This window comes from Microchirus variegatus (assembly GCF_963457635.1).
Source record: "Microchirus variegatus genome assembly, chromosome: 2".
NCBI lineage: Eukaryota > Metazoa > Chordata > Actinopteri > Pleuronectiformes > Soleidae > Microchirus > Microchirus variegatus.
This window is the reverse complement of record NC_139803.1, coordinates 26,950,417-27,072,312: the sequence shown is the minus strand read 5'-3', so window position 1 is coordinate 27,072,312 and position 121,896 is coordinate 26,950,417. Positions and strand designations below refer to the sequence as shown.

Sequence of the window (121,896 nt, the reverse complement as noted above, 5' to 3'; positions counted from 1 at the left end):
TGTACACTCACAATTTGACTTTCTGACTAAATGTTCTTTTCCCAACACTTTCCTGCCAGCAGAGGCTACTATGAAGACATCATTTGGCAAACCAGACCCTGGGAAACACCTGCGATCTTCTCAGCTCATTTGAAAATAAAGGCAACACAATGCGTTGTTTCCAGTAAAACCTGCTGCCCACTCCCCTCTTCCTACCAAGCCGCTGAGAGTGAGGACACCGCAAGCTTGCAAGATGGCTTCAGACACACTAGAGCGACGACCCATATTGGGTGCTGCCTGTAAGCGACAGCAGGGTCACCGGTGTCTGCGGAAGAAGCTGAGGCCCGTGCGAATCTTGGGGTTAGTTTTCAGCCTGGTGGCCATAAGTGCTGTCTCCTTCAGTGCCTTGACCATAAGCTCGAGTGGCCTCAGTGAGCAAGTGCCCCCACTGGAGAGTCTCCACCAGTTGACCCCCCACAGGACTCTACTTTTCACCCAGGAGCAGAGGGACCCCAACGTCTCCGCCGACGTACCAATAGCCATGAAATCAACAGCGAATAGCAACGAGAGCCAGGGGGAGTACCCACCAGACCTTTTCACCATTGAGGAGCGGCGTCAAGGAGCAGTGGTCCTCCACATGTTTGGCATGATCTACATGTTCATCGCATTAGCCATCGTGTGCGATGAGTTTTTCGTCCCGGCGCTCACGGTCATCACGGAGAAGCTGACTATTTCGGACGATGTAGCTGGCGCCACCTTCATGGCGGCAGGCGGCTCAGCTCCTGAACTCTTCACATCCATCATTGGCGTCTTCATCTCACACAGCAACGTGGGCATCGGGACCATCGTGGGCTCAGCCGTCTTCAACATCCTCTTCGTCATCGGCATGTGCGCCATCTTCTCCAAGGAGATCCTCAACTTAACGTGGTGGCCGCTCTTCCGCGACGTCTCCTTCTACATCCTGGATCTGATCATGCTCATCATCTTCTTTTTGGATAACATCATCTACATGTGGGAAAGTATCGTGCTGCTGTCGGCCTACGCTGCCTACGTGATCTTCATGAAGTGCAACAGCACATTAGAGGGCTTCGTCAAAAGTTGCATGCACAAGAACCAAGTGGTAGAAGTAGCGGTGCAGCCCAAGGTGAGTTGGCTTCTTGCTCTGGTATGATTCCATTCAATTATTCCCACCTCCCTCCACCACTATCTCCTTTTAAAATACACTTTCATATAGAATTTCTGAATATGTGGTTGTTATATTCAGTGTGCGCTGTGCAGTAATGCATTTGAGTATTTTAGCTGATAGAAATGAACATTTCATGTCACTTGTTCTAATGTTTGCAGAATTCTTTCGTAAATGAAAATGGAACCAATTTGTCAAAAATCAGTGGCTCACAGATGTCCAGCATCTTAGACCATTTTACATACAACAGCCAGTGCCAAGCATATGGTTTATGAGACATGCATATGTCTCATACAGTATGTTCAGTCCCTCAGGGTGAGGAAAATAACCGAGAAATTCTATCTTGCTTTCAACAGCTAAACCATCCACGGTGCGTAAATATGGTCGAGGCAATGCTGCACAGTGCTGATATACAATATTCCACTGTGGGATTAATAAAACCAGAGTCAAATGTGTAATTCTGGGTTAAGCTCTACAATTTATGTCCCAAGCTGACAAACAAATGCGTTGGAAAATCTCAGGCGCTATTTTTTTTTTTCCTCCCCCAGTTAAACATTTCCCACATAAATACTGTATTTAAATTGTTGCATAAACATGAAAACTGAAAAAAGTGAAAAAAGGACATATATTTCATACTGTAATTTTTATGATTGCTCTCCTATGGGTTTATTTTAAGAATAAGTATGGATTTTTTTGTATGCCATAGTATAAGGAGTAAATATTCAAACAGAGGAAATCATTGCATTGCCTCACAAACAACCCCCCCCCCCCCCACCTCTCGCCCCCTCAATGACACTTGAGGGCAAAAGACCCTGTGGTGCAATAGGATACCGGTGTCGAGATTATCTGGACGGATTTAGATTTCTTTGTGACATGAGATGGAAATGAAATTTTTGACAAAGTTATATTGTAAAGCCTTCATTAAATCAGGATTTAGTCAGAGTACATAAAGGATATTTAAACCGCAAGTCGCACAATGTTGAGACTAGAACGCCAGTGTCCAAATTAAAATGCTTAAAAGAACAAGAAAATAATACATTTTTGTGCCACTATTTCTTCCGTTACTTTGATTTGGAGCTAGACAGTAAGAAGTGAAATGCACAGGCTGGTTGCCAGAGAAGACTCAGATGACCTTGAGGTGCAATGGATTCTGGGTAGTGTGTGTGTGTGCGGACAAACTTTTCACGAAAGGGAGGGAAAAAAAACAGTGCAAGACTTTTGAATCGATCACACCCTGCCACCGTGTCTCCACTCCTGCATCACTTAGAGCAGATTAAGATTCTTCTCTCTAATGCATTGTGGGTAACGGCCACACCAGGATGCTGCACAAACATATAATATCAAATTAATGAATTAATTAAATTAGATGAGTGTGCAAAAATAGTCCACAGCTATTATATTTTTTTTTAATCCAGGTTCACGCTGTCAGTTATCCTTTTTTTGCTACAGGGTTAATAGAACAAGAGAGGCACCAAATATCACGAGAATATGATCATCTAAACACCAGTTCTTAATCAAGCTTTAGCACTTTGGGGACATGTGTATTTCAAGACGGTTATTTAGAGTTTTAATTGGCAATTTAGCAGGAAAATGTGTTTCATGCATGAACAGACTGGAGGGCAAGGACGGGACATTAACTTGTAAAATGGTCCCATAAAATCAGGGATCTACTTTTTTGTGTTTTAGGTGACAGTCCCTTCTATAATGACATATAAAGCTCATGGTTTTGCTTGTGGTGTGACGGTCGGTCACCTTCCGTGGCAAGTTGAGTTTTTGGATCTGTCAGTATAGGCCAGTGAATCTCGACCACCAATCAGGGAGTAGATGATAGATACAGGCAGCATTCAGACCGTTCAAGCTTGAAGCAACTGCAGCAAGACGCTGAGATGTGGTCACATCACTGAGGGCCATGTTCAGACTGCTATGTAATCAGGTTTTATTTGTCTCAAATCAGATCTTTTCAGGCAGGCGATCCACACTGTTAAATGCAAGTGATCAAGTCAAATTTGTGTGAGCCACGGGTCCCTTGAATGAAGTGCTTGAATTTTGTGCAAGAAAGGAATTAAATTGATATTTAGGTAAATGTCTCCCACAACGGTACAGACTAGGTAAAAGTGAACTGCTTCAGTTACTTCTTTCCATATCCTGACTGCCTTCATGAAATGCCTGTGTGGCTTGTTTTGGTCTAAAGTTACCTGCGGTGTGGCTGCTCTAGCCTTTTCACGCTCAGCATATTGTCTCTTTATGTTGTTCGTCGTGTTGACATTCAATGTACGAAACTTGTCTGTGCAAACTTTGCAAGTAACTGTTGTTTGTGCCTTGTCGTTTGGGGGAAAAAAGCCAAGCCAGTTCTGTAAAATGGAGGCAGAGTTCCTTTGATGGGACCAACTCCTCCATTTAGTTTTCATTTTTAGCCATGGCTTCCCACTACACTCCACAGCACTGCCCGTAGCTATGATTGGTTTATTGTCATTTCTCTAGGGCTGGCATTAAGCGTAAAAAACAACAACTTTGGAAACACATTCTAGTCTTTTGTGATCTAATATCATCATATTTCTCATGAGGGGTGGGAATCATAGTATACCTCATGATACAATGTGTAATACACGGTCCACAATACCAATAATATCACAATACAACAATTCTGTCAATTCTGTCATAGTCGATTATTGCAAGATCATATAGCAACGTCCAGCTAGTGAAACTTGTTCATTTGTGAATAAAATATCAATATTTGCCCAATAGGGTCAGTATCTTTTCCGGGGCGCAGCCCAGCCCTTGACCTGTCCCCAGATTTAAACCCGCATCCCTCCTGTTACAAGCCCTATTCCCTTCCACTTGTCTATAGGTTTGCCCATATGTAAATTGCAACTTTCTGTATTATGTCACATTAAGAGTGACGCAGAAGACAATTTGGAATCAAACAATATGAATCGCGATTTTTCTGAAAGATCTTACAATTGCCAGTCAATGGTGTGTCATATATTTAAAAGAAATAATGGCCCATTACCGCACAACGCCATCAATACATTACCTAGCCTTATATGAATTGTTTACAATTAATTGTTCCATTTACATAAAAATTAAGAGCCTTTGCTAATTGCGAGTTTGATTTTGGATGATTAATTGTTCAGCCGTACCACCAGATGTGGTTTGATTCAGATTGGAAAAAATGTGATTTCTTTTGTTTTTTTCACATTTCCAGATGTTCCAAACCTGTTTTGTTTTTTAAAGGCAGTCTGAATCAGGCCTAAGGAAGTGGTATGGCAGCCATGGTGGAACAGCTGTAGCCTCCTGATGTGTTGATGATCTGAAAGCAGCTTGTCTTTATGTTAATAACTTTCAGCATCAATACTGAGCTGCGAGGGCGTCCTTAATCATCCTCGCAGCAGCGCAGTGTCCAGGTGGGAGGCATCGCATTGTCAGGACAATAGGGTGTCGTTTTAATGCAGTGGCCTTGAAATACACACTTGATTAAAATGGGCTTCCCTGAGATTACTTTGTGTTTTCTGATGTTGGGATGTTCCTGTTGTGGGGAGCAGAGGAAGAGGTGAGGTGTTTGTCTGTGGGTTTCTGCTTTTATCAATGGTAGAAAACTCTGAGTGTTATGCTTTAATATGTAAAAAATTGAGAAGACAGCGGTCAGTTTTGTAGTCTGCACTCGCCGTCTCTCATCTCATGATGTAACTTTGCGTTCTCTTTCTCTGATACGTTTCATTTGTGTCAGAGCAAAATCCCTCTCTGTTAATTTTCCACAGAGTAATGCCTCAGCTCCCAGGCAGCACATTCTCATTCTTCAAATGAAAGGTGTCATGGATTGTTTCTTTTTAAACCTCAGGCGTGAGGCGTAACATTATCAATACAGCGCAAAGACAAATGTCAAAGCGTAGCACTGCACAGGTGGATGCTGCTCTTGTTTTGAAGCCCTTGTTTTAACAGCAGCACAACGATCAACCTCGTCAATCAAAAGGAATCTGCAATAATCTCTCAGTCCACTTAACCACAAATGCAACATAATGCGATGATTAGCAGAAAGGTTGTTTGGGTAATACATTGTTTGTGGATTGTTAATGGCGTGGGCAATATGGGAAAAGTCTTATCACAATATACTTTTTTATGAATCAATTTAATACCATATACAAGATATATGTGGATATACAGTTACACAGGTTGTTTCTTTGGTTTCTTTGTTCCAAAGAAAACATTAAAATGGATGAAGCATTTGACGCTTGAGATCATCGTAATGTTTAAGGTTTGGGAAACAATTTCAACATGATTGTGTTAGAGACGATGGTCACATTCTGCTATGACACAATTAATTAGGCTTAAATTTAAAGACACCATTAAGTGACTTTTAAAATTGAATTTTGTCGTATTCCTGTATTTTTTTAAACAATATATATTATTTAGTGTATTTCACAAATGTATTTGATTAATAAATATGATGATTATCAATTCAACAGCCTTTGCAATCAGGAAAATTCATCACATCTTATCAGGATATAGATATAATATCCAGATACAGTATTTCCCAGTCTGACCTTGGTTTTTCTTGAAATCCTGAGCAAATCTCTAATTAGCATACTGTTATGTTTAAATAGCTGTGGATGCACTTGGTGGAAATACACACATTTAAATCCCCTGATATTTAATGTATTACTGTACAGCTCGCAGTGTGATGAATAGAAGAGAAATCAAAGGAGGCTACCTGACAGTGATCTGAGCTGGTAGCTCAATAACTCGGTTCCACAGACAATAATAGCATCATGTTGTTGTTTCATCTGTTCATCTTTGACCCAAACATATGTCGGATGGAACTATTTATCTATTAATTACATCCTGACTGGTGACTAATGCCTTTGTTTGCCTGGTGTGTGCTGAGCTGCTGGTTGATCTGAAAGAGGTACAGTCAGCCACAGGCCTGTAGTCGCTTTAATGCTGTCTCAGTTTAAAGTTATCATGCTCCATGCAGACACACTGTAGTTCTTTCTTTCAAATAATCAATTTAAACTATTCTACGGGCCGCAAATGATGCGGAAATTGGGTCTTGAGGGTCTTATTGACAATATGGATACACAAGAATACCATCAGTCAATATGTAATTCAATTCTTTTGAATGATTGCCATCACTGAACCATTTTTTTCAAAAAATTGCAAAGATAAACAAGGGTCAGACTAGGGCTGAATGATTTGGAATTAATATATTGGACGGAATTGTAATTTTATATATAGTTATACATAATTATTCTCATTTTCATTGAAAAACATATTTAAAATGATTGCTGTGTCTTAAGATCTGTGCAAAACAAATCATTTATTCTATTTAATATAAAGTGTAGTTCAGGACAATGTTTAATCTAAAATGTTATTTTTCAACACACATTTTGGCTTTAACAAATATTGTGCCTCTTGCGATTGGGAAAATTGCAATAGGCAGTATTGTGATTTCGATAACTTTTTTGATTAGTTGTTCAGCCCTAGGTCGGACAAAAGCTTCTTAGTTCTAAAATCTTGTTGATACCTCAGCAAACTTGTATTGAACCTGAGATAACATTAATTGAATCAATTTTGTTTCAAATCACAAATCCATTGGAATTGAACTGAAACAGGAAATTCATAGTGATATCCATTGTAGTGTTTGACTCGTATGCCTTTTGCCATTGGTCAATCAGCAGTGATGGAAACATAACACCAATGTAAATATGATCATTTATTTTTGCCATGATATTTAACGTATTGATTCCATAGAGTGTAAATATCCGTATCAGAACTCCTTTTTTAATCCCCTGAGGGAAATTGTTTTTGATACAGCTACTTCAACCAAGAATAGAACAATAACAGTGATTCAGAACCTATATATAAAAAAATATATACATAGGGTTTTATGTTGGGAAAATTGATATTGGCCATTGATATTATAGATGTCCTGTGGTAAAATTACATTACTCCACCTACCCATGAAAAACTAATCCCATCCAAATAGTGCTGTAATCCTCTGATTTGCCAGTTGAAGCTAAACAGGAATTAATAATATATTGAATAGCCACCAGGGGGCGACTCTGCTTGTGGCAAAAAAACAACCCTGGTGGAATGGAAATCTATGGAAAAATTAGCCTACTTTTCACTTGATTTATAATGTCAAAAAACGTTGTCCTCAGGGAAATAGACAATAGAACACGGCATATGTGACCAGGGTGATTGAGCTGGTATCAGTCCAGTCTCTTTCAACAAATGTTGGTTTAAAGGGTGTTATTAGTTAACTCCATTCGCGTTCATCGCCCTGCGAGCTGCAGAGGTTTGTAAATCAAAGATGGCGTCATCGTACAACAGCGGTAGCCTTAATTGTCGCACGTTCTGTCACAGTTAAGCCTCTTAGTCTGGTCGTGTGGTCGGTGACTTAACAGCACAGACTTGACTCCAACCCGTGCACAAGGGTCTGATAACTCAACACCGGGTCACTCAATAACGTGCAGAGGGTCACACATTGCCTGATGCATTTTCTGTCCCATCTGAACGCACACCAACTCACAGCCACACACGCTCAGGAAATCCATAAAGTACATGTACAGACTGTAGGGACACAGTTCAAGGTCACGCAGAGGAGCCATTGGCTTCTCACAAACTGGAGTGATCATGGCAGCGCATAAGAGAAGAAGAGAAGTGTCGATAAATTGCTCGCTCAGATTTTTTTTTCTGAAGAAATAACAGATGTGTGTGTGGTAGAGTTGTTCTGCTGGAGCCACCGATTGTCCAACTCCTCTTTCCTTGATTTAAGACATGGTAGTCGATCTTGGCATCTTCATTACTGAGCAAAAATTATGCCTTTTCCTTATTCATTGTTCTATATTTTATTGTTTTGAAACCTTGTGTATCCTTGTGTATCAGGTCTGTTATGGCAGGAAGTCAGATTTATTAAGATCTGCAGTGCTGGCTTGCTCTGGCCATAGATGGCATTAGATGAGTCTTTCATCATCTGTACCCCCACCCCCCTGCTCAGGGCTACCTCACCAGGCCAGTCCAGGCTTATCTTGTTATCTTGTGGCTTCATTGTTTAGCTGATGTACTGACTGGCTGTTTTTTTTTTTGTTGTTGTTGAAAAAAAAAAAATACAAAACAAATGCTCAGCAAGATCAGATTAGCCAGCACTCTGTGCACTGTGGCTTTATGAAAGACAAGAGTGACCCTCAGACCCCCACCAGTTCAGTTTGACTCCTGTGAATAGAATGTGTCCGCCTCCACTACACTTGGTGGCAATACAGCCACTTTTAGCTTCTTACAGTAAGATTAGGCAGCTTCCAGTCTGAATTTCGCAATTTGTTTTTATTGCTGTTGTCTTATTCTTATGTGTATGGGCTTCCGGGCCACATTGAGTCAGACTCTGGTCTGATCATATTATCTGGAGGTGTTAGTCCATCTCTGAGAAATTACATTTGGGGGCTGTCCACACAAAAACACGACCTGGCATGTGTACTTAAAATAATAAATAAATAAATTAGCCTTAAATAAACATGACACTTTCAGGAAATGTCCGCAATGGGACCAGGAAGAACTGATTACATTTTGGTTGTGATCCGTACAGGGTATGTTTTATATTTTGTGGACACTGAACTGCCTCGACGGAGGTCTGCACTCTCTGACTGTTTTTCTAGTTCCACGTGTCGTGAAAGTGTTTTCAAAGTGCCAGAAAAAGATTGTTTGAGTCGTTTAGTTTCCATGTGGATCAGACTAACATGCTTCCATGTATTTTAAAAGTCCGGCTGTAGTCGGACAAACAACTTATTATATTAATGTCATCTAAATGTACATTAATGTCAAAAGCCCATCTGACAATACACTGATTAATAGCAGCTGAACACTTGCAATACTTGTACACATAATACATAATTAAAATAACATTTTATCAGGCTAGTTCATTGCATTAAATGTACGTTATGTCAGTATCAGATTGTCAAGCGAAATAATTGGTAGTAGGATATCCAAGGATGTGAACCACACAAGGTTATCCGCACATTGGTTTTCAGGTAACATTTCTGCGTCCAGCCATGATATTAGATTCCTGCTATCGTCAGTTGTTGGATAAGCCAGCGGGAATCGAGGCAGATGATGGTTCTGCTGAGATGGAAGGTGTGACCTCTGATGCATTACCAAGCTATAAATAGCGTCACAGAGGCGAGATCTTCCATCAGGATGTACTTCAAAGATCGGTTACAAAGCTGATCCTGTGCAGGAATAAGCACAGGACTGTTTCTGTTTCCTTCCCTGTGGAGTTGGATATTTGAGCATCAGCACTGATGCTGTACACCTTCTGTTCACACATTAAAAAAAACAAAAAAAAAACATGTTGCTTGCTGCTGGCTGTAGTTTTTAGGTTTTTATTTTTATCCAATCCAAATGAACTCCCACATCATAAAATGTAATAGTCTGCTTAGCATGACGTGCCTGTTTATTTTCGGTTGTGGATGACGTGTTGATGTGATTATCGTCCCTTGTGATGCATGTCAAGCTAGTTGTCGGCAAAATATTAAAGGCATGCTTTCCTCTCTGGGCTTGAATGTTTAATAGAAGCAGTTCTCAAGCTATATCATGGGAAATCCTGTTGAAATAGCCATTTTAATTACTGTAGAAAGATTATTTGTACAGTTGAGGCATATAGAGGTTGTGTGCTACTGTGAGTGAAACTTAAACTCAGTCAAGTATATTTTGTGCCGTTTTCTGTTAGGTATGCAGCCTTGTCCTTGATTCGTACTCTGTAGTCGTAGGAAATCAGAGAGGAATGTTTTTATGCCTTTCAAAGAAAAGTTGTAGAAGTGACCATGGGGTTTGCTTTGGAGTGGGTATTATTCACTCAGGCTCATGGTCACTGAGTGGTCGATCAAAACTGCAAATAGACACTATTTTGTAAGCTAAGGATGGGAATAAAATAGTATCACAATATACTTTCTTATCATCCGATATCGATATGTATCGCAATTACTCAAATCTTTAGAATCTTTAGTCTATATCCCGATATATGAGATATATCGGGATATAAAGCTGCACACAGGTCGTTTCTCTGGACTCTGTTTATTTTCTGTATTACATGATCTTAAAATATACTTATTACCTTTCATTTCAGATCATACCTTATTTATTTATTTGGCTTTTTCATGTTAAATGAAGGATGTTTACCTTTAACATTGAGATTGCCTATGAAAATGGTAATTCTGCTATAACGCAAATAGTTAGCCTTAAAATTGTGTTAAGTGAGTTTTTCAAATATAATTATTATATTCCACGTATAATTATTGTGACTATATATAATATTTAATGTATTTCCCTGACGATTATCAATGCAACAGCCTTTAAAACCAGGAAAAGTCATCGCAGATACCTTATCACGATGTGGAAATATCCAAAATCTAAGGCCATGATCTCACCATGATGATAAGGGCTCCAAGTTGTATCATCTGTTCCAGCTGTGGCTCTTTGTCAAAGTTTAGAGGTTATAGCTAAGTATTTCATTTTCACTGTGTTGTAGGACTTTTTGGTCAGTCAGTAGATAGAAAAAGTATTCAGATTTGAATAATCACGATACAGTGTTGAGTTTCGAAATCCAGAGTAGTGGGTGGATTGAGTTGCTTCTTCCACCATCTGTCCTCTATTGTCTACAGTTCTCCGTGTCTTTGTTTGTCACCAACACCCACGACTGTCCAAATGTGATTAAACTGCATGTATTGTACAAATTAAGTTCTTAAGTAACTTTCTGTGCTTCACATGTGCCAATGGCTGCATTTTATATCATCTTTGATCAGTTAGTGTAGTACTGGGACTTTCTTCCTCTGTTTGTAGGGCCGTGTTTATCTAATTTGTATCATAATTAATATCTACAGCATCTACAGCAAAACATCCAGTTTGCATTTCTGTGACATAAAAGTCATCAGGAAACTGGTTTAGTAGACATTAGCACATACGGAGGTGGAGTCAGATGTACACAGCCAATAATTACATTTTCTAAGTCGGACTAGCTCGATGAAACTGCATGTAAATGACTGAGTGCTGTTAATGATTTGATTTTCCATCTCCGTTGCAATATTAGTCCTTTACTAGTCTAATATTATAATGACGATGTTCCACTATACAGTTCCAGCACGTCTCGGCTTGACTCTACTCAGTTTGGTGTGGTTTTCCATTGCTATAGTACCTCTTCAGTGTGGGCAGAGTCATCATAGAAACTGCCGTGATGTTGTTTTATACCCGACACACAAACTAGTGACTTGTAAAGCAATTGTTTTCAGTCTGCTGAATCATTAGAATCAGTTAAGTAAGAAGATTAGTTCAGTACTTCCTGCATGACAGGGGCGCAGACTCAGCGTCTGACACAGTCACTGAACTAAAATACGGCGGAAGGGGTTGTGATCCGGCTCGTGTTCGCCAGGTTTTGGTCAGTGTGGTTGCTAAATATACCAGACTCCTCTGTTACATATTGAGATTTTGGAAATTTCCTTGCTAAATGTTGGCGATTAAAGCATGTTTTCAAGATTTGTAAGTCTTTTTATTTGATCTACAGTTTGGCTTTGTTAGGTTTGATTATCAGTTATTACACTCTGTGCCAATCAGTGGCCGTCAGTCACATTTAGTATCGGCTGAGCTCGCTAGGAACCTCACCAGAGAAGATACACAATTTTAATTCAAAAAAAAATTGCCCTGTGTGAATTGGGTTTCATAGAGCACTGGCTCCTGCTTCTACTGTGGTCATGGTCGAAGGCATATAGTTTGATGATGCAATGGAATTCATGAAAAGTTATAATGAGAGTTTGTTTCTGTTGTGAAGGGAGAGTCTGAAGGTTAAATGTTGATGCCTGCAAGAAACTGAAAGCCTCATCGATCACCGCGGCTATTTTTAAAAGCGGGGTCAATTTAGCTAATGTAACTGCACTGTAAAAGCATCATGTGAAGGGCATCGAGATCCCTATCTCGTGGGTGTATGAAATGACGAGCAAGCGAAGAAGATGGAAACGGTACATGTGGTTGCATGCGACTGTGGACATACATAGATGCATCCCTATCGACAACCTTACCTTTTTTTTGTCCCTGCCTTACAAAACTCCATTAGCGTCACCCAAACCCCATATTTTGTGAAAGTCAGGGTGATAATGTCTTATCATGTGGACTATAGATCCAACAACACACACGGAACTGAGAATCTACAAGCTAATTTAAGAGGAACTCTTAAAATGGAAGTGATTGCAATCAGACCGCCTCTAATGAGCTAATTAGAAAATGTTCTCTGGCTTAGTGAATCTCCTAAAAGGCTCTATGTTGTCATCTAAGTGTGTTAGTACTTGTTATGTACATCAGCAATGATGAGAATGATGCATCAGGCTGCCCACCCCAACCGCAATCGCCATTCAGACTTACCAAGGTGACCTGACAGAGCTTTATATTATTGTGTCTGCACTGACTATCAGGCTGGAAGGTTCGTCTGAGTAATACCACCTCCTCATTTTAAGATGAGGGTCTTCTGTGTGTGTGAGCTCTCTGTCTCAGATTGAATGTGAATGCTGACAGTGCAGCAATGCAACAAAGCAAAACCTTGGTCAGGATTATGTGCACGAGGTGGCATTAAGTAATAGTTTGTAAGCATTACAGCCTTAATCTGAAGGCTCAAAACAGCATTTACTGTTGATGTCATTATTAATTCAGTGGGATTTTGGAAAATTTTGTTAATTTTTTGTTATTATTCTGTCTATTCGTGAACAGAATGTATGCTGAAAAACAGTCTCTGTCAAGCCATACTACACCCAACCGAGGGAGCATTTGTGTGTATACAGCAGCAGTGTGGGGTGGGCGAGGCTTCTTTGAGCTATATATATATATATATATATATATATATATAGTCTATTTACTATATGTTTTGATCTACCACTCAGTGACCATGAGCCTGAGTGAAATATACCCAACTCAAACCAAAACTTCAAAAACTACTTCTTGGTCACTTCTACAATTTTTCTTTTGAAAAATATAAAAACATTCTGATTTCCTACAACTACAGAGTACAAGTCGAGGACAAGGCTGCATACCCAACAGAAAACACCACAAAATATACTTGACTGAGTTTAATGTTTACTTATAGTAGCACACAGCCTTCGCATGCCAACACTGAACAATAAAGTGAATGTTTTTCTGCACAAATCGTCCTTTTACAGTGATTAAAATGGCCATTTCAACAGGATTCCCCATGAAATGGCTCGACAACTGCTTCTATTATCCAGTCAAGCGCTGAGAGAAACGCATGAATTTAATAATTTGGGAATATTATAGTTGTGCACATTGCCTGGATGTGCCGGGCTATGGTTGTGTATGGTCCTTCCACATGCTACCAAGGCCCCTGTTAGAATTGTTAAATTGCCAACATGTCTTGTTTCTGACTTCTTCAGACTCCAATCCCCCCAAAAAAGTATATTCTGATGAGATTTTTTCTTCACAAGCAAATTAGATTAAGCTGAAGCAAGAGATAAGGTGACTCTAATTATTGTTTAATTTATTATTATTTAATTTATTATTATTATTTTATTTGTTTAATTTTCTATATGCACTCTGGTCAAAGTTCCTCAGCCCTGGTACATACAGTAGAACAGTATTTGTGATTTTCCTCCAAGTACCACCAGAGGAAGCTCGAGTACCACGGCTTCAGAGTATTTTATAAAATCTACTACGATGGCAAATGAGGCTTTCTATTCCACTCAGCTAAAATATTATCTTGCACTTCCACAGTCTAAATTTAATCTATTAATGAGAATAAATTACACGCAGAACACTGTAAATTCATGTTACTACTGACAAAATGACAAAAAGTGCCTGTTCAAACTCAGCTCCGGGTGATTACGTTCACTTGCAAAAGAATGACACAGCAGTTTTTTGTTCTCCCAAAAGCCAGAGTCTGATTGGTTCAATGGAGGGAGGGAGGGCGGGAGTAAGAGGAAGCAATTTTGGCTTAGTCCTGATGTGCACTGCCTTGTGGGAAATCAGTGTCGTGGCAGCTCCTGTAATTAGTTCTGCTTGTTAGAAAAATGAAGGGGTTACTAATTAGCAAGTGGATGGCTTCTTGACTTGTTGTGCATCTTTTTCCCCTCCTTTCCTTGAAGATCATCATTATCGTCTCCAGGCAAAACGGGGGAGAGAGGGAGAGAGAAAGAGAGAGAGGGAGGAGGAGTAGTGAGATGCTGCTTAGTCGTGCTTCTCAACGCATCAAATCTAGAAGGACAAATCTCAAAGGGCGTCCTGTCGTTCTCTGGCAGACGGCTGCCTGCAAACGCTTAAATCTGTGCAACATTTGATTTTTCAAGTTTGTGTAACAAGGCAGGGCAGTCTGGTTTTCACAGTTCTTTACATACACAGGCTGACAGATGCTTGACTTTCCCCTCCCATTTTTACACAGAGATGTAAGTCACACACATCTACTTGAGTTTCACAACCCAAAAGATATGCAATGCCAGACATGTCAGATCAATTGTAATGTAGCTTTTATCCCAACAAGCCTGTCTGCTTCAATTCTGTCTTGGCTTGTGCACAATATTTTTCCCACATGACCTTGAGAGATCCATTAGGATACATTTTTAAAGCCCTGTTTTGGTCTTTTCAAAGACAAGTCATTAAGTGGAGAGGAACATTTGGACATTTCAAATCATAAACGAATACAATCGATTAAAATTTAGCGCAGGCTTGAAATGTCATCTAAATTAAACTTGAAGCTTAATATATTCACAAAGTCTGCACTTTTGTTGATTACCCGATAGCCCAAAAATTAGAAGAAGAAAATGGTTACATTGGGACGATGGTGAACACAAGCTGTCCATGCAGAAAACAAACCACCAACAGACATCGTTCATAAAAACAGTCGAGCATTGTCTTGACAACAATCGCAAACATCGAGGAAGTACAAATACACGTAAATACAAATAGAGCAGAGAGTTTATCCAAATATACAAGTAAAACAGCAAAAAAGCTTCCATGTTTTTCAATTCTCACCAGTCATGAAAAAGCCGGTCCGATGGGTTTTTTTTTTTATGTGGCCCCTCGCTCGGTCAATTTCTCTTCTTTGCTTTTGCCATGATGAACATCTAAAATAATGCTATAGCTGCCTTCATTTTATAGCAGGTACCTGGCTAGGCTGTGTGAAGTGCTGTAAAGCAATTTGTGTTTTCTCTCAAGAGATCCGAGACTTTGCAAGACCTGATTCTGAGGACTCCAGGTCGGTGGCCCTGATTTATTACGAGGCTGGTTCTCCGCTAACAGATTATAAATCAGTGTCTATGGGTGTATCTGTTAAAGTCATGAAATTATACATATTATCAGCTTACCTTCACCTTACCTCTCTGGTCAAATACCACTTCTTGGCACTTTGCGAAATCAAGAAGAGAGGGGTTTAGTTGCACTTTTAGGGTGAGAGGGGAGAGTTTGCCATGGAGAAAGTATGTTTTTACTTACGATTCAGTGCCGTTAGAGGAATTTGAAAAGTACTGGTTCACAGCCAGACGTGTTACGACTGTAGCCCGCTTGAATCGTGGCATCATGTCCTGGCAATGGCGCACAGAAGTCGCTCCATCAAGCTTCACATTTTAACTTCTTCTCCTGCTTACTCCTTCAAGAACAATGTATGTGAGGTCCAGAGAAATGACAAAGTGAAAGGAAACTGACACTGTTAATATCAATAAATGCCTATTTTCCTAAATTCTGAACAGCAATTCATCATTAACATCCATACCTTTGATAGTTGAGATTGTCTTTTATGTAAAACATGGTTTTCAAAAAAGGCAATTTAGTCCGTTAATCCTAAGTGTGTTAATTTGACATGGTGAGACAGTTGATTATCGTTTGAAGATGATCTTCTGGTCTTTATTATTTAATTACTTATTTACTTTTGGGATATTATTGTATTCACAAGTTATTGCAGTACGTGTTGGAATACCAAAACCTCAATATGATGTTATGGAATTTGCAGTATGGTAACTGTGATTAAAGTTAGAAATGTGACAGCTTAATGAAAATTAATTAGGTGTATGTCGAAAGTATCTCCTTTGATTTATAAAATGTAATGCCTTATTCTGTTCCTGTATTTTTTTTACTATATCTACAGCATAATAAGGAGTAAATCAAGGATTTGAAGACTGAAGCACAGCTATGATGGATTATATCAAACACTGGCAAAGTAGAAAATGTGTTAACAAAAAAAAGAGGAAGACGCTATTATCCGCCTCAGTAATTTTGCTTGGATGTCAAAGCATAAAAGGAAATTCAAATTAAACTCCTCCAGAAATAGACTCCTTTTGTGCCTCCTCAGATTTTATATAAGAAGATTTATAATCTGCTGCTGATGTTCAAGAGTCAGGACTTCCAGCTCTGCTTTCAGCATTTTTACCAGCACGCTCGCATTCTTCCAATTGTGTCACCCAACCCAACCCCCACCCGGTTCAATTTCGAGCATTGGAAGCGGAAGTTTTTTTGTTTTGTTTTTTTTTCACACCGTTTCTCGATAACTCTCCGTAAAGACGTAGTCGCACACATGTGGCTGCAGAGCGACCTTTATCTCCCTCGGCTGATCCGTTTCCAGGAATGATCTTGATGTGACATTATGTAAGAACTGTGAGGCAGAGCTGCTGGTATTAGAGGTCACACAAACTCCCAAGAACATACTAATCTCCCTATAAATATTATTAGTCTCAATATTTAACACTGGCTTATTGATCGACCATCAGCATAATCTCTATCTGACACAATTACCAGTTTTTCCTAACCCTACTGACTTTGCTTTTGAGGATGGTGCTAGCGTATGTATGTAATACCTCAAGTGTGCAGGGAGACATAAAAGATGGGAAAATAAGATTATAGTTGAATTGCTGTCTTGAATATCTTAGTGTTCGTCATTTATTTTAGCAAATGTTTAATTTCATGTCCTTTTTTTCTATTATTATTGTTGATCTGTGCAGAGGCACAGCCTGATTTATGGTAAATTATGAGCCGTTAAGCTGAAACAGTGGAGCACAGTGGGTAGTGACATTCACACGGACGGCAGTGGTTGATTATTCTGTAAATGACACCGGCTCCTAATGCAAATTCCTTCAAGTTACGATGCATTTGTTTTGATAAGTCAATGAAAGGAGTCCAACAGTTTCAATACAATTTTGTGTATTGGTATCGGTCCCTACTTTTATTTAAAAAATAGATTATGCTACAACACGGCCGCTGGTGGCAGAGAACTGGTGATTGTTTAAAAGACTTATTGTTAATATGGGATCAAACTCCACGGATTCAGGCCGATTTTCAAGTCATGTGGTGGTGACAGCACATCTCCAGTGTCGGACCTGATTATGAATGTCGGGAATGATGAATGGACGTGGAGCGTAATATCATTGAAGAACAGAGATTAGCATTTGATCTGCATGAGTGAAACTGTAATGGCATTTTTGAATCAACTTCAGGGTTACAGAAGTAAAAGGTGTCCAGTCTTGCTCAGCCTGTGACTGGCACATAAGTCGTGGGGTGGGGGGGGGGGGACCTGTGCCTCTAGTCTCGTCCACATACATCACAGTCGGTCATCCCGATCTCTGTAACTGTGTCATACTGTCTCTCCATCATCTTTTCATCTTATCTGTGTGGTCGTGTGCGTTATGCTTCACTTCGCTGTCCTGTTTTCTCTTTCTCTCCCCCACACTTTTACTACACCTTCTCTCTGTGTTGGATGAGAAGGCAAGTCCTGGGGCACCAGAGGATGACGGCAAGTTGTCGGTAGGTCCTGTCTGAATGGCGCGCTCTCTGTCTGTCTGCTTCAGTGTTTGTCCTTGTTTCTATGTAGATGTAGTAGCTTAACTTTGTGTTTCTTCCACCGTACTGCGAAGAAGACATAAACACCGTTATCGCTAACCCCTCAGCTTCACAGGTCCGCCTGTAAAAGACAGTCCAGGAAGCAGCATGTGCACAGAATGCTTAAGACTCTTAAGAATGCTTTAATATTTTCAAATAGTAATAATGTAATAGAAGACATTTGTAATAAAACATGAACAATATACATCGTTCACTATTGATAGGACACAAATTGCCAAGATGAGAGAGAGGGAGAGTGGAAAACGGTAACAGCAAATCAATCTGAGTGTTCCTTTTTTTCAATATTACTTATCTACACTGCGCTGGTATTATAGAGCTCCAATAGCTGACGTCAAAACCAATGTAACGCCCTCTGACAGGAAATGACCTCTGTAGATACGAGACGACACATAAATCAGGCAATATGTCAATTTGTCTATTCCCTTGCTGGTTTTCATCATAAAAGTGAAGATGGTGGGTGGATGTCCAAAAACAGTCAGAGACAGCTGAACAGGAGAGCATTTTACAGGATCCCCACCTGATCCAGAGAGACGGTTGCAGGTCAACCAGGACTGCTATGAGACGTGCTCACAGTGAACACGAGAAGATGGAGCGATACCACTCAATCTCCATGGATTTAAAGAGTACAGTGAACTCTTGACAGGTTGAATCCAGCCCTGGTCACGTTCATTGTTGCTGCATGTTAGGCTGCCAACATGGCGGAGTCACGTGACGTCTGGAGCTCTATTGAGTGTTGAATTCACATCATGAAAAATAAAAGCAACAGAAGGATCGTCACCATCTGGCTTCTCTGCCAAGACCTTACAAGAAGCTACCTGCTCTCATCCATATGGACCCGAGTTAGCTGCTGTGCATTACCTGTGGGCGTCCAAAGATGTACGCACTCGTAACAGCTGCCGTCTGCAACACTGTCTAATTTGCAACAGTTCTGAAGTTCAGCTTGAACTGCCGGAGTGACCTTGGCGAAGCTGGTTTGGGAAAACTGAATGACTGGGTTTCTTTATTATTTTACTGAGTCATAGGTTCTGCCTTATGTGCAAGAGAATTAAGGAATCCTGTTCCAACCCAGAGCATGAGTGAATGTGGAGCACATGCATGAATACATGTTGATTTTACTAACATAAATCTGTAAAACAATCATCATTTTGTTATGTGAAATGAAATAAGCTTACCCAACAGCATGGGGTAAGCTTATCGAGCTTATTTTCCATGTGCTGACATCAGTAAGACTGAAATGTCTGCTTTATGATAGCAATGCAAACCAGTTGGTGGACTTAGATGAGGAGAGCCTCATCTCAAGTGTGAGGACGTTTCATTCACATCATGTTTCTCCTCTCCTAGGCAAGGCCTCGACTGCAGAGGGGGGGCAGCTCCGCCTCCCTGCACAACAGCTTGATGAGAAACAGCATTTTCCAGCTGATGATTCACACATTAGACCCTTTAAGTGAAGGTAAGACAGTCGGATAAACTGCACACAAGAAAACACAACTTTTCCACGTCGCAAATAACCCAGAATGTACAGTACAGATGTTTGTTCTTTCTAACTGCCTTTCTCTTTAAATCAGTCTTGTTTTAATGGGAATGAAAACACATTTTCACATTGTAAAAAAACTATAATTTAAAAAAATAATATTTAAAAAGATGTGTTTAGCCCATATACCAAAATGGATTTGATCCATTTTTCAAAACAACAAGCTCAGTGCTGTGTCAGGGCAAAGCCGAGGAGGTGAATATCATTTTCATTTAATCTGACATGAAGGCCGATTAGCTCAGCTAAACGAAATGTAAAATGGCAGTGTCAGTGCTCAATGTAGAGGATGAATATGTTAATACGGCAGCGGAGGTGAAAAAAAAAGATGAAGGAGAAGCGATGGGAATAAAATTAACATAAATGGGGACTTGGGTTTATGGTGTGGTTAAAGAATTGGAGATTCTCATTTTAAAGGTTTGGTGAAAGGTCTTAGAATGTGATATGTATGCTCAGTATTTGAAAGCAACAGTATCATAACACTCAATATTTCACTTTTAGATAGATGTGTTTGCATTTGTAAACAAAAGGCATACCGTATAAGCTTTCTCTGAAATGACAACATTCTTTGAAAGACGGCTCTGGAATGAGTCAACTCACAAGCTGTGCCAAGATAGGCCTTAAAGTGTCCATTTACATGTGTTGACTCATTGTCATACAAAGATTCCATGGGGTCCGGTCTTGAGTGCTTTCATCTTTTTTTTTTATCTCAGTGATAAAAATGTAAATCATAGCCTCCTGAGGCAAATGAAGTCAGTGTGGCTGCTTGTAAATGCACATGACAGAGGGTTCTACATACTCCACCCCACTGCTGCCGCACCATTTATTATACAATAAGTCTGTCTTATTGATACTAGTGCAGTGCCCATAGGAAGTATGTTTTCCTATAGTGAAGCTGAAGAAGATTTTTCAGTTATGGTAATGCATGATAAGGAAGGCTAACATAACTGGCGTGGCTGGCAGTCACAAAACGTCTAGCTACGCTAATGCTAAATCGAAAATTAAAACATTTGCGTTGTGCCTAATGAGGTTGCACAGTGTTTGTGTCATGTTAGCCCTATGCTAATGCTAATCGTAGCCTCGCTAGCTTACCTTTGGAAACAGGTTCGCCAAGTTAGCCACAAAGTAGTAGCATGCTAATGCAAAATAAATATGTGCTCGCGTATTGGTGAATGGACACCTCGTCGTTTCAGTATAACACCATGTTCTGCGGTGAACCGTCTGAAAATGTCTCACCCACTGTGAGGACAGCCTCATCACTCCCACCTCCCCGCTACAGACAGCGCAGCTGCTGCTGATGAGCCGCTGTCTGCCTAGTGTAGCGTGATAAATCAGTGAAAAGTCAAAGTCAGCGAGCATCAACCACATTGTTTCGGTAGCCATGATTAACAACTCTTAATCCCACCTCCCAGATGACCTATTAACTTGCGCAGTGTCGTGAATGATGAGTGGTCAGGGTCATATATGTAGTGTATGTCCAAAAAACTGTGCCACTGTGATTGATAATCTGACATGGTGAGCACCCCCACCGTACACTGATCTTATATAGTACACCCTATAGTACTTATATAGTACATATAGATAAAATATTTGATGTCCATTTTCTGGTCGTAGACACAATAGAAACGTCTCTTTTATGTGGGTGGTATAGTAAAACAAATGTCACAAATACATTGTGAGGGTGTAGGATAAGCAGATTTGACCGATGAGTTTTTGTCAAAAAATACTGACTGGAAATTAATGCAGTGACCCAATGACTGCATGTGTGACCTGACACAAGGAGTGAATTGATTACCGCAGGGAACAAAAAGTAACCCCCTCAGGCCTCTGTTTGGTTTGAATATATTATTTTGAAATTTCCATCCGACACATTGGCTCGGCAGACATCGCAACAATGCACTCTTGCACTCCTCACGGGCCTCAGTTTAAAGTTTTCAGTCATGTCATTGATTGCATTACGGTAAATGTCCACTAGATTCAGAGACGAGCGGCTGCACATTCTGCTGATATTAATGCAGAGGAGCACTTTGTTTGTGATGTGCAGCATTGAGAGAGATGAACAGGTGCATCCATCAATGATGGAGGCTGTGCTGATTGTCCTTGCATGCTCTTAGGCTTTAAGTGTAGCTCAGCAGGGCCTCGAGGGACCTGGCAGGACTCCATCCTTACATTTTTCATAGAGCGTTTCTCAAAATAAAGTTGCCTTTGCTTCTTGGCCGAGGAAGAATCCAATGTTGTTTTGCGAGTGCTGGGAAGTGGTGACCTCTCACTTGTTAGACCTTTAGAATCGGGGATAAATGTGTGTTAAAGTGGAACTATGCAGGGTTTTGTTACCCTACAGTATGTGTGTGGGCATGCATGTGTCTCTCTTTTAAGATGTTTTTTTGCTTCCTAGCCTGGAGTTACTATAAGAAGACTGACACCCGTCTCTCAAGGTTCACTGCTTATTCCAAGGTCAAAGATTAGAAAATCCTGGTTATCATTTGTCGGTTTCTTTCAAAAAGAGAATTCTCAACTTTTGGATGGAGCCAGTCTTAGTTTAAGGCATGGTAAGCTATGCTACCTGTCTCCTTGACATGAGCCAGTGTCAGTCTTCATCTAACTCTCGGCAAGCAAGCGATTCACCACATTTCCCTACATTTCAAATTATTCTGCAAAATACTATGCTATGTTGAATCAGTTTACAATCCAGAAACAAACTCTTTTGATTTCATGTTTTTTTGCACCTTTCTCATCTTGAAGTCATACCTGTCAATGCTTACATGTACCCTATCAAACGAAATATCACCTGGATTTATCTTTTCTCTGTTTCTGCCTATCTCTCTCTCTTCTACTGTCCCATCAGAATTTGCTGACTCTGGTGAGTTAATCCTCTAATTTCAGTATCCCCTTCCCCCCAAAAAAGAAAATGTTTGTTCTCATTCCAGCAGTCTGGAGGCAACGCTCTTGTCCCCTTTATATACATTTCCCAAATGTGCTGTGCTGTCAACTCTCTGTAGTGTCCATCCCTGCAGACTCCTTCAAATACCACATTCTCCTCTGTGGATGTCTTCTCCCTGGAAACCTTCTGTGACCATTTCTCCATTGTTTTCTCCATTACCCCTAATCCTCTCTCTCTCTCTCCGCTTATGAACCGCTTCTTGTGCCAGATTTGTTTCACTGTTCTCTGTGACACATGAAAAGGCTCAGAATGTGTGGTTTGGTTTTTTCCTTTTTAACAATGTACTTGTCTCTAAAAGGTCTCCCACTTTGCAGCTACAGTCTTTAAGTTAGGAATACAGTTGTGGTCTAATTCTTTTGGTTCGCACAATGCAGTTGCAATAGGACAGGGTTTTCACAGAAACCAATGAAGAGAACATCATTCACCCTGCTATCTACCATGTTTTACACTCTTATTATGACTCAGCATAACACTGACAAAGAATAAAAATATAATCTATGTTTGGAATTGTTCTGTTTGATACAGTACGGCACATATTTTCCCTTTCCCTTGGGATAACAGAGTAAAATGGTACGGTCAGGGCAGAGCTAGACCGTCTCCACCCACGACATTTAGCTGACTGGGCGATTAATGTTAATATCCCATGGAAGTCAAGGCAAACACCCTCAGTCTATTCTCATACAAAGCTTTACGCCTTGTTGAGACAAACCGAGCAGGAAAAAAAGCAATTGGGTTGTTGTCTGCGTGTTCCAGGCTTTTCATTCATTTGTTGTCGTCACACTGGTACGACACCGCTCTATGTGGCCATAGAGCCAAACGCAAGCCTGACCCAGGGGTTCAGCATTCCAACTTACACCGCACTGTACCAAACCTAACTATATCATAACATCACAATTTTGTAGTCCGACTGAGCATCCAGGTTTATTTTCAGCATTAGAATCCACTTATGAAACTTGGGCACCTTGTGTTTTTGGCTATACTGCTGCTATATGAAGCCGTCCATATTTACTTGGACTGTGTGTGTCACACTTGCCCAGTTGTGACATAAAATGTCACTCTTTGTGCAGAATGGGAATGTCACTAAAGACAGGAAAACAAAAAAATATGCCATACTAAGAAAAACAGAGAGTGGTGTGGAGCTTAATTAACATTAACCCGTTTGGCAATGTTTGAATGTAAAGGACATGCATTTATGTGTAAAAGGTTCAACCTGTGGCTTTAAATTAATTGATCCATGTACACTGTACAAGGACATTGTAATGGTTTGGTTAGTTGCAAGTTTCCCGCATCTCACTTTTTTTTTTATCAGTATGGAGACAGACGTTATCACTCAGGAGTGGCATCAAATATTGAACAACAAAGAGGGATGTGGAGGCTCGATCTCAATCTCCTGTCTGAGCCCTCAGTGGATGACTGAAACAAGTCCCCTAAAAGAGCACTCAGAAGTCTGGCTGCACTCACGCCTTTGGCTCAAACCCCACAATAATAAAATAAAAACAAAAAAAAACACAATATTAACACTGTGGTGCAAACGCCCGACTGAACTCCAGTATAGAGGAAGAAGAATGCCTGCACATGATCAAGCTATTTTGAGGAATATTTTAGGTTTTGCATTTGCATTTCATCATGTAATGATTTTCTCTTTATTAGTTTTGCTCAGTTTGACCGAAAAGTAGACGGAAGATAACCTTTACAATTAATGAATTAACCATTTTTAATTTTGCCCTCTAAGGTTGAAACTTTATCGAGAGCGACACAAGGTTTACAAAATCTCTAAGCTCGTTTTGTAGTTTGACTCCCAACACTGAAACAAATACATAACTGGTCTTGTCGGTGAGTTCAAATACCCAACAATTTCCTCTTTCTCACTGTGTGAAGATGCACAGAGCACAGAGAACCTCGTCCGACACTTCCCCTCAGTGACTAATCTCACTGAGAATCACTGTAAAGGTGCCTCTCAGTACAACTGTGGCCTTGGAACATTTTGTCCATGTTGGGCCGTTTTTATATTGAGCAGATATTTCACTCCAGTCCTCCATGGGCTGAACCAAGAAAGAGAGGACAAGGTCGTTTGGGGGGAAAAAACAAAAGGTAACAAAAGGTGAAGGGAAAGTAAGCCTAAATTATGTGATGATGTCAGCTCTTTGTCACATGATGGTCTAGTACTTTAAAATCCATCTATTAGAAGTTAAAATATTAATTCAGCCAGCAATTCCAGTTTGGTCCATACTAATGCTCCCTCCAAACCCTCGCCAGCAGCACTGTCTGTGACCCCCATCATCGATCATGATGGCTCAATAATGCACTCATTGTTGCTGACCTGATGGAAATATAATTTTCTTTTATAGATAGTATTGACTTTGACCTCTAGCTTGTATTATTCATGTGTGTTTGCAACTGTACATGTTTTGCAATGCATCACATATAATACTGACACAAGGATGACATGTTGGAGATATCAGTGAATTTGTATATTGTGTTTTGTAAATTGTGATATTCTGCTGTATTTGTGGTATAATTGGACTCCAGTGAACACTTGTTTCATACTTTTAAAATTAGACGCAGTTTATATCCAGATTCATTCAAATAGATGAATGTAGCTAATTTGTATACTACAAACTAGTGCTTAATTTTTTTTTATTTATTAATTTAGTACTTGATTATTTATTTAATTTAATTTTATTAATTATTGCAGCCCTACTACAAACATGAAGCTACAACAAGCAGGCGGTTAGCTTATCTTAGTATAATAACTATAAACACAGGGAATTACTCACTTGGCAAAATATAGCTCTCTAATTATCACGTTAAAGCTTTTATTGTCATGTTGATATTGTCGCTTGGTTAAGAAATCATTGTTTCCACTCGAGAAATAATTTTTAAAAAACAGTAAATTAATTAATTAAATCTTCCCTTTTTGCTGAAAACCATATGCTAAAGGTGGTTTGGAATTATCTGCAAAAACAGCCAGGCCCTTCTTTCCCTCAGCTTTGTTTTGATAGATAATCACACCTCCAGTATGATATGCAAGTGTGACCAGCCAACTACACTTAGTAACTCGTCTTCCCTGCAAACATACACACACCGTCACTCACAGGCACCCCCCTCCTGAGCCCTCTGAGCCTCCCCAGGCTGGAGGGTGAAAGAATCAATGTTAAAAGCCTTTTTTTTTTTTTTTACCTCCGCACAGACTGCGAGTTTGCCTGACACCCCCAACCCCCAGCAGACAGGCTGGGCATGCACACACACGCACAGTGTCGCACACACACTCACGCACACAGCTCACCAGAGGTTTAGAGGTCACGCAACAAGGACAAGAGGGCCACTGGTAAACAACAACAACAACAAGCCTCCTTTTCTCTCCCTCTCCTGCCTTCTCCGGTTGCAGATGGCAAGTGCAGGTGGTGATTGTGTTGTGGGTTAATTGCCTCAGAATGGAGTCACTCAGTGGAACGGTTCGGTTTGGTATAGTACAGTATGTGTCTTATTTGCATTTCTATTAGGAATAGTACCAAAATAACCAGCCCCTTCTGATTTTTTGGCGCCATTCCCTACAAGTACCAAATAAAAATAATATGGTGGTCTAGCTCCACCCACCACAGTCAGCTGATTGGGTGACAGAAGAACCTCACTCCCTTGCGATCAGCGTAAATATCCCATGGAAGTCGAAGCAAAGTCTATTCTCATTCAGAGCTTGATGTCTTGTTAAGACAAACAGCCACAAATTGACCAGGGAAAAAAGAGCTGCTGGATGTCCTCCTTTGTTGTCTGTTGTGTTATATTCATTGTTGTCACATCAGTACAACATCACGCTACGCAGCCATCAGGCACAGCCCATACCTCGCCTACCCAACATAAGTGAAGCCTTGACCCAGACACCCATTACAGACCATATTGTACTGTACCACATCGTACAATGATGGAAACAACATTAAAACCCTGCCTTACATGACAGTGCACTTCAAAACCAAAGTCACCTTAATCATATGAGACTGAGGCACTTGTCTGGCAGTGCTGCAGATGAGCAAGACACTCTGAAGTGGGATGTGTTTTTTAACCTCATTCCACTGCCTTAAACGCCTGCCACTTCTCACATTTGGCACCATAATCCACTCACATGTGGCGTGGCAATGGACAGAGTTCAACATTCGTGCAAATGAGCTTGTGAGTGTGGGCATATGTAATACTCACTGACTATGCACACCACCTCCACCACCACGATGTTGTTTGCAGATGATACTGTAATCTGTTGTGAGAGAAGGGGACAGGTGGAAGAGAACCTGGTGGAGGTGGAGGTCTGAGGAATGAAGATTAGTAGGAGCTAGACCAAATACCTGTGTGTGTGTGTGTGTGTGTGTGTGTGTGTGTGTGTGTGTGTGTGTGTGTGTGTGTGTGTGTGTGTGTGTGTGTGTGTGTGTGTGTGTGTGTGTGTGTGTGTGTGTGTGTGTGTGTGTGTGTGTGTGTGTGTGTGTGTGTGTGTGTGTGTGTGTGTGTGTGTGTGTGTGTGTGTGTGTGTGTGAATGACAGTGAGACACGTGGTATGGTGAAGATGCGACGTAGCAAAAGTGGTCAACCATCCAAAGCAATGGACGGTGCATATGTGAGGTAGAGAGTGCAGGCAGGGTGGAAGTGGGTTGAGGAGAGTGTCTGGGGTGATATGTGACAGAAGGATAGCAGGAAAAGTGGAACGGAAGGTCTACAAGATGGTAGTGAGGCCTGCTATGATGTATGGCTTGGAGACAGTGGCACTGTCTAAAAGGTGGCAGAGCTGAAGATGCTTGCGATATGTTTGACTGTGAGTGCAGTGCTACAATCGTTTAGAGGTATCGTTGAAAAGGGCCTGCAACTAACAGTGGCTCCTACCATCCACGTATCTTGAAATCTCACAGCCTGTGCAAATAAAACAGACGAGCCGATCCCTCAAAGTGGGCACGATAGTGTATTGTACACCTGCTGTTGGTGAGGAAAACTGCATAGAGCAAAGCTAAAAACAGAATTCGCCTGTTGGAGCAGGCAGAACAGCTTCATGCTGTGATCCACTTTCCCTCAAAGTGGCGCGTGGGATGTAGCGTCTTCTGGTCCGGCTGTTTTCAGTTGTTGCCGCCGCATCAGCCGAGTTCAGCTTTTGCAGCGGGTTTGAATTTCCAGGTAATTCATCATGCCGATGTGCTGACTGTCTGTTCACTGTAGAAGAACTGCAACAGTAAGGGAATTAAATTAATTGTGCGGGTTTCATTGTGGGAGATAAATGCTGAGTCATCGTGCATTTGAATCGCGTGCGTGTAGAGGAGAGGACTCATCTTTCTGTTGACCCAGTAAACTCTCTACTGAGTTTCCTGTTCTGTTTGTTTTTTTAATACCATTGTATGAACCCTGTAATTATTATTTCTTCATCATAATATATCGACTCCCCTTTCTTTCTCCTTTATTTTCACATCAGTTCAAAACTTCTCTCAATAGCCTGTACCACTGGCAGGCTCTTTATCGGACTGAATTTCTGCAAGACTATAATGTATTTTATTTGTAATTCAATCCTTGCTGCTCTGTTTTGCACTTATGCCATGATGACTGTGGAGAGACCTCGTCTTTATGTGCGTCAGCTTGTACCTGTATGTGATGTAGAACCAGCAGACCTGTCTTGTTCTGTCATGTTCACTCTTTCCCTTTTTCTCTGTGTGTCCGTCGCCTTACCCTTGTCTTTTGCTGTGATGTTGTAGAGCTTGGGACTTATGGGAAACTAAAATATTATCACTCAATGACTGAGGAAGGTAAGCCCAAAACATTTTCACTACTTGATTCTCTGAGCCAGTTTCTGCCATCACTCTTGGTTGTTTTGTTTTTTTTAATCTCCATATCTCCACAGCCCCCACCTCCCCCAGCCCCGTTGTATTGTGTTTGCTTGTAACATAGCGTTCCCACACTGTTGCTCTTAAGGCCCTATCCACACGGAAACACAACAAAACAACATTTCTCTTTTCTGTAAAACGTGGCATAATTTCCCAAAACCACTCTTAATGCTGTACTGCTCTATTTGAATGAGTATACATTAGAATCTATGCAATCTAAGGAAATAAAATAAAAGTGAACATATAGTAAACGGACCAAACAATCACCAACTAATTGATAAGTGACAGCAAAGAGTAAGATAGAGGTGGGACTATGACATACAGTACCAAAGTAGCATTGTTCTGTCTAGTGTGGCATTTTGAGATGGACCCAATAAAAATGCAGATACGATAAAAACAAAAAACCAGATTCACCTCGACTCGTTTCCGTGTGGGCAGCCCCTAAGTTTCACCACCTCTCTGAGATTTCACTGACATAAGTGCAAATCATTGTAGCCATGACATTTCTTTCTTTAAATTTATGTTTCATTTTTGTTTTTGTTTAGTCCCAGAGATATTGTGTGTTGTTTTTTATGGATTTTTATTTGATTTTATTTTTTTTATCAACAAGATATTTTAAAAGAAATCGATCTATTTTGAAGAAATCTATAATCTGTGATATGTGTGACTGGGAAAGCATTGGATTCTTCTTGTTTTCTCAGGCTGATAAAAAACCACATACAAACACAATACCATCCTTGCCCAAGTTTCACACTTGCCCAAGAAAACAAGGCACAAGGCCTTTTCATTTTTTATTTTTTTATTTTTTTCTACTCTGGACATATTATCCATCTGCGCTGCTGAGAAATACATCATCCATTCCTTAGCACTCACTTGGAGGTTTCACTTGCACCAGCAGCAGCGTGTACGCACACGTAGGACTTGCATTACTCGATTTGGCAAACTGGAGTGACTCATCCACCCAGTGGTTGTGTAACAGACAGAGCTGTGAAAATGAATGGCCGTGGAAGATGACCATAGAGAGAGAGGCCGCGTATTCTTCAAAGACTCTGAAAGTGCCTCATCATTATGCAAATTGTGGGCACCTTCAATGGACCTCCCTGGACTGCAAAGACTAAAGGCAGCCATTTAATTCGAGAAAAACTTCTACAGTCTTAATTAGTTTTTAATGTTAACACTTTTGTTTAAACGGCTCTAGCCACTGGGCCATTTTTTTTTTATTTCCATTAGGAAAAGTACCAAAATAACCTGCCCCAATCCTTACCCTTCCCTTGGGAAACCAGAGTAAAATGTTATGGTACGGTTCGACTGGCTCCACCCATGACACCCTCCCTTGTGACTGGTGTTTTTTCAACGCCCGCAGTCTATTCTCATGCAAAATATCTTGCAAAAAGCCACAAACCGAGCAGGACAAAAAAGGTGCTGGATGTCCTTTATTGTTGCATTCACTGTTGTTGTTCGTCAGGTATTTGTCCCAGTCAAAACACCAGGGCTTCACCGATCCGAACTGTACCAGGAAACATCTGAAACATGCAGGGCAGTGGGTCCCCAGGAAACCCTGCCCTAAACCTAGTTTTATTTCCTCACTTCTTATGAGGTTAACAACAGTAGAAATAATTTCCTGTTAAGCATTTGAATCCAAATCCCAGAGAGCGTGTTTTTCCTTGTCTAACCCAAAGCACAAAGCTCAACACCACCATTTGAATGCCAATATCTCGCACCAACAAACATGCACAGTTGCACACTCACTTCGTTACACAACCACTATACAATGACCACCAAAGGTGAGTGATGTCAGGAATGTGCGGTACCGTCTTGTGAAAATGTACCGTATTTGCCACATGTGTTATGTGTGGGTGTGTCTGAAAGGTGTTTTCAACAAAAAGACAAAGTGTGTGAGAGAGAGGGAAAAAAAACGATGTTTGACTAAGACAGATGAGTAAGGGAGGACTTATGGAAGGGAGACAGAGGAGGTGGGAGGGGGGGTGAATGATTCTGGCAGAAGGTCACAGACAGTGTTGACATGGCCGGGTGGAATACGTATTGACGCATCAGTGTGTCGAGGACTGGCAAATCAACCACGTCCTGTTGAAATAAAAGAAAAAATCTTTCAAATTGATTGCCTTTGGCTGAGTGGGACGATGCAGGATATGCATGCAAAGACCGGCACGCACAAGAAGGGAGTGAAATTATATATGGATGGATGAATGACACATGGTTTTACACCTAAAAAAACAACATTTCTTGGGACACAATTTGATTTCAAATGAATACTTGAATCACAATGGGAAACTGAAACCATGTTTCTGGTTCGTTTGGTCCATTTTTCTCCACTATATTGGTGGTGTCGAGGGATTTCATGGGAAGTCATTGTTTTACAAACCGGTGGCAGTTCATCACTAGTCATAGTCACAACAAGGGCCAGAACTGCCTTGAGGCATTATTTGTGATGTCACTCGAGCGCAAAGCTTATGTAAGCCACAAGGCCATGATGCTCAATTGACAAATAGTTTCATTTCAATTTTGCTTCCTCACAGCACTGAGGTTATAGATAGATGGATCTTAAAATTAAAATAATAATAATCAAAAAAAGTGAATTATGTGATTTGTTCAAATTCATCCAACTTGCAGTCTCAGGATTCTTGTTTTCTGTGAGGCTTTATTCATGGCGAATGTAGCCCAAATGGCTGAACAATTAATTTGGCAAATTGTCTCAGTTTTTATTCTTTATTATGTAGTTAGCTTTAGAAACACCTAGTATCCTTCACTTCTCAACCTTGCCTAAGAATGTGATGGTATCTTAATCTAAAAGCTTATTTCACAACTCAAATCACGCAATTTGCAATGGATGTCGCAAAAGAAGCCCAATAAAATATATTTGACTGAAATCATTCAGGCCTTATACAAAGTAAGACTTTAACTAAGGATGCACAATATTGTGCTTTATACATCGGTCCTTGGGTGGGTGCAGAGGTCATTTAGTCTCTTTTGTAGAGTAATTAACTTAATATTTTGCTTACTCGTGTAACAGCAGATGGAGATATACATTTTCTTCATTTAGCAAAATAAACAAATAAAATAGTTGGAGGTAGGGATGACAGGTTTTCACTTTTTCCCTGTTTGATACAGATATTGATATCACAACCTCAGGTACCAATATCTATAGACCGTTTTAGACCTTATTCGTGTCCGATATCAGTCGGTCATTTTAGGCCTATCTATTTCAAGCAATTTCAAAGACAGAGTTCTCTAACTGTGTAACACATATTCTGTTCCAATACAGAAGAAATAAATAGACCAAAACGTAACTCGGCTAAAATGCTGTCGCTGCATTTTATTTACACATTGACAGTCAGGATTGGGTCAGATTTCTCTTCTTTTTTTTCTTTCCGATATCCAATCCAGTGATTTTGACCAGCATTAAAGACGAGGAGTTAGTAGCCAATACAGGCCACCGTTTTAGTCATTGGTCATACTGGAGGATGGTGTGTTTGCTGGTATCTGATACCAGATACCAGCTGGTGCCGATACCAATATCGTGCTTACCTTACTGTAACAAATCATTTTCAGATGATGCAAAAGAAAGTTAAAGATGAAATACAGCTATTCTTTTTCTTCTAGCCTCAGACTGCTCTTGTAGTTTGTGATGTAAGGAGTAAATAAAACCAGGAGTGTATCAGTCCTTGTTGGAGGCAGCCAGAACATTGCAGGGTCATCAGTACATGATATGTGATGTTCTACTGACTGTTGATTTTTTGTTCCACTGGCACTTTTGTGTGAAACCACTGCCATGCTTGCTCTGTGTGTTTGAAATGTGACCCTTCTGTCGTCAAAGGTGACAAAGGAGCGCTGACTGGGATGAGGCCACGAGGCTTCGAAGATGCTGCGGTGTGCAACGCTTACTTTTTCCCTTTTTTTTGTTTTTTTTTTACAGGTAAATTTCGAGAGAAGGCCTCTATCCTTCACAAGATCGCTAAAAAGAAATGCCAAGTGGAGGATAGTGAGAAGGCCAATGGAGTAGCAAGTCGTTCAGGTAAAAATATGAAAAAAAATTTGCTTCGTTTGTCGTCAAGGGGGTCACACAGAGGTCATTTGGATACACTAAATTGACCGTAGGTGCAAATGCTAATACAAATTAAGCTATTTATAAACACAGTGTGTGAAAACAATTCAATTCAATTGAATGTACATGGTCAAATTACCCTATTCCTTATTACTGATTTTTAGATGATTATTTACAAAGATCAGCTGTGACTCAGCCTGACCTGGCTTTATATTTCCTCCATGAGTCATCGGGACCGTCCACTCAAAGAGTTAATGAGCATCACGTCCGACATTAAACAAGCATGACATTATCAAGAACTGCCAAATTGATTGCAAGTGTTGTCTTCAAGCAGTATTTAAATCAATCCCAGTCCCTGCCAAGTGTTATTTATGTGTGCTTTTCACTTGAAAGAGCACCGGGCCAAAGGAGAGACAGGAGGCCAGAGGAAGCGCTTTCATGGCCGCAATGTGGTCGGAGCAGCAGAATCAAAGAGAGACGGAGATGTTTATCAACAGGAGACAATTATGCTAACGGCATCACATTAGCATATTAACATTTTAATCGTGATGTAATCATTAAATGCATGACTGGTCTTTCAGGCCTCAAATATTTCGGATTTGGTATCTTGTAAAATATTTAATTGTCAGTATAATGTGGTTTGTCACGTTTTATTTTGTAATTTCAAAGAATTCACACAAGGTTACATGTGTTCGAAAAAAAACAGTTGCATTATCGATCCGAGAATCTTCCCGATTGTGTCACAACGCACACTTGGATGAACGCAATTTTTCCACGGCAATTATTGCTTTTAATCATCCGATTACATGCCGTTCAGCTCTTTGTGTTTTAATCAGGGCTGTTAATTAAGTCTGGCCTCAAATGAAATCAAGTCGTATCAGCCACCAGGAAATGATGAGGCAGAGGGAGGGAGGTAACATTCACACACAGACCTTTTACCTTTTGTCACCAAATTACTCAACTTTGCATGCTCTGTATTTTTACTGTCATTTTCAATAGGTTCTCCCAATTTAACATGTTCTCATTCGTTCAGATAGATAGATAGATAGATAGATAGATAGATAGATAGATAGATAGATAGATAGATAGATAGATAGATAATGTCTCACACTGAATGAGACGTTTTCTCAATCTCGCCGTATAGGATTATAAAGGGTTAATAACTCAATATTGCTAAGATGCTTTCTCCCACCTCTCTGTGCGTCATAACAAGTAACACACCCACACGTCTATTTGGAGCGTTAACAGCTTTTGTTCCTCGCAATTCTTTTCACGTTAATTATTCCTCTGACATCCCACAGATAAAAATCTTCCCAACAGCTCCAGCGTGGAAGTGGAGGTGACACCACCCATGAATGGAACAGTGGGGCAAGAGGGAGAGACGGTAAGTCGTCGCAGCTCACGCACTTTGCGCAGACAAGACAACAGAGTAACAAGTGCAGTGGAATAACTAAACTAAATAAATCAAAATATCCCCAGCCAGGTCATTGGATCGCGGACAGGGAAAAGTCAAAAGGACTGCTATAAAAGTCAGACTTTGATAAATATTTTATGCCTCTCATCTGTGGCTGTGTTCCACCTTGAGCGTGATTGATGCAAAGGTTGCGCCGACGACGGCACAGGTCACTGTCGCTGTTAATTTCCCAGCATGCACTTGGGCGAGTTCTTCCATCTTCACGCAGGCCCTGCCAAAGACCTGCCTCCTCCCACTGAGTTCTGTAATCACAGTCCTCACTCACCTGCTGCTCCCCACCGCTGAGCACTCCAAACGAAACACTCTATCACACACACACACAACACACACACACACACACACACACACACACACACACACACACACACACACACACACACACACACACACACACACACACACGTGTCACTCTTGACGTACAGCCAGACACAGGGAGTCTCACAATGACACCTGCAGCTGTTGCACTGGCATGAGCGATGACGGTGGGACACAGTGACCTGCACAGCCAAGCAGACGGGGTCCTCGTGGAGAAGAGGGCAGAGATTCAAAGTGGAGCACTGTGCGGAAAAGGTCGTTTTTCACGAGTAACACTGCTGCAACCAAGATTAACCACACATTTTCTCTCCAATACGGTTAAAATTTGCATTTTCATCCTTGTCCCCAGTGGCTGAAATATGATGAAAATTAAAAAAAATTATTATCTTCTTTCCATAGGATGTTAATGCTGCAATTCATACAGTTGGTGGTTGTTGTTAATGTTGTCATTTTGCTCTATTTTTATTTTGTGAACAGAAACAGACTCGGCTCAGCTCTATTGAGTTTTATTTTTGTTTCTCCATTAGGGGTAGTAACAAATAAGTCAACAAGACAATTCCCATGATCCCATTCTGCTTCCTGACGTCATCAACCCACAGATTGTGTTATTACTGTTATGATTTAGAGCAGTGTTCCCCAAGCTTTCTAAATGGGGACTCACTTTTCCAACATGGCTGTCTATTGACCTCTAGTAACCCAAATAATAATATAAATCGTGTCAAGATCAAATTTGTGCATAATGTAGCATCCAGCCATATCTGTAACACCTTATTTTGAAGCAGTAAATTAATCTTGACATGGTAAATTAATGAATCATGCAAGTGTTAGCAAAAATCATGCATATTTGTTTGGAGACCCCAAAAAGAATTCCCCTGTGACCCATCTGCGGGTCCCGCCCCAGTCTTTGGGAACACAGATTGACATACTGTGCCTTTATGGTATGTAGCAAGATAAAGGACAAACTGAGTTTGTCTTATTTGTCCTTCAGTTTTTCTCTTTGACAGTGATGTTATTTCAAACAGTGGCCTATAAGCACCTGCATTTTCCCAACAATCTCACTAAAGGATGAAAAACTAATTTCATAATCTGCCTTAATCTTATGCAGTTTACCTCAATGCAGGCTACTAACCCGCTATATGCAATGCACAAATAATCATGTGTGTTGCGGAGATTTTTATAAAGGCTTTGCAAAGGAATTGTAATAGATGAAATAAGGCCAGCAGTTTTTTCATACAAGTTCTCCATGTTATTATGGACACAGATTTTAATCTCACACGATCCTCTTTTGAATCAAATCCCTGTGTTTTCTCGTATATTGTGTCATACCTTTGAAACACTATAGTTATTGCAGCACTTAGACATACAGTATTACGCCTACATAAAGTTTGAGCAGTCTATAGATATTGTTCTCTTGTGGATGCATTTAGGGGGAATCTCAGAATAGTCCACAAGCTGATTCACAACATGGTTGTGTGTTTTATCGATTTGTTCCATCGCACTAAGTTGTTTACAGATTGATCTCCTACTCCTGGGTTAATAATAGTTTTTACTGATAAAACTGTCGTCGCTTCCCTGAAGCAGAAAATATTTGTGTCTGTGAAAACAGAGGCGATGCAGCCACCATTTTAGACTTGCTTTGAAAGTGGGGAAAAAGGTGGAAATAGACAGAACTCAGAAAACCAGCTTTTTCAGGTGATGATTCACGGTAATTTGGAAGAGCTGGATGCTTATTAGCATGGCTAATTCTCATATGCTGCTATTTTTAGACATCTGTGCCACAGCGCACCTGCCTGTGTCAGCCAGGAAGTAGATGGAAAAGGCTCCCACCTTTATTTGCCGCCAGAGGCTCCATCGTACTAATTGTTCAATTCCTCCAGGGTGACTTTGCAACCGAGATTCAGGAGTAAGGGGGTAAAAACCTGCAGCATTTTCCCACCTCCCCCTATTCATATATGTTGAATAAATTAATTTGGTTTTCATTTAATCATGCGAAGAAGTAAAACCAAAAGGATCTTGTGACTCATCCTACCTTCAAAAAAACACTCTGCCTTGTGTGTTCATCTTTTGTTTCATCTGATTTGCCTTTCTTTTGTGAAATGTGTGAGCATTTCAGCTCCAGATGTAGCAGATGCTTATATTCACGATGTGGCAGCTGTTAAAAAAAAAAAAAAATGTTTTCAGACAAAATAGTCAAGCCACTACAAGAAAGACCAACATTTTCATCTCATATCATCTACAGGAGCAAGTAGCGTTAAAGCAAGAGAGAGCAAATGACGTGATGACGTGGCGTCTGGGAAATGCAACACTGGCTTGCCCAAGATCCCAAGGACAATCTTTTGGCCAGATGCAGAGTGTGATGCAAATTAATAAAATTGGATGCCATAGACAAGCGGCTCTTACAATTTGCCCTCCCATCTTAAGTTGTGTCAGCACATTCAGGTCAACCGAGGTGTGGGAACCCTGACAAACGCATAATGTTTCACCGTTTCTGTTAAGCAACAGCATCAACACAACAACAACGGGTCACCTAAAGTTACGCACTGCAGCTTTACAACAGATTTGCTGCCTTTTTCCAGCCGTTTCTTTTTATTATTATTATTATTGTACAACCTTCTTGCCTCACACCAGTTGCCATAGCAAACATTTCCCTCTAGGAAGGAAAAAGAAAAATAGCAAATGTCACACCTTCCCTTGCAGTGCAGTAGTGCCTGGTAAAAGGCAGTGCCTTTAAGCTTAGCATTGGCAGCATTGCCAACTGAGACACACTGCAGGGCAGGAAAGGCCCCCAGAGGGGCTGGCATTTGGTAGCCAAGTCGGGAGTAGGGAGCACTAGCTCTGTGGGGTACGTGAGCACAGAACGCAAATGAAGCAAACCATAAAAAGACAAATGACGCAGGCCTAGTGTGCATTGTCAGCATGAAACCCCTGGAATCACCTGCATGTATAAGACGTATCCAGCTAAGAGCTGAGGAACTACAATCAAACACAGCTTTTGACGTGTCTGCAGTCAGATCATCATATCTTACATGGTTGGGGAAAAAAAAAACACTGAGCCTCAGGTGTCTGGTTTTGGGGGCTTTTAACAGAAAACAATGCAGCCATCTGGATATGCAGAGGAGGAGGAGACGTGAGGATGTTGAGCATTAGTAATGCAAGCACTGCCTTTTGTTTGGCAGCTCTGATTACCAAGGTTACCAGGCGATACTCAACAGCAGTCACAGCAGGGACAAGCTCCATATGATTCAAGAACTGTGCATGAGCTAACCTCTAGGACTGCTGCTTCACTAAGACTTAATTGATTATGTGGAGGAAATGATTATTAACTGAGTAACATCTGTCTGGTTTTCTGATGTATTTATTTTTTCTTCTCTGTTCTGTTGCCTAACACTCATAGGGCAAGAGGCAAATTCTAAGTCAGTGTATTCTGCTGAGGTCTGCATGTGCGGACCTGTTCTCTGCAGGTCCCCAAAGCTCTTATCTTCCTGTTTAATTGGATACAAAGGGACCACATGCACCTTTCCAATCTCTCAAAGGCCTTGTTGTTGTACCTGTAAAATCTACAAGCACCGGACTGTTTAAAAAAAAAAAAAGTCTGGGTTTTTTGATCAGCGTGCACAAAAGCTAAGCAGGTAAAATAGAGTGACAACACTGTTGTCTTTCTGTCAGTGTCTGTCAATTGATGCCGATCCGCAGACATGTGGCAGTCTTTTGCTCGCTTGGCATTCCAGCGACAGGTCCAATCAGACCCCAGGGGTCTGCCGACACCAGCACCAGCAGTCAGTCATGATGAGGCCCTGATGCCTGGAGAGACCGGGCCCTTCAGGCTCGGTACAATCTCCCAAATCACAGTCATCAGACTCCTCTGTCTCTGCAGAGCAAAGGCGCAAGCACCCAGCCATGTCGTGGATTTCTGCTTTTGACTCACACATCCAGAAAGTGCACTTGGCTGGCTGCTATATGGATGTGAATAACATTATGTCCATTTATTAAGCTAAATAGAGTCTTGGATTCTCATGAATGTTCATGCAAAAAAGTTCATTTTAAATTGTCTCCTTTCAGGCCGAGGATGAGGAGGAAGAGGACCAGCCCCTGAGTCTTTCCTGGCCTGAAACTAACCGCAAGCGGCTCACCTACCTCCTCATCATGCCGATAGTCCTCCCCCTGTGGCTAACGCTCCCCGATGTCAGGAAAGCGGTATGTGCTGTGGGCAGGATGGAACAGACTGAGACTTTAGACTGTACATAAAAATGGACGTACTCCAAACACTTGAAGCATCCAGATTTGTGATTCGAGCAGCAACACAGGACAATAGTGTGATCCTCTAAATGAGAACATAATTGACATCCATTTTTATGTGCAGTCCATGATTAAAAACGAACAGGAACTAAGTTAAAACAGTGTCATCGGCCTGCTCTCGATTAACCAGTGTGTTTTTTCTTCTTGTCCTTTAGTCTTCAAAGAAGTTCTTCCCCATCACCTTCTTGGGTGCCATCTGTTGGATCGCAGGCTTCTCTTATATGATGGTGTGGTGGGCTCACCAGGTACAAAGTTATTAAATGTGTATTTCTGCTTGGTCATCACAGCAGTACAATCACCAAGGATGGATTACTGAACAGGCCTCCCAGGCCCAAGGGCTCAGGGGGCCCTGCAGCCAAAGCCTCTGCGCTACAATGTTATTCATCACAATATTTCAATTGGCCCCTCAGCCAAATAACACCCCCTGTAGGCTGTGTTAGCTCAGTCAAATGACAAAGAATCAGTGATATGTCTAATAGGGGCCCTCAATCATATTATTATTAATATTAGCCAGTTGTTGCCTTACAAAAAGCACATAGTGGTAGGCCTTCACATGTTTTTCTTTAGCAAAAATCAGATGCTCTTGTTATTGAGAATATAAGCTTAGTGGTCTTGCCAGTAAATCAGAGCTAAGCTTATATCGTGATTGTTTTAAAGATATGCAAATTGACATTACCGAGTATTTAAATGGGCCACACAGTTGGTGTAGTAGTTAGCGCCCTTGCCCTTGCAGCAAGAAGACCCCCTGCATGGAGTTTGCATGCCCGTGTGTACGTGGGTTTTCTTCGGGTTCTCTGGCTTTCTCCCACAGTCCAAAAACATGCAATATTGGGATTAGGTAAATTGGTCACTCTAACTTGACCGTAGGTGTTAGAGTGAGTGGTTGAATGGTTGTTTGTCTCTATATGTGGCCCTGCGATGGACTGGCGAACTGTCCGGGGTCACAGCACCGGGATAAAGTGTTCCATAATGGATGGATAGATAGTTAGAAAATTATTGACTGGCAGGTGCCGCAGGTTCACACGGTCACTTAGATTAAGGCAATGCAAGATGGAAAATCACTTTAAAATCTATATTTCTTTTCATCTTTTAAATGTACTTTATTTAAAAGGAAACTGTTTTGCAGGTTGGAGAGACCATTGGGATTACAGAAGAGATTATGGGCCTGACTATATTAGCAGCTGGAACCTCCATCCCTGACCTCATCACCAGTGTTATTGTGGCACGCAAGGGGCTTGGTGATATGGCCGTCTCCAGCTCCGTTGGCTCCAACATCTTCGACATTACTGTCGGGTATGCTGTCTGGGCTTAATTTGAGTCTGTGCATGCCTGATCTTTGATTTGTAGATCAGTGTAAGACATGTTTTAAATCCAGGGACCAGAATGCTGTGTTTGGTGAAATGTATTGTGCTAGATTTTGCCATTTTGTCCTATAATTACACAGTGGTCAGCAACTGTTGGCCCATGGGCCAAAATTTATTCGCCATCTTCAGTTGTTGGCCCCGCAAATAACTTCAGATTTTTAATTAGTATTTTAATTAATCAATTATTTTTTTTAATTATTTGCTTGATTATAAAAAAATAAATAAACACTGCTGTTGTAATCAATAGCCACGTTTTGAAATAAAATGTGTGTAAAATAACCATCAGCATATGTTCGGTTAAAAGAAGAAGCAGTAATTCTGAAAATTTAAATAATGTTTATGGCTTGTTACATTTTTGCGTTTACAGGCAGGTGAACAAGTATACCGGTAACACTTTACAATAAGGGTACATTAAATAACATTAGCTAATGCTTTTATTGTGCTTGTTACAGCGTTTACTAATGTTATTAAATGTACTTTCTTTTATTTGCATTTATACTCCTTGAGACCTTAATGTAATGTGGGTCATGCATCAGTTCATAAATGCATAAGCATGCTAAATAATTTTACATGAGCACAATTTACTATGTTGATCTTTATTAATGCTTGTTTCCCACGCAACAGTAATAAATAGTAATGATGGTTTCTGTGGGACAGCGGCAAGTAACACATGCCTGTGTGTTCGCAGACTGCCGTTCCCATGGCTCCTCTGGTCCTTCTTCAACAACCTGCAGCCAGTGCAAGTCAGCTCCAACGGCCTCTTCTGTGCCATTGTGCTCCTCTTCCTCATGCTCCTCTTTGTCATCATCTCCATCGCCGCGTGCAAGTGGCGCATGAGCAAGCTGCTCGGCTTCATCATGTTCATGCTGTATTTCGTCTTCCTGGTGGTCAGCGTCATGCTGGAGGACAGGGTCATTTCCTGTCCGGTGTCTGTCTGAGGACCGCCAACCACCACCACCTCCAGTACAGCCATTTTTATTGTCACTCCCACTTTGCGATCCTTTACCCCAGGAATCAAGGAAGAGCTGGAAGAGAGAATATTCTAAAAGAAATATGAGAGAAAGCATTTAATCTACGGCTGTTTACATCTGACAGGTGGTGGCAGTGAGTGATTCAACCAATTAGGGCACAGGACTTTACTCGGCTGATGTTATTTTTTACTCTTATTATTATTATTTAATTAGCAGGTGAGAGGGATTGTGCGTGTATCAGCCAAATATAGAAACATTATGCATGCCATTAGTCTCACTAGATAAGGGGAATAACCTCTTGTGAACTTTGGGGGTGAGAAAAAATACCTGAAACATCCACTGGATTAAGCTTTTAATAATAAATGCAGTGACTGAGCTGAAATTGTGAACGTTTAACAGACCAAGATGCCGTCGGCGAGCGTGAAGAGGAATTAGTGGACTGTTACTATGTGGATGGAGAGTTTGTGTCCTGTTACTGTACGGAAAATATTATTCTCTGGTGCTTTGCACCTGAGCAAAAAGGGAGGAAAGACTCTTGATAGACAGACGCAATTCATCATGATTACTTTTTTCATGAATTCATCCAAGTTGAACGGGTTGGAACCTTTCCTTCCTCCACAATGTTTTTTTTTTTGCCACCATTGAATGTTTCTTCAGAGATTGTTTTTTTTTTAAATTAATTTTATGAAGTTAAACGTAGCATTAGATGTACTGTAGCAGTATTAACTGGCGTAGAGTTCTGACAATCTGCTCCTCTTTCTGATTGTACAGCCATTCTCGTGCTTCAGACACACTCACTGATCGAGACAAGTAAAAGAGGCCTGATGTTTAGCAGTTTAGCTTCTCAAAATACATGCCCAGTTTGGTTTTTAAAAGAAGCATGAGTAAGTTTGATAATTAAGTCAATGTTAAAATAATACATTTGAAGAACTTAACAGTGTTAAAGCCTCATGGTTTCCGAAGACTAGTATCAATGTGTCGTGGTTCACTGTAGAACTGGGCTAGTCAAGCTCCCGGGGTCGTAGTTTCGAGAAATCAACTGCATGTAAGAAAAAAAAATACTAATCAACATTTGATAAAATTGTTACCAAACTGTATACTTTTTCAAACATCAATCATAACTTCTTAATGCAATCCAGTGCTCGGTCTCTATGTAGAAAATGTCCAAATGTATGGTCAATTATATCTATCAGAATTGTTTCTTTTCTAATGAAAGGTGCTTTTTTTTTGTGCATGTGTGCAAACTCATCTGAAGACACCACACAAAAGATATCCCTTCAATTTATCTATGACTAGAGGTGATACTACCAGTATGTTGCAACTAACAGAAAAAAAAAAAAATATATATATATACATAAATATATATGTATATCACAATCTCTCTTTAAGCCACATAGAAAGTGGATCACATTTAACAGCAATATATACCATGCGTGTCACTGTTGAGAATTGCACCCCCATCCTATGTGTCTGTCCGTTTCCCCAAAAAACGGGCGGCCCTCGACCAGCCTCCCCCACATGTAACCGCTGGCCAGAATCACCCACTTTACTTTAACACAGCCATTGTACAGCAGCTTCGTAGGAACACTGTAACTGTAACTGTAAAATAGTAGTAAATAGAGTGTGTGAGGAAAAATGCATGCAAGGAATATGGGCTGGTGCCCCAGTGACTGTACAGCCGGGCTAATCCAACCATGTACATTCACTTTTATGCATCCATTCAGAGATGAACACCAAGGACAATTTGTAAATATAATACTATCTTTTTGCAACAAAAAAAAACTAAACAAAAAAACAACAAATTCTTTGAGGGTTTTTTTTTCTTGCAGTAGTGGATGGAAACAATATGTAACGTGGATTTACTGAGCAAAACGCAACACAAGAGCATTTATTTTATAGTCGGCTCCGCATCAAATTTGCATACATGATAGCACGCCTGTTTCTGCTATGAAAGGAGGGCTTTAAAAACCACACTGCCTCCTCTTTTTCATTAAATGTAGGATTTTGTGACGTTGCCACCTCAGCCTACAGGTTGCAAAAGCACAGCAAAAGAAAAACTATGGTCCCAAACACATATGTTGTTATTCATTTTGTGCTCTCATATTGTATATTTCCTCCACCAGTATTCAAAGATTCAGTTTAAGGCCCACACTTTTCCTCAATTTGATGATGTCACCTCTAATTTCTGCTTGTCGCGCTCCTTCAAAAAAAAAAAAATGTGTCGTGAGAAAGTACAATTTAAAAAGTCAGAACTAAATGTAAAACTAGCCGGTTAGCTTAGCTCAAAGAAACAAAATGGAAACGGCTAAGTCAGGCGAATCATCTGCTAGCCGTAGCTTCTTATTTACCATGCTAACCCAAAATTTAAAAACTGTAACGTTGTCAAGTTAAGATATAATTTGCTCGCACATACTTTCCGAAAAACCCTCTATTTTTTTCCTTTCTCTTAAGTGTCCATGTTTTCGTATTTGTCATCGAATGAATGGTGACAATAAAACAGACAAAAATAATAATCATTCTCACACACATAAAATGCTAAAACTGGTTTAGCGGGTTAGCTTAGCATCGGTTTTTGGATTCCAGACAACAAAATGACTGTGAAAGCTGACCACTTACGAACATTCTTGCACTGTACATGTTTCCATTCTCTCAGTGTTAGTGTAAGATTTATTTAAAGTGTACATATATACAGATGCAATTTAACCATATAATCTATATGTGTAAAAGAGACATGTCTCCTCATGTAAAAACACAAAGTATATAATGAAACGAATAAAGATGATAATTGAAATATGCAATAGGCTATTGTGTTTCTTGGTAGGCATACATTGTTGTGTATTGAGGGTTTTTTGAAGTGATGGTTGCATTGTGGGACATTTTCCCTCTCGTTGTACTGTGGTGCCTTTCTCCTCTTGTATGTGGCTGAGTTTGTGGAGTAGGGCGCCCTCTTGAGATCAAACTCTGATACTTCAAGTATACTGCGTGTACTTGAAATTGACAAGTTGAATAAGAATGTGCAGCGTTTCCCTGGAATGACTTGTGCAACATAGCTTTATCAAGTATCTGCAACACATTTTTCCTGGGAAGGGTGTTGTTTACTGGAAACTAGTCCCGGATATTTGGGAATCACCCACTGCAAACACATCTGTTTGCGTCTGTTTGTCCGTCCGGCTAAGGTTCAGGTGAGTCCAAATCACCGCTGAGTTATTTCACATCTTAGTCATTTATATTTTTTACGCACTTGATTTCCAGTTTAAATGTTTGAAAGTGAGCTGCCTTGCATAATACTGATAACTGAGAGATATACGGTGCTATTCTTCGGACAAATGTAACACTAAATTGTGAATATAGTTGTGTTATTTCCACCAAAGCGTCACTCTTGTGTGGTGATACTGAACTGAACTATGTATGTGTATATATATATATAATGTATATATATATATGTATATGTATATATATACATATACATATACACATGTATATACAGTATGTATACATGTATATATGTATACATATATATATACATGTATATATGTACATGTATATATGTGTATGTATGTGTATATATGTATGTATGTATATATACACACATATATAATAATAATAATAATGCATTATATTTGGAGGCGCCTTTCATGACACTCAAGGTCACAAATGTGTATATGTACATACATATACATATATATACACACACACAAATGGAAGTAATTGTAATTTATGATATGATGATATGTAATGTAATCAGGATTCCTATATGCCTTAATGCTTTTATTTTCATATAGTTCTCAATTGTTTATATATATGATTTTGTTCTGTTTGCTTTGCCTTTAGTTTCTGTTCTGTTTTGGTGGAGGAGACGAGTTTGTGCGAAATTAGGGAGAAGGTTTTTTTTGTTTATACATGTGCGATTTTATCTCTGCTGACACATGAAGTTGGACTGTAAAAATAATAATAATTTGTGGGTCAGTGACATGTTAGTGGAGTCAGTGGGACTTCCCCCCCCACTCACATTTTACAACAGACTAGCTCACTTTCTAAGTTATTTCCCAGCAGTTAATAAACTCCACATGGTTGTGAACACAGGGACAGTCAGGGGCGTCTTGTTCAGAAAGCCAGACTTTGCTCTGTGACATCACCTCCCTGCTGTTACAGGGTGTGCTTGCATTTGATTCGAAGAGAAAGAAAGAAAAAAAAGTCCTGGCCAAATCTTGCGCACTGACTCAGTCCTTTTCTGAGTGTGGCCGCACAGAGGCCTGACTGAGCAGACTTTGGCTCCAGAGTGAGAGAATAGCGACAGAATAATGTCATATGCAGGGCGAGTCATCACCAAAAGTGCTGCATTTAGCTGTTCTTGAGGATTCACGTGGAGAGCAATTTTCATGAGTCCTCACAAAACAGGGTCTCAGTGGACCTGAGACCGTATGATGACTAACAAGTCTGTCTCTGTGCTGATGTGAAGTGCGAGTGCTGCACATGTGGCTCTGTGATTCAGCCCGGAGAATGTCTTACAGAGAGTGTTTTGGTGAAGAGAACACGATGAACACTATTAGCTACTATACAGACCAAAAAAGTACAATAATAGTGAACAAGCAGCGATGTGTCATGATGACAGTTCTTCACTGAGTCAGGAACAGTGGAATGTCAGCAAATAAGGAGAAGGCACAGCACTTTCTGAACAGTTATAAAATGTAACCGTCTTCAAAACCTTTAAAATTACATTTCATCTTTTATCCTGTCATATACATATACACGTAGTTATAGAAATGGCTGCAAAAAGGTCATCAGTGACAAAATAATGTGTGGAATAATTTACCTAAATTGGGATGTGTTTGGATAAAATGTTATTTACTATATATTTTTTAGATTCGCTGTGTAATTGTGTGTGTTTTGTGCTGCTTTCTGTGTATTTTACGTTCTTTATAATATGGTTATATGCAGAAGTGATTCCCAAAAACTGGGTCAGGACCCACAGATGGGTCGGAGGGGATTGTTTCATTTGCAGTATTTTTTACCAAATTTTAAGTTAAGATTTATATATATTTATATATATATATATATATGTGTATATAGGGGGTATATAGTGTGTTTGCGGAAAACTTTTTCAAAATGACAAAGAACAAGATCGTTTTTGTTCCATTCCACTCTATTTCCGTGTGTTAATTGCAACATTGACCATATATGGCATGGTGTTGCCCTCAGGCAAAGAACCACATAACCGGACCTCACACAAATTTGTCTAGCACAGGGTTAGGGTTAAGGTTAGGGTTAGGGTTAGCTCCTGTCATGATTTACGTAAACACTGAGGTACAGTACATCTGCACAAATTGAAGTGTTGGAAGAAACTGGACACACAATTGACAAACAACCATCCGCTCTTACACTCACATACAGTATACGGTCAATTTAGAGTGTCCCGATAGCGTTTTAATCGGTGCTGTACCGTGTTAATGACGTCGCGAAAAAAAAGGACAATGGTTAGACTCAGCACAGGAAGACAAAAGGTTCCCTCAGAGTGACTCAATCACTCTGAATCACAAAGCCAATGTGCCGTTCTGCTCTGAAATAACTCCCCTGTGATGATAAGTGGGATCATTTCTGAACAAACTGCAGGAGCCTTTTGTCTTTTCAGTGACGCCATTGCACCTTTTTTCACAGCTTATTATTAAAACTGCTCCGTCGTGTGTCTTAATTCTCGCCGCTTCGTGGCAGCTATAACTGTTCCCAGGAAGGAGTGCCTTCACCCAAGTGGGCCGACCTGTTGGTTTGAAAGGCGTGGATATCGTCACATCAATGATAACTCCTTATTTTCTATTTACAGTTCGGTAACCATGATAAACAAATGCTCAACTACGCGCAATGGAATTGTTAACCCTGTCAGGCCCTGCAATTGTCTTACGCTCTAATTTATTTGCTCTGTGGGAGTTGGCAGGTGTGGCCCATGTCGACACCTTAGGATATGAGTCATCGCCGAATGTGCTTATGTCAGCTTTGGGACTGTCAAAAAAAATAGAATAAAATGAATAAACATATTGTGTGTGTGTGAGTGTGTGTGTGATTTACTCTGATGAGGCCATGTAATCGGTGGGAAAGGACTAAAAGGAGTCTGATCAGTGACTGTCAACTCCCAAAACCTGATCATCAGTTCATATAAATGCAGGTGGTGTTTAGTTTGAAGGGCAATCTGTTGCATTCCAAGTAAAAAGTACCATTACAATGAAGGCGAAACACTCAATTATAGGTAAAAGCAGCAAAAAGTAGTTAAAAATCACTGATAAATGTTATCAATCTGTGGCAATAAAAAAGACATAAGCGCTAGGTTGACATTATGTTTTCATATCACATTTATTCTGTCTATTATTTGAATGTCACTTTTATTCCTAATCTGAAAAGTACTGACAAACAGGAAGTAAGTTGGGTAAAAAGTGCAGTATTACGTTGGGAAATATATTTGCAGGAGCTGAAAATGTATCCCTGAAAAGACACAGATGTTCTTTCCTCTGGCCGGTGACTCTTCACCATCATGAATCACGTATGTTCAAGCTGTAAATCCAGTGATTTGACAATTAAAAATGTGCCACATCGTAGTCTACTTTGTATGCGAGGCAATGAGCGAGAGCTGGTAACAGTTACGGCTCATGAAGTGACGTTTTCCTGTTCTGAAGAGCCACCGCGCTCTGGTCTAGACTGGATTTGAATCACTGCGTGTGACTCATTCGTGGACCAGAACTATGGAGTCACGGTTTAGTTTTGTGCGTGTCCATCAGAAAGTCAGATTTCCACTGAAGTGGGACTTTTATCATCATTCCAATGTCAACCTTTCACTTTTACAGCAAAGAGTAATATCACTCATTATTTGATGCGAAAGTGATCTCTGAAACTCATCAAAATGAAAATGCATCCATTTTCAATTAATTTAGTAGATTTTATGACCTGGACATAAGTTTAAGCTTCTTTAAGCTAAAAAGAAAATTCCCCCAAGAAAGGAAGGAAAATGATTGACAAACTTTGACTTGACACCCAAATAAAGCAAGTGTGTTTTTTTAAGTGTGTTAACCATTCATTTTTTTACAGTGTAGTCTCATTATTTGATGAGAATTAATGTATTAAATATGTTAAATGGAAAAATTTATTGCTGCTGACTTTTGTGATTCAATTATTATTATTATATTATCTCATTGTATGAGGATAATAAATTCTTGAGAACTCATTTGAGAACCACATTATTATATATATTTTTTTATATTATTATTATTATCATCATTGTTTTTGACAATTTTACCTTTTTTTTCTTTTTTTTTAATTAATGTCTGTGACCATTGTGTATTTAAATCTTTGAGAATCCTATGATCAGTCACTCCTGAGTGGGGGGAAATCAGGTCAGTGTGTGAAACCTCGTCAGCTCCCAAAGGTGGAGGAAGCCACGCCAGCGCTGTGCCCATGCAGCCAAGCCCAGAAAACACACCTACCCCACCGCCCTGGGAACTGCCTTGCACAGTCATCCACTGGCTCTCTGAACACGAGTGGGCGTTTTTTTTGAAGCGAACTTTTATCGCTTCCACCCTCAGCCTACTTTTAATTCTGCTGACGCTGACAACAGGACAACATGGACGAGGACCGAGGGAGAGTGAGTGGATTCTCGTTTTTACGCACATGGAGCAACAGGTAGGCTGGATCTGTACATCTGAACAGTAGTCTGACATTTATGAGGAAGTTTGTATTTTATTTTATTTTATTTTTTTCATCAATTTTAATTTATAAACTAAATTAGTTTAGTCAAAATGTATGCATGTGAATGTTTTAATTTATTTCTTAAATATAGACCCACTGTTTTTTTTCCAATCCATGTGCCATGTGAGCGCTGTTCACCTCCTGGATGAAGATGGAGGATTTTACCAATGAATGAATGAATGAAAGAATGAATGAATGAATGAATGAATGAATGAAACCACCCTAAACAGTATGTGAACATGGGTCTAGGAAGGAAGGCAAGATGTTGGCATAGCTGTTGATTTGAAAGCCCTGCTATGCCATCACACTGCCATCTTTCTCTCCCCCTTGCTGCAAAAAACAAACAAACAAACAACTTGTTTTATAAAACTAATTGTTTTATGTTTTGGGGAGGACTATTCTACACACTGTGCAAGGATAATATGTTTATGTCAATTGCACTTTTTACTTTACTTACACTTATATTGCTTGTTGATGTACTTATTACTCATCTGATATATGCTACACTGTGATCATCCCAGAAAAGAATTGCAATATAGCAAATATAATACAATATAATCCTTTGCTGAAATATGTTGCTTCATATATATTTTATACATATTAGATATATATATATGTAAAACAAAGAATAGACAAAGTGACAGAGAATGCTACATTAATATAATTACTACATAATATAATATATAATATAATACATTGGTCCACAATATGTCACAATATGTCCATTACATTAATCTAACAGCTGTAGTATAGTGTTTTCTTTCTTTCTTTCTTTCTTTCTTTCTTTCTTTCTTTCTTTCTTTCTTTCTTTCTTTCTTTCTTTCTTTCTTTCTTTCTTTTAATTTAAATGTGATCCACGTATGATAGTATGCAGAAATGTGTATGTGGTTTTTAAACAAGTACTTGAATGACATAGTGTATAATTTAAGCTGGATGTCAATTTATTTGAAGAAAAAAAAGCTTCAACATTTTAGCCAATTATTTGTTTTCCCTACATTCTTATAATGCTTTATTCAATTCGCTCAGTTTTTTGTTTGTTCAATAAAAATGATTTATTCAAATAGTCGAATTGTTGTTGTTTTGTTTTTAGTCGACGTTTTTCGTCAAATGTAGTCTAAATCAAAAGTGGCTCTTACGCCACACGAACGTGAACGCATCATTAGTCACATGACGTGCGCTCTCTGGTCACGTGACCGCCTGACAGGCTAGGCTACAGTTGTCGGCTTGTTATCGCGTGTTCTGCTGCTCCGCTCCGCTCCTTCTTGTGTTCCACGTGAAACTCTGCCGACCTGTTTTTAGCCTGGAGCTGGTTTGAGACCGTGTGAACGCGAGGACTGGAGCGGGAAAGGTAAGAACGTTAAAAACGTAACAGCCGCGTCCAAACTGCACGCTCTCGTGCGTTAGCACTGCAGCTAGCACTTTCCTGTTGTAAACTTCACGAGGCTGCTATAAATTAACCAACGGTCTGCGTTTCCTGATGAAATACAGAAGAACGTTTGATTGTGGGATCCTGGCACATACACAAACACGTCACGCACAGCTGCTACTGATTGGGGTCCGAGTAAATCATAATCAATCCTCATCATAATAGAGAGTGCATACGGTAAGTTAGCAGGAGGTTTGATATTCGCTGGATATTCGTTTTCGAAATACATTTTCTCTATCAACAAATAGACATGTTCCCATTCTGATAGCTGTGGTAGTTGCCAATGGGAGGCAGCTACTTACTACAGGTGAAGTTTTGTTGATATTTGCCATCAATGTGAAACAGTATGAAATTGAGAAAATATCTTTTTGTTGATTTTTGGTGAAGTTTCAACATAATGGCAGATATCAACAAAACTTCACCTGTAGTAAGTAGCTGCCTACCATTGGCAACTACTACAGCAAACAGAATGAGAACATATCTTTTTGGTGAATATTTTAAATATTTAATTTCATACTGTTTCACGATAATGGCAGATATCAACAAAACTTCACCTGTAGTAAGTAGCTGCCTACCATTGGCAACTACTACAGTAGTCAGCATGAGAAAATGTCTTTCGAAAACGAATATCCAGCGAATATCAAACCTCCTGCTAACTTAGGCACGCTTCATAATAGAAAAGTTGTTGCGCATTGTGATGACGACACGACTTACGATAAATATCAACGCAACTGTTGCTAACACAAAACAAGAATAGCCCAGAAATAGAAACCAAGTTTAATTCATTTTACTGACATATTTACTTAAATTTTACCAACATAGTTGCATTGGAAAACGTACATAAACATTATATGTATATAGTCTAGTCCATGGGTGTCAAACTCTGGCCCGCGGGCCAAATTTGGCCCGCCGTGTAATTTCATTTGGCCCTTGAGGCAATATCAAATTAACATTAGAGCTGGCCCGCTGGTATTATACAGCGGCAATCGCGCTGAGTTTAGCCGGCGATTTGGCGACTTTGATGGTCAGTATAGCGGTATTTTCAAATTTGTTAGCTCAGAAGGCTGCAAATAGAAAAGAGGCATTCAATTTTTTATTTAAATTTTATTTGATATGCCATTGATATTTTTTAATTATTATTATTATTATTATTTGAAACTCGATTTTGCATGTCACTATAAAGTTATGTAAGCCTTGCTTGTTCAATATTCAATGCAAAACTTGTTTGGGTCCCTATTAAAAGGTTAATTTGTTCAACCTTGGCCCGTGGCTTTGTTCAGTTTTAAATTTTGGCCCACTGTATTTGAGTTTGACACCCCTGGTCTAGTCTATATATAGATAATAATAATAATGCATTTAATTTTCAACACTCAAGGGCACTGCACAAAGCAAACAACAATTAAACAAGGCAACCCCTGGACGACACTAGCTAGGGCAGTACAATTAATTGAAATTTGATCAAAATCCCAAATACGACCCACTGCAATTTTCAAATCGCAGGAGGCGCAGTATTTAACGCCAAAATGTGTGTCGAAATATCATTGTAGATTAATCTTTTTTTTTTATCCATACACATCATATTCTACATACTGAAGAGAATGTCTTTGTTTCTCACAGATCTGCACAAATATCACACATTTATATATGTTTTTTGAATGAAAATGAGAATAATGATGTAAAAATAACCATTCTCTCTGATCACAACCTCAATTCCTGTCAAAATAATCGCAATTCCATTTTTATTCAAGCCCTAACACGAGCTGGTAGTCACACTGGTGTGCGTCCATTCATGTGTGCCGTGCTTTATCATTTATTTTCTTCTCCAAAATCCATAAACATTAAAGACAGACATTTAAAGTTGATTTTAAATGGCGTGCTGCATATGGCTCAAGGAAGTTTGAGATCTCTGCTCTAAACTGTCAAAAAAGAATGTAATAGCTTTCCTTTCAGGGGTAATAAAACATTGATCTTTGCGTGGCAGAGATGAACAGTGAAAACTTCACCCTGAGTGAGAAGATAGTCTCAGCCTCCTACGTTCGACAGGGATGTCAGGCACGGCGGAGCCACGAGCAGCTCATCAGACTCTTACTGGAACAGGTAAAGTCAAACAGTGTGACTTTACAGTTTTTCTCGGTGCGACTCCAGAAAATGCACCGACGACGTCTTGTGTGTGTGTCTGCAGGGCAAGTGTCCAGAGGAAGGCTGGAGTGAGAGCACCATCGAGCTCTTTCTGAATGAGCTGGCCGTGATGGACAGCAATAACTTCCTTGGGAACTGTGGCGTCGGGGAGAGGGAAGGCCGCGTGGCTTCCAGCCTGGTGGCAAGACGACATTACAGGTTCAACTCACTTCTATTTGATTGGATCCTCTCTGCATGATACTGTTCTATGTTCTTACAATTCAAAGGCATTTGGATTACAGAGAGTTTGATATTGATTTTCAATGAAAATTAGCAGATATTTTATTCTCATATTGTTTAATCTTTAATTTTTTAAAGTTTAATATTTTTCATAACGGTCTAGTGGAATAGTTTATCAAATAAAATAAAAATCAATTAAGTAAAAATGTAATTTCTGTCTTTGGAAACAGGATATTTTCCTTCTTCTTTCAGTCTTTCCCTTTAGGGTCGCCACAGTGGATCCTCTGCCCCCATCTTGCCCTATCTCATGCAAATATTTCGTTATAGTTTATATAAAATAAGTAAACTTACATCTCTGTTCCATCTTCCAGACAACTCTAGAATCTAGAGCTTTTAACTTTCAATCGAGTGTGAACTGAAATGTTTCCACAATAAAATCCAAGATACTGACACTCTTTTTGGGGGGTCTCTCTGGAGGAATGGAAAGTGACAAAAACAAAGATGAGTGCTCCATCAGTTCCTAAATGTCCCATAAAAATCAGATAAGCGCAATAGTCTAATGTAATGACTGTCCTCTCTACACCTGGTCATCTGCTTTTATGGAATCTAAAATCTACACATTATAATGATTATTGATCAGGCTCTATTCACACACTTCACACTGAGGTTTAACATTTCCTGTCATGACGTTCAGCTGTTTCCATTTAGGTTGATCCACGGCATCGGTCGGTCAGGTGACATCGCTGCTGTTCAGCCTAAAGCAGCAGGATCCAGTCTGCTCAACAAGCTCACCAACTCTGTTGTGCTGGACATCATAAAGCTTGCAGGTAAATATAAAATGAAAAGTCAATCCTACATTTCCCACAATGCAGTGCAAACATCTCGTCTGTTTTCTAATATCAAATTTGTGCTCATGGTTTCATCGATCATCAGGGTTGTTTTTTTAAGAAGGAGAGCTGAGAAGGAAAAGAAAATAATGTTTTTCTTTTCTTGATATTAGGTGTGCGGAGCGCAGCAAGCTGCTTTGTCGTTCCCATGGCAACAGGAATGAGCCTTACTCTGTGCTTCCTGACCCTTCGTCATCGGAGGCCCAAGGCTCGTTACATCATTTGGCCTCGCATCGACCAGAAGTCCTGTTTCAAAGCCATGATCACAGCAGGTGATTATAAATGTTACACACAGACAAGAGAACAGACTGAGAATTTTATTCCCAAATGGTTTTTGACACTAATTATCTGTGTTTACTCACCTACGTTCTGGTCCAAGTGTTAAACTAAATGATGTTTTAGTCACACCTACATTAAACCCGAGTAATATTTACACCCTAGAGGTACTGTAAGTCTCGCTTTACCTTGCTTGCTAATAAAGCACAAAGAGAATAATGGCTCTCTTTGGAGAGGATGATGTGACTATAAGAAGAGGAGCCAGTCATCTGCAAAAGGGTTCCAAGTACAGGTGTTTATTCCAGCCACATTTACTCCCATCTCTTTTTCCAACCTACTGTACTGTTGGCACAACCTCACAAAGTCACCTCATTCGTGTCCAGGTCAAGGACATCCCACTGTCAACATTCTGTTTTATGATCTGATTGGGTGGCCAGCTTGTTGTTGTGTTATGCGACACTCACACGTTATCATAAATTTATGAGCTACAGGAAGTTGGACTAAAAATAGTGAAATATTAGCTGCAAACGAGTTCGGAATACCTAAGGCTTTAGTAGTGGTTTAGTCTCAGACACGCACACAATCACAGCTTAGGGCTTTCCGCCACACTTTGCTCACGTTCAACTCGTCTCATCAGGTTACGAACCAGTGGTGGTGGAGAATGTTCTGGAAGGCGACGAGTTGCGCACAGACCTGGAAGCGGTCGAGCGCAAGATCGAGGAGCTTGGAGCAGAGAATGTCCTGTGTGTTCATTCAACAACTTCCTGCTTCGCCCCGAGAGTCCCTGACAGGTGATACGAGCAGGCTTTTAGATGTTCACATATGATTAAAGTCAAAGGTGTATATATGTATATATGTATATGTGTGTATATGTGTATGTGTATGTACTACACATATACACAGATTTGGGATATATATCCCAGTGAGTATCTGTGTAGTAAGTAAGTGTCATTTTCGCTGCTGTCTCGCTCGAGTCGCAGCAGACGTGAGACGAACAAATCACCAACACTACAACAGATAACACAGAACTTTAATAAAAATGATGTACGATATATTCACAGTGGCCTTTACCAAATGTTTGTGTCACCTTGTCTTGCAGGCTTGAGGAGCTGGCCACTATGTGTGCCAAATACAGTGTCCCCCACATAGTTAACAACGCATACGGCGTACAGTCGTCCAAATGCATGCACCTCATTCAACAGGTAGGCTCCATTCACTCTCTCGTTTGCATTGTTGAGGCAGAAAACAATGAAACAACCAACATATCATTGGAATGTGGTGTTTGAGCTTTAATTCAGTGTTCAGCTGTGACGGAAAAATTGGCATCAACCATTTTGGATTTTAAGTGGAGAACACATTTAAATTGTGAATATAACAATCCTTTTGCAGTCAGCAAGTTCTCCGTGTTATCTGTAAATGTCATCAAATGCTGACTCACTGTTGAAAATACTTAATTCCCCAAGTCACTGGCATCACACCTGGCAGTTGGTCAGTGATAACATTTTCTGTCCTCAGGGGGCTCGTGTTGGAAGAATAGATGCCTTTGTACAGAGCTTAGACAAGAACTTCATGGTTCCAGTAGGTGGCGCCATTATCGCAGGTTTCGATGAGGCTTTCATACAGGAGATAAGTAGGATGTACCCAGGTGAGTGGGTGTGAATTAATGTGTAGACATGTTTGTACAGTTTTACATGCATGTTTTGTATTGCTGAGTTTTACACAATGAAAGACACTTTTTTTTTTCAAGTCTATGACTAGATATCACATTTAAAGTAGCATTAATATTCATACTTTTTTTTATGAAATGTTAAATTATGACACACTAGTTCTGTGTAGTGACACGAGAAGGATTAGGAGAATGTTATATCTTATATGCTATTTCAATTTTTAAATGTTAATAATGAAATGTTGTGTTTACATTTTTATATTATCCCATTTGTTGTTGCTTTGTTGAAAATGTCAAATTAATCTACCACTGACCCCCTTTTTGCTGCAATAACAAGTGCATTTCTTTGGTGCAGGATAAAAAAAAATCTAATCTCAGGATGTTTATACCTTCAGGATTAGAAGCGTTTGTCTCTGTAATAGATTTGAGTAGAATATATTTTGATAAAATGTGACGCAGAAACTGCCCTTGTATAGTGTGCAGTGTACTGTCTCACAAAGTCACCTCTTGGTCTGTCCATGTCCAGGTCGAGCATCAGCCTCGCCCTCCCTTGACGTCCTCATAACTCTTCTCACACTGGGAGCCAGAGGCTATAAGAAACTTCTGTCAGAAAGGAAGGTGAGAGAGCATGCACACGTTACGCTGCAGCACGGGCTGCGTTTTTCGGTCTCAGTCATGTACCCCATCGGTTTAACCCAGTAAACATTACCCGAGTGTCTGCTTCTCAGAATATAGCACTGTTGAAGTGTGGTGTGATAAATGTGCTGATATGACCAGCACAATACTGTAGAAACACTGCAGTGTTGTCAGTCATACATCCCAGTTATACTGAATACCCTTCTGTGAGTGTGCTGTGTCAACAGCTTTTCCCCTGGAGAACAGCTTATATAAGTTGTATTGAATTGCAGCACATTATGTGCGTGTGTGCAGAGCTTCTACCTGCAGTCTGACTGAGGAAGTGAGAATTTCAGCTTGAACAGGCACTGCGGTCTGTGAAGGGTGGTGTGTGCTAGAGCAAGATAAAATTGATCCAGTAGAACAGAACATCCCCTGGTGGCTCCCTGCTTTAAAGCAGACATCCTCACAATGCAGCATCCCCCTGTCTAAACTAGAGGCACTGCAGCATATTCTCACCTGCTCCAAACATACCGTGAGTGTACTGAGCTGTCGCTGTCTTACGTATCCTGATGCTCAGACCTTTGTAATCAGAACCTCAGATGGAATTATACAAATTAAAATCGACCGAAAGTAGAAATCTAAACATGAAACCCTTCCAGGAAGACGTACAATAAACACAAAACTATTATCGTAAAAATTGACCCATGCATCTAGGAAAGTCCTCCAGGCCTCTCATATGACCCGATGCAGCCATCAGGAGTTATTGATTTGGTCTCTTGGTCCACATGATCCATAATTAATGTGGTGGAGCCGTTTTACCATAGCGTGTAGAGAACTGAGTCAAAAGCTTTTAAATATTTCAACATGTTTCATCCGTCCAGATTCATTTACAACCTCCACTAGCCGTTTAAAAAAGTGTAGATTATTGAAAAGAGCTGGTAGATGGAGTGTGGTTTTGGGATGGTGGTTTTAGCCAGCACATGCTCGTCATTTCCTCATTATCTTTTTTTAGGATGATAAAATTGTCCTTTGGTATTGGAGAATATGACGCTTGGCATTATTGAAAGGCCATTTGTGTTTAAATACAGAAAATGTTTCCCTTCTTGATGCTTTCAAACGTGAAAAGTATGAGTCAGCAGAGCACGCTGACACCCACACACCCAGTTGCACCGAGCCGATTTGTTAACATGCAACTCTCCACTGGGGAATCTGTAGCCGCAACAAAAACACTGCGATCTGTTGTTGAGCTGCTTTGCCTCCCGGGCCCTGGTCTTATCGCAGCTGTTCCAAACTCCCTTCACCCTTCCTCAGCTGCTTTCATTCTCCAAAATACAAAAAACACGCTTTGTCAGCATTTACAGTATATAAACCATGTGGCTGCTAAAATCTCAAAATGCATCCATCCTCCCCTGCTTCTCTAATTGATCCCAGGTGTGCAGGTGTGATGTGAAACTGGAGGTTTGAGCGAAAAAGCGGGAGCTGCTAAAATAAGACTGTGATGGTGTGTGAAGGAAGCATTGTGTGGTTATTTATAGTTTTTTATATTGCCCTCCCTCGCCCTTGTTCTGTCTCATGTTTTCTCCACGTCTGCATGGCCTGCAGGAAATGTATTTGCTCCTGGCTCAGGAGCTGAAGAGTCTGGCCTCTGCACACGGGGAGCGATTGCTTCACACCCCACATAACCCCATTTCGCTGGGTGAGCTCAATATACTGGCTACAGGCCATCAACTCCATCATTTGTCCATATACTTTGCCTGATGTTGTGAATTCTATGTTTGCTCTCACTCGATTAATTTAGTTAGAGATGCTGACCGCGTGTGTGTTGTGCGTTTCTCCATCAGCCATGTCTCTGGATGGTTTGCAGGCTGAGGACGACAAGGCAGTGACGCAGCTGGGCTCCATGCTGTTCACCCGGCAAGTTTCAGGCGCCAGGTATGAAAAGCTAAAAATGAGCAGGAGTGTTGCCTAAACAAAAATCAGCAATCAGGCAGCCAGACCTGCGGAATATGGTGGAGTGGTGGAAACTACTTAAGATAATGAGACAGCCCATCCTGTCATGGTTGCCTAATTTAATTGGATGTTTCCATGTCCATGCACACAGTGAGGATAAACACTGCAGCAGGGCCATTTTCTCCCTCCCTATCCATACCTCCTGGTCGTCGCTCTCGGTTTTAATATTTCGATCAATCCCTTTACTTGATTTAAAAAAAAAAAAAAAAAACAGTTAGAGCCTCCACGCCTCCATCAAATTAGCATTTTTCTGTGCTCACAGTGTTGCACAGGGTTCCCACGGGTTCTTGAAAGTGTATCAGTCAGAGACTTTTTTTTTCAATGCCCTTGATTTGTTTGAATTTTGTGCATGTTGATATTTCGGTAAATGTCTCCTGCCACCAATGTGGCAAACCCTTGTTTGTTGTGGCCCCACCTACTTCGATGATTCATGCATCCCTGCATTGCTTTATTCAGCGCTGGCCTACGTACACTGTGCGCTACACAAACCTTGATGTGAGATTCCATGCAGATCGATGAGTGGGTAATGTTGAGGAAGTGAAAGCAAATTATGTGATGCCTCAGGAATGCAAAGATCTCTGGCTCACTAAAGAAAATGACAGACCGGTTTGCCCCAAAGACGGTCACTTGGCCAGATGCAGAGCGTGCTGCAAATCAATAGAAGTGGATGCCATGGGCGAAGCATCTCTGACAAGTTGCCCTCCCATCTTAAGCTGTGTTGGCACATTCTGTCCTTGAATTTGAGGTAATTGGTCCTGGAAAGTCCTTGAATTTGATCTCCTTAAATCGTTTATCCCTGTCTCTCAGTAGCATATATTTATATCATATCATAATATCATATTATGTCATACACTTCAGTGTGAACACTCTTGAGAAGGTACACACACACGCACACATTAACTGTGAGCTATTCTGTTTCCCAGGAAAACGCATGCACACAGCTCTACATCATATTGTGATACATTTCTCTCCCACGTGTATGAGAGTGAGAGATGATCACATCCTCCTAATAGCTAGCCGGTAATTGATTTCACATTAAAGCGAGTCTCAACTCTGCTGACGGCAGTGAAACTCGGAGGCAGACGTTTGATACTTTGGAGGCAGGAGAAGTTTGACACAATGTAGGATTTCAATATCGGAATACTCAATCGAGGGCGATCTGGTCCTGTTACTGTTGGAATAGTCAGTGTAAATAATTTGCTTGTCGTCAATGTCTATATCAGGCCATGTTATTGAAGTCATTCCGTTTATAAATCAAGTGAGTCAAACAATGTGCATACAATGAGCAATAGGTTATGTATCAAACTAGTTGATTCCAGTTGTGATTTATTAAATAATCACCTACGATGATCCTTGTTCTCATCCGTGATTCTAGGGTAATACCACTGGGCAAGGAGCAGACCGTAAGTGGGCACACGTTCCGTGGCTTCATGTCACACTCTGAGACGTATCCCTGCCCCTACCTCAACGCCGCCTCGGCCGTGGGCATCACCCGAGAGGACGTGACGCTGTGCCTGAAACGGCTGGACAAGTGCCTGAAAACTCTGAAGAAAGACTTAAACACGGCCAAAAGCAGCTCAGCCGTGCCTTCGCCTAGCCAGGAGGACATAACGCCGCACGAGACTGACACGACACAAGACTGACTCAACAGATACAAGAGCTTTTATTTTAGCGCGTAGAAGTCTACAAATTATCTGCTCTGTTTGAACCGTGTGATTGTGTTTTGGCACAGGTTATAGACTGAGCATGAACACAAAAAAAAACTATGAAGTTCTGATAATGAATCGCCATAGTTAGGACATTATGATCCTAGAAGCCTTGTTGTTAACCACTGATCTCAAATTAAACCAAAACGGCTGCAAAAAAATTTTTGCCTCAAATATCCATGGTCTTAACCACTAATGTGTGGCGATTTTGCCCTTGCAAAACATAAAATAAAACATAAAATATTCTGTAAACTGTAATGAAATTCGCCGTCTGCTTTTCCAGTCGTAGACGCACTAAACAATCCACTGCCTTCTGTGTATTGTAATGTGATACAAGAGCAGTTGGGCCATTAACTCCATCTGAACCCGGTGGATTGGATTAGCTCATTTATTTTCAGGCTTGGTAACAAATAGCATGTAACAGATAATCGATGGTGAACACCAAAAATAGATCTCTCCTCGTTTCAGGAAAGGAAACATTCACTGCTGCTCTCGGGAAAGAACCAAGAACATGGACTGAATTACTTTTAACACATACGATGATCAGACTCCTGTGTGTTGACCGTTTCATCACAATACATTGTTTTCATTCTAGTAATTGTATTGCCAAATCTGCCACCATACAAAGACCTGTTTGTCAGTATAACTAAATCATTAAACACTAAATTATGAATCTTCATTCAGTGAAACATACCGGATCACGTGCGCACAATCTGTTGCCATGCTTTGTCTCGTGGTGCTTTACAGCGACATTTTGACTTGCTAGCTAGCAGCGTTTGGCTAATTTCTCTCTGCACACAATGCAAACTTCAGCCAAGTTCTGAGAGCAAATGTCTGTGAAATGATAATACCATATAGGCAACGTTATGGAAAGGGAAATATAGTTTTGTTGAGAGCTGTGCTGTCCTGAGAAATTGCCAAAATTACAAGTTCTGGTACTCGACTGTAACATGATCATAATTAAAGTAATATTTAAAACAACTGCACTATTGAACAATATTGAGGTAAGTTTTCCGCTTTTTAATTGATTTACTTTGTTCCTCGTTAAGCACAAGATCAACTCAAGTCTACCATAATAAAAACTAATCTGTCATAATGTCGATGTCTTATTCCTGCTGCTCTCACCTCTCGCTCGTTAGGAAGCAGTTCAGGTACAAAAATAGGCGCTCCCTCTAAAGCGTCTCCGACTGATGACTAATCTGTATTGTCCCATTTCCTCCTGTGCTCTGACTCGCTGCAGATTATCTAGGATTCATCGTTGCTGCACCTGCGTCTGGACCAGGTGTTTTTTTTGTTTTGTTTTTTCAAACGCATCAGCAATGGCAACCGCAGAACCAATGGGGCCCGGCTGCCTTTGAGAAGGGTGAGCTGGATCAGATGGATCAGGCTGCTGTGTCAGCACTCTCGCTGTTCCCGAGCTCAACCATTGAACCATGAGAATCTAGTGGAAAAACACTGGAGTCAGTTCACTGCTGCACTCTGAAAATGTCTCTTTGATTTGGATTCAACCTTCTTTTTTTCCTCTTTCTTTCTCTTTGATTTCAACTTGTCTTCTGTCAATTTTCTCCATTTCCCCTTGCATAGACATTTTGACAGTAGATTGTCATTCTTCTTTTTTCTTTCCTTTTTTCTTTTTACTTCTTACTTACTTCTATTTACTCCCTATTTCTTCTTTCACTCATTGTCTTTTGTTCTTTCGCTCTCTTTTGCTCATTCTTTCTTTCACTCACTCTTTCTGTCACTCTCTGATGTCCCTTACTCCCAATGTCTTTCTCTCCATCTCTGTTACTCCTCCTTTCTCTTTTCATCTCCCTCTTCTGTCTTTCTGTCTTGGATCAGCAGCAGTAGTGATTAACCCTCTGCCAACATTTAGGCCACAAAGCAGATTTTGACTTATGTCATTTAGTAAATGTGTCAGTTTTCAACCTCAGGATTGTTTCTGGGCTTTGTTTTGCTGCTGAGTTTTTTTGAAAGCGTATGAAACATCTCTAACAGACGTAGCGCTTATTTGCGTTAATTATCTTTTACTTTGAAAGGTCATGGACAGTGAGGTCTTCTCTCCATGTTTCATTGCATGGACATTTTGACAAATAGATTTGTCAAGGGCTCCTTTCTTTCTTTGTCCCCTTTTCAGTCTTCATCTCTTTCCATCTCCTTTTACTCCTCATCTCTATCTCCAGCTCGCTTTGTCGTTTAACAAACGTCTCTTTCTCAGTCTTAACATGTACAATACTCCCAATCCTTTTCTCTCAATATCTTTCTCTCCTCGTTTCAAATCAACCATAAAGCCTTGATATTTTAAATGTATATATATTTTTATTTATTTTACTTCATGTTGAAGGTGTGCTGTGTCTCTGTACTTGAAGTGCATGTGCAGCACATAATGTGTAATATGTAAACAGTCATGTAAAGGCTGCAGACACATGATTATCACCGCCCCACTCAGACGGGCTCTTTCTCGGGAGGCGCTGTCCATGGTGCTGCAGCTCTGCATCCCTGGAGGGGGGAGCGACAAAAAAAATATTCTGTGGAGCAACATTTCAATTTCGCTAACGTTTTAAACTGACCGTTTGGTTCGAGTAGAGACTATGATAATTGAATTATTATTATTTATTTATTTTACTTAATATAGCGGTAAAATTAAAATAAATGTATATTAATAAGGAAACGTTTTCTATGGGAATTAAATACCGTTAATATGAGCTCGTGTTTGTATGTTGCAACTTATTAGGAACGTCGTGTTATGTTGTGTTTTTTTTCCCCTCCTGACGTTTTGGCGCATGGTTGTTTTAAACAACACTTCTCCGACTGTGGCTGAATAAATAATGAAAGTGGACGGAGTCGGAGCTGCAGCTGATTTGCTGATGTCAGGGAGCCAGTGCAGCATTTCATGGTGCAGGGTGGAAACCAACCGCGCGCTGCCTCCACCACCACCACCACCACCATCATCATCATCATCACCATCATCATCATCAGCTGCCTCCACACCAACTCTCAGCGAGCCTCACACATGCGAGCCCGGCAAGAAAGATGCTGCCAACTCTCAAGATCGGGGCATTGCTGGGCATTGTGTCGCTGTGCTGCCTTTGTCAGCCCGTTCATTTAAAGAAGGGCTTCCGATGTCCTTCAACATGCAGCTGCTCCAGGGAGTCCATCATGTGCGTCGGGTCCTCCTACGTCCCAAAGATCACCCCCAACGAAATCAATTCTCTGTGAGTAACCTGCCCCTCTCTTTTAATTCGTATGCTTATCATCTTTTAAAAATAAATTAAACTTAACAATAATGCATGTGTGTCATACGAAACGGAATCTGGCACGTGTCCTTTTACATCATCATCATCGGAGTGTGAAGCTGGAAGGTGATGCAGTCGAGGCTGCATGCTGTGAATTCATGCTCATCATCTCTTTTTTAATCCCTCCAGGAGTGTCGTCAATGGGACTTTTTCCGAGATCAGGGAGGCCATGTTCTCTCACATGCCATCTCTCCAGCTCCTGTAAGAACACTGAAGCTGACTCTGGATTATAACATTTCACATGTGCACCAACCCCCCCCCCCCCCCCCTTTACTTGGGGGAACCAAGGCTTTTATAGACAGTGGCGGCACAGACATTTGGAAGGGCAGGGGTAAAAAAAATAAATTAAATGTGTACCTATACTGCGAACTGGTGAGGCAGACACTGCTAATATTTGATTTCCCACATTCTCACACACCAGTCCTTTACAGCACAGCATCACTTTCTATTTTATATACAGCACTGAATATCATTCCCTCCAAGGCAGAGGTCTCAAACCCCCCCCCCCCCCAATCAATTTAATTTTTAATTAATTTTGTCTCATAAATACATATATATTTTTGAAATACCATTTCATTTAAACTAAAAAAAACTAGACACTCAGGTGGCCCCCAGATGATTTGAGTTTGAGACCCTTGCTCTACGGACACAGTCACTGTTTGACAGTAGGGAACTTCATAGCGGCAAACTTGATTGGAAAGACACTCCTTTTAAAAATAATAAATATTTTTAAATATATATTTTGCTTTGGAGGCCCCAAATGAACGTGGGGGTGGACAAAAAAAAATGTCTGCACCTTTTTGTCCATTACAGCACTATTGCTCAATTCCCGGAAACCTTCCATGGGAACTTTCCTTTGGGAATTTTAGAAATATTCCAAATGGGGAAACTTCCCATTAAAATGCATGGGAATGAACTGGAAAGTGAGTTAGCTCCTGTAATTCTTTGATTCAATATTTGCGAGTTAAAATTTAACACCATAGATCAAAAATAACTACCACATAATATCATCAAGGGGGTGTGGCCTCAATAGCCCTGCAGTCAGTATTGTGTGATGTGAGGAATTGCATTGATATTCAACTGTATTTGCATCAAATCTGATTGTTTATTTGATTATTATGCTACTACCAGCTATATTCCAACTTTTCCATTTAGAAATGTCCAGTTTATTACCGTTAAATCCCATAAATTCCTGTTAATTCCCAGTCAAAGTTTCCAAATACACAAATACATAATGTCACCTCTGTTAATGTCTGTTATTTATGATTCATTACAGGCTTTTGAATTCCAACTCTCTCACGACTATAAGGGACGACGCTTTCTCAGGCCTCCCTCACCTGGAGTACCTGTAAGTTCCTCTAGTGTTTTCTCTTTATGCTTCAGAGTGACTTTGTGTAATAGTTAAGTATATTTATGTTTATTTTTGTATTAATCTTATATGCTACTGCTGAATAACATTGCACTCTAATGTAACATCCACAAATGGGATGTTTTATACTGGTTTTTCAGAGGGAAGGTATCTAATGTATGCCCTCTAGTGGTGATATCTTAGATATTTGTGTGTTTTCTTTTAAATAATTTAAGTAAGTTTTGTGATTGTATCTGCTTCTTAAATGTGACTATTTCCTGGTTTCTTTGCTCCATTAAAACAAAACAACAAAAAAATTACATTGAATCATTTTGGGTTGTGGACAAAACATGACATTTGAGAACATCATCATTTTGATTTTGTTTGAGAAACTCCTGATCAAATTTTTCTACCACTATATATAAAGTATGTATTTTTTTCATTAAAAAAAATTAAGACATAATCTATATCTTTATATCATGTCTACATCCTGATTAAAATCTCATAATACAAATGAAGTTTGGCTTTTACACGTTTCTGTTTAAAGTCACCTTTGTTTCCTCTTTAAAAGTATCATTTACATTAAAGTGTAACTGATTCTTGGTGTATTCCCAATGACAGAAACAGGAGACGACTGTGTTCAATATGTGTATGAAATTAAAACCACATGATTCACAATACTTTCTCTTCTTTTCTGTTTTTTTTTTTTTTTATCTTTCACAGGTTCATTGAGAGTAATAAGATAGAAACTGCGTCCAGATATGCCTTCAGAGGACTCAGGGACTTGACTCACTTGTATGTTTCACATCGTGTTAAATCATAATTTATTTTATTGATTGATTTTTAATCAATGTGTTGATTAACTGCTGCTGTTTCTAGGTCTTTGGCCAACAACAACATCAAATCCTTGCCCAGGGACCTCTTCGTGGACCTGGACTCACTAATCGAGCTGTAAGTTTGTCACTCACTGAACATCGAGTACACATAAAATCATGTTGCAGTGTGTAACGTTTAGGAGGGGTTATTGGCTGAAATTGAATACACTACCCATGTAAAAGAATTGTAAAATTGCTTTCATATCACAACGTTGCATCATCTTCAGATAACCGGTAAGGAAGTCACAGGCTGGATTGAACTGGTTTTGCAGATCTGGCACCAGGGCTGCCTGTTGCCCATGTGCGCACGAGACCTTTTAAAGAACAATCCTTTGGCTTCTATAAATCCAATTTCTTCTCTTTCTATTCTTCTTCTGCGGTGACTTCTTAGTGTCTCAGCAATAACATGCAGTTCTCTCCTCCTACAGTGACCTGCGAGGCAATGCCTTTGAGTGTGACTGTCGTGCCAAGTGGCTGATGATGTGGCTGAAGAACACCAATGCCACAGTGTCCGATGTCATGTGTGCTGGACCCGAGGAGATGAAGGACAAGCGCCTCAATGACATGACCAGTCTGCACGATGAGTGCGTCTCAACGGGTAAGAAACACCTGAGGCAGCTCGTCCCTTTCTCCTGGTATCAGTACCAGCTTATCCCAAACATTGAGTTTGGTTTGGTTTGGTACAGTATGTATTTTTTGTGTTTCCATGAGAAATAGTGGGGCCCACGGTTGGTGTAGTGGTGTTAGCGCTCTCGCCTTTGCAGCAAGAAGACCCAGATTTCCGGGTTTGAGCCCCGGTTGGAACAAGGGCCTTTCTGCAAGGAGTTTGCATGTTCTCCCCGTGAGTGTGTGGGTTTTCTCCGGGTTCTCCGGCTTCCTCCAACAGTCTAAAAACATGCGATTTGGGAATGAAGCAAATTGGTCACTCTAAATTGACCGTAGGACTGAGTCTCTATATGTGGCCCTGCGATGGACTGGCGAACTGTCCAAGGTGTATCCCACCTATCGCCCTATGTCAGCTGAGATATGCACAGCACCCCCCTGACCCTCCTATGGAGGATAAAGTGGTAGATAATAGATGGATGAGGAATAGTACCAAAATAACCTGCTCCGATACCACTCCATTTTGGTGCCAAACTCCTTTTCCTGTTTCCAAACCCACCTTACCATACTGTACCAAACCGAACCGTACCCTAATGGAAAGACAGCATTAGAGTCAAAAGTCTAGCAGTGTGTATTCCTCTTAAGAATTCTACTCAGTGTTTTCATTTGGTGTTCTCTTTCACAGATTTTGTCCTCCATCAGTCTATTGCATCCGAATCTCTCTCTGTCGACACATTTAGTTATAAGAATGACGTCTATGTGACTATTGCTGCACCCAGCATCGAAAGCTGTATGGTTTTCCAGTGGGACCACATAGAAATGAACTTCAGGACTTATGATAACATCACAGGTATGACAGTGTCCATACCATGGTTGGCTCTTACGCGTACGCCTTGCACGCTTGTTTATTTTCTTTTGCTGCCTTTCAGGTCAGTCCATTGTGGGCTGCAAGTCTGTCGTCATTGAGGACCAGGTGTTTGTCATCGTGGCTCAGCTGTTTGGAGGTTCCCACATCTACAGGTTTGACGAGGACCAGAGCAGGTTCAGCAAGTTCCAGGACATCGAGGTGTCCAAGATCTCCAAGCCCAATGACATTGAGGCGTTCCAGATTGGCTCTGACTGGTTCTTTGTGATTGCTGACAGCTCAAAAGCAGGCCAATCCACCCTCTATAAATGGAACAATAAGGGTTTTTATTCATACCAGTCACTCCATGAGTGGTACCGAGACACAGATGCAGAATTCTTGGACTTGGACGGAAAGGCCCACCTTCTTTTGGCGAGCCGCTCACAGGTGCCTGTGATCTACCAGTGGAGCCGCAGCAACCAGAAGTTTGTCCTTCAGGGAGAGATCCCCAATATGGAGGACGTTGTCGCTGTGAAGCACTTCCGGATCAAGGGGGAACTCTACCTGGCGATGACACGATATATCGGGGACTCCAAGATTCTACACTGGGGCGCCAAACAGTTTGCAGAGATCCAGGCCCTTCCCTCACGCGGATCTATGATTCTGCAGCCATTTTTTTTTAAAGATCGCTACTACCTGGCTCTGGGGAGTGACTACACCTTCTCACAGATCTACCTGTGGGACGACGAAAACAAACTCTTTGACCGCTTCAAGGAGGTGTACATCCAGGCCCCACGCTCTTTCACTGTGGTTTCCACTGACCGCAGGGACTTCATCTTTGCCTCCAGCTTCAAGGGAAACACACAAATCTTTGAGCATATCATCATTGACTTGAGCTTATGAGGGGCTGTGCCCTATTGCACCTCCTGCAATCAAACGTCTTCCACTAAAAAAAAAAAATATGTGTGATGGGGAATGAATGGACCCCCACAAACTTTCCTACATGGGTTTTCTGTCTTGAGTAGGACTTGAGTCGAGCAGCGTTTGGAATCGTCTGAAGGTGACTCTTTCTCCACGGCCTTGTCCTGTCACCGGTTTCAATGGTCCCTCTGTCTTTTTGAGATACCCATATATTAAATGGGCCAGTAGGTTTTGCAGTTGTTCAAAGCAGCTCTCCTTGTGGAAATATAACTGAGATTGCTGAAGGATATTATTTGACCTAATTGGACGTATAGACATTTTTGATTGCTGTCGCCCCATGTTGACAGTTTTACACCCATCAAGTAAAAACCTCAGAGAAAGCTCATGTGACAAATTTAGTTTTATTCGGGACATCTGCAGATGAAAAACACTCGCTGTGTACAACATGTCCTTGTGATAATGTGCTGTACAGGATGTTGCCTTCTGGGGTTAATTGACCCACAGTGCCTCCCTCTGGCCGTGATAAAGTATCACACCCGTTTGCTTTACTTTCATACAGTGAATGTCTTGAAAGCACAAACCTTTAATTATGATAGCGGAGATCACAGTGTAGTTGTTTAGTGGAAAATATACTGTAGGTGCTATAGATGATATTGTCTAAGGCATTATTAGCTTAATGCCTGAGACAAATATTTCATATATGAATATAAAATCCCCACTTAGATAACTGTTTTAGTCCAGAGACCACAGTTGTTGGTCTGTTGATTTTGTTCTAGACTTTAACTGATTAAAGCCCGCAGATATATTAAATACATTTGACAGAGGATGACATTTGTTAAATAAGTAAGGACAAAAAAATGATGTAAATATGTCCACGTATTTCTGTTCTTTGAAAAAAATCTAACGTTGATTCTCGAGCAGGAAAATGTATATATAAAAAAAAAACAAGGATAGCAATGCCACTTCCTGTTTGACACTAATTCAAACAGTTGTTTGCACTTAATTTAAAGATAAAATAATAATAATAAAACAATGTTACCACAACTTGCAAGAGCATGACATTCAAAAAAAAAAAAAAGAGGGTGTTCCTAACAGGACCACAGTCAACTCAAAAAAACTAAAAGTGCTTCTCCTCATTAAAGGTCCAGTGTGTAAGTGTTGGTGACTCTCTACCACTGGTGAGATTGCAGATTGTCACACATGGAGATCTCCTCTGATCACCTGTCTCTTGCCCTTGTCTAAATTTAATATAAAAAAGCTTATTCTAAGGTTTCATTTTTTATTTTAAAGTCATTAAAACTTGCAGACTGTGACAAATAAATAACCCCTCAGTTCACCCCTCCCTTTCCTTAACAGTTTATGGAACTATGGTGTCCTCCAGCATACCAGAAAGAATGTCATTCTTCATAGTTTCCTTAAGCCTCCTCTTAAAAATGTCCTTTCTAACTGCTGTAGAAATCTAGCGGAACAAGATGGCGGCCTTCAGAAACAGCATATTTAATTGAACCCATTTTATTTGAAGCGATTATACTTATGGTTCGTATATAGTATATTAAATGTCTGCAAAAAAGCAATCTTTCCTAAACGTTACACACTGGATCTTGAAGTGAATGGTATGGCTAAATGATAAAAACAACAACAGAATATTATGCAGGCTTTAGAACATGCGGATTCTTTTGTACGATTACGTTTAACGCATATCGAATGTTATTCTCAAAATAGAGGTCGTGTGAATTTAATCAGTTGTGTATGAAAATAAATGTGTAGAAACATGACTGTGAGGTGTGGTTTTTATCATGAAGTTATCGATCATTAGGACTGTGTATTGATGATCATGTGTATTTTGAGTGTGGTTATGTAGTTAATTCTCCCTGCCAGAGGGAGGTGCTGCTCCGCTTGTGTTGTGTCTCCCTTTTGATTTTTGCAGGTGGTGATTGGAGATGGTGATCAGGCCGGCTTTAAAAGGATGTCTCCCTCTCTGCCTGCCTTATTTCCTGTTTGGGAGGCAGGTAAGGTTCCTGTATTTTCTTTTGCTATTTATTTGTGGATAGGCGAGTTAGGTTTTCAAATGACAGAGATTTTTTTTTTATGTTTAGCTATGTTTAGGGGTGTAACCACTTTTTTATTTCTAGTGAAGGCACTTTAAGTTTGTCTGATTGTGTTGTTTATTTCCTGCTTTCCTCCCAGGATGAATGGTTGGGTGTTGGTGTCACGTCAAGATACTTCATGCAAAAGTATAATATTCCTGTAAATGGGAGGAGCAAGAGACGAGAAGTTTTGGTCTTACATCAGAGACACTATTTCGACATTGTAAGTTGATTTCTCTAACTTACAGCCATATTTATCATAACTAATGTCACCCTTGTGTCTGTGTTGCAGAATTTTTGTGATCAAGGTTTTGGAGAGCAGTGAAGAAGTCCCTGGAGTCTGTGATGAGTTAAGTTGATTGAATTTATTTGAATATGCTTGTATATCACTATGCAGACACAGCTTTTATTTGTTGGACAGGCTGACTTTGTAGAATTAATAAAATCACTTGCATCACACTACGTTTTTTGCTATATTTTGCTCTTTTCTTGCTTTAAAAACATAACTAAAACAAGGCAGTCAAATGGCAGACTTCGCCCCATTTACACAACAAGTCTTTGGCGGACTCTGTTGGTCAAATTAGCAAGTGCGGAAGCACAGACGGACACGCAGAGCCACGAAAAACAATACCTCACTCCCAGTCTGTGCGGTGTAGTTTTTCAGGTTTCTAACGGCATTTACAGTGGGGTCCCTTGACTTTAGTCCAAACTTTCTCTTCTGAAAAAGTCTCTGGAGATCAAACTTTCAGTGTCGTACAGCTCCAGGTGTTAACACCCAAATGAGAAGCTTTTCCTCCATCCTGAAACGACAGCATCATCAGTCAGATAATTTTAACACTTATAGAGTGGCTGTTTCCACGTGCTTAAAAAAATGCCATCTTTATGTAAACTTGGCTTGTGAGAAATTCACACCATCACCTCAGGGATGTGAGCAGTATTTCATTATATTTTACTAGATTTGTCAATTGTAAAAAGGGGTTACAAGGAACCTCCCAAAAACATAACCTAAACAAGCAAACCACCAAAATTCTAAACGCAGTGTAATACAACACAGGGAGACCCCAAACAACATTTGCAGTGAAACTAGTATATATTCAAACCACAAGTTAACAGTCGGGCCCACGGTTGGTGTAGTGGTTAGCACTCTTGACTTTGCAGCAAGAAGACCTGGGTTCCTGGGTTCGAGCCCCGTTTGGAAGAACTTCGGAACAAGGGCCTTTCTGCAAGGAGTTTGCATGTTCTCCCCGTTCTCTCCGGCTTCCTCCCACAGTCCAAAAACATGCAATGGTGAATTGGTTGTTTGTCTCTATATGTGGCCCTGCGATTGACTGGCGAACTGTCCAGGGTGTGACCCGCCTATTGCCCAATGTCAGCTGAGATGGGCACAGCACCCCCCGCGACCCTCTGGTGAAGGATAAAGTGGTAGATAATGGATGGATGGAAGTTAACAGTCCACACAAAATACATATTTCAAAAACTCAATATCTCACTGGGTTGAGTTCAAGAAGCTCAAGCATCAGCACAAAAAAAATAAAATAATTCCAGCTCCAGGTTGTCCTGCTCTGGTGGAAAAAATTTTTTTAAACAAGTGTAATTCTAAGATGACACCATGTCACAATTGCTAATGTGATCAAATTCACAGTAAATCCTCCTAATCTTCTAAATGTTTCACAAGAATTTGTGACATCTACTGGTGAGACAATGGACTGTGAGGAATGTGAATTTAATCTATTATGAAAGTGTGTGAAGTGTGTTTTTAGGATTAACTTATTAGGATTGTGAAACATATTATATTCCAACATATTTATTACAAATGTATAACGTTTATAATTTTTCCTGTACCAAAACTGCATCAGTGACCAAATCAATTCTTCGGAGGCGCCTCCATGCCAATAAACTTGTTTCTGATTCTGATGAAAACAGGCCCTGGAGAAAGGAGATGTACGTGCTAACTGAGCATGTAAATCACGAGCATGTATGTGGGTGGGATCTGCCTGTCCCAATCATGCTACAGTATCATTTTCCGGTAATTGGGTGGAGGAGGAAGCAGAGTCAGAAAAAAAGTTGTCGAAGACAGGACCTACAAACTCAACACTGTAAGTCGATTTCTTTGTTTTTCACTAACTTAAGGACATATCTATCAATATTAATACTTCTCGTTCTCGACTAGCACCCAGTCTTGGTCAACCTTAAGGTCCTGTTTCCTTTCCTTCCTTCATAGCATTTCTCCTCTTTCACTGGTGGACTCAAGTTAAGTAACAATTTGACACAGCAAAAATACATAAATGATAAAAGTTAAGGTGAATAATCAAATGAATGATGGCTGATGTCCATTTCTGCCTCACGGCCACATCATCCGGATTACTTTCACCTGGGTAGGTGTAATGCAATTTTACCACAGGACGCGTGACGTTTTTTTTCCGCTCCTGCGGTTTGATCAATCGGTGTTTTAACTGTGTTTCGTGAACATAAGAATGGTTTATATGAGCTTTTAGCTGTGTAATGGCCAATTTGCACAGGATAAGAAATCTAATCTAATCGATTTATGCGCTGCCATCATTTTGGTTTGATATGTTGTTCGCCTTATGCCAACACCCATGGTTTGCCACAAACTTGTCAGACCAGTTAGTGCGAAACTGATTGCTTCTTCAAGTGCCGCCAGGCTTCTGCTGAAAACTACCTGTAAACGGCATATGACAGAATAGGATTCTGGAGATTGTGATTACCTGGAATAATCTTTCCAGACCTTTTTACCCAATGTAAAAGTTGTTCCAATATTAACTGACAACTGATCATCCGGTAATGACTACTGACATGACACGACTGACCGGCACTTACGGCATACACCGCAACTCTCCATGTAAAACTAAAAAATCAGAATAGGGCTTTTAATTAACTGATCAGCGTCATTGTGCATTTAAGAAGTAAGACCTGTCAAGTGTTGACTGTGACTGTTTTCAGTTGTACCTGACAAGAAATACGTCTGTATAAAGAGTAGGCCTAAATGTAGCAACAAGTGAATCACAGCTCACATCGAAGTGCATGACCTTGCGCGTTTATAGATAATGTAACGAATCTTGTTGTGTTGAGTGTTCAAACCTCTACAGTTTAGAATGAAAAGGCATTTTGACACAGGTTCTTAAAACACTGTAAAATGAAGAATACTTTGTTGTCAGTTACATAATACAGTTTCTGGTGCTCGAAGCAAATTACAAACAATTAAGATCAAATAATAACCTAACAATAGCCCCTTGGCTGCTAGTCCAGTGTTTTAATTGACATCACATATTGTAATAATATTTTTTTTGTCTGCCCACAGGTCATCTTAAAAAGACATCACGGATTTAAGCAAACCGTTGCAATTATGACCAACATGTTGCTTTCCAAGTTCCATGTCATTATTGGTGACCTCAAGGACAAAAAAATGCTGAATAGTGACATTTATAAATTCATCATGAAACTCAGACATGAGTTGAAAGCTCTCGGATGTTTAGGAAACAATTTGAGCAAGCTGAATGAAGAGAGTGAGGATGGTGCAGCTGTACCAGAGGGAACACAAGTATGGCTAAAAATTAGCAAGAGGTGGAGGGACAAACTACAGAAGCTTGTAAGCACTTATGAAAACCAAGTGACCAGAATTGAAAACATTATATACATTAATGATGTAGAATTTCGCATAGCGAAGGGAAGTGATGGCACTGAAGTTTTCTTGGGGCTGAAAAGTGATGGCACTGAAGTGGCAATTAAGAGAATGTCGAAAAAAACCAACTATCAAGTGCTGATGAATGAGAAATCAATTCTGCGACTTCCAAAGCTGTACGACAGCCGTGTTGTACGATATATCGACTTTGCAGAGGACAAGACATTTGGATATCTTTGTCTTCAACTTTGTGAATACACCCTGGAAGAATATATCAAAAATAAGGATGTCAGTCTGGATAAAGAGCAACTCGTGTATGACATTCTTGACAGTTTAGAAGCTCTTCATTGTCGAAGGCCTCAAATTCTCCACCGAGATCTCAAACCACAAAATGTTTTAATAGGTAAGAAAAGTGAGAAATATGGGATTTTGAATCACTCAATATTTGAATGAATGTTTTTCACTCAGTCATTTTACACCATTTTGTCTCACAGATGTGAACGGAAGGGCAAGATTAGCCGACTTTGGCATTAGTCGACGTTTACCCAAGGGCCAAACAACTTACCACACACGTAGTGCAGGAACAGAAGGCTGGATGGCCACAGAGACGTTAAAGGATGAAGATGAAGATGATTATGTAAGATACGAGTTGTGCACTGATATCCAGGTAATGTTTTTTTTCTTTTTTTATGTTTTAAGTTTGCCTCACATGAAAGAATTAAAAATGTGGGAGACCATAGACGCACACAAACATCGTGTAATGTTCCAGTCAAGATGCAAGACTTGATGATGATTAAATTAATTCAGGGAGGAGATTCCATGGATTTGGATCACCAAAAATTACATGATTTAATATGACTTCAGAATATAAACGGACACAGAGGCGGGCTGTTGGCGTTGTTTGTTAAAAACTGTTGTTTGTGCACTCTGGCTAATAATCCTCTTATGTGCGGAAGGCTTTATGAATTCCTTTGAGAGAAATCATCTTGAAATTGTCATTCAAACTTTAAAGGGTGCAGGGATGCTGATTTACTACATCCTCTCTGGAGGACGCCATCCATTTGGTGTATACTATGAGCAAATGAACGATGTACAAGATGTGGTTGCAAAGGATCTCATCGAGTGGATGATCAATAAAGAGCCGAAGGAAAGACCTAAAGTGGAAGAATGCTTGAATCATCCTTTCTTCTGGACCAACACAAAGTAAGATGTCTGTTTTTTTTTTTGTCAATTTCATGATGTTTATGGTTTTAAGCTTTTAAGTTTTTAAACGGTGTCCAAGCTGCAGTCAGGTCAGTTAAAATACATATTAAATAGCTGTATATTTTTAGTATTGTATATACAGCTATCACTGATCTGAAAAGCAACGTGGGTCTCTCGGGCCGAGCCGAGATTCTGTCAGTGATTTGATTTCACTCTGCAGACACATCTGGCAAGGAAGTTTGTTTGGCCAACTTCAGAATCTCGTCATTCATAAACCAGAGCAACGTGGAGTAGCAACTCTTGTACACATTTTGTGGCCACTGAAGAGTAGCTGTCTTTCGATTCAGCTCTTTCTTTTTTTTTAAGCAACTTGCTCCACGGAGTGTTCCTGGGCTAAAGTTGTAAGCTGCAATTACTACATAGCTAACCCTAACCCTAACCCTAACCCAACAAAATGCTAGTTGACATGATTTCCGTGTCATCTTAAAGTTACCTTAAAGATGACATTGCTGACAGCAGCTTTAACAATACATGCTGTTATCTTAGGTTTTCTTTAATGTACAGTTATGCTTCTGCTAATTTCTTTCGTTCTCTTATTTTCATCTGTACTACTGTTGGATAGCATCTGGCAACAAGGTCAAAGGCAAAGTCAATATGGCCAATCAAATAAAATGCATTCAAAGCTGTACATGGTGTATTTTTGGTATTTTCCTCAAGCTACGTTTATATTTTTCAGGAAAGTGGAATTCTTGAGAAGGGTTGGAAACAGGAAAGAGGTGGCATCCCGTCAAACGGACAAGGAATTGCTTTCCTTAGCTGAAGAATGGGCTGTGGGTGTATCCTACAATGAGTGGGAAAAAAAGGTGATTACAATTTGTTAATTTAATCCTGTATTTCATTATTCAGAAATCCACTGTTTTGTGATACTTTGTCACTAAGTACACTTGCGAACACTGTTTGTCCGCGTAGTTTCCACAAGACTTGGTCAAGAAAGCGGATGATAAGAAGAGACACTACCCGAAAAACATATTTGGATTACTTCGTTTCATTCGAAATACCTGGGAGCATTAGTAAGTTTCTCTGCATCAAGTACTTCTTGTTCTTCTCTTTTTCTTGCTTTGCAACATTTCTGAATTGAGAATTTTAAACAAAATCTGTGTCTGTTCCAGGATCATCATGCAGATAAACTGTACATACTGTGCACAGCTGGCTCTGTAATATTATTTCATTTCTCTTTTTGCAGTCCCGACGACACAGACAACGTTGACCTATTGTCACTATTTCCTCATCTCTTTGGATGTATTTATAAATTCACCAAAAGCCAAGGATGGCATCTCGAGTGTCCCTTGAAGGAAATGTTCACAGCAGATGTGACACGAGGCGCCACCCATGATGCAATGCCACATTAACATTTTTTATATTGATTTAAGATGATTCATTTTTATATTACTTCTTCATTTATCTGAAACATAAAATGCATGATTATCATTGTATTTGTACATCACCCACCAATGTGTGCAACGTCTGACAGACAGGGAAGTTTTCTGGAGGTCTTTTTCCTCAATGACATCGAGGTTTGACCATTATAGATCAGAATAGTCAGCACAGGTGTCTTTTTAACCCTTCTTCTGCATTTTGAGGAAGGTTTTTGGCTCCTGTGTCATGTGACCTGTGACCTCCGCTGTGAGCACCTGTGATGCTCTGGTGTCATCGGTGTTCTTCATTCCATGAGGAGACAATTTTGTCTACAATATGTCCTTGTTGACCAGGAAGGTGGAATTCACAAGTCATATGGTAGAGAATAGATGGCTAAAAAGGGGGTGATATTATGATTTCTGATGTGTTAATTCCAATGAATAAATTTCTTTTACCAATGATGATTATGTTTATGATTGATTGTGTACTTTTGTTAGAGGGGCACTTTTTTCCATTCATGCCAAGTGAACTCCCTGGGTTAAGGGTATTTGATTCATGGTTAAATGTTAATTATTTTAGTTTGGGTTTATTGGTTAGGTGTGATTGATTGGTTTATTGAGACTCCGTGTTTTATATTTAGTTTATTGCAGAAAATGGGGGTGTTGGAGCCATTTAGAGGTTTTTGTTTAGAATATTTTTAAAGTAACTATATTTACAGTTATGGTTGAAATTATGATTAATGACTATTATTAATATCTTAAAGGTGCCATATGTATGAATGTGGCCAAAAACGGTTACTACGTTCAAATTCAAAATACCTATAGGTATATAGGTCTTTTAGGTTTCGTTTTCTGACCTAACTGGCAACCCGTGGTTGCTCTGCAGCTGAGACTCTACTGACTGCAATGATTGGTAGATGGCAGTAGGTGGCGCCACATGCCAAACCATTATTTCAAAACATAAACATGATTTGCAGTCTGCAAAAGATGTTTTTTAATGCACACATTTTGGCTGTACTGTTGTTGGTGGTGAATTCAGTTTGTTATATGAACATTATTCCTGAGTCTCTGTGACACAACGGGGAAGCGGATGGCGAAGTTCTTCATCCCACAGGAGTTGGAAGCAGCAAAAGAGAGGGAGTCGGAGTGTGAGAACATTGCTGATCGGGTCAATGCGTAAGTTTAAATATCATCCTTGCACAATCACAATAATATTACAGGGGAAACTTCTTGAGTTGTAGACTATTCATTTATTTCATTTAGGTGTAATCCTGCGGGGGGAGAAGCGCACTTGGCAGCAGTTTAAGATGAAACATAAAAACATTGTTCACACAGGTAAGACCTCAGCATAATCTCATGGGGGAACCTCATTTTGATCATGTTTTATAAAAAACACACAATCTCTGCTGGGATGTGAGAGCATGACTTCGGTTGGTAATGTTGGAAATGTAAGGACTGATTCGGTTGTGTGTGTAAATGATGGACTGTGGCGTGAAACGGTACCGCTCGAAAAGATAAGTGTCTGGAAATGCAAGAGCATCTATGCAGAGATGCAGTTTGTGAACAGGCAAGGCAGGCAACTGCTTGGGGCCCCCGAGCCGATAGGGGGCCCACCGACACTTGGAGCCTGAGGGCTGTTTTTACTGAAATGTGCAGTGACCAGCCGCCTCCCCGTCGCCCTTTAACAACAATGGGCGATTTGCAATGACATCTCAGTAGGAAACCTCCCTAAAGGGGCCCCACCTCACGTTAACCTGTGTGAAGTTATCGTTCTGCAAGTTGGAAAATTAAGAGGATTATTTTTTCTCATATCTATCATATTATTTGCATTACATATGTGTAATGCATATCTTTTTTACTCAGTTTATATATGTTTTTTTCCAGTTATTTACAGTATTTTATTGTTCTATATATTTATCTTGTTTTATAATGTGGGTTCTTTACAGTGTAATGTATTTTTTACTAAGTTTATATAGTTTTTTAAAAGCTATTTACAGTATTTATATTTTCACATACTTTTTAATTACAAGGTTTTTCCAAGTTATTTCATTCATTCTGGAAAAAAAAATAATAATTTGAACTATCAATAATTTGATATGTATTCATATCAAATTATTGATAGTTCAAATTATCTATTTGAATATTTCATTGGTGTCAGATTATTTGTAACATAATGGTGATGAACACTGGTTGGAAGGGCCCCCTGGGAATTTTGCTTAGGGCCCCTACAGACTCTAGAATCACCTCTGCATCTATGCGCGGTCTGATAATCATCTCCCGGCGAATACGCTGCACCTTCATCCACGGGTTCACTGTCAAAAGCACATGCGATGGTAGTGAAAATAGTCTCCACCTAATATAACTTCTAATATAGACGGCACAACTATACTACGCCAAAACTCGCCCGCTGACTGAATGAATGAGGAAATCAAATACCGTGTGTGTCTGAAAGAGGGCGGAGACGGAGAGAAACTCGAGGTTTGCTGAGAAAAACCTGCTCCCGACCAGGTTAGGTTCACAGAGCATGTTACCATGGTAACTGACCGAGAGCTTAAAGGGGAAATAAGTAGTTTATAGTGCCATCTAGAGGAGAGGCTGAAATTTACAACAAAGACCTGCTGCTCAGCTCACCCCCTCCCTTCCATGAGTGCTACGGTATCCGCAGCTGGTCAAATGTCGTCCTCGTCGTCTTTCTCCGTGTCAGCAGATGAGGTTTCCTGAGGTGAGGGAGAGGGCGAGCTACCGCGGCCGTAGCAGACGAAGCGGAGAGAGAGGAGGCGGGACTTCCGCTACAAGTAAAGTGACGCTTGTTTTGTTCTCTCGCGTTTGTCCTTACAGGCTCCGGTAGAAACATGGCGTCTCGCTGCTAACAGTGGCTATGCAACCGCGGTCCGCGGTCATGTTATTTAACATGACTTTTTGAAACACTACGAAAATGAAACAAAAACTATTATACAGCGACTAGACAATGCAGGAGCACATAATATGTATAAAAAAGTGGATTTTGGGTTATATAAACCCATAAATACTACATATTGTACCTTTAAGTTACCTCTCTCTGTGAAACAGGCTCGAGTTAGTCCTCTTTCTCTGGTTTGACTTACCTCCGTTTGTGAAACAGAAAACTCAGTTCCACTCATTTCATCATTAACAGACTCAGAGTTTTCATTAAACCTGCTTTGTTAAAACGGACCCCAGGATTTCGAGTCGAACACGGTCGCGCTTTCTCCTCCACATGATTAAAATGTGACCGTTTGCAGTGTTCCAAATGAAGCAAGCTTTCAAATTTCCGAGTTGTCATGAACACAGCACAGTGACGTCATATATCCAGTGGACTGGTTATTGCTACGGACCTTCTGTTTGAGCTCCACAGTAAGAGTACACTTAATCGTTAAAAAAAAGGTTTGTTTTTCGAAGAAACACAACTAAAACTAAAGGTAAGAATTAAATGTGTGTTTTATTTCATAAGAATGACTTCAAAAACGACAAAACGTGTGTCTATCTGATAAAACCATTGCACACCATTGGGCTAATATAATCAATCTACTGGTGACACTACAGAATGATAAATATAATATAAATAACTCCTTAATCCCCAGATCCATATTTTAATCATACTGAATGTTAGTCTCAATATAGAGGTTATGTGAATTAAATCAATCATATATGAAAATAACAAGACTGAACTGTATTTTTATGATTAACTTGTGAAACTGGGTTAGGGTTAGGGTTTCATTGTTTTGGTGAAAACGCGCCCCCTAGCGTCAGCCTCACACTCAGTGACGTGCATGTATGTGGGTGGGATCTGCCTGGCCCAATCAGGCAAGAGGATCATTTTCCTGGAAATGAGGAAGCAGAGTCAGAAAAAAAAGTTGTCAGAGACAGTGGAGAGACCGGCTCGGCACTGTAAGTGGATTTCTGTGTATTTCTCTAACTTAGAGACATATTTATCAATATTAATACTTCTAGTTCTCGACTAGCACCCAGTCTTGGTCAACCTTAAGTTTAGATGCTGATTCTTTTATACATTTTTCATAGCATTCATCGTCTTTCACAGATGGACTCGTGGGCCTATGATCAGTAACAATTTGACACGGCACAAATAAATTAATAAATATTAAACGTTAAGGTCAGGGATGAAGTCTGTAGGGGTGAAAAATGCGGTCACATCATCCTGACTTCAACACTATTCACACAGGACGGTTCTTAACTGGGGGTAATGTAATTTTACCACATGAGGTTTTTAATGGCCAATTCTCACAGGATGAGAAATCAAATCTAATCGATTTATGCACTGCCATCATTTTGGTTCGGGAATGTTGTTGCGTCAACATCCACTCTTTGGTAAGTTGGAAAGATATTCACAGATTCGAACTTCCGGAATCAATAAATCTCCGATTGTGACTATTTTCAGTTGTACCTGACAAGAAATACGTCTGTATAAACAGTAGGCCTAAATGTAGCAACAAGTGAATCACAGCTCACATCAAAGTGTATGACCTTATGTGTGTACAATTTTAGCTTAAGTGCAAATCTTGTTGTGTTGAGTGTTCAAACTTCTAAAGTACGGAAGGAAAAGGCATTTTGATAAAGCTTCTTAAGACACAGTAAAAGGAAGACTATTTGTCAGTTGTCAGTTAAATATTAATTCAGTTTCTGGTGCTGAAAGCAAAATACAATTAAGATCAAATAATAATCTAACGATAGCCTTTTGGCTGCTATGTGTTCAAATTGACATCACATATTGTAATAATAATTTTTTTGTCTGCCCACAGGTCATCTTAAAAAGAAAACATGGAACGGTTTGTTTTTCCAGAAACGCATCCCATAATACAGTTGGTCATTGATGATGACCTCAAGAACCTCAAAAAATTGCCGAACGTTAAATACCTTAAAAATCTCCTAAAATGCGTGGAAACTGACGATTCTATAACCCCACTCATGGCTGCTGTTGCAAGTTGCAAGTTGGATATTTTCACCTGGCTTCTCAGTGTTGATGCAAACCCAAATGCTGTGTCCAAAAAAGGCTTTACAGCTTTGCATTATGTCTCACTATCTCAAGCGCCAGAAATATTTGCACGCAAACTAATTGAAGCTAAAACTGATCTAAATGTAGTGATACAGATACAGGATGCATTTGGCCAGAAAATGAAACCCTCACCACTTCAGTTTGCTATGATGCATGACAGGGAGGACATTGTGAAAGAGCTCCTCTCTGCTGGTGCGCGGGTAGATGTGTTTCCTGTTTCTTATCCTGGACATATTCGTTGCAATGAAAAATTAGTTCAGTTGATAAACAGATTGGCATCCAGTGGAGATGAACGATATTCAAAACTCAGGAAAATTGTGGAACTGAACATTGCTGTGCAAATGAAAACACCTCAAGAAGTGTTTGAAACTTTTGACAGTGACATGTTGTATGAGGATCCTCAGACTCATTTGACAGTAATCGAAATGCTTTATGGTGTAAATTGTGAAACTACAGAAAAATACCAACAGCTCAGCATCAACTGGGTGAAGAAACCTGAAATGTTTAACTCCTACATCAGAGGGGCAGTGAGTCGCCTTCCAAACATTCCAAATGTTTTTCTATATCTATCAATAAAATGCTTTCTTGCAGTCTTCTGCACAATGGAGGAGATAGCACCTGAACAAGCACTTGTGATGATCCCCCAACTACTGGAACAACTCGACCTCAAAAAAAGACAGAATATGAAGACAATAGTAGACATTCAGCAAATCATATATGTGATCACACAGAAAACACAAGTCACAAATGAATGGCATCCCAACTTTATTGAGAAGTTGTGCAACACAGTTGTTCCTTTTGTGGAGGATCAATATCCCACTGATGTTCGAGTCTACACCTATGGCATAGCTGCAAACTTGCTTTCTGTTAAGCAAGCCGTTAATATCTTCACATCAGTGGGGATCACATCAGTGCCCGAAGACATCCTAACGTCAGCAGATATGAAAATGAACGATAAGCTGAGAGAAGCTCTCAGACGTTTAAAAAACCATTTGAGCAAGCTGAATGAAGAGAGTGAGGATGGTGCAGCTGTACCCAAATCCAGGAAGAAGAAGAAAAACAAGAAGAGGAAGGAGAAGAAGGAGAAAGACCAGCACAACAACCAAAATGTTGACGTTTGTGGTCCTTCAACTGATCCAGCAGCAGTTCCTTCTAAACCAGTGGGAACACAAGAACGGCCACAAATTAGCAAGAGGTGGAGGGACAAACTAGAGAAGCTTGTAAGCGCTGATGAAAACCAAGTGACCAGAATTGAGAGCATTATGTACATTAATGAGGCAGAATTTCGCATAGCGAAGGGAAGTGATGGCACTGAAGTTTTCTTGGGGCTGAAAAGTGATGGCACTGAAGTGGCAATTAAGAGAATGTCGAAAACCAACTATCAAGTGCTGAAGAATGAGAAATCACTTCTGCGACTTCCAAAGCTGTACGACAGCCGTGTTGTACGATATATCGACTTTGCAGAGGACAAGACATTTGGATATCTTTGTCTTCAACTTTGTGAATACACCCTGGAAGAATATATCAAAAATAAGGATGACAGTCTGGATAAAGAGCAACTCGTGTATGACATTCTTGACAGTTTAGAAGCTCTTCATTGTCGAAGGCCTCAAATTCTCCACCGAGATCTCAAACCACAAAATGTTTTAATAGGTAAGAAAAGTGAGAAATATGAGATTTTGAATCACTCACTATTTGAATGAATGTTTTTCACTTAGTCATTTTACACCATTTTGTCTCACAGATGGGAATGGAAGGGCAAGATTAGCCGACTTTGGCATTAGCCGACTTTGGCATTAGTCGACGTTTACCTAAGGGCCAAACAACTTACCACACACGTAGTGCAGGAACAGAAGGCTGGATGGCCACAGAGACGTTAAAGGATGAAGATGAAGATGATGATGTACGATACAAGTCGTGCACTGATATCCAGGTAAGATCCTCTGTCTTAAGCCTGTCTCACATGAGAGGATTTTCAAATCTATCTTGATTTTAAAAATGTGAATCCACAGACACGATGAACTCGATGAACCGATTTTCACTCTTCACATTACAGGATAATTTGGTCAGATAATCTGTACCAATCAGCCTAAAATTAAAAGGAACCCCCGATCGTCAGAAGGGCCAAATCGGGACAGAAATCTGGCCAATAATCCTCTAGTGTGGAAGGCTTTATGAATTCCTTTGAGAGAAATCATCTTGAAATTAAACTGTCATTCAAACTTAAAAGGTTGCAGGGATGCTGATTTACTACATCCTCTCTGGAGGACGCCATCCATTTGGTGTATCCTATAAGCGAGTGAACAACATTCATGAAGGGAACTACAAGTTGGACCATGTTCAAGATGTGGTTGCAAAGGATCTCATCGAGTGGATGATCAATAAAGAGCCGAACAAACGACCGAAAGTGGAAGAATGCTTGAATCACCCCTTCTTCTGGACCAACACAAAGTAAGATGTCTTTTTTGTGGTCAATTGCATGAGGTTTTTAAGCTAGACCAGTGTTCAAGCTGCAGTCAGGTCAGTTAAAATACATATTAAGTCTAAGTACAGGAGATGAAAGACGTGATGACTCCTGGAATTGTTTGTCTCGCAGAGCTCCGTTTTGTCCGTAAAACACGCAAGAGTGCTGGCGAGGGCAATGGTATCCGAAAACCGGAAGTCCACGAAAAGTTCTATCTTGGCTCCACAGTGCTAACTGCTGTTAGCTCCCAGCAGCCTCTGTGGATGTCATTTCCTGTCCCTTAAGTTACGTTTTTTTTAGGTTTTTTTTAAGGTGGACCTAAAGAGATACTACTAAACAGAGCATTCTGAACAGGGCTGTTTTGGCAGGGTGATTAAACTGCTGTGGTGCTTCATCCTTATGGTGTTTTGACCAAAGCATGTCACAGACATGTTCATTAGGACACAGGGGAACTAGGTCAACATGGAGAAATCGGGTATAATATGACCCCTTTAAAATAGCCAAAAGTTACCTTAAAGATGACATTGCTCACAGAAGCTTTTAAAGACATGCTGTTATTTTAGTTTTTTTTTAATGTACAGTGATGCTACTGCTAATTCCTTTCGTTCTCTTATTTTCCTCTGTACTACTTTCGGATAGCATCTGGCAACAAGGTTAAAGGCAAAGTCAATATGGCCAATCAAATAAAATGCATTCAAAGCTGTACATGATGTATTTTTGGTATTTTCTCAAGCTACGTTTAAATTTTTCAGGAAAGTGGAATTCTTGAGAAGGGTTGGAAACAGGAAAGAGGTGGCACCCCGTCAAACTACGAACCAGGAATTGCTTTCCTTAGCTGAAGAATGGGCTGTGGGTGTATCCTACAATGAGTGGAAAGAAAAGGTGATTCTAATATGTTAATTTAATACTGAATGTCATTATTCAGAAATCCACTGTTTTGTGATACTTTGTCACTAAGTACACATGTGAATACTGTTTGTCCACGTAGTTTCCACAAGACTTGGTTGAGGAAGTGGATGACAAGAAGAAACCCTATCCTGACAACATATTTGGATTAGTTCGTTTCATTCGAATACTCCGCGAGCACTAGTAAGTTTCTCTGCACCAAAGAAAAAAATGGTTTTATTAGAACTTAACAACTAAGAATTTAAAATAAAATCTGTATAGTTATGTCTGTTCCAGGATTATTCTTTTCATACATGGATCATGATGCAGATAAACTGTACATACTGTGCACAGTTGACTGTAATAGTATTTCATTTCTCTTTTTGCAGTCCCCACTACACAGACAAAGTTGACCTATTTTCACTATTTCCTCATCTCTTTGGATGTATTTATAAACTCACCAAAAGCCAAGGATGGCATTTACACTGGGGTCCCTTGAACGAAATGTTCACAGCAGATGTGACACGAGGCGCCACCCCTGATGCAATGCCACTCTCAAACCATGAAGATGCCAATGTCGCTGTTCAAGAATCTCAGCCCAGTTTCACGGAGCAAACGGCAAACGTCACCACAAACATTGTCGGAGAAGCACCAGAGTAAATGTAAGTTGTTGCTAGAAAGTAACACCAATGATAGACAGTTGTACATCAGAACTTTACCCGTGATTCGAGGCTTCTGTCCTCTAGGGTTTGTTTACAGCCCCACAGCCAAATATGTGGCGGACATTTGACCTCTTGGACAGTGGCGGCGCCAGGGAGGAGCTAGGTGGTGCTGTAGCTCCCCTTATAATAGCGATAGGACCTGCCCAGCACCCCCAAGATATATCTGTGATTTTTTTTATATATTTATATTTTAATGTCATGTTTGAATAGTCTTTTTCATGTACTCACGGAACAGGTATAGTTAATGTGGGAGTATACGCCTGTGGGTGGCCCGATGTGAGCGACCTCCATAATGAAACGCCCCAAAATTCAAAGCACTTTCTACTCCCATAGCACCTGCAACAGAGAGTCTCTGGAGCCGTCACTGCACTTGGATCACAGGACAGTTCAGAGAGCGAGAGTGGTTCACACTTCAGCTACTTACATACAGGTCCTGTCTGATGCTGCAGCACAGAGGGAAACTTCCTATGTTGCACAGAAACCTAAAAATGGAGGGATATTTGTCTGTATTAATGGAGAGATTGCCACGGGTAATCTGTCATGTATGAACAAAGTATTTCTCTTCTTACTCATCTGATTTTGTTTATAACCTGTGGATGAAACTAAATATATATATATATATATATATATATATATATGTAGTTCTGATACTATGCTTTTTATATTGTCCTTATGTTTTTATGAATTTATAAAAATGTTTGTGTTTATGGCACAGAACACAGTGTTCTGTTAAATGTTATGTAAACACCGTATAGCTTTATATGTCTGGTTTGGTTTGAAGATGACATATGTATATAGAGTGTTATAGAACAAAGTACAAATACTTGATTTCTGTAAGTATAAAATTCAAATATCTGTACTTTATTTTTATTTCTCGCAACTTTTACTTTTACATTTTCTAAATAAATTGTGTACTTTTACTCCAGTTTCCCATAACTATATTTGTTACTCATTACTACCAAATGAAATCGGAAGAGTATTGATAATGGTCTGTATTTATGACTTGATGAGTTGCTTTATAGTTTTTTTCATTCACCCATCACACATTTTTCATACTCATTCACATGCTGCAACATGGGGTTAACTGTCTTAAGAAGTACATTTTATATCAGAAAATGACATTTGATTAACACTTGCAAACCGGATACAATGACAGGTTGTGTGCTTTTATTGTGAAGGGGTCATGATCTATTATTGCTATCGCTATATTCTCTTTAATTCGTCCGTTCTCTTATTTTCCTCTGTATTACTTTCAAAATAAAATAGCATACCTGCTGTTTAAGCTGCTTCAATGCTAAGAAGAACTGTTTATTATAAGTCGGTGTCTTCGAAAAGTGGTTTGTTTTATTTTTGCACGGGAAGTTTTCTTTGCTCGTCTCATTCCACGAGACTTGACAGCAGTGCCACGAGAAAGTGACGTCGAAGTATAAACAAACGGGGGAAGGAGGCGAGGCGACCGGCAACTGGGACACAGGCACAGAGAAGACGACGAGCTGCCGTATATTTGCGTTAGTGTGCAGTACAGTACAGCCAAAATATTTGCATTAAAAAAATTATTTTGCAGACTGCAAATCATGTTTATGTTTTGAAATCATGTTTAAGCATGTGGCGCCACCTACCGCCGTCTACCAATCATTGCAGTCAGTAGAGTCTCGGCTGCCGAGCAACCACGGGTCGCCAGTTACGTCAGAAAACGAAACCTAAAAGACCTCAGTATTTTGAATTTGAATGTAGTAACCGTTTTTGGCCACATTCTTACATATGGCACCTTTCAGGCTCCTGGTCAAATCCATTTGGTGCTGAATGAAACGGATTTACCCACCTGTGGGAAACTAAATGTGAAATGTAATCAGTTTAAAAATGAAGAGATTGATTATTATATTGATTTACACAATAGCAGCTGAAATGTATGAACAATCACCTAACATAAATTAAAATGCTGTGAAGAGAGAGCGAAACTACCTGCTGTCTACCTGCTTAGGTGTAAATCTTTTTTAATTAGTCAACTAATACTTACAAAGACATTGAAAGTTGATGAAGCTGCTTTGCTTTTAGAAACTGCTTCTATTTTTTTAAGTCCCACTCCTGAATGCTTCGCAAGAATTTGTGACATCTACTGGCGAGACTACAGATTGACAAATAAAGAACTTTGAAGCATACTGAATGTTAGATTCAAATTAGAGCTTGTGTGAATGAAATCAATTATAAATGAAAATGGAAATAACATGACTATGAAGTGTGTTTTTGTGATTAACTTTATCATTAGGGTTGTGAAACAGACCCTGCTGGAGAGAGAAGATGGAGTTGTTTTTGTCTGGCTGTGTTGTTTAATCCCCGCCTTCCTTTTTGTTATTTGACAGCCCACAAGGAACACCAAGCATTAGCCACACCCTCAGTGACGTGCATGTATGTGGGTGGGATCTGCCTGTCCCAATCATGCAAGAGTATCATTTTCCTGTAAATGGGTGGAGGAGGAAGCAGAGTCAGAAAAAAAAGTTGTCAAAGATAGTGTGGAGAGACCAGCTCGGCACTGTAAGTTAATCTCTCTGTATTTCTCCGTCGTATAGACATATTTATCAATATTAATACTTCTAGTTCTCGACAAACGGCCGGTCTTGGTCAACCTTAAGATCCTGTTTCCTTTATACATTTTTCATAGCATTCGTCCTCTTTCACAGATGGACAAATCCCTCTGTTAAGTGCTTTCAACATTTATTTGGTTTGAGTTGTTGTCGTTCCCCTTATACCAAAAACACCCACGGTTTGCCACAGAGTTGTCAGACCACCTAGTGTGAAACTGTTTGCTTCTTCAAGCACCTCCATGCTTGAAAATCCACAGAACTGCTGGGGTTTGTATTACCTGGGTCATTTTTCCAGGCCTTTTTACCCAATATAAATATTGCTGTAATATTAACTGACATCGTCCAGTACTGACATGGCACATACATTACCACACCTCCATGTAAAACTAATTTCATCCAAATAGGGCTTTTAATGAACTGATCAGAGTCATCATGCATTTAACACCTGTCAAGTTTTGACTGTGACTGTTTTCAGTTGTACCTGAGTCCATTGAATTTACATTTTTTGTAATTTATTTTTTGACTGTTATAAGTGGTCTAAAATCTTAACATCCTCAGAGATTGATACAGTATGCAAAAGTTTGGGGAACCCCGGTAAATTTTCATGATTTTCCTTTATAAATGGTTGTTTGAATAAGAAGTTAAATATATCATATATGAGACAAACACAGTGATATTTGAGAAGTGAAATAACGTTTCTATGATTTACAGAAAGTGTGCAAGAATTATTTAAACAAAATTTACGTCCGACAACATCGCTGAATGAGTAAGTTCAAAGTCTGATCAGTGAGGGTAAGGTGTGGCATTCTACATACATAGATAAGAAATAAGCCTGTATAAGCAGATAAACCATAGGCCTCAGTGTAGTTTTCAAGCTAAAGAAAGATGTGACTCACAGCTCACATCACAGTGTATGACCTTATGTGTGCACAATTTTAGCTAATGTGCAAATCTTGTTGTTAGGTGTTCAAACTTCTAAAAAAGGCATTTTGACAAAGCTTCTTAAAACACTGAACAATACAGAATATTTTTATCAGTTACATAATAATTCAGTTTCTGGTGCTCTAAGCAATTACAAACAATTAAGATCAAATAATGATCTCACAATAGCCCCTTGACTGCTAGCCCAGTGTTTAAATTGACATCATCATATTGTAATAATATTTTTTGTCTGCCCACAGGTTATCTTAAAGAGACATCATGGATTTAAGGAAACCAATACAATTAACAGAAACGCATCCCATTATAAAGTGTGTCATTGATGATGACCTCAAGAACCTCAAAAAATTGCTGAAAATTAGCGACATTAATAATCTCCTCCCATGTGCGGAAAGTCAGGATTCTATAACCCCACTCATGGCTGCTGTGGCAAATTGTAAGTTGGATATTTTCACCTGGCTTCTCAGTGTTGATGCAAACCCAAATGCTGTGTCCAAAAATGACTTTACAGCTTTGCATTATGTCTCACTATCTCAAGCGCCAGTAATATTTGCCTGCAAACTAATTGAAGCTAAAGCTGATCCAAATGTAGAGATACAGAACGCATTTGGCCAGGAAATCAAACCTTTACCACTTCAGTTTGCTATCACGCATGATAGGGAGGACATTGTGAAAGAGCTCCTCTCTGCTGGTGCACTGGTACATGCGTTTCCTGTCACTTATCCTGGACACATTCGTTGCAATGAAAAATTAGTTCAGTTGATAAACAGATTGGCATCCAGTGGAGATGAACGATATTCAAAACTCAGGAAAATTGTGGAACTGAAAATTGCTGTGCAAATGAAAACACCTCAAGAAGTGTTTGAAACTTTTGACAGTTACATGTTGTTTGAGGATCCTCAGTCTCATTTGACCATAATTGAACTGCTTTGTTGTGTAACTGGTAAAGATATGGAAAAATACCAACAGCTCAGCATCAACTGGGTGAAGAAACCTGACATTTTGAACTCCTACATCAAAGGGGCAGTGAGTCGCCTTCCAAACATTCCTGAAATATTTCTATTTGTACCAATAAAATGCTTACTTGCAGTCTTCTGCACAATGGAGGAGATAGCAACTGAACAAGCACTTGTGATGATCCCCCAACTACTGGAACAACTCGACCTCAAAGATGGACCAAATTGCAAGCCAATAGTAGACATTCAGCAACTTATATATTTGATCACACAGAAAACACAAGGCACAAATGAATGGCGTCCCAACTTTATTGAGAAGTTGTGCAACACAGTTGTTCCTTTTGTGGAGTATCAATACATCCCTGATCTTCGAGTCTACACCTATGGCATAGTTGCAAACTTGCTTTCTGTTGAGCAAGCTGTTAACATCTTCACATCAGTGGGGATCACATCAGTGCCCGAAGACATCCTGACGGCAGCAGATTTGAAAATGAACAATAAGCTGAAAGAAGCTCTCAGACGTTTAAAAAACCATTTGAGCAAGCTGAATGAAGAGAGTGAGGATGGTGCAGCTGTACCCAAATCCAGGAAGAAGAAGAAAAACAAGAAGAGGAAGGAGAAGAAGGAGAAAGACCAGCACAACAACCAAAATGTTGACGTTTGTGGTCCTTCAACTGATCCAGCAGCAGTTCCTTCTAAACCAGTGGGAACACAAGAACGGCCACAAATTAGCAAGAGGTGGAGGGACAAACTAGAGAAGCTTGTAAGCGCTGATGAAAACCAAGTGACCAGAATTGAGAGCATTATGTACATTAATGATGCAGAATTTCGCATAGCGAAGGGAAGTGATGGCACTGAAGTTTTCTTGGGGCTGAAAAGTGATGGCACTGAAGTGGCAATTAAGAGAATGTCGAAAACCAACTATCAAGTGCTGATGAATGAGAAATCACTTCTGCGACTTCAAAAGCTCTACGACAGCCCTGTTGTACGATATATCGACTTTGCAGAGGACAAGACATTTGGATATCTTTGTCTTCAACTTTGTGAATACACCCTGGAAGAATATATCAAAAATAAGGATGTCAGTCTGGATAAAGAGCGACTCGTGTATGACATTCTTGACAGTTTAGAAGCTCTTCATTGTCGAAGGCCTCAAATTCTCCACCGAGATCTCAAACCACAAAATGTTTTAATAGGTAAGAAAAGTGAGAAATATGGGATTTTGAATCACTTACTATTTGAATGAATGTTTTTCACTCAGTCATTTTACACCATTTTGTCTCACAGATGTGAATGGAAGGGCAAGATTAGCCGACTTTGGCATTAGTCGACGTTTACCCAAGGGCCAAACAACTTGCCACACACGTAGTGCAGGAACAGAAGGCTGGATGGCCACAGAGACGTTAAAGGATGAAGATGAAGATGATGATGTACGATACAAGTCGTGCACTGATATCCAGGTAAGATCGTCTGTCTTAAGCCTGTCTCACATGAGAGGATTTTCAAATCTGTCTTGATTTTTAAAATGTGGGAGACCACAGACACGATGAACTCTGTAACTGATTTTCAATGTTTTAATTATGAGAAAACAAAGGCTAGACGATCCAGTCAAGATGCAGGACTTGTCGTAACCCATTGACGCCGGCAAAGCATTGTTGCATTTCTACCATAGACGCCGGTAAAGCGTCAAATTGCTGGGGGTATAAGGGTTCCTCACGACATTGTTTTGAAATCACTTCGCACAAACATGGAGGACTTTGACAGCGGAGAGATTTCTGAAGGCAGTGATTTTGAGGAGTTTCGTCTTCGATGACTTCATCGCTGATAACTTTGAAAAGCGCTGAACAAATCGACCGGGATTTATGGTTAAGACATAATTATGTTTGAAGACGACGAGGTCGGCGATAATGATTATAAATACCACCGTAATCAATGGAGTGTTTACAACCGCGCACCAGGGGTGACAGTGGATTTACCTGCAGATGTCACAGTGCTGTAAGAACTATCACCGTCACATGTGAAGCAGACTGTTACAGTCATTACATGCTGTTCTTGTTCTTCACACTCCATCAGGACTAAATCAAGGCACTGACACAAGTTGATATTACTTTATTTTCTTACTGTTTTTTAATTGAAAATAGTTTCATTTTAAATTTTTGTATCTAAATAAACGAAATTTCTCAGGAAAGCCACAGATGTAAGCTCTCAAATACTTTTTGAATTGTGTTCCTATCTGCTACAGAGACTGAGAAATCCGTCATTTAGTCGGCATTAAAGCTCAGGTTTTAGAGGATTTTTTTTAGGCACCTTAATGGGTTAATCAAATTATTTCTGGGAGGAGATTCCAGGGATTCGGATCACTGAAAATCACATGATTTAATATGACTTCAAAATATAAACAGACACAGAGGCGGGCTGTTTGGCGTATGTTAATAGCTGGTGTGTGTGCGATGATCATATCTGTGAACCCTCACATTACAGGATAATTTGATCCAATAATCTGTTCCAATCAGCCTAAAATCTGAAGGCACCCATGATTGTCGGAAGAGGCGAATCGGGACAGAAATCTGGCCAATAATCCTCTAGTGTGGGGCAGAGAGAAATTAAATTAAACATTCAAACTTTAAAGGTTGCAGGGATGCTGATTTACTACATCCTCTCTGGAGGACGCCATCCATTTGGTGTATCCTATGAGCGAATGAACAACATTCATGAAGGAAACTACCAGTTGGACCATGTTCAAGATCTGGTTGCAAAGGATCTCATCGAGTGGATGATCAATAAAGAGCCGAACAAAAGACCGAAAGTGGAAGAATGCTTGAATCACCCCTTCTTCTGGACCAACACAAAGTAGGATGTCTGTTTTTGTGGTCAATTGAAAGAGGTTTTTAAGGTAGACCAGTGTTCAAGCTGCAGTCAGGTCAGTTAAAATACATATTAAATTAGCCAAAAGTTACCTTAAAGATGACATTGCTGACAGCAGCTTTAACAATACATGCTGTTACCTAGCATCCGGCAACAAGGTTAAAGGCAAAGTCAATATGGCCAATCACATAAAATGCATTCAAAGCTGTACATGATGTATTTTTGGTATTTTCTCAAGCTACATTTATTTTTTTAGGAAAGTGAAATACTTGAGAAAGGTTGGAAACAGGGAAGAGGTGAAATCCCGTCAAACTACGGACCAGGAATTACTTTCCTTAACTGAAGAATGGGCTGTGGGTGTATCCTACAATCAGTGGAGAGAAAAGGTGATTGCAATATGTTAATTTAATCCAGTATTTCTTTCTGTTTTATGATACTTTGTCACTAAGTACACTTGTAAATACTGTTTGTCCGTGTAGTTTCCACAAGACTTGGTCAAGAAAGCGGATGACAAGAAGAAACCCTACCCGAACAACATATTTGGATTACTTCGTTTCATTCGAAATGCCTGGGAGCACTAGTAAGTTTCTCTGCACCAAAAACAAACAAACAAAATGTTTTATTGCTTTGCAACATTTCCCAATTAAGAATTTAAAATAAAATCTGTATAGTTATGTCTGTTCCAGGATTATTTTTTTCAGACATGGATCATCATGCATGTAAACTCTGTAACTCTGTAATAGTATTTCATTTCTCTTTTTGCAGTCACCACTACACAGACAAAGTTGACCTATTGTCACTATTTCCTCATCTCTTTGGATGTATTTATAAACTCACCAAAAGACAAGGATGGCATTTCGAGTGTCCCTTGAAGGAAATGTTCACAGCAGATGTGACACGAGGTGCCACCCATGATGCAATGCCACTCTCAAACCATGAAGATGCCAATGTCACTGTTCAAGAATCTCAGCCCAGTTTCATGGAGCAAACGGCAAACGCCACCACAAACATTGTTGGAGAAGCACCAGAGTAAATGTAAGTTGTTGCTAGAAAGTAACACCTATGATAGACAGTTGTACATCAGAACTTTACAGTTTAACTGTATATATATATATATTTTTGTCTGCCCACAGGTCATCTTAAAAAGATGGATGTAATCATGGATTTAATGAAACAGATGCAACAGATGCAATTATTACTCACAGGAACACATCCCATAATAAATTGTATATTTAATGATGACCTCAAGAGCGTCAAAATATTGCTGAAAATGAGTGACATCAATAATCTCCTCCCATGCGTGCAATGTAAGGATTCTATAACCCCACTAATGGCTGCTGTTGTAATGGGCAAGTTGGATATTTTCATTTTTATTAACTTTACGACTGATCTGTGGACAGATTACACTGTATACGCGCAGCATTTTTTTTGGGTGTTGATGATGAACTATTACACAATATCCTTTCAGCATTTCACCACTTGGGTCACAGGGCAGTTCAGAGAGCTAGAGCAGCCACTTGTATTGGGTTGTTCACACACAGCTACCTACGCAGAGCACTTTACGCAGGAGTATAAATTGGGCTTTATGTACAGGTCCCTTCTGATGCTGCAGCACAGAGGGAAACGTTCTATGTTGCACAGAAACCTAAAAATGGAAGGATATTTGTCTGTATCTGTGGAGAGATTGCCACGGGTAATATGTCATGTATGAACAGAGTGTTTCTCTTCTTACTCTCTTCTTACTGAGCTCAACACACAGAGCTGTGATCCTGAAATATGAGATTCTTTGTTCATAACCTGTGGATGAAACTAAAAATAAATTAATATTTTTCCAGCGATGATACTTTAGCTTTTTAAAAAAACAAAAAAAAATAATGCTTTTCATATTGTCCTTAAATTCTGTATCTTTTAATGAATTTATAAAAATGTGATTGTGAGATGTGTGTTTATGGCAAAGAACACAGTTTTCTGTTAAATGTTATACAAACACTGTATAGATTTATATTTCTGGTTTGATATGAAGATGACATATGTATATGCAGTGTTATGGAACAAAGTACAACTACTTGGTTTCTCACATATCTGTACTTTATTCTTATTTCCTAAATAAATTGTGTACTTCTACTCCAGTACATTTTATATCAGAAAATTGCATTTGATTGATCAAATATTTGTCAAAAACATTAACTCAAACGATTAACTTATCATAATAGTCATTGATTACTGAAGTAACCTATCAATACTTGCAAACCGGATACAATGACAGACGCTGTGCTTTTATTGTGAAGGAGTCATGATCGATAATTGCTGTACTTTCTCTTTAATTCGTTCGTTCTCTTATTTTCCTCTGTATTACTTTCAAATGAAATAGCATACCTGCTGTTTAAGTTGCTTCAATGCTCAGAAGAACTGTTTATTAGAAGTCGGTTTCTTCGAAAAGTGGCGTTTGTTTTATTTTTGCACGGGAAGTTTTCTTTGCTCGTCTCATTCCGCGAGACTTGACAGCAGTGCCACGAGAAAGTGACGTCGAAGGATAAACAAACGGGGGAAAGAAGCGCGAGGCGACCGGCAACTCGGACACAGGCACAGAGAAGACGAGCTGCCGTATCTACGCGTTAGTGTGCTCAAAATGATAAAATACAACACAATGCAGTCTTCCAAGAGGAGTGAGAGTGACTGACAGGGGCTGGTCAACGAGGTGAGTGAGTGGCGAAAGCCGTTTACAGGTTACTGGCTTCATATACGAGCTGTTGAACATCAGACGGGAACTCTCCTGTGTTATGTTTAGCAAGAGACGATAGTTTATTGAGTGAGTAAGCTAGCATGCTAGCCTGTCAGGCCGATAGCATCCGGCTCTTTTAGTTCAGGCTCGTGGTCAAATCCATTTGGTGCTGAATGAAACGGATTAACCCACCTGTGGGTAACTAAATGTGAAATGTAATCCATTTCTTCCTTGTCAAAATAATAATCTCAGGAATTTGAGATCAGTTCAAGATGACTCCCAATTCCCTTTATTAGTCAGAATTTAAATTTGAAATATTTAAAATTGGTTAAATAGTCTAAAACTGATACTGGAATTATGGATGGCCATTGTTCAGTTATCGACATCTGCGATTAAACTGTGACTATCCATAATCATATTGTAGTATGAAATATGACATTTCAATTCTGACTTGTCATAATCCCTGATGTAATGTATGTAAAATCACCTAACATAAATTAAACTGCAGCGATGAGAGAGCGAAACTACCTGCTGTCTACCTGCTAAGGTGTAAATCTTTTTTTAATTAGTCAAATAATACTTACAAAGACATTGAAAGTTGATGAAGCTGCTTTGCTTGTAGAAACTTTTTTTTTTTTTTACATTGTGCTTTTTCATTGTAATTCTCAAAATGACTGACAATCAATGAATAATCACCAGGTTCAGCTCTACATGAGAGAATAACACACTCCACGCTCCTAAATGTCCCGCCAGCATTTGTGACATCTACTGGTGAGACTCCAGACTGACAAAGAACTTTTAAGCATACTGATTGTTAGTCTCAATATAGAGGTTATGAGAATTCAATCAATTCTATATGAAAAAAACATGACTGTGAAGCATATTTTTATGATTAACCTTATCATTAGGATTGTGAAACGGTATCATTTCATTGTTTTGGTGAAAACAGACCCTGCTGGAGAGAGGAGATGGAGTTGTTTTTGTCTGGCTGTGTTGTTTAATCCCCGCCTTCCTTTTTATTATTTGACAGCCCACAAGGAACACCAAGCATTAGCCACACCCTCAGTGACGTGCATGTATGTGGGTGGGATCTGCCTGTCCCAATCATGCAAGAGTATCATTTTCCTGTAAATGGGTGGAGGAGGAAGCAGAGTCAGGAAAAAAAAGTTGTCAAAGATAGTGTGGAGAGACCAGCTCGGCACTGTAAGTTAATCTCTCTGTATTTCTCCGTCGTATAGACATATTTATCAATATTAATACTTCTAGTTCTCGACAAACGGCCGGTCTTGGTCAACCTTAAGATCCTGTTTCCTTTATACATTTTTCAAAGCATTCGTCCTCTTTCACAGATGGACAAATCCTTCTGTTAAGTGCTTTCAACATTTATTTGGTTTGAGTTGTTGTCGTTGCCCTTATACCAAAAACACCCACGGTCTGCCACAGAGTTGTCAGACCACCTAGTGCGAAACTGTTTGCTTCTTCAAGCACCTCCATGCTTGAAAAATCCACAGAACTGCTGGGGTTTGTATTACCTGGGTCATTTTTCCAGGCCTTTTTACCCAATATAAATATTGCTGTAATCTTAAATGACGTTATCCAGTACTGACATGGCACATACATTACCACACCTCCATGTGAAACTCATCCAAATAGGGCTTTTAATGAACTGATCAGCGTCATCGTGCATTTAAGAAGTAACACATGTCAAGTGTTGACTGTGACTGTTTTCAGTTGTACCCGAGTCCATTGAATTTACATTTTTTGTAATTTATTTTTTGACTGTTATAAGTGGTATAAAATCTTAACATCCTCAGAGATTGATATTTTGTGTATTCACAGTCATTTAGTATGATTCTTGAGCATGATTGACATTCTGTCACTGGATGCGTGTAAAATCACGCTGTTCATGTCTGTTTACGTTCACATTCAGACAACATTGCTGAATGAGTAAGTTCAAAGTCTGATCAGTGAGGGCAAGGTGTGGCATTCTACATACATAGATAAGAAATAAGCCTGTATAAACTGATAAACCGTAGGCCTAAATGTAGTTTTCACAGTTACTCACTTAGTGACTTACAGCTCACATCAAAGTGTATGACCTTACATGTGTACTATTTTTAGCTAATGTGCAAATCTTGTTGTGTTGAGTGTTCAAACCTCTAAAGTTTAGAAGGAAAAGGCATTTTGATAAAGCTTCATAAAACACTGAAAATACAGAATATTTTCATCAGTTACATATTAATTCAGTTTCTGGTGCTGTAAGCAAATTACAATTAAGATCAAACAATAATCTAACAATAGCCCCTTGGCTGCTAGTCCAGTGTTGACATTATTGTAATAATATTTTTTTTTGTCTGCCCACAGGTCATCTTAAAAAGATGGATGGAATCATGGATTTAATGAAAGAGATGCAAGATCTGCAATTATTACTAACAGGAACACATCCCATAATAAATTGTATATTTAATGATGACCTCAAGAGTGTCCAAATATACCTGAAAATTAGTGACATTAATAATCTCCTCCCATGCGTGCAATGTAAGGATTCTATAACCCCACTCATGGCTGCTGTTGTAATTGGCAAGTTGGATATTTTCACCTGGCTTCTCAGTGTTCATGCAAACCCAAATGCTGTGTCCAAAAAAGGCTTTACAGCTTTGCATTATGTCTCACCATCTCAATCGCCAGCGATATTTGCCCGCAAACTAATTGAAGCTAACGCTGATCCAAATGTAAAGATACAGATACAGGATGCATCTGGCCAGAATCTCAACCAAATCCCGCCACTTCAGGTTGCTATCGTGCATGATAGGGAGGACATTGCGAAAGAGCTCCTCTCTGCTGGTGCACTGGTACAAGTGTTTAAAGGCACTTCTCCTGAACAAATTAATCGCAATGAAAAATAAGTTAACGTGATAAACAGATTGGCATCCGGTGGAGATGAACTATGTTCAAAACTCAGAAAAACTGTGGAAGTGCAGATTGCTGTGCCAATGAAAACACCTCAAGAAGTGTTTGAAACTTTTGACAGTTACATGTTGTATGAGGATCCTCAGACTCATTTGACCATAATTGAAATGCTTTACAATGTAACTGGTCAAGATATAGCAAAATACCAACAGCTCAGCATCAACTGGGTGACGAAACCTGAAATGTTTAACTCCTACATCAAAGGGGCAGTGAGTCGCCTTCCAAACATTCCTGAAAAAGATCTATATGTATCAATAAAATGCTTACTTGCAGTCTTCTGCACAATGGAGGAGATAGCAACTGAACAAGCACTTGTGATGATCCCCCAACTACTGGAACAACTCGACCTCAAAAATGGACTGACAATAGTAGTAGACATTCAGCAACTTATATATTTGATCACACAGAAATCACAAGGCACAAATGAATGGCCTCCCAACTTTATTGAGAAGTTGTGCAACACAGTTGTTCCTTTTGTGGAGGAACAATATCCCACTGATGTTCAAGTCTACACCTATGGCATAGTTGCAAACTTGCTTTCTGTTAAGCAAGCCGTTGATATCTTCACATCAGTGGGGATCACATCAGTGCCCGAAGACATCCTGACATCAGTAGATGTCAGGATGTCTATGAACGATAAGCTGAAAGAAGCTCTCAGACGTTTAAAAAACCATTTGAGCAAGCTGAATGAAGAGAGTGAGGATGGTGCAGCTGTACCCAAATCCAGGAAGAAGAAGAAAAACAAGAAGAGAAAGGAGAAGAAGGAGAAAGACCAGCACAACAACCAAAATGTTGACGTTTGTGGTCCTTCAACTGATCCAGCAGCAGTTCCTTCTAAACCAGTGGGAACACAAGATCGGCCACAAATTAGCAAGAGGTGGAGGGACAAACTAGAGAAGCTTGTAAGCGCTGATGAAAATCAAGTGACCAAAATTGAGAGCATTATGTACATTAATGATGCAGAATTTCGCATAGCGAAGGGAAGTGATGGCACTGAAGTTTTCTTGGGGCTGAAAAGTGATGGCACTGAAGTGGCAATTAAGAGAATGTCGAAAACCAGCTATCAAGTGCTGATGAATGAGAAATCACTTCTGCGACTTCCAAAGCTGTACGAAAGCCCTGTTGTACGATATATCGACTTTGCAGAGGACAAGACATTTGGATATCTTTGTCTTCAACTTTGTGAATACACCCTGGAAGAATATATCAAGAATAATGATGACAGTCTGGATAAAGAGCAACTCGTGTATGACATTCTTGACAGTTTAGAAGCTCTTCATTGTCGAAGGCCTCAAATTCTCCACCGAGATCTCAAACCACAAAATGTTTTAATAGGTAAGAAAAGTGAGAAATATGGGATTTTGAATCACTCACTATTTGAATGAATGTTTTTCACTCAGTCATTTTACACCATTTTGTCTCACAGATGTGAACGGAAGGGCAAGATTAGCCGACTTTGGCATTAGTCGACATTTACCCCAGGGCCAAACAACTTACCACACACGTAGTGCAGGAACAGAAGGCTGGATGGCCACAGAGACGTTAAAGGATGAAGATGAAGATGATGATGTACGATACAAGTCGTGCACTGATATCCAGGTAAGATCGTCTGTCTTAAGCCTGTCTCACATGAGAGGATTTTCAAATCTGTCTTGATTTTAAAAATGTGGGAGACCACAGACACGATGAATTCTGTAACTGATTTTCAATATTTTTTTATTATGAGAAAGCAAAGGCTAGATGATCCAGTCAAGATGCAGGACTTGTCGTTTAATTAAATTAATTCAGAGAGGAGATTCCAGGGATTTGGATCACGGAAAATCACATGATTTAATATGACTTCAGAATATAAACAGACACAGAGGCGGGCTGTTGGCTTTGTATGTTAATAGCTGGTGTGTGTGCGATGATCATATCAGTGAACCCTCACATTACAGGATAATTTGATCCAATAATCTGTTCCAATCAGCCTAAAATCTGAAGGCACCCATGATTGTCCAAAGAGGCGAATCGGGACAGAAATCTGGCCAATAATCCTCTAGTGTGGGGCAGAAAGAAATTAAATTAAACATTCAAACTTTAAAGGTTGCAGGGATGCTGATTTACTACATCCTCTCTGGAGGACGCCATCCATTTGGTGTATCCTATGAGCGAATGAACAACATTCATGAAGGAAACTACCAGTTGGACCGTGTTCAAGATCTGGTTGCAAAGGATCTCATCGAGTGGATGATCAATAAAGAGCCGAAGGAAAGACCTAAAGTGAAAGAATGCTTGAATCACCCCTTCTTCTGGACCAACACAAAGTAGGATGTCTGTTTTTGTGGTCAATTGAAAGAGGTTTTTAAGGTAGACCAGTGTTCAAGCTGCAGTCAGGTCAGTTAAAATACATATTAAATTAGCCAAAAGTTACCTTAAAGATGACATTGCTGACAGCAGCTTTAACAATACATGCTGTTACCTAGCATCCGGCAACAAGATTAAAGGCAAAGTCAATATGGCCAATCAAATAAAATGCATTCAAAGCTGTACATGATGTATTTTTGGTATTTTCTCAAGCTACATTTATTTTTTTAGGAAAGTGAAATACTTGAGAAAGGTTGGAAACAGGGAAGAGGTGAAATCCCGTCAAACTACGGACCAGGAATTACTTTCCTTAACTGAAGAATGGGCTGTGGGTGTATCCTACAATCAGTGGAGAGAAAAGGTGATTGCAATTTGTCAATTTAATCCAGTATTTCTTTCTGTTTTGTAATACTTTGTCACTAAGTACACTTGTGAATACTGTTTGTCCGTGTAGTTTCCACAAGACTTGGTCAAGAAAGCGGATGACAAGAAGAAACCCTACCTGAACAACATATTTGGATTACTTCGTTTCATTCGAAATGCCTGGGAGCACTAGTAAGTTTCTCTGCACCAAAAACAAACAAACAAAATGTTTTATTGCTTTGCAACATTTCCCAATTAAGAATTTAAAATAAAATCTGTATAGTTATGTCTGTTCCAGGATTATCTTTTTCAGACATGGATCATCATGCATGTAAACTCTGTAACTCTGTAATAGTATTTCATTTCTCTTTTTGCAGTCACCACTACACAGACAAAGTTGACCTATTGTCACTATTTCCTCATCTCTTTGGATGTATTTATAAACTCACCAAAAGACAAGGATGGCATTTCGAGTGTCCCTTGAAGGAAATGTTCACAGCAGATGTGACACGAGGTGCCACCCATGATGCAATGCCACTCTCAAACCATGAAGATGCCAATGTCACTGTTCAAGAATCTCAGCCCAGTTTCACGGAGCAAACGGCAAACGCCACCACAAACATTGTTGGAGAAGCACCAGAGTAAATGTAAGTTGTTGCTAGAAAGTAACACCTATGATAGACAGTTGTACATCAGAACTTTACAGTTTAACTGTATATATATATATTTTTTTGTCTGCCCACAGGTCATCTTAAAAAGATGGATGTAATCATGGATTTAATGAAACAGATGCAACAGATGCAATTATTACTCACAGGAACACATCCCATAATAAATTGTATATTTAATGATGACCTCAAGAGTGTCAAAATATTGCTGAAAATGAGTGACATCAATAATCTCCTCCCATGCGTGCAATGTAAGGATTCTATAACCCCACTAATGGCTGCTGTTGTAATGGGCAAGTTGGATATTTTCATTTTCATTAACTTTACCACTGATCTGTGGACAGATTACACTGTATAGGTGCAGCATTTGTTTTTGGTGTTGATGATGAACTATTACACAATACCCTTTCAGCATTACTTAAATTAAGTCATTAGAAGCTTCTGTCCCTCCTCTAGGGTCTGTTTACAGCCCCACAGCCAAATCTGTGGCAGACATTTGACCACTTGGATCACAGGGCAGTTCAGAGAGCTAGAGCAGCCACTTGTATTGGGTTGTTCACACAGCTACCTACGCAGAGCACTTTACGCAGGAGTATAAATTGGGCTTTATGTACAGGTCCCTTCTGATGCTGCAGCACAGAGGGAAACGTTCTATGTTGCACAGAAACCTAAAAATGGAAGGATATTTGTCTGTATCTGTGGAGAGATTGCCACGGGTAATATGTCATGTATGAACAGAGTGTTTCTCTTCTTACTCTCTTCTTACTGAGCTCAACACACAGAGCTGTGATCCTGAAATATGAGATTCTTTGTTCATAACCTGTGGATGAAACTAAAAATAAATTAATATTTTTCCAGCGATGATACTTTAGCTTTTTAAAAAAACAAAAAAAAATAATGCTTTTTATATTGTCCTTAAATTCTGTATCTTTTAATGAATTTATAAAAATGTGATTGTGAGATGTGTGTTTATGGCACAGAACACAGTTTTCTGTTAAATGTTATACAAACACTGTATAGATTTATATTTCTGGTTTGATATGAAGATGACATATGTATATGCAGTGTTATGGAACAAAGTACAACTACTTGGTTTCTCACATATCTGTACTTTATTCTTATTTCCTAAATAAATTGTGTACTTCTACTCCAGTACATTTTATATCAGAAAATTGCATTTGATTGATCAAATATTTGTCAAAAACATTAACTCAAACGATTAACTTATCATAATAGTCATTGATTACTGAAGTAACCTATCAATACTTGCAAACCGGATACAATGACAGACGCTGTGCTTTTATTGTGAAGGAGTCATGATCGATTATTGCTGTACTTTCTCTTTAATTCGTTCGTTCTCTTATTTTCCTCTATATTACTTTCAAATGAAATAGCATACCTGCTGTTTAAGTTGCTTCAATGCTCAGAAGAACTGTTTATTAGAAGTCGGTTTCTTCGAAAAGTGGCGTTTGTTTTATTTTTGCACGGGAAGTTTTCTTTGCTCGTCTCATTCCGCGAGACTTGACAGCAGTGCCACGAGAAAGTGACGTCGAAGGATAAACAAACGGGGGAAAGAAGCGCGAGGCGACCGGCAACTCGGACACAGGCACAGAGAAGATGAACTGCCGTATCTACGCGTTAGTGTGCTCAAAATGATAAAATACAACACAATGCAGTCTTCCAAGAGGAGTGAGGGTGACTGACAGGGGCTGGTCAACGAGGTGAGTGAGTGGCGAAAGCCGTTTACAGGTTACTGGCTTCATATACGAGCTGTTGAACATCAGACGGGAACTCTCCTGTGTTATGTTTAGCAAGAGACGATAGTTTATTGAGTGAGTAAGCTAGCATGCTAGCCTGTCAGGCCGATAGCATCCGGCTCTTTTAGTTCAGGCTCGTGGTCAAATCCATTTGGTGCTGAATGAAACGGATTTACCCACCTGTGGGTAACTAAATGTGAAATGTAATCCATTTCTTCCTTGTCAAAATAATAATCTCAGGAATTTGAGATCAGTTCAAGATGACTCCCAATTCCCTTTATTAGTCAGAATTTAAATTTGAAATATTTAAAATTGGTTAAATAGTCTAAAACTGATACTGGAATTATGGATGGCCATTGTTCAGTTATCGACATCTGCGATTAAACTGTGACTATCCATAATCATATTGTAGTATGAAATATGACATTTCAATTCTGACTTGTCATAATCCCTGATGTAATGTATGTAAAATCACCTAACATAAATTAAACTGCAGCGATGAGAGAGCGAAACTACCTGCTGTCTACCTGCTTAGGTGTAAATCTTTTTTTAATTAGTCAAATAATACTTACAAAGACATTGAAAGTTGATGAAGCTGCTTTGCTTGTAGAAACTTTTTTTTTTTTTACATTGTGCTTTTTCATTGTAATTCTCAAAATGACTGACAATCAATGAATAATCACCAGGTTCAGCTCTACATGAGAGAATAGCACACTCCACGCTCCTAAATGTCCCGCCAGCATTTGTGACATCTACTGGTGAGACTCCAGACTGACAAAGAACTTTTAAGCATACTGATTGTTAGTCTCAATATAGAGGTTATGAGAATTAAATCAATTCTATATGAAAAAAACATGACTGTGAAGCATATTTTTATGATTAACCTTATCATTAGGATTGTGAAACGGTATCATTTCATTGTTTTGGTGAAAACAGACCCTGCTGGAGAGAGGAGATGGAGATGTTTTTGTCTGGCTGTGTTGTTTAATCCCCGCCTTCCTTTTTATTATTTGACAGCCCACAAGGAACACCAAGCATTAGCCACACCCTCAGTGACGTGCATGTATGTGGGTGGGATCTGCCTGTCCCAATCATGCAAGAGTATCATTTTCCTGTAAATGGGTGGAGGAGGAAGCAGAGTCAGAAAAAAAAGTTGTCAAAGATAGTGTGGAGAGACCAGCTCGGCACTGTAAGTTAATCTCTCTGTATTTCTCCGTCGTATAGACATATTTATCAATATTAATACTTCTAGTTCTCGACAAACGGCCGGTCTTGGTCAACCTTAAGATCCTGTTTCCTTTATACATTTTTCAAAGCATTCGTCCTCTTTCACAGATGGACAAATCCTTCTGTTAAGTGCTTTCAACATTTATTTGGTTTGAGTTGTTGTCGTTCCCCTTATACCAAAAACACCCACGGTTTGCCACAGAGTTGTCAGACCACCTAGTGTGAAACTGTTTGCTTCTTCAAGCACCTCCATGCTTGAAAAATCCACAGAACTGCTGGGGTTTGTATTACCTGGGTCATTTTTCCAGGCCTTTTTACCCAATATAAATATTGCTGTAATCTTAAATGACGTTATCCAGTACTGACATGGCACATACATTACCACACCTCCATGTGAAACTCATCCAAATAGGGCTTTTAATGAACTGATCAGCGTCATCGTGCATTTAAGAAGTAACACATGTCAAGTGTTGACTGTGACTGTTTTCAGTTGTACCCGAGTCCATTGAATTTACATTTTTTGTAATTTATTTTTTGACTGTTATAAGTGGTATAAAATCTTAACATCCTCAGAGATTGATATTTGGTGTATTCACAGTCATTTAGTATGATTCTTGAGCATGATTGACATTCTGTCACTGGATGCGTGTAAAATCACGCTGTTCATGTCTGTTTACGTTCACATTCAGACAACATTGCTGAATGAGTAAGTTCAAAGTCTGATCAGTGAGGGCAAGGTGTGGCAGTCTACATACATAGATAAGAAATAAGCCTGTATAAACGGATAAACCGTAGGCCTAAATGTAGTTTTCACAGTTACTCACTTAGTGACTTACAGCTCACATCAAAGTGTATGACCTTACATGTGTACTATGTTTAGCTAATGTGCAAATCTTGTTGTGTTGAGTGTTCAAACCTCTAAAGTTTAGAAGGAAAAGGCATTTTGATAAAGCTTCATAAAACACTGAAAATACAGAATATTTTCATCAGTTACATATTAATTCAGTTTCTGGTGCTGTAAGCAAATTACAATTAAGATCAAACAATAATCTAACCATAGCCCCTTGGCTGCTAGTCCAGTGTTGACATTATTGTAATAATATTTTTTTTTGTCTGCCCACAGGTCATCTTAAAAAGATGGGTGGGATCATGGGTTTAATGAAAGAGATGCAAGATCTGGAATTATTACAAACAGGAACACATTCCATAATAAATTGTATATTTAATAATGACCTCAAGACAGTCCAAATATACCTGAAAATTAGTGACATTAATAATCGCCTCCCATGCGTGGAAGCTGACGATTCTATAACCCCACTCATGGCTGCTGTTGCAATTGGCAAGTTGGATATTTTCACCTGGCTTCTCAGTGTTGATGCAAACCCAAATGCTGTGTCCAAAAAAGGCTTTACAGCTTTGCATTATGTCTCACCATCTCAATCGCCAGCGATATTTGCCCGCAAACTAATTGAAGCTAACGCTGATCCAAATGTAGAGATACAGATACAGGATGCATCTGGCCAGAATCTCAACCAAATCTCGCCACTTCAGAATGCTATCGTGCATGATAGGGAGGACATTGCGAAAGAGCTCCTCTCTGCTGGTGCACTGGTACAATTGTTTAAAGGCACTTCTCCTGAACAAATTAATCGCAATGACAAATTAGTTCAAGTGATAAACAGATTGGCATCCGGTGGAGATGAACTATGTTCAAAACTCAGAAAAACTGTGGAAGTGCAGATTGCTGTGCCAATGAAGACACCTCAAGAAGTGTTTGAAACTTTTGACAGTTACATGTTGTATGAGGATCCTCAGACTCATTTGACCATAATTGAAATGCTTTACAATGTAACTGGTCAAGATATAGCAAAATACCAACAGCTCAGCATCAACTGGGTGACGAAACCTGAAATGTTTAACTCCTACATTAAAGGGGCAGTGAGTCGCCTTCCAAATATTCCTGAAAAATTTCTATTTGTATCAATAAAATGCTTACTTGCAGTCTTCTGCACAATGGCGGAGATAGCAACTGAACAAGCACTTGTGATGATCCCCCAACTACTGGAACAACTCGACCTCAAAAATGGACTGACAATAGTAGTAGACATTCAGCAACTTATATATTTGATCACACAGAAAACACAAGGCACAAATGAATGGCCTCCCAACTTTATTGAGAAGTTGTGCAACACAGTTGTTCCTTTTGTGGAGGATCAATATCCCACTGATGTTCGAGTCTACACCTATGGCATATTTGCAAACTTGCTTTCTGTTAAGCAAGCCGTTGATATCTTCACATCAGTGGGGATCACATCAGTGCCCGAAGACATCCTGACATCAGTAGATGTCAGGATGTCTATGAACGATAAGCTGAAAGAAGCTCTCAGACGTTTAAAAAACCATTTGTCAAGCTGAATGAAGAGAGTGAGGATGGTGCAGCTGTACCCAAATCCAGGAAGAAGAAGAAAAACAAGAAGAGAAACGAGAAGAAGGAGAAAGACCAGCACAACAACCAAAATGTTGACGTTTGTGGTCCTTCAACTGATCCAGCAGCAGTTCCTTCTAAACCAGTGGGAACACAAGAATGGCTAAAAATGAGCAAGAGGTGGAGGGACAAACTAGAGAAGCTTGTAAGTGCTGATGAAAACCAAGTGACCAGAATTGAGAGCATTATGTACATTAATGATGTAGAATTTCGCATAGCGAAGGGAAGTGATGGCACTGAAGTTTTCTTGGGGCTGAAAAGTGATGGCACTGAAGTGGCAATTAAGAGAATGTCGAAAACCAACTATCAAGTGCTGAAGAATGAGAAATCACTTCTGCGACTTCCAAAGCTGTACGACAGCCGTGTTGTACGATATATCGACTTTGCAGAGGACAAGACATTTGGATATCTTTGTCTTCAACTGTGTGAATACACCCTGGAAGAATATATCAAAAATAAGGATGTCAGTCTGGATAAAGAGCAACTCGTGTATGACATTCTTGACAGTTTAAGAGCTCTTCATTGTCGAATGCCTCAAATTCTCCACCGAGATCTCAAACCACAAAATGTTTTAATAGGTAAGAAAAGTGAGAAATATGGGATTTTGAATCACTCACTATTTTAATGAATGTTTTTCACTCAGTCATTTTACACCATTTTGTCTCACAGATGTGAATGGAAGGGCAAGATTAGCCGACTTTGGCATAAGTCGACGTTTACCTAAGGGCCAAACAACTTACCACACACGTAGTGCAGGAACAGAAGGCTGGATGGCCACAGAGACGTTAAAGGATGAAGATGAAGATGATGATGTACGATACAAGTCGTGCACTGATATCCAGGTAAGATCGTCTGTCTTAAGCCTGTCTCACATGAGAGGATTTTCAAATCTGTCTTGATTTTAAAAATGTGGGAGACCACAGACACGATGAATTCTGTAACTGATTTTTTAATGTTTTAATTATGAGAAAGCAAAGGCTAGATGATCCAGTCAAGATGCAGGACTTGTCGTTTAATTAAATTAATTCAGAGAGGAGATTCCAGGGATTTGGATCACGGAAAATCGCATGATTTAATATGACTTCAGAATATAAACAGACACAGAGGCGGGTTGTTGGCGTTGTATGTTAATAGCTGGTGTGTGTGCGATGATCATATCTGTGAACCCTCACATTACAGGATAATTTGATCCAATAATCTGTTCCAATCAGCCTAAAATCTGAAGGCACCCATGATTGTCGGAAGAGGCGAATCGGGACAGAAATCTGGCCAATAATCCTCTAGTGTGGGGCAGAGAGAAATGAAATTAAACATTCAAACTTTAAAGGTTGCAGGGATGCTGATTTACTACATCCTCTCTGGAGGACGCCATCCATTTGGTGTATCCTATGAGCGAATGAACAACATTCATGAAGGAAACTACCAGTTGGACCGTGTTCAAGATCTGGTTGCAAAGGATCTCATCGAGTGGATGATCAATAAAGAGCCGAAGGAAAGACCTAAAGTGGAAGAATGCTTGAATCACCCCTTCTTCTGGCCCGACACAAAGTAGGATGTCTTTTTTTGTGGTCAATTGCATGAGGTTTTTAAGGTAGACCAGTGTTCAAGCTGCAGTCAGGTCAGTTAAAATACATATTAAATTAGCCAAAAGTTACCTTAAAGATGACATTGCTGACAGCAGCTTTAACAATACATGCTGTTACCTTATGTTGTTTTAATGTACAGTGATGCTACTGCTAATTTTTTTCGTTCTCTTATTTTCATCTGTACCACTTTCGGATAGCATCTGGCAACAAGGTTAAAGGCAAAGTCAATATGGCCAGTCAAATAAAGTGCATTAAAAGCTGTACATGATGTATTTTTGGTATTTTCTCAAGCAACGTATATTTTTTCAGGAAAGTGGAATTCTTGAGAGAGGTTGGAAACAAGAAAGAGGTGAAATCCCGGCAAACTACGAACCAGGAATTACTTTCCTTAGCTGAAGAATGGGCTGTGGGTGTATCCTACAATGAGTGGAAAGAAATGGTGATTGCAATATGTCAATTTAATCCTGTATTTCATTATTCAGAAATCCACTGTTTTGTGATACTTTGTCACTAAGTACACTTGTGAATACTGTTTGTCTGCGTAGTTTCCACAAGACTTGGTCAAGAAAGCGGATGACAAGAAACCCTACCTGAACAACATATTTGGATTACTTCATTTCATTCGAAATACCTGGGAGCACTAGTAAGTTTCTCTGCACCAAAAAAGTAGTTTTTTTTTTTAAGTTCAAGTTGCTTTGCAACATTTCCGAATTAGGAATTTAAAATAAAATCTGTATAGTTATGTCTGTTCCAGGATTATTCTTTTTATACATGGATCATGATGCAGATAAACTGTACATACTGTGCACAGCTGGCTCTGTAATATTATTTCATTTCTCTTTTTGCAGTCCCCACTACACAGACAAAGTTGACCTATTGTCACTATTTCCTCATCTCTTTGGATGTATTTATAAATTCACCAAAAGACAAGGATGGCATTTCGAGGGTCCCTTGAAGGAAATGTTCACAGCAGATGTGACACGAGGTGCCACCCATGATGCAATGCCACTCTCAAACCATGAAGATGCCAATGTCGCTGTTCAAGAATCTCAGCCCAGTTTCACGGAGCCAACGGCAAACGTCACCACAAACATTGTCGGAGAAGCACCAGAGTAAATGTAAGTTGTTGCTAGAAAGTAACACCTATGATAGACAGTTGTACATCAGAACTTTACCCGTGATTCGAGGCTTCTGTCCTCTAGGGTTTGTTTACAGCCCAACAGCCAAATCTGTGGCAGACATTTGACCACTCGGACAGTGGCGGCGCCAGGGAGGAGCTAGGTGGTGCTGTAGCTCCCCTATAATAGCGATAGGACCTGCCCAGCACCCCCAAGAAATGTCTGTGATTTTTTTAATATATTTATATTTTAATGTCATGTTTGAATAGTCTTCGTGGCCGATGTGAGCGACCTCCATAATGAAACGCCCCAAATTTCAAAGCACTTTCTACTCCCATAGCACCTGCAACAGAGAGTCTCTGGAGCTGTCACTGCACTTGGATCACAGGACAGTTCAGAGCGAGAGTGGTTCACACTTCAGCTACTTACATACAGGTCCTGTCTGATGCTGCAGCACAGAGGGAAACTTCCTATGTTGCAGAGAAACCTAAAAATGGAGGGATATTTGTCTGTATCTATGGAGAGATTGAAATAATGGAGAGATTGCCACGGGTAATCTGTCATGTATGAACAAAGTATTTCTCTTCTTACTCATCTGATTTTGTTTATAACCTGTGGATGAAACTAAATATATATATATATATATATATGTAGTTCTGATACTATGCTTTTTATATTGTCCTTATGTTTTTATGAATTTATAAAAATGTTTGTGTTTATGGCACAGAACACAGTGTTCTGTTAAATGTTATGTAAACACCGTATAGCTTTATATGTCTGGTTTGGTTTGAAGATGACATATGTATATAGAGTGTTATAGAACAAAGTACAAATACTTGATTTCTGTAAGTATAAAATTCAAATATCTGTACTTTATTTTTATTTCTCGCAACTTTTACATTTTCTAAATAAATTGTGTACTTTTACTCCAGTTTCCCATAACTATATTTGTTACTCATTACTACCAAATGAAATCGGAAGAGTATTGATAATGGTCTGTATTTATGACTTGATGAGTTGCTTTATAGTTTTTTTCATTCACCCATCACACATTTTTCATACTCATTCACATGCTGCAACATGGGGTTAACTGTCTTAAGAAGTACATTTTATATCAGAAAATGACATTTGATTAATACTTGCAAACCGGATACAATGACAGGTTGTGTGCTTTTATTGTGAAGGGGTCATGATCTATTATTGCTATCGCTGTATTCTCTTTAATTCGTTCGTTCCCTTATTTTCCTCTGTATTACTTTCAAAATAAAATAGCATACCTGCTGTTTAAGCTGCTTCAATGCTCAGAAGAACTGTTTATTATAAGTTGGTGTCTTCGAAAAGTGTTTTTTTTTTTTTTTTTGCACGGGAAATTTTCTTTGCTCGTCTCATTCCACGAGACTTGACAGCAGTGCCACGAGAAAGTGACGTCGAAGGATAAACAAACTGGGGAAGGAGGCGCGGCGGCCGGCAACTGGGACACAGGCACAGAGAAGAAGACGAGCTGCCGTATCTTCGCGTTAGTGTGCAGTACAGTACAGCCAAAATATTTGCATTAAAAAAATCATTTTGCAGACTGCAAATCATGTTTATGTTTTGAAATCATGTTTAAGCATGGGGCGCCACCTACCGCCGTCTACCAATCATTGCAGTCAGTAGAGTCTCGGCTGCCGAGCAACCACGGGTCGCCAGTTACGTCAGAAAACGAAACCTAAAAGACCTCAGTATTTTGAATTTGAATGTAGTAACCGTTTTTGGCCACATTCTTACATATGGCACCTTTCAGGCTCCTGGTCAAATCCATTTGGTGCTGAATGAAACGGATTTACCCACCTGTGGGAAACTAAATGTGAAATGTAATCAGTTTAAAAATGAAGAGATTGATTATTATATTGATTTACACAATAGCAGCTGAAATGTATGAACAATCACCTAACATAAATTAAAATGCTGTGAAGAGAGAGCGAAACTACCTGCTGTCTACCTGCTTAGGTGTAAATCTTTTTTAATTAGTCAACTAATACTTACAAAGACATTGAAAGTTGATGAAGCTGCTTTGCTTTTAGAAACTGCTTCTATTTTTTTAAGTCCCACTCCTGAATGCTTCGCAAGAATTTGTGACATCTACTGGCGAGACTACAGATTGACAAATAAAGAACTTTGAAGCATACTGAATGTTAGATTCAAATTAGAGCTTGTGTGAATGAAATCAATTATATATGAAAATGGAAATAACATGACTATGAAGTGTGTTTTTGTGATTAACTTTATCATTAGGGTTGTGAAACAGACCCTGCTGGAGAGAGGAGATGGAGATGTTTTTGTCTGGCTGTGTTGTTTAATCCCCGCCTTCCTTTTTATTATTTGACAGCCCACAAGGAACACCAAGCATTAGCCACACCCTCAGTGACGTGCATGTATGTGGGTGGGATCTGCCTGTCCCAATCATGCAAGAGTATCATTTTCCTGTAAATGGGTGGAGGAGGAAGCAGAGTCAGGAAAAAAAAGTTGTCAAAGATAGTGTGGAGAGACCAGCTCGGCACTGTAAGTTAATCTCTCTGTATTTCTCCGTCGTATAGACATATTTATCAATATTAATACTTCTAGTTCTCGACAAACGGCCGGTCTTGGTCAACCTTAAGATCCTGTTTCCTTTATACATTTTTCATAGCATTCGTCCTCTTTCACAGATGGACAAGTGCCTCTGTTAAGTGCTTTCAACATTTATTTGGTTTGAGTTGTTGTCGTTCCCCTTATACCAAAAACACCCACGGTTTGCCACAGAGTTGTCAGACCACCTAGTGTGAAACTGTTTGCTTCTTCAAGCACCTCCATGCTTGAAAATCCACAGAACTGCTGGGGTTTATATTACCTGGGTCATTTTTCCAGGCCTTTTTACCCAATATGAATATTGCTGTAATATTAACTGACATCGTCCAGTACTGACATGGCACATACATTACCACACCTCCATGTGAAACTCATCCAAATAGGGCTTTTAATGAACTGATCAGCGTCATCGTGCATTTAAGAAGTAACACATGTCAAGTGTTGACTGTGACTGTTTTCAGTTGTACCCGAGTCCATTGAATTTACATTTTTTGTAATTTATTTTTTGACTGTTATAAGTGGTCTAAAATCTTAACATCCTCAGAGATTGATACAGTATGCAAAAGTTTGGGGAACCCTGGTAAATTTTCATGATTTTCCTTTATAAATGGTTGTTTGAATAAGAAGTTAAATATATCATATATGAGACAAACACAGTGATATTTGAGAAGTGAAATAACGTTTCTATGATTTACAGAAAGTGTGCAAGAATTATTTAAACAACATTTACGTCCGACAACATTGCTGAATGAGTAAGTTCAAAGTCTGATCAGTGAGGGTAAGGTGTGGCATTCTACATACATAGATAAGAAATAAGCCTGTATAAGCAGATAAACCATAGGCCTCAGTGTAGTTTTCAAGCTAAAGAAAGATGTGACTCACAGCTCACATCACAGTGTATGACCTTATGTGTGCACAATTTTAGCTAATGTGCAAATCTTGTTGTTAGGTGTTCAAACTTCTAAAGCTTCTTAAAACACTGAACAATACAGAATATTTTTATCAGTTAGATAATAATTCAGTTTCTGGTGCTCTAAGCAATTACAAACAATTAAGATCAAATAATGATCTCACAATAGCCCCTTGGCTGCTAGCCCAGTGTTTAAATTGACATCATCATATTGTAATAATATTTTTTGTCTGCCCACAGGTCATCTTAAAGAGACATCATGGATTTAAGGAAACCAATACAATTAACAGAAACGCATCCCATTATAAAGTTTGTCATTGATGATGACCTCAAGAACCTCAAAAAATTGCTGAAAGTTAATGACATTGATAATCTCCTCAAATGCGTGGAAAGTAATGATTCTATAACCCCACTCATGGCTGCTGTGGCAAATTGTAAGTTGGATATTTTCACCTGGCTTCTTAGTGTTGATGCAAACCCAAATGCTGTGTCCAAAAATGGCTTTACAGCTTTGCATTATGTCTCACTATCTCAAGCGCCAGTAATATTTGCCTGCAAACTAATTGAAGCTAAAGCTGATCCAAATGTAGGGATACAGAACGCATTTGGCCAGGAAATCAAACCTTTACCACTTCAGTTTGCTATCACGCATGATAGGGAGGACATCGTGAAAGAGCTCCTCTCTGCTGGTGCACTGGTACATGCGTTTCCTGTCACTTATCCTGGACACATTCGTTGCAATGAAAAATTAGTTCAGTTGATAAACAGATTGGCATCCAGTGGAGATGAACGATATTCAAAACTCAGGAAAATTGTGGAACTGAAAATTGCTGTGCAAATGAAAACACCTCAAGAAGTGTTTGAAACTTTTGACAGTGACATGTTGTTTGAGGATCCTCAGTCTCATTTGACCATAATTGAACTGCTTTGTTGTGTAACTGGTAAAGATACAGAAAAATACCAACAGCTCAGCATCAACTGGGTGAAGAAACCTGACATTTTAAACTCCTACATCAAAGGGGCAGTGAGTCGCCTTCCAAACATTCCTGAAATATCTCTATTTGTACCAATAAAATGCTTACTTGCAGTCTTCGGCATAATGGAGGAGATAGCAACTGAACAAGCACTCATGATCATCCCCCAACTACTGGAACAACTCGACCTCAAAGATGGACCAAATTGCAAGCCAATAGTAGACATTCAGCAAATCATATATTTGATCACACAGAAAACACAAGTCACAAATGAATGGCCTCCCAACTTTATTGAGAAGTTGTGCAACACAGTTGTTCCTTTTGTGGAGTATCAATACATCCCTGATCTTCGAGTCTACACCTATGGCATAGTTGCAAACTTGCTTTCTGTTGAGCAAGCTGTTAACATCTTCACATCAGTGGGGATCACATCAGTGCCTGAAGACATCCTGACAGCAGCAGATTTGAAAATGAACAATAAGCTGAAAGAAGCTCTCAGACGTTTAAAAAACCATTTGAGCAAGCTGAATGATGAGAGTGAGGATGGTGCAGCTGTACCCAAATCCAGGAAGAAGAAGAAAAACGAGAAGAAGGAGAAAGACCAGCACAACAACCAAAATGTTGACGTTTGTGGTCCTTCAACTGATCCAGCAGCAGTTCCTTCTAAACCAGTGGGAACACAAGAACGAGGTGGAGGGACAAACTAGAGAAGCTTGTAAGCGCTGATGAAAACCAAGTGACCAGAATTGAGAGCATTATGTACATTAATGATGCAGAATTTCGCATAGCGAAGGGAAGTGATGGCACTGAAGTTTTCTTGGGGCTGAAAAGTGATGGCACTGAAGTGGCAATTAAGAGAATGTCGAAAACCAACTATCAAGTGCTGAAGAATGAGAAATCACTTCTGCGACTTCCAAAGATGTACGACAGCCGTGTTGTACGATATATCGACTTTGCAGAGGACAAGACATTTGGATATCTTTGTCTTCAACTTTGTGAATACACCCTGGAAGAATATATCAAGAATAAGGATGTCAGTCTGGATAAAGAGCAACTCGTGTATGACATTCTTGACAGTTTAAGAGCTCTTCATTGTCGAAGGCCTCAAATTCTCCACCGAGATCTCAAACCACAAAATGTTTTAATAGGTAAGAAAAGTGAGAAATATGGGATTTTGAATCACTTACTATTTGAATGAATGTTTTTCACTCAGTCATTTTACACCATTTTGTCTCACAGATGTGAATGGAAGGGCAAGATTAGCCGACTTTGGCATTAGTCGACGTTTACCCAAGGGCCAAACAACTTGCCACACACGTAGTGCAGGAACAGAAGGCTGGATGGCCACAGAGACGTTAAAGGATGAAGATGAAGATGATGATGTACGATACAAGTCGTGCACTGATATCCAGGTAAGATCGTCTGTCTTAAGCCTGTCTCACATGAGAGGATTTTCAAATCTGTCTTGATTTTTAAAATGTGGGAGACCACAGACACGATGAACTCTGTAACTGATTTTCAATGTTTTAATTATGAGAAAACAAAGGCTAGATGATCCAGTCAAGATGCAGGACTTGTCGTAACCCATTGACGCCGGCAAAGCATTGTTGCATTTCTACCATAGACGCCGGTAAATCGTCAAATTGCTGGGGGTATAAGGGTTCCTCACGACATTGTTTTGAAATCACTTCGCACAAACATGGAGGACTTTGACAGCGGAGAGATTTCTGAAGGCAGTGATTTTGAGGAGTTTCGTCTTCGATGACTTCATCGCTGATAACTTTGAAAAGCGCTGAACAAATCGACCGGGATTTATGGTTAAGACATAATTATGTTTGAAGACGACGAGGTCGGCGATAATGCTTATAAATACCACCGTAATCAATGGAGTGTTTACAAGAAATCTGGCCAATAATCCTCTAGTGTGGGGCAGAGAGAAATTAAATTAAACATTCAAACTTTAAAGGTTGCAGGGATGCTGATTTACTACATCCTCTCTGGAGGACGCCATCCATTTGGTGTATCCTATGAGCGAATGAACAACATTCATGAAGGAAACTACCAGTTGGACCATGTTCAAGATCTGGTTGCAAAGGATCTCATCGAGTGGATGATCAATAAAGAGCCGGAGGAAAGACCTAAAGTGGAAGAATGCTTGAATCACCCCTTCTTCTGGACCAACAAGAAGTAGGATGTCTTTTTTTGTGGTCAATTGAAAGAGGTTTTTAAGGTAGACCAGTGTTCAAGCTGCAGTCAGGTCAGTTAAAATACATATTAAATTAGCCAAAAGTTACCTTAAAGATGACATTGCTGACAGCAGCTTTAACAATACATGCTGTTACCTAGCATCCGGCAACAAGGTTAAAGGCAAAGTCAATATGGCCAATCAAATAAAATGCATTCAAAGCTGTACATGATGTATTTTTGGTATTTTCTCAAGCTACATTTATTTTTTTAGGAAAGTGAAATACTTGAGAAAGGTTGGAAACAGGGAAGAGGTAAAATCCCGTCAAACTACGAACCAGGAATTACTTTCCTTAACTGAAGAATGGGCTGTGGGTGTATCCTACAATCAGTGGAGAGAAAAGGTGATTGCAATATGTTAATTTAATCCAGTATTTCTTTCTGTTTTGTGATACTTTTTCACTAAGTACACATGTGAATACTGTTTGTCCGTGTAGTTTCCAGTAGACTTGGTCAAGAAAGCGGATGACAAGAAGAAACCCTACCCGAACAACATATTTGGATTACTTCGTTTCATTCGAAATGCCTGGGGGCACTGGTAAGTTTCTCTGCACCAAAAACAAACAAACAAAATGTTTTCTTGCTTTGCAACATTTCCCAATTAAGAATTTAAAATAAAATCTGTATAGTTATGTCTGTTCCAGGATTATCTTTTTCAGACATGGATCATCATGCATGTAAACTCTGTAACTCTGTAATAGTATTTCATTTCTCTTTTTGCAGTCCCCACTACACAGACAAAGTTGACCTATTGTCACTATTTCCTCATCTCTTTGGATGTATTTATAAACTCACCAAAAGACAAGGATGGCATTTCGAGTGTCCCTTGAAGGAAATGTTCACAGCAGATGTGACACGAGGTGCCACCCATGATGCAATGCCACTCTCAAACCATGAAGATGCCAATGTCACTGTTCAAGAATCTCAGCCCAGTTTCACGGAGCAAACGGCAAACGCCACCACAAACATTGTCGGAGAAGCACCAGAGTAAATGTAAGTTGTTGCTAGAAAGTAACACCTATGATAGACAGTTGTACATCAGAACTTTACAGTTTAACTGTATATATATATATTTTTTTTTGTCTGCCCACAGGTCATCTTAAAAAGATGGATGTAATCATGGATTTAATGAAACAGATGCAACAGATGCAATTATTACTCACAGGAACACATCCCATAATAAATTGTATATTTAATGATGACCTCAAGAGCGTCAAAATATTGCTGAAAATGAGTGACATCAATAATCTCCTCCCATGCGTGCAATGTAAGGATTCTATAACCCCACTAATGGCTGCTGTTGTAATGGGCAAGTTGGATATTTTCATTTTCATTAACTTTACCACTGATCTGTGGACAGATTACACTGTATAGGTGCAGCATTTTTTTTTTGGTGTTGATGATGAACTATTACACAATACCCTTTCAGCATTTCACCACTTGGGTCACAGGGCAGTTCAGAGAGCTGGAGCAGCGACTTGTATTGGGTTGTTCACACACAGCTACCTACGCAGAGCACTTTACGCAGGAGTATAAATTGGGCTTTATGTACAGGTCCCTTCTGATGCTGCAGCACAGAGGGAAACGTTCTATGTTGCACAGAAACCTAAAAATGGAAGGATATTTGTCTGTATCTGTGGAGAGATTGCCACGGGTAATATGTCATGTATGAACAGAGTGTTTCTCTTCTTACTCGTCTGATAAGAGGAGCTCAACACACAGAGCTGTGATCCTGAAATATGAGATTCTTTGTTCATAACCTGTGGATGAAACTAAAAATAAATTAATATTTTTCCAGCGATGATGCTTTAGCTTTTTAAAAAAACAAAAAAAAATAATGCTTTTTATATTGTCCTTAAATTCTGTATCTTTTTATGAATTTATAAAAATGTGATTGTGAGATGTGTGTTTATGGCACAGAACACAGTTTTCTGTTAAATGTTATACAAACACTGTATAGATTTATATTTCTGGTTTGATATGAAGATGACATATGTATATGCAGTGTTATGGAACAAAGTACAACTGCTTGGTTTCTGTACTTAAGTATAAAATTCACATATCTGTACTTTATTCTTATTTCCTAAATAAATTGTGTACTTCTACTCCAGTACATTTTATATCAGAAAATTGCATTTGATTGATCAAATATTTGTCAAAAACATTAACTCAAACGATTAACTTATCATAATAGTCATGGATTACTGAAGTAACCTATCAATACTTGCAAACCGGATACAATGACAGACGCTGTGCTTTTATTGTGAAGGAGTCATGATCGATAATTGCTGTACTTTCTCTTTAATTCGTTCGTTCTCTTATTTTCCTCTGTATTACTTTCAAATAAAATAGCATACCTGCTGTTTAAGTTGCTTCAATGCTCAGAAGAACTGTTTATTAGAAGTCGGTTTCTTCGAAAAGTGGCGTTTGTTTTATTTTTGCACGGGAAGTTTTCTTTGCTCGTCTCATTCCGCGAGACTTGACAGCAGTGCCACGAGAAAGTGACGTCGAAGGATAAACAAACGGAGGAAAGAAGCGAGGCGACCGGCAACTCGGACACAGGCACAGAGAAGATGAACTGCCGTATCTACGCGTTAGTGAGCTCAAAATGATAAAATACAACACAATGCAGTCTTCCAAGAGGAGTGAGGGTGACTGACAGGGGCTGGTCAACGAGGTGAGTGAGTGGCGAAAGCCGTTTACAGGTTACTGGCTTCATATACGAGCTGTTGAACATCAGACGGGAACTCTCCTGTGTTATGTTTAGCAAGAGACGATAGTTTATTGAGTGAGTAAGCTAGCATGCTAGCCTGTCAGGCCGATAGCATCCGGCTCTTTTAGTTCAGGCTCGTGGTCAAATCCATTTGGTGCTGAATGAAACGGATTTACCCACCTGTGGGTAACTAAATGTGAAATGTAATCCATTTCTTCCTTGTCAAAATAATAATCTCAGGAATTTGAGATCAGTTCAAGATGACTCCCAATTCCCTTTATTAGTCAGAATTTAAATTTGAAATATTTAAAATTGGTTAAATAGTCTAAAACTGATACTGGAATTATGGATGGCCATTGTTCAGTTATCGACATCTGCGATTAAACTGTGACTATCCATAATCATATTGTAGTATGAAATATGACATTTCAATTCTGACTTGTCATAATCCCTGATGTAATGTATGTAAAATCACCTAACATAAATTAAACTGCAGCGATGAGAGAGCGAAACTACCTGCTGTCTACCTGCTTAGGTGTAAATCTTTTTTTAATTAGTCAAATAATACTTACAAAGACATTGAAAGTTGATGAAGCTGCTTTGCTTGTAGAAACTTTTTTTTTTTTTACATTGTGCTTTTTCATTGTAATTCTCAAAATGACTGACAATCAATGAATAATCACCAGGTTCAGCTCTACATGAGAGAATAGCACACTCCACGCTCCTAAATGTCCCGCCAGCATTTGTGACATCTACTGGTGAGACTCCAGACTGACAAAGAACTTTTAAGCATACTGATTGTTAGTCTCAATATAGAGGTTATGAGAATTCAATCAATTCTATATGAAAAAAACATGACTGTGAAGCATATTTTTATGATTAACCTTATCATTAGGATTGTGAAACGGTATCATTTCATTGTTTTGGTGAAAACAGACCCTGCTGGAGAGAGGAGATGGAGTTGTTTTTGTCTGGCTGTGTTGTTTAATCCCCGCCTTCCTTTTTATTATTTGACAGCCCACAAGGAACACCAAGCATTAGCCACACCCTCAGTGACGTGCATGTATGTGGGTGGGATCTGCCTGTCCCAATCATGCAAGAGTATCATTTTCCTGTAAATGGGTGGAGGAGGAAGCAGAGTCAGAAAAAAAAGTTGTCAAAGATAGTGTGGAGAGACCAGCTCGGCACTGTAAGTTAATCTCTCTGTATTTCTCCGTCGTATAGACATATTTATCAATATTAATACTTCTAGTTCTCGACAAACGGCCGGTCTTGGTCAACCTTAAGATCCTGTTTCCTTTATACATTTTTCATAGCATTCGTCCTCTTTCACAGATGGACAAGTGCCTCTGTTAAGTGCTTTCAACATTTATTTGGTTTGAGTTGTTGTAGTTCCCCTTATACCAAAAACACCCACGGTTTGCCACAGAGTTGTCAGACCACCTAGTGTGAAACTGTTTGCTTCTTCAAGCACCTCCATGCTTGAAAATCCACAGAACTGCTGGGGTTTATATTACCTGGGTCATTTTTCCAGGCCTTTTTACCCAATATGAATATTGCTGTAATATTAACTGACATCGTCCAGTACTGACATGGCACATACATTACCACACCTCCATGTAAAACTCATCCAAATAGGGCTTTTAATGAACTGATCAGCGTCATCGTGCATTTAAGAAGTAACACATGTCAAGTATTGACTGTGACTGTTTTCAGTTGTACCTGAGTCCATTGAATTTACATTTTTTGTAATTTATTTTTTGACTGTTATAAGTGGTCTAAAATCTTAACATCCTCAGAGATTGATACAGTATGCAAAAGTTTGGGGAACCCTGGTAAATTTTCATGATTTTCCTTTATAAATGGTTGTTTGAATAAGAAGTTAAATATATCATATATGAGACAAACACAGTGATATTTGAGAAGTGAAATAACGTTTCTATGATTTACAGAAAGTGTGCAAGAATTATTTAAACAACATTTACGTCCGACAACATTGCTGAATGAGTAAGTTCAAAGTCTGATCAGTGAGGGTAAGGTGTGGCATTCTACATACATAGATAAGAAATAAGCCTGTATAAGCAGATAAACCATAGGCCTCAGTGTAGTTTTCAAGCTAAAGAAAGATGTTACTCACAGCTCACATCAAAGTGTATGACCTTATGTGTGCACAATTTTAGCTAATGTGCAAATCTTGTTGTTGAGTGTTCAAATTTCTAAAAAAGGCATTTTGACAAAGCTTCTTAAAACACTGAAAAATAGAGAATATTTTTATCAGCTACATAATAATTCAGTTTCTGGTGCTCTAAGCAATTACAAACAATTAAGATCAAATAATGATCTCACAATAGCCCCTTGACTGCTAGTCCAGTGTTTAAATTGACATCACATAATATTGTAATAATATTTTTTGTCTGCCCACAGGTCATCTTAAAGAGACATCATGGATTTAAGGAAACCAATACAATTAACAGAAACGCATCCCATTATAAAGTTTGTCATTGATGACGACCTCAAGAACCTCAAAAAATTGCTGAAAGTTAATGACATTGATAATCTCCTCAAATGCGTGGAAAGTAATGATTCTATAACCCCACTCATGGCTGCTGTGGCAAATTGTAAGTTGGATATTTTCACCTGGCTTCTCAGTGTTGATGCAAACCCAAATGCTGTGTCCAAAAATGACTTTACAGCTTTGCATTATGTCTCACTATCTCAAGCGCCAGTAATATTTGCCTGCAAACTAATTGAAGCTAAAGCTGATCCAAATGTAGGGATACAGAATGCATTTGGCCAGGAAATCAAACCTTTACCACTTCAGTTTGCTATCACGCATGATAGGGAGGACATTGTGAAAGAGCTCCTCTCTGCTGGTGCACTGGTACATGCGTTTCCTGTCACTTATCCTGGACACATTCGTTGCAATGAAAAATTAGTTCAGTTGATGAACAGATTGGCATCCAGTGGAGATGAACGATATTCAAAACTCAGGAAAATTGTGGAACTGAAAATTGCTGTGCAAATGAAAACACCTCAAGAA

The 121,896-nt window shown here is 39.6% G+C and overlaps 5 protein-coding genes and 1 long non-coding RNA gene across 6 annotated transcripts; all 6 read left to right on the top strand.

Annotated features, from left to right (window-relative positions):
• Positions 1-232: 232 nt before the first annotated feature.
• Positions 233-40,787, top strand: LOC310940926 (solute carrier family 24 member 2; the record flags this gene model as incomplete). Its single annotated transcript, XM_083905984.1, has 11 exons — positions 233-1,123; positions 17,879-17,926; positions 19,364-19,472; positions 22,396-22,410; positions 28,209-28,259; positions 32,272-32,370; positions 33,702-33,784; positions 38,249-38,383; positions 38,641-38,730; positions 39,612-39,778; positions 40,538-40,787. 11 exons carry the CDS (start codon positions 233-235, stop codon positions 40,785-40,787), a joined length of 1,938 nt encoding a protein of 645 aa, XP_083762110.1.
• An 8,968-nt stretch (positions 40,788-49,755) lies between these two features.
• sepsecs (Sep (O-phosphoserine) tRNA:Sec (selenocysteine) tRNA synthase) lies at positions 49,756-60,560 on the top strand. Its single transcript, XM_083909877.1, has 12 exons — positions 49,756-49,896; positions 51,956-52,071; positions 52,157-52,311; positions 53,041-53,159; positions 53,333-53,491; positions 54,133-54,286; positions 54,595-54,697; positions 55,011-55,140; positions 55,688-55,779; positions 57,382-57,475; positions 57,621-57,711; positions 59,165-60,560. The coding sequence occupies exons 2-12, from the start codon at positions 51,958-51,960 to the stop codon at positions 59,430-59,432; spliced, it is 1,479 nt and encodes a 492-aa protein (XP_083766003.1). The 5' UTR covers positions 49,756-49,896; positions 51,956-51,957; the 3' UTR covers positions 59,433-60,560.
• A 1,932-nt stretch (positions 60,561-62,492) lies between these two features.
• Positions 62,493-67,361, top strand: lgi2a (leucine-rich repeat LGI family, member 2a; the record flags this gene model as incomplete). Its single annotated transcript, XM_083910436.1, has 8 exons — positions 62,493-62,707; positions 62,918-62,989; positions 64,065-64,136; positions 64,860-64,931; positions 65,016-65,087; positions 65,440-65,609; positions 66,300-66,464; positions 66,544-67,361. The coding sequence occupies exons 1-8, from the start codon at positions 62,526-62,528 to the stop codon at positions 67,359-67,361; spliced, it is 1,623 nt and encodes a 540-aa protein (XP_083766562.1). The 5' UTR covers positions 62,493-62,525.
• Positions 67,362-76,814: 9,453 nt separating this feature from the next.
• Positions 76,815-84,762, top strand: LOC310940917 (uncharacterized protein; the record flags this gene model as incomplete). The annotated part of the gene is made up of 6 exons (XM_083905969.1): positions 76,815-76,900; positions 82,554-82,686; positions 82,984-83,204; positions 83,970-84,099; positions 84,206-84,306; positions 84,492-84,762. The coding sequence occupies 6 exons, from the start codon at positions 76,815-76,817 to the stop codon at positions 84,760-84,762; spliced, it is 942 nt and encodes a 313-aa protein (XP_083762095.1).
• A 4,585-nt stretch (positions 84,763-89,347) lies between these two features.
• On the top strand, positions 89,348-92,155 carry LOC310940907 (serine/threonine-protein kinase/endoribonuclease IRE2-like; the record flags this gene model as incomplete). Its single annotated transcript, XM_083905959.1, has 3 exons — positions 89,348-90,497; positions 90,589-90,761; positions 91,931-92,155. Exons 1-3 carry the CDS (start codon positions 89,447-89,449, stop codon positions 92,153-92,155), a joined length of 1,449 nt encoding a protein of 482 aa, XP_083762085.1. The 5' UTR covers positions 89,348-89,446.
• Positions 92,156-92,412: 257 nt separating this feature from the next.
• Positions 92,413-93,146, top strand: LOC310924170. Its single transcript, XR_014592781.1, has 3 exons — positions 92,413-92,552; positions 92,646-92,746; positions 92,932-93,146. It is a non-coding gene; the product is annotated as an uncharacterized lncRNA (long non-coding RNA).
• Positions 93,147-121,896: the final 28,750 nt, after the last annotated feature.

Coding starts and splice junctions, on each gene's coding strand:
- sepsecs (XM_083909877.1), top strand. CDS start 51,958: ATGAACAGTGAAAACTTCACCCTGAGTGAGAAGATAGTCTCAGCCTCC. Junction 54,698..55,010: donor GCATGCACCTCATTCAACAG/GTAGGCTCCATT, acceptor TTCTGTCCTCAG/GGGGCTCGTGTTGGAAGAAT. Junction 57,712..59,164: donor CGGCAAGTTTCAGGCGCCAG/GTATGAAAAGCT, acceptor CCGTGATTCTAG/GGTAATACCACTGGGCAAGG.